At 62.5% G+C, this 121,896-nt stretch overlaps 1 protein-coding gene across 9 annotated transcripts; it reads left to right on the top strand.

The window, feature by feature from the left end:
• Nucleotides 1-3,828: 3,828 nt before the first annotated feature.
• On the top strand, nucleotides 3,829-105,473 carry SPEG (striated muscle enriched protein kinase). Of its 9 annotated transcripts, none has more exons than XM_065560427.1 (41): nucleotides 3,842-5,020; nucleotides 37,034-37,123; nucleotides 38,983-39,352; nucleotides 41,357-42,837; nucleotides 45,947-46,090; nucleotides 47,702-47,884; nucleotides 51,037-51,248; nucleotides 51,516-51,604; nucleotides 53,049-53,224; nucleotides 55,766-56,026; nucleotides 58,310-58,468; nucleotides 59,030-59,219; nucleotides 66,070-66,299; nucleotides 67,493-67,612; nucleotides 68,362-68,466; nucleotides 68,772-68,978; nucleotides 73,558-73,681; nucleotides 74,308-74,480; nucleotides 74,732-74,844; nucleotides 75,328-75,496; nucleotides 78,155-78,245; nucleotides 80,231-80,431; nucleotides 80,777-80,837; nucleotides 81,619-81,696; nucleotides 82,140-82,306; nucleotides 82,654-82,680; nucleotides 84,124-84,276; nucleotides 86,213-86,255; nucleotides 86,744-86,812; nucleotides 87,490-89,680; nucleotides 90,096-90,248; nucleotides 91,132-91,248; nucleotides 94,904-95,071; nucleotides 95,556-95,678; nucleotides 98,120-98,284; nucleotides 98,642-99,353; nucleotides 101,088-101,327; nucleotides 101,712-101,935; nucleotides 102,034-102,109; nucleotides 102,940-103,089; nucleotides 103,922-104,071. In XM_065560427.1, the coding sequence occupies exons 1-41, from the start codon at nucleotides 4,591-4,593 to the stop codon at nucleotides 103,932-103,934; spliced, it is 10,248 nt and encodes a 3,415-aa protein (XP_065416499.1). In that variant the 5' UTR covers nucleotides 3,842-4,590; the 3' UTR covers nucleotides 103,935-104,071. The 9 variants fall into 9 exon arrangements, 8 of the variants coding, with proteins under 8 accessions (XP_065416502.1, XP_065416501.1, XP_065416499.1 ...); XM_065560424.1 differs by having other exon boundaries at nucleotides 3,844-5,020; nucleotides 103,876-105,473; XM_065560426.1 differs by having other exon boundaries at nucleotides 3,846-5,020; nucleotides 38,983-39,166; nucleotides 103,876-105,473.
• The last annotated feature ends 16,423 nt before the right edge of the window (nucleotides 105,474-121,896 follow it).

Genomic DNA, 121,896 nt, shown 5'->3' with positions numbered 1-121,896 from the left:
AAAGATGCGGCATTTAGTAATAACTGATACTTACAAATACAAACCAACGCATAACGACCGGCAAACGTAGACACTCTGTTTGAAACACGTGAGCTGAGAGAGGCTTCGAGGTGATCAGGCTCGGTTACGGGTGTACACAGGATACACAGGATTCGTTTTTCTTTCTCCTCTCCCTGCCTGCACATGGCAGGCAGCCCATAAAGTACCAACTGTGACATCATAGAAGTGTCCTAGGGGACGGGGCCCAAAACCTGTTTGTGTTCGTTTCTGATTGGCACAAGCAAAGTTTACACCAAGTAGGGGAGCAGGTGCCTCAAAGTCTGGCTTCGCCCCCAAAAGGTGAGGAAATGCATATTGGTTTAGAATGCGTGCAACACTGAATGACAAAAGAAGAGGCCAGGGCAATACCGGTCTGGGCAAGTTTTACAGGATGCAGACAGGAACTCATCTCAACAGTTTGGACTGTTCCTGTGTGACGTTATTGATATAATCTGGGGCCATATAGATCATTGTTGCAACCATGGTCCTGTAGTGGCACCAAATCTTGTATAAAGGGGGTCAAATGAGGTGTCTAAGACGAGGTTATGGTTTACTGGTTAGGATTATGCTGTCTATATGTGTGTATCAGTTTTGTAGTTGAAGTTATGAATATTGGCTCTATACTGTCTGTATGGCAAACTTATGCTATGCTTCTGGGTGACATCCCAGACAAGCTGAGATTAGCTCTGCCTAGCCTGCTTGATGGCCCATTAAGGACCATCAGCTATACAACTGACCCATTGAGAGAAGGCAGATTCGCCTTGTAACTCAGCAAAGTATGCAGGGACTGGCCCATGTGACTCCAGACTCCATTTTGCTGTAATTTTCCACAGTAAGAACAAAGAGGTGTTCTTACACCTGGAAAAGACTATAAAAGGCTGATGCCTCATCTCCATCTTGTCTTCAATCCTGCTTCATACCTCTGGAGGGGCTTTGCTACAAACTGAAGCTCTGAACAAAGGACTGAGGACCCATCCCAGCGGGGGATGTTCCAGAGACTTGATTTGAACCTGCAGTTTATTCCATCACTGCTACAAGCCTGAACCAAGAACTTTGCCATCACTGTATGGAATTGATTCCATGTAACCAATTCTAGCTCTCATCTCTATCTTTTTCTTTATGAATAAACCTTTAGATTTTAGATGCTAAAGGATTGGCAACAGCGTGATTTGTGGGTAAGATCTGATTTGTATATCGACCTGGGTCTGGGGCTTGGTCCTTTGGGATGGTGTGACGGAGCAGGGAGCGGGCAGATTTGACCTGGGAATGTTGCAGGGGGGTTGCATTGGGGACGGGGGACTTCCCTTGAAGGAAGCTACCTGAGCTGTAACCTGAGCCAGGAGGGGGGTGGGAGAAGTGACACCTTTTCCCCGGGAGACGGGACAAAGGAGAGGAGGGGCACAGGGGAGAGAGCTGCTGGAGGAGTTTTTAGTTTCAGTTGGGGCTGGGTGGTGCAACGCAGGGAACCCCAAGCTGGGGTCTAAGCTCTCTGAACCCCCCAGAGGACTTGATTGGGGGGTTCTGGTTGCACCTACACGCTCTGCTTGGGACTGTGTTCCTGTCATCTAATAAACCTTCTGTTTTACTGGCTGGCTGAGAGTCACGGTGAATCTCAGGAAGAGGGGTGCAGGGCCTTGTCTCCCCCACACTCCATGACAGATGGAGAGAACCTTTTTTCTTTTACTGGGGTATTGGTTTTCATAACCATTTGTCCCCATAACGAGTGGCACTGGTGGTGATACTGCGAAACTGGAGTGTCTAAGGGAATTGCTTGTGTGACTTGTGGTTAGCCAGTGGGTTGAGACCAAAGTCCTCTCAATCTGGCTAGTTTGGTTTGCCTTAAAGGTGGAAAAACCCCAGCCTTGGGCTGTAACTGCCCTGTTTTAATAAATTGGTCCTGAATTTGCACTCTCAGTTGGGTCCTGCCAGAAACAGCATCATTACATCCTGTCATCTAATAAACCTTCTGTGTTACTGGCTGGCCGAGAGTCCCAGTGAATCACAGGAAGTGGGGGGGCAGGGCCCTGACTCCCCCACACTCCGTGACATTGAATAATATATAATTCTTGAATGTTCATTATGCTGATCACAGGAACACATTTCTTATCTCATAAAAATAAAGGAAAGAAAAGGCTTCTCACAGAGACTGCATCGGTCACCATGCATGAACTTCTGAAGGCAAATACAACGGCCACTTTTGTCAGTGTCCTAGCTATGGGGTTCTCTCTCGCGCACGCGCAAAAAAATGTGCACTTATTTCCAGTCTGAATTTGTCTAGCTTCAACTTCCAGCCTTGGGATCATGTTCGACCTTCCACGGCTGGACTGAAGAGCCCAATGTCCAGTATTCATCCCGTATATATGGGTCCTTACAGCCTGTGACCTTGTCACCCCTTAGCCGTCTCTGTTAAACTAAATGGATTGGGTTCTTGTCTCTATCTAGAGGCAGATTTTCTAATCCTTTAATCCATCTTCTCTGTCTGAACCCGCTTCAGTTTATCAACATCCTTCCTGAACTGTGGGCCCCAGAACCGGACGCAGGATTCCAGCAGCGTCGTGCCAGTGCCAAGGACGGAGGTAAAAGAACCTCCCTGCTCCTCCTCGAGATTCCCATTTATGCAGCCCAGGATCGCATGAGCCCTTTGAGTCGCACTGGGGGCTCATGTTCAGCTGATTCTCCACCATGACCTCAAAATCTTTTTCAGTCCCTGCTTCCCAGGCAAGAGTCCCCCGCCCTGTATGCACAGCCGGCATTCTGTGCTCCTAGACGCAGACCTCGACATGTGCCTTCCTTCCCAAGCGATCCAGGTTGCTCTGTCCCTATTCTTTACCTGCCCCCGAGTTCTGTGTCTACTGCAAACTTCCTCAGTGATGACTTTGGGTTTTCCTCCAGGGCACTGATAAAAATGTTAAATAGTGCAGGCCAAGAACCCATCCCGGTGGGACCCCACGAGAAGCAAACATGTTGAGTGATGATATTCCATTTATAATTACATTTTGAGACCTATGATTTGGCCAGCTCTTAATCCATTTACTGTGGGCCATGTTAATTTTATAGCGTTCTAGCTTTTTAATCAAAATGTCACGCCGTACCAAGCCGAATGCCTTACAAAAGTCAAAGTCCATTACGTCTGTGCAGTTCCCTTTTATCAGCCAGCCTTGTAAGCTCATTGAAGAGTGAAATCAGGTTTGTTTGACAAGACCTATTTCCATAAAACCTGCTTGGGGGAGGGGGTTTGCAGCAGGTAGTGAGGTGCTGGGGCTCTCCCCACAGTCTTTGCAGCTCACACGACTGTGAAAGCGAATTGGAAGAGCGGAGGCTCGCGAGGGGCTGTGGAGTGTGGGTGCTAATTTCCAGCTTTAATTCCCAGCCCTCGGAGTTTGTCGCTGACTGGGCCGGCATCTGGGAGTGTGGGAACAGTTGACTTTCCAACGCGAAATGCGCACGCACTGGCCGAGACATCGAGGGGAATGAAAAAGCCAAGCCTGACGAACCAGATCACTTGATGGGGTTTTTAAAAGCTCTGGACTTTGGGGCTAATCTCGGCTTGCTGGGCTCTGACTCAGGAGCTGGGCTTTCTGTGGGGTCGCACGATTTGGGGGGAAATGGGGAAAGCTCCCAGGAGCGCTGCGTTTCCCAGCCAGCCCTGCCTGTGCAGTAGGTGTTGGGGTGTGAGGGTCGGCACAGCAGGGCGTCTGGGGCCTGGCCTGGCACTCGTGTTCCCCAGCCAGGCTCTCGCACTGCAGGGAGTGTGCGCTGTCTGTTCCCCTCGCATGTTTCCCGCGGCTCTGTGACGGAGCTGCAGCTGCCTCTCGGAGCCGGCCAGGGGGCTGGGCCGCAGTGGCTCCCTCTCGGCCTGGCGGCTAATATGGAAAGGCCGGGGGCCCTGGCTATCTTTGCAAGTGGAGCTGAGCCGTGCGGGGCCACGCACTCGGCTCTGAGTGGGGGAGCCAGGCCAAGGAATGTGACACATCAGAAGGCAGCTGCTACTTCAGGAGAGGGGGCAGAGACAGCTCGGTTCTGCCGGGCTCCACGGAGCGGGAGGGGGGACGCCAAGGTCGGAGGCCAGAGGGAGCCTGCGGGAGCGGTCGGGGGCGCAGGGAGCCGTGCCCCAGGTAGGCAGAGGAGCAGGTGCTGGGTCACGGAGCGGAGCTGGGGGTTGAGCTCGGCACGGTGCAGCTCCCAGCTTGGCGTACAGCGTGGGCCCCCTCTGCATGTCTGGCTCCACTGTGCAGGCAGCAACCTGAGACCCAGCCTAAAAATAACCCTGCACTCACCCCCGGAGCTGCGACCTTCGGGGCTTCGTCCGGCTGGGCAGGCACCGAACCGAACGCCACCTGCACCGGGCAGCGGCCTTTCCTCCTCTTGCCCCCTGGCACGTGCCCAGCAGCCGGGGGCAGCCTGTGCGGCAAGAGGGAGAAACGGATCGTGGGGGCTGCCCGGGGGGTCCATCTGCAGCTGCCTTGAGTCCAGGGCCCTGGGTACAGGCTCGGCAGGGTGCAGGGCTGCAAGTGGAAACCCAGTGAGGATTGAATTCAGCGGCCACGAGCCATGCGTAGAGCCCAGGTGCAGAGCAAGCCGAGCACGGCTGGGGAGGAGGCCGGGGCGCTGGCGCACACGCTGGGGAGGCCCGGAGTGGCCCCTCCAAGTCCCGGCATCCCCCCGAAGCGCGCCAAGGTCACGGCGGTGCCTGAAGCGGGGGCAGCTCGCCCAGCAGCCCCAGTCTTTGTGCGGAAGCTGAAGAACGCGGCCATTGGCCCCGGCTGCGACATTCGGCTGCGAGTGGCTGTGGCTGGGAGCCCCCAGCCCCGCCTGCGCTGGTACAAGAACGGGGCGCAAATCCCCCTGCGGGGAGAGGAGTACGGCACCCTGTGGATCCGGGACAGCAAGCTGGAGGACGCCGGCGTCTACACCTGTGTGGCCCAGAACGAGCAGGGCGAGACCATGACCAGCGCCGTGTTGGCCATCATTGACATGGAAGGTAAGCTAGCGGGGAGCAGGGTCTGAGGCCAAGGCCCTGGGAAGAGGGTGAGCGTGTGTGTGTACACAGGGGACCCTGCCCGATGCAGCTGCCTCTGGGGTGGGACACAACACCTCTTACCAGCCGCATGGCCACACTGGGTACCCAAGTGGAACTGCCGGAGGCGAGCTTTGCCATGTGAATTTGCACCACAGCCACAGGTCCATAAGCTGCCGGCGATGCCCCGGGAGAGCTCAGAGCACCTGGCGTGGTGGGGATGGAGCAGGTGCCCCGGGGCAGGGCTGAGGCCTGTTGTCATACTGATGAATGTGGCCCTATGGGGCTGGAGATGGGGGCGCTGGTGTGGTGAAGCCGTGCGGGCGGACTGTGGTTAGAGACTGGGAGAGCCCAGGGGTGGGGGAAGGGGACCTGGGGGGCCAGTGCCGGGAGCTGGAGAGCCAAGCGCTGGGGCAGGAGAGAGAGAGCGAGCGCGGTGCAGCGGTTACTGGGGAAGCCAGCGATGCCAGCCAGACACCGCAGCCCCAATGCACCTTCCAGCTGGCACGACAAGGGGGGTGGGGCCAGCTGAGCCCCACACGGAGCTGCCCCAGTTAAAGCAGCAATGCCCGGGGGGGTCCTTCTGGAAAACGAGCCCCATCGCCTCCACCACTGCTGGCCAAGGCCTGCGCACCAAACCCTGATCTGTGAGTCCCAGCCAGGCCGTGCACCTCACGGTGCCCCCCCCCACTCTGAGCTACCGGCGCTGGGTGCCATGTGGGGGGGGCGTTTAACACCCACATGGGGGCTGAGACAAGTACCAGACAGCAGAGCCCATTGGCCCGAACCAGCATGGGCCATGCCCATTGGTCAGTTACAGTGTGTGTGTGGGGGGTCACAGGAGTGGGCGGTGCCCATTGGTCAGTTACAGTGCGGGAGGGGCACACTGCAGTGGGCGGTGCCCATTGGTTAGTTACAGTGGGGGAGGGGCACACTGCAGTGGGCGGTGCCCATTGGTTAGTTACAGTGCGGGAGGGGCACACTGCAGTGGGCGGTGCCCATTGGTCAGTTACAGTGCGGGAGGGGCACACTGCAGTGGGCGGTGCCCATTGGTTAGTTACAGTGGGGGAGGGGCACACTGCAGTGGGCGGTGCCCATTGGTTAGTTACAGTGGGGGAGGGGCACACTGCAATGGGCGGTACCCATTGGTCAGTTCCAGTGGGGGAGGGGCACACTGCAGTGGGCCGTGCCCATTGGTCAGTTCCAGTGGGGTAGGGGCACACTGCAGTGGGCCGTGCCCATTGGTCAGTTCCAGTGGGGGAGGGGCACACTGCAGTGGGCCGTGCCCATTGGTCAGTTCCAGTGGGGGAGGGGCACACTGCAGTGGGCCGTGCCCATTGGTCAGCTGCTCGCAGTGCCCAGTGTTCCCAGGGGGCACATGGCACCCGTCCCCCCCCCCGGGTGTCAGGGAAGCTGGCAGCTGGGGGGCTGCTGGCCCCTGTGTGCTGAGATCCCGAGGCACCCGGCCCCTGGCGGTCTGGGGCTGGCAGGGGGTGCGGCTGGCTGAGAAGGGCCCTGGCCTGCCTCCTGCCTGGCTCGGGGATCACGGCGGGACCCTGGTGTCCCTCAGAGTAAGGCCCAGACCGGCACAGGTAGGCCTGGCACTGCCTAGCGCACCCCCCTTCCCTGGCAGCTGGCTGCCCCCAGCCTGCCTGGGCCCAGTGCCTTGGCTTTGAGCCAGGTCTGCAGCCGGCGTGAAGAGCAGGACTGGGGCCGTGCCCGCCACGCTGAGCAGCTGGGAGCCTGGTGAGCAAATGGGGCATGGCAGGGTTAGGGGTCGTGCCCCGATGCCTGGTCTCTCCCCCACCCCCCGGTGATTCCTCCAGCGATGGGGGCTGCTGTGGAGACAGGTGGGGGCAGCTTCGGCCTCGCTGACCCCACTGCTGGCACCATGTCAACGTGAAGGGGCAGGATTGTGGAGGGTCCACGCCCCCCAGCCCCAGCGCTGCCTCACGCCCCCATGCCCCTGTCCCAGGCTCCCAGACCCTCCCCGCAGGGTCCCTGACTGCATGTGGGAAATACCCCTGAGCCCACTGCCTGGGGACCCTGGGGGATTCGGCTCCCAGGGTGGTACAGGCCCTGGCAGTGCTGCCCCTCCCTGGTGGCTACCTGTGGGGCTACGCTGGGCCCTGCCTTGGCCTGCCCTGCTGGGCAGGAGCTCAGAGCCCCAGCCCAAGGGGGGCCAGCCTGGGGTGTCCCTGCAGCCAGTGCCTGGCCTCAGGGCAATGGGGCAGGGTCGTGGCTCAGCCGCACAGAACTCCCTACGGGGAGGGTCGGCCTGCGGGAGGGACATAGCACCCTGGCAGACAGCCATCGGAGGCCTGCTGTGCCCCGAGATGGGCAAAGAGGTGAGGGGTGCCCACCTGGGGCAGGGCTGCAGGGGGCCGGGCTGTGGGGCAGGCGCTGTACTGGAGAGAGGGAACGAGGAAACCGCTTCACACTGTTACGCTGTGGGGCAGGTCGGAGCATGCCTGGCGCTGGGAGGATGGGGGGCACCACGTGCTGCAGGGTTATTCTTAGGGCCCTACCAAATTCACAGCCATGAAAAACGCGTCACAGACCATGAAATCTGGTCTCCCCCCATGAAATCTGGTCTTTTGTGTGCTTCTACCCTGTACTAGACCGATTTCAGGGGGAGACCAGCGTTTCTCAGATTGCGGGCCTGACCCAAAAGGGAGCTGCAGGGGGGGTCACAAGGTTATTGTAGGGGGCTCACAGTACTGCCACCCTTACTTCTGCGCTGACGTCAGAGCTGGGCAGCCGGAGAGCGGCGGCTGTTGGCCGGGCGCCCAGCTCTGAAGGTGGCGCCCTGCCCGCCGCAGCGCAGAAGTGAGGGTGGCAATACCCCATCCCGTGCCACCCTTACTCCTGCGCTGCTGCTGGCGACGGCCCTGCCTACGGAGCTGGGATCCCGGCCAGCAGCCGCCGCTCTCCGGCTGCCCAGCTCTGAAGGCAGCACCGCCGCCAGCCGCAGCGCAGAAGTGAGGGTAGAAGTTTCGCAACCCCCCTACAATAACCTTGCGACCTCCCCCCCCCACAACTCCTTTTTGGGTCAGGACCCCACAATTACACAGTGACAGTTCAGATTTAAATAGCTGAAATCGTGAAATTAACGATTTTTAAAATCCTATGGCCCTGTAATTGACCAACATGGACCATGAATTTGGTGGGTCCCCAGTTAGTCTGGATCTAGTGGGGGAGGGGATGACTGTATTGCCTTGGGGAGTCTGACGGGAGGGCGTGTTATACTGGGGGGACTGCAGAGGACCATGCCCTCCACTGTGTTGTGGGAGGTGAGGGGGCCGTGCGTGGCCCTGTGTCGTGGGGGGACCATGCCGGCAGTGTGGGGGAAGCGCGGGGGACGACGACCGTGCGTGGCCCTGTGTCATGGGGGAACCGTGCCTGCAGCGTGGGGGACCGCGTGTGGCCTTGTGTCGTGTGGGGGGGACCGTGCCTGCAGTGTGGGGGAAGCGGGGGGGGATCGTGCGTGGCCCTGTGTCATGGGGGGACCGCGCCACAGTGCAGAGAGACCGCGCGTGGCCCTGTGTCATGGGGGGACCGTGCCTGCAGTGTGGGGGACCGCGCGTGGCCCTGTGTCGTTGGGGGACCATGCCGGCAGTGTGGGGGAAGCACAGGGGGGGGACGACCATGCGTGGCCCTGTGTCATGGGGGGACCGTGCCTGCAGCGTGGGGGACCGTGCGTGGCCCTGTGTCATTGGGGGACCATTCTGCAGTGTGGGGGAAGCGGGGGGGCCCATGTGGGGCCCTGAGGGGCTTGTTACTGTGAGCTCTGACTGTGCACGGCGGGGAGGAGACGCCCGGTCTGTTGTGGGTGGGGGCACCTGTCATGGAGGCAGACGGCTCTCCCTGCGGTGCTGTGTGCGCCTGGTTCCCCTCGCCCGCACGGCTCCGGGCGACGCTGCGTGGTGTCCCCTGACTCTGGTTCCCACTGGCCTGGGGCAGTTGCCTTCGCTCAGGATTGTGAGCCGGTGACCCGCTGAGGTGGCCCTTCGGAGCCACGTCTCTGAGGAGCGGAGCAGCCGGGACGCGGGCTTTGAAAGTCATCCTGCCTGGCCGCTCTCCCTGAGAACTGGGCCTGCCGGGCGCCTGCCAGCACGGAGCGGCAAGCCATCACAGCAGCTAGGGGGGCCAATCCTGGCTGGACAGAGTCCTGGAGGTTTCATCCCGTGACGTAATCTTTAATTCAAGATTGGTCGTTAATGCCTGAGACTGCCGGGTTGGCAACGTTACAGCAGGTGGCTGCTTCAGAAGGGGGCCCCGGGGCTGCGTGGAGCATGGAGGGGTCTGCGAAGGGCCGGGGGTAGCGAGGGGCCGCAGGCAGGGCGGGGGCTGGCGGAATCCATGGAGCGCTCGGACGCCGAGCTCCTGAGAGGCGCAGGGGCCGGCGGGACGCGTTGCTGCTCGGTGCAATGGCTGGGAGAAGGCGGCAGCAGCTGTGCCCTGCCCGTGCTGGGGGGGCAGGAGGCTGCGGTGAAGGGAGCTGCGGTAGCCAGTGCGAGTGGTGGCCGTGGTGCCCGTGGGGACAGTGGTGGGGGAGGGGAGGAAGAACTGGGGGGCCTGGTGCTGGGTTGGGGGTTCCTCTCGCCCTCCCCCATTTTCGTCTGCAGGCCCCCCAGCTGACGGAGGCGGGGATGAAGCCGCTGGGTGGCAGCCAGGGGGAGATGTAGGGAATGCCCTGCCTTGGCAAACGCCCGGAGACGTGCCCCTCTCCAGTGTGTGGCAGAGCTCAGCTGGTGTCTGACTGGGCTGGGTCTGGCCTGGTGAAGGGGGGACCTGATTCTGCCGGCCCTACGCCGTGGGCACCACTCACACCTGGGCACAGCGAGCATCCCGTGCTCCCAGCTGGGAGTTCCACCCTCGCTCACCCCGGTGTCTTCGACCCGCTCCCCGTCTGGGCTGAATGAGACCAAAGTGGCGGGCAGGAGGCTGGGACCCCCGGTCTCCCCCTGGACTGACTTGGGGGGCTGCCTGGAAAGGGTGGGTGTAGATGTGCCTAGCTCATGGCTCTCGGTGTGGGATGCGTGGGCCAGGCTGGCAGGTCCCGCTCAGGGGACCCGGGACAGGGCGGGTTACCGGGTCTGCCTTTCCCCGTCCCCTTCCCGGGCTGCAGCGTTAATCCTTGGGGGCAGGGGCCCGGTGGAATACACGTCTCCCCCCAGCCTCCAGAGCCTGGCCCCAGAGCCTGGCCCCAGAGCCTGGCCCTGGCCCTTTCCTCGCTGGGCCTGCTCTGCCCCCAGTGACGCACGCCCCAGGGGGCTGTCGGGCCCTTTGCCAGCACCCAGCCCCTGCTCTAGAGCGGGCGAGCTGCAGGGCCAGACATTGCCTGAGTGCCAGGGCTCAGTGCCACCTTCTGCACATGGGCCCTGTTGTGTCCCCCCCCATTACTGCCCCATGGCCCTGTCCTTCCATCCCCCCCCCGGTTACTGCCCAGGGCCCCCCTCCGCCCTCCCTCCCCGTTACTGCCCCGGGGCCCTGCCCTCCAATTACTGCCCAGGGCCCTGTCCTCCCATCCCCCCGGTTACTGCCCAGGGCCCTGTCCCCCCATCCGCCCGGTTACTGCCCAGGGCCCCCCCTCCGCCCTCCCTCCCCGTTACTGCCCCGGGGCCCTGCAGTTTGTGGCCCTGCGGTGTCCGTCCCTGGCCGCCCGTTGGCAGCGCCGGGCGCTGAGCGGTGACGCTGGCCCAGGCACTGTGAACACCCACAGCAGGCGCCTGCTCCAATCCCCGCCAGTCCCCGGAGCGCGTCTACCTGCCGGCTCTGCCTGCCGTGGGCGACTGGGACTGGGCCAGCAGCTGGGGGTCGGTAACCCCCATGGCTGGCCCCATGGCAGACCCTGCTCCCCCACAGCCCGTGCCTCCCTCAGGCCGTACTGCGGGTGCCTAACGCCTGGTGGAGAGGCCCTTTGCCCGCTCAGCCCTCAGGCCCTGCCCCATCACCCCCCGTTCAGTGCATTGTGCTGGGCGATCCGGAGACAGCTGGGGCTGGGGGTCGGATCAGCCCATTCCCCCCCTGGCTGGTGCAGGACCCTGCCCGGGCTGCGTCCTGTGGGCTCTGAGCAGGCGAGTTGCCGGCATCCCAACCCAACAGGGCTTCCCCCTTCCTGGGCCAGGCCGCCCGGGTCAGGGCTGGGCGCGGCCGGCAGGGGATTGGGTGACAGTCACTGACCAGGGCCGGGTGCGTTCTCCAGCCCTCCAGCTTTAGAGCGAGCTGCTCTGGGAATTACTGCCGGGCCGGCCCCTGGCCTGGGCGAGCCGGGAGGCTGGGCTGGAGGGGACCTGGAGCCAGAGCCCTCCAGTGTGTGAGAGGGGAGTGGGCTCCTGGGAGCCCCCACTGCAGCCTCTCAGCCCCTGGTGGGGATGGAGCAGGGCTTCCCCTCCGGTGCTGGGCAGACTGCCCCCCGCTCCCGTGTCCCGCTGCTGGGAAGGGGGCAGAGGGGGGCACACGCCGGAGGCCTCCAGGAAGGGAGGAGCCAGGCTGAGGGGATGGGGCACAAGGATGGGGACGGGCCCCTGACGCTAGTCACGGAGTGTGGGGGCGACAAGGCCCTGCACCCCCGGCTTCCTGCGATTCCCCAGGACTCTCCGCCAGCCAGTAAAGCAGAAGGTTTATTTAGACGACAGGAACACAGTCCAAGACGGGTCTTGCAGGTACAGACAACAGGACCCCTCAGTTAGGTCCATCTTGGGGGGCAGGCAGGTCAGAGCCCCGTTGGGAGGCCAGAGCCCCATCTGGGCTCCCCTCCATTTCCAGAGCCAGCTCCAAACCGAAACTCTCCAGCCGTCTCACCTAGCCCCCCCTCCCACTGGCTCCTCCCCCAGCCTTTGTCCAGTTTCCCCGGGGCAGAGGTGTCACCTGGCTCCACCCCCTCCTGGGTTCTCATGTTATCTGCTCAGGTATCTTCCCTCAAGGCCAGTCTCCCATCCCCCAATGCAGCCAGTCCCAGCCAAACTCCCCTGTCACCTGCCCAGGTCCATACTCCCCCCTCCCTGCTGCGTCACAGGCCCCCACCCAGGAGTCAAAGAAAACATTCAGAACATCCCCCTTCGTCACAACGCTCCCTGAAGGACTTGACTCCCCAGGCTGCTCCGTGGGGCTCGCAGGTCACTCCCCATCTCCGAGTGGGTCCCTCTGTCCAGGACCCTGCTGCCCCTGCTCTCAGGGAGTGCCTGGTCCAGTCCAGCTGATCTACCCCCCAGCTCCCAGGGGTGAGCACCCCACCCTGCGCACCATGGGGCGCACCTGACTGATCTGCCCCCCTCCTTACCCAGCTCCCACATCGTCACCTGGGCTGCAGCCTGCTGTTCTCTGGGCACAGACAACCTCAGTGCCAGGGAAAGGGCCCTGCCATGCAGCCTGTCCCCTCCAGTGCTTCGTTCCCTCCTCCCTTTGGGGTCACCCCCTCAGCTCCTTGCACGCCCGCTCCGCGGTCCCCCCACTTGCTGCTGAGCCGGTGAGATCCAGGTAGCGCCTGTCTCCCAGCCCTAGTTGTGATTCCTCTCGCTTGTTTCTGAATCTGAATTTGTCAGCGTCTCCGGTGCGGTGGGGTCCGGAGCTGAGGGCGGGATCCCAGCTGGCTGGGGAGAGCCTCAGGGGGCCTCCAATTCCGGCTCAGCCGCAAATCTAACCACACCTGAACGCCAGGCACCCTTTTGTGCCAGCTCCTCTCCCGGACCCCCCCAGCCGGCCCCCCGGCTGGCCCTGCTGACTTCTCCTGCCAGTGGTTGTGGTTTGCAGGCGGGTTTGTTCCCCGATCCCCTGGCCTGGTGGGCCCTGTCGCTCTCCGGCGCGGGGTCTCGCTCGGGCGTGACGTGCGACGTTCGGACCAAGGGGTTTGTTTCAGGTGGCAGCGTGGCTGGGCATGCGCAGCGCCCCGAGGGTCCGCCGCTTGCTCCCCGCTTGGCTGGGGGTGGCCAGAGCTCGCTGCCAGCTGCCCTCTTGCCCGAGCCAGCGGTGCCGATTTCTCGCACTCCTCCTGCGCCTGGGCCCTGCCCTTTGGTGGGACTGACCTCCTGCCCGGCTCCTCCCCGGCCGCCCTGAGTGCCAGCACCAGCTTCGCCCAATCCCCCCGCTGACTCCTGGTTAGTCCTTCCTTGCTCCGGCCGGCCTGAGCGCCAGCACCAGCTTCGCCCAATCCCCCCGCTGACTCCTGGTTAGTCCTTCCTTGCTCCGGCTGGCCCTGCGCCCCCTTAGCAGCCCTCACTTGTGCCGCGTCGGCTTTGCTGCCTGGGGCTGGTCCCAGCTCGGGTGTTCTGGCTGGGGCGTGATGGCTGCGCCACGTGCTCGCCTGGGCCTGCTGCCCGGGGCCCTCGGTTCCCTGTAGGCTGCGCGGCTGGACAGCCGGCTACAAAGGGCCGTGCAGCCACAGGGGCCTGGAGAGGAGAGAGGTAGGGGGTGGGCGGGGAGCAAGTTGGGGCATGCAGGGGTGCCGCGGGCCGCTCCCCCTCCCCCAGAGCTCCTGCTGCCGGCAAAAGAGGGCTGGGGGGGAGTCCTCTGGCCCCAGCACCGGGACAGCCTGCTCCCCAAACCCCTCATCCCCGGCCCCATCCCAGAGCCTGCACTCCCAGCCAGAGCCCTCACCCCCTGCACCCCAACCCTCTGCACCAGCCCAGAGCCCCCTCCTGCACGCTGAACCCCTCATCCCCAGCCCCACCCCACAGCCCGCATCCCAACCCTCTGCCCCAGCCCTGAACCCCCTCCTGCACCCAAACCCCTCATCCCCGGCCCCACCCCCAGAGCCTTCACCCCCAGCCAGAGCCCTAACCCTCCCCCCCGCACCTCAACCCTCTGCACCAGCCCTGAAACCGCCCCCCACCCCAAACCTCCATATTGGTGCACAGATCAAAACTCATTGTGCACACGGCTATAACCAATGGGGACGTTGCTGCCGGTTTGCTCCGGGCTACGCTCCCGGAGAGCCTCCCTGTCTCGCAGGCGCCACCCCAGCTTCCGGCGGGAATCCAGCCAGGCTCCCGGCTGTGCCCCTCTGCCTGTCACGCCCCGGCCAGGTGTTCGAGTGCGGGCCTGGCTGGCTGTGACCCAGCGCCCTGGCTCGGGCGTGTACTTCTCCTGCCCCCCCGCGGGTCTATGCTCTTGCAGGCGGGGCAGCCGGGTCGGGTCCAGTCACTGCGCCCGGTCAGCGGAGACGCAGCCCCCCATGGCCACCTCTGGAACATGGGATTTCACTCGATTGCAGCCGCGTGGGCAGCGAGTCCCTCCTGCTGCGTGGGAGCAGAGCCCGGGCCTGCGTCTGATACTTCCCCTCCCTGCAGCCGCCAGCAGCTCTCCAGGCCCGTGTGTCACCCCTGCCACCCCAGGCCGACCAGGGGCTCCTGGTCTCTGCTCTCCTGTCTGACACCAGTGCTTCTGTACGCCCCCCCAATGCACCTCCCCGCCGGGGGCCGGCTCGGCCAGGCCCTGCAGCACGAGCGCTGACAGCCCTTGTCACTCCGCGCCTGGCTGGTGTCACCGTGCACGCTGTGGGGGTGTTTGGATCCTGGGGTAGGCAGCCGCCCCGTCTGGGCGGGTTATCCCATAACTGCCCCATGGGGCCTCTGGGCCCTTCCCATTGGGATGCAGGGCCGGAGGGGAGGGGGTCTCCAGCCCGGCCCGCTCTCCGGAGTTGTCTCAGGCCTCCGAGGCCAGGCAGCCTCCTCCCGCTCTGCCCTTCGGACTGCCCTGGGCCAGCCTGCCCTCAGCCCGGGGAAGCTGCCCCAGGAAGGCTAGCGGGCTCCAGCTGCTTCCTGGCCCTGCTGGGTAACCCTGGCCTTCCCAGGGCTTTCTGACCTGCCTCCAGCACTCAGTGGGGCGGGGCTCTGCCAGCCAGGACCTGGCCCACTCTGCCTGGGGTTTACCTCAGTGCTATCCTGCAGCAGTGAGTTCTACAAGTCATGCACTGCAGCCGGCTGCACTTCTTCTTACCACCCACCAAGGTGCTGCCTTTGGAGCAGAGTGACCCAGTGTTAGTCTCATCTCCCCCTCTCCCTGTGCCCAGCCATGGGCAGGCCGGCAGCAACTCCTGGTCGTGGGTTCCGGGGCGGTGCAGGGATAAGAACATAACATCAGAGCGGCCAGAGTGGGTCAGACCAAGGGTCCATCCAGCCCAGTGTCCTGTCTGCCGACAGTGGCCAATGCCAGGTGCCCCAGAGGGAATGAACAGCACAGGGAATCATCGAGTGATCCATCCCGTCGCCCATTCCCAGCTTCTGGCAAACAGAGGCTCGGGACACCATCCCTGCCCATCCTGGCTAATCGCCATTGATTGACCTATCCTCCATGAACTTATCTAGTTCTTTTTTGAACCCTGTTATAGTCTTGGCCTTCACAACATCCTCTGGCAAGGAGTTCCACAGGTTGACTGTGCGTTGTGTGAAGAAACACTTCCTTTTGTTTGTTTTAAATCTGCTGCCTATTCATTTCATTTGGTGACCCTTAATTCTTGTGTTATGAGAAGGAGTAAATAACACTTCCCTATTTACTTTCTCCACACCAGTCATGATTTTGTAGACCTCTCTCATATCCCCCCTTAGTCGTCTCTTTTCCAGGCTGAAAAGTCCCAGTCTTAATCTCTCTTCATACGGCAGCCGTTCCACACCCCTAATCATTTTTGTTGCCCTTTTCTGAACCTTTTCCAAGTCCAATATATCTTTTTTGAGATGGGGCGACCACATCTGCACGCAGCATTCAAGATGTGGGCGTACCATGGATTTATATAGAGGCACTGTGATATTTTCTGTTTTATTATCGCTCCCTTTCTTAATGATTCCCAGCGTTCTGTTCGCTTTTTGACGCCACTGCACAGTGAGTGGATGTGTTCAGAGCATTAGCCACAGTGACTCCAAGATCTCTCTTGAGTGGTAACAGCTCATTTAGCCCCATCGTTGTATATGTGTAGTTGGGATCATGTTTTCCAATGTGCATTACTTTGTATTTATCAACATTGAATTTCATCTGCCATTTGGTTGCCCAGTCACCCAGTTTTGTGAGATCGTTTTGTTGCTCTTCACAGTCTGCCTGGGAATTAACTATCTTGAGCAGTTTTGTATCATCTGCAAATTTTGCCACCTCACTGTTTACCCCTTTTTCCAGATCAGTTATGAATATGTTGAATAGGACCGGTCCCAGTACAGACCCCTGGGGGACACCACTATTTACCTCTCTCCAGTCTGAAAACTGACCGTTTATTCCTACCCTTGTGTCCTCTCTTTTCCCCAGTTACCAATCCCTGAGAGAACCTTCCCTCTTACCTGCTCAGGCAGCGAATTACCCACAGGAGACTCCCTCCCCGCCCCCACCCCCACCTCTCGGTGCCGCCAGCCTCGCACCCCTCGTACATCTGCCGGTGAGAGGAGCAGTCTCCCCAGGCACCCTGCAGAGAGGGGCTGTCCTGCCCTGCCCTGGGATGAGGACGTGGCCTTGACCCGTCTGGCCTCTGCCGCTCGGCCGCCTTGTGGGCTCCTCCTCGGGCAGAGACAGCGGTGGGCTTGTTGGGGGCCCGCGTGATGGGCCGGCTGAGCTTGGTGCTATGGCTGGGGGGCTGCGGAAGAGCTAGAGCGTGGCAGGGAGTGAGGCGGTGGGGCGCCCGGCCCCTGGCTGTGGGGCTCCACTCGGCCCTGCCCACAACGCTCCATCCTAGCGCAGCAGCTCCGCTGGCCCTGGCTCGGTGGATGGAGGCTCCCCGGCAGCCCAGGCTCAGGCAGGGGGCAGCGCTGGGCCTGCGGGACTAGTGCCGGCTGCACGGGGTGCTTCGCGTGCTGGGCCTGGGGCCGGGGGCCGGCCAGCCCGCCCTCCTTGTGACCTGCGCTCCCTGCAGCTGTCCAGTCCGTCACTCCCTGCTGCGCTGCTTGGGATTTATTTTTGCCGTGGAATGTGCCAGCCCCTCAGATTCTAACGGGGCAACAGGCTCTTGTGTTACATGCCGGGAGAGAGCGAGACCCCGGCCCGCGGGGGGGTAAATATAGCACTCGGGCTGCAGGCCGGGCACCTTCGCCTCTCCCCACGGGCCAGAGCGCTCAGGGCTGGGGCTGGCCGGAGAAGTGATGGGTTTCCCCCTCCCTTCCCGCTCCTGCACGTCCGGCCATGGGCTCCAGCCACGTCCGGCTCGCTGGCCTGGGCAGAGCCATGCAGACTGCTGGGCTCCCTGTGCCAGATCACACATGTCTGCAGTGCACCGGGCAGCAGCTACCGCTCCAGCCCAGACGTGGGCCATGGGGTTGGAGACATTAGTCTCTTCGGCTCCTGCAGCTCGTGTTCCCATGCTGCCCCTCAGGATGACCCCAAAGCCCAGTTGGTAACGGCTCGCGATTCCCCGTCTCTGCCACGTCCGGTCGAGCCGCCCGCGCCGAGCCCCGGCTGTGCCCAGAGCGTCAGGGGGCGGGAAGCCCTGGCAGGTCCAAGCGCCCCCCGCAGCATGGACCTCGCAGCGCGGTTCACAGGCTTCACTGCAGGGCCGAGCCTCCCGGGCAGGACAGAAACCTCGGTGCCAGTGGGCAGCCAGCCTCTCGCGCCGGAGCCTGAGAGCTGGCTCCGTAGGGCGGGCATGTTCCCGGGCTACTGACTCTGGTGGGGCCGCTCGCTGCCATGTTTGGGGCTGGGGGTTACGGACAGGTCCTGAGCCCGGAGCTTGCGGGGCTGGAGCCGGCATGTTGATATACGGAATGGGAGCCCTGGATGTTGCTTGAGCCTGGCCCTGGCTCCTGCCAACGACCCCCAGAGCCTCCTGGCTGAGGGTCAGTCCCTGCCCCATTGCACAGAGGGGCTGACCCTGGGTGCCCGGCGAGTCTGGCAGCGCAGGGAACAGAACCCAGGAGTCCTGCTCGCTCCGTCTCCCGTGGGGCAGCAATGGGCTCCGGGTCCTGATCCCTGCGGGCGCTGCCAAGTGCCCTGCCTGCTGGCTGCTGGCGTTGTGTGGCACATGACCTGTCCGGGGTTGGATGGCTGTGGGTGTGAGTCGGCGGTGCAGGGTGTGGGTTTACTGGCTCTGGGGTCCGGAGGGGGATGCTCCTGGTGGAGCTGGGCGGGTGGCGTGTGCCGGGCAGTCAGGGGGTTGTGGGTGGATGGAATTTGATCGCTATTGTCTGTCTGTTGTGGTGCCATCCGCGGTGTGGGCAGACACACAACGGCACCGGGGGGAGGATGTTGTGTCCGGCTGTGGCGGGATGGGCGGTTCTCAGACTCGGCGTGGAGTTGTGCTGATCCCATGGCTGAGGGGCAAGGATGGAGGTGTCTCCGTGTGTGAGTGGGGCGCAGGAGGATTGTCTCGGTGGGGCTGGGGGGAGCGTGACTGTTCTGGGGGTTGTGTGGGCTGTGAGGACAGCTGGCGTGGGCGTGGGGCCGGCAGGGGTGTGGCTATGCCCACACTGCACTGTCACTGGTGTTACTGTGATTCACGGTGGGTGTTACGGTCGCTTCTGGGAGCCCCAGTCGTGCGGCAGGCGGCATGGTGCCAGGGGCTGGACAGAGACAGAGACAGGCCCTGCCCCATAGAGCTCCCTGAGATGCAGCCCCCAGGGCCAGGCGGCCGGGGGAGCACTAGGGACCAGCGAGACAGGACTGGTCAGCGGGATGGGCAGAGATCCCCGGCCCAGCCCCCCGCTTCCAGGACAGGTGCAGTGAGCAGGGGTAAGGGAATGGGGCCCCCCAGCCCTGAGCTCGCTGGGCACCCAGTCCGGCCCCCTGCCTGCTCTGAGCTGGGAGCTCCTGCCATCGGCTTCAAGGGGTGGGGAGAGACCTGGCCCCCAACCTCCCCGCCTCCCTACTCCTGCCTCCCCTGTCCCCTCCCCCCACCTGTCCCATCGTACATCCCCTCCCCCCACCTGTCCCCTCCCTGCCTCCCCTCCCCCCGCCTGCCTGCTCCCCTCCCCCACCTGTCCCATTGTATATCCCCTCCCCCGCCTGCCTGCTCCCCTCCCCCACCTGTCCCCATTGTATATCCCCTCCCCCCACCTGTTCCATCCTACATCCCCTCCCCTGCCTGCCTGCTCCCCTCCCCCCACCTGTCCCATCGTACATCCCCTCCCCCGCCTGCCTGCTCCCCTCCCCCACCTGTCCCCTCCCTGCCTCCCCTCCCCCCCCCCGCCTGCTCCCCTCCCCCCACCTGTCCCATCGTACATCCCTTCCCCCGCCTGCCTGCTCCCCTCCCCCACCTGTCCCCTCCCTGCCTCCCCTCCCCCGCCTGCCTGCTCCCCTCCCCCGCCTGTCCCCTCCCCCTGCCCCCGGCTGTCGGGGGGGCGGAGGCAGACCCCCCCCGCTCGCGGCTCCCTGCGCAGGCTCGGCGGCGGCTCGGTGCGCGGTGGGAGCCGAGCCGAGCCGAGCCGGGCCGGGCCGGGCCGGGCCATGAAGCGGCGCTGGGGGAAGAAGCGGGCGCAGGTGAGGCCGCGGCTGGGCCGCTCTCCAGGGTGCTGGGGCCGGGCCGGGCTCCGCGCGGAGATCGGCTCCCGGGGCCGGGCCGCTGCCTCCCGCGGGCGCCTCGGCTCGCTCCGTCCCGCGGCCCGGTGGGGCCGGGTCCCCTGGGGGGCAGCGGGTCCCGGGATCCCGCCCCACGAGCCGGCACTTGCCCCCCTGCTGGGGTCTGGGATCCCGGGTGCAAACCCCGCCAGCCCTTCCCCCGCCCTGAGCGGGCCAGCCCCTCCCGCCCTGCAGGGGAAACTGAGGCACGGGTCTGGCCCAAGGTTACCCGAGTGACAGCGCTGGGAGCGGCGTCCCGAACACCTGGGTCCTTGCCCTGCCCTTGACTCCCGCCCCCCAGCCCCTGGCACAGGTAGCCGGCACCCCCAGCTGGCCTGCGTGTGGCCTGGCCCCGGGCCGGTGGTGGAGGGCAGGGTGGGCAGGGCTCAAGGCGCTTCGCCACCCTGGCTGGCGGGCAGTGGAGCTGCGGGAGGCAGGGCCACAGGCCCTGTTGGCAGAGCTGCCCAGGGGTCGGGGGAGGGCCCCGCCAGGCACCCACCCCGGAGTCTCATCCAGCCTTCACTTGCACTTGTGGGACCTTGGTCCCCGCCGGGCGGGCCTGTCGGGTGCCCCGCGCCCAGCTCCTGGGCCTGGCCCCCGCCCTGCCCTGCCCTGCCCTGCCCTGCCCTGCCCACCTCCGGAGCCCTTTCCTGCCCCCCCACCCCCAAGGCCGGACTAGCTTTCTGCGGGTTTCCTGTGGGGGCGGGTGGCCTTGCTCCAGCCCCGTGCCTGGCCTGAGCACCGGGCCCTGCGTGGGCTGCTGGCACACGGTGCTCTGGCCTGTGGCCTCCCCAGCTACTGCCAAAGCAGGGCCCTGGCGTCTCCCAGGGGCTTGTGACGGGGGGCGGCGGGGAGAGATGCTGTGGGGCTGGGCCAGGGCTGGGCTTGCTCCGTGTTTCCCCGTCCCCGAGCGGGAGGTGGGCCAGCCCCAGGGAAGCCAGGGAAGCGCCTGTTAATGGCACTCGATTGCATTTTCATTTTTAAATGGAGGAATGATCCATTGACGGCGCAGTTAATCTGCTCATACATCTTCTCCGGGCCTGGAGCGTGGGCTCCCCGCCAGAGCCAGCGCCGTCAGTGACCGGGGAGGGGAAGGCCAGCTCAGGCCGAATACAGACTCACAGATTCCTACGTGCGAAGGCCGGCAGGGACCAATGTGAGCATCTGGTCTGACCCTGCAGAGCACAGGCCAGAGACCTGCCCCCCCTCCCCATCATTCCTAGAGCGGAGCCGTTAGAGAAACATCCCGTCTGGATTTTAAAATGCTCAGTGACAGAGAATCCAGCACGACCCGGGGAAATGGTTCCAGTGATTAATTCCCTCGCTGTGAAAAATGTACATCATATTTCCAGTCTTCCACTCTCCCCTTGGGTCGGGTTAGACCCTCCTCTGCCAGACTGGATTGTTCGAGGCTGTGAGCAAGTCACCCCTGAACCTTCTATGGTTAAGGTGATAGACAGCTCTTCTCTGCCCCTCTCCAATTTATCAACCCTTGAACTGTGGGCCCCAGAACTGGGCACCGGATTCCAGCAGCGTCACGCCAGTGCCAAGGACAGAGGCCAAAGAACCTCTGCTCCTCCTCGGGATGCCCCTACTTAGGCAGGCCTGGATCGCATTAGCCCTTTTGGCCCCAGCGCCACACTGGGCGCTCACGTTCAGCTGATTATCCAGCATGACCCCACATCCTTGTCAGAGTCGCTGCTTCCCAGGGTAGTCCCGCAGGCTGTGCGTCTGCCCGACGTGCTTTGTTCCTAGATCTGCACTTGACATTTAGCTGTATTAAAATGCACATTGTTTGCTGCGCCCGGTTTACCAGTGATCCAGGTCGCTCGGTATCAGTGCCCTGTCCTCTTCGTTATTCACCCCGCCCCCAATTTCTGTGTCTGCTGCAAACTTTGTCAAACAAGGAGCTTTTGTTTTCTTCCAAGTCATTGGTAAAAATGTTAATTAGTGTAGGGCCAAAAACTGATCCCTGCGGGACCCTGTCCCGGAGTCACCGGGGCGATGCTCTGGAACTAGGGCTGTCAGTTAATCACAGTTAACTCACACGATTAACTCAAAAAAATTAACTGTGATTAAAAAAATTAATCACACTGTTAAACAATAGAATACCAATTGCAATGTATTAAATATTTTGGATGTTTTTCTACATTTTCAAATATATTGATGTCTTTTACAACACTGAATACACAGCGTGCAGGGCTCACTTTATATTATTATTTGTATTACAAATATTTGCACTGTAAAAATGATAAACAAAAGAAATAGTATTTTTCAATTCACCTCATACAAGTACTGTCATGCAATCTCTTTATCATGAAAGGTGAACTTACAAATGTAGAATTGTGTACAAAAAATAACTGCATTCAAAAATAAAAAACAATGTAAAACTTTAGCGCCTACAAGTCCACTCAGTCCTACTTCTTGATCAGCCAATCGCTCTGATAAACAAGTTTGCTTACATTGACGGGAGATAATGCCGCCCGCTTCTTATGTACAATGTCACCTGAAAGTGAGAACAGGTGTTCGCATGGCACTTTTGTAGCCGGCATTGCAAGGTATTTACGTGCCAGATATGCTAAACATTCATATGCCCCTTCATGCTTCGACCACCATTCCAGAGGACGTGCTTCCATGCTGATGATGCTCATTAAAAAATAATGCGTTAATTAAATTTGTGACTGAACTCCTTGGGGGAGAATTGTATGTCCCCTGTTCTGTTTTACCCACATTCTGCATATATTTCATGTTGTAGCAGGCTCGGATGATGACCCAGCACATCTTCATTTTAAGAACACTTTCACAGCAGATTTGACCAAATGCAAAGAAGGGACCAATATGAGATTTCTAAGGATAGATACAGCACTCGGCCCAAGGTTTAGGAATCTGAAGTGCCTTCCAAAATCTGAGAGGGACGAGGTGTGGAGCTGTCAGAAGTCTTAAAAGAGCAACATTCTGATGCTGAAACTACAGAACCCGAACCACCAAAAAAGAAAATCAGCCTTCTGCTGGTGGCATCTGACTCAGAGGATGAAAATGAACATGCGTCAGTCTGCTCTGCTTTGGATCATTATCGAGCAGAACCCGTCATCGTAGATTCATAGATCCTAGGACTGGAAGGGACCTCGAGAGGTCGAGTCCAGTCCCCTGCCCGCATGGCAGGACCAAATACTGTCTAGACCATCCCTGATAGACATTTATCTAACCTACTCTTAAATATCTCCAGAGATGGAGATTCCACAACCTCCCTAGGCAATTCATTCCAGTGTTTAACCACCCTGACGGTTAGGAACTTTTTCCTAATGTCCAACCTAGACCTCCCTTGCTGCAGTTTAAGCCCATTGCTTCTTGTTCTATCCTTAGAGGCTAAGGTGAACAAGTTCTCTCCCTCCTCCTTATGACTCCCTTTTAGATACCTGAAAACTGCTATCATGTCCTCTCTCAGTCTTCTCTTTTTCAAACTAACAAACCCAATTCTTTCAGCCTTCCTTCATAGGTCATGTTCTCAAGACCTTTAATCATTCTTGTTGCTCTTCTCTGGACCCTCTCCAATTTCTCCACATCTTTCTTGAAATGCGGTGCCCAGAACTGGACACAATACTCCAGTTGAGGCCTAACCAGCGCAGAGTAGAGCGGAAGAATGACTTCTCGTGTCTTGCTCACAACACACCTGTTAATACATCCCAGAATCATGTTTGCTTTTTTTGCAACAGCATCACACTGTTGACTCATATTTAGCTTGTAGTCCACTATAACCCCTAGATCCCTTTCTGCCGGAAGCATGCCCTCTGGAATGGTGGTTGAAGCATGAAGGGGCATATGACTGTTTAGTGCATCTGGCACATAAATATCTTGCAATGCTGGCTACAACAGTGCCATGTGAACGCCTGTTCTCACTTTCAGATGACATTGTAAACAAGAAGCGGGCGGCATTATCTCCTGTAAATGTAAACAAACGTGTTTCTCTTAGCGATTGGCTGACCAAGAAGTAGGACTGAGTGGACTTGTAGGCTCTAAAATTGTACATTGTTTTATTTTTGAATGCAGTTATTTTTTGTACACAATTCTACATTTGTAAGTTCACCTTTCACGATAAAGAGATTGTACTACAGTACTTGTATGAGGTGAATTGAAAAATACTATTTCTTTTATCATTTTTACAGTGTAAATATTTGTAATACAAATAATAATATAAAGTGAGCCCTGCACGCTGTGTATTCTGTGTTGTAATTGAAATCAATATATTTGAAAATGTAGAAAACATCCAAAAATATTTAAATAAATGGTATTCTATTATTGTTTAACAGTGCAATTAATTGTGCAATTAATCATGATTAATTTTTTTAATCGCTTGACAGCCTTATCTTGAACTACTCCGTATGAACCCAGCCAGGACTCTGGGGGAGCCTCCTCTCCCTCAGAGCAGACTGGCTTCAGGGCAAGAAGCTCACACGGCTTCACCCCCTGGGTCTGACCTCGGCACATTCGGCATCCCCTGCCCCACCATGCGCTTCCTGCAGTGAGTCCACCCGGCCAGGGCTCCTGGGGCAGCCAGAGGGTCCTGCCCCCCAACGCTGCAGTCAGACGTGACTCTCAGCCAGCGTAAAACGGAAGGTTTATTAGTCAACAGGAACGCAGTGTAGAACAGAACTTGTTAGCACAGAAATCAGTGACTTTCAGCCAAGTCCATCTTGGGGGAATCCTGGGTCAGACGCCCTGAACTTCCCCCCCTTCCAGTCCCCCACAGCAGACTGCCAGCTTCCTGCGCTCTGACCTCAGACACCCCCATTGCGTCTCCTCTTCGTCTTTGTCTCGCTTCCAGGCATAGAGTCACCTGGGCCTCACCTGGTCGCATCCCCCTCCTGGGTCTCAGGTTACGAAGGGCACCGGTCATAGATATGTGCAGGCAGCTGGAGCAGCCTGACCTGCCCCCGAGGGCCTCAGGAAAAGTCACACACCCCTATTCCCACCACCGAGATATTGTGCAGCACACAGGGAAACTGAGGCACACAGAGTTTTCATGCAGAACAGTAAGACTCACACAGGCTCACATACAACCTAACTTGGGAAAATCCCCACTTCATGACAGACCCCTGGAAACAGCCACCCGCTGGTGAGTGCCTGTTTACAGTTACATTTGGAGAACTATCAGTTAGCCAGTTTTTAATCCATTTAATGGGTGCTGGATTCATTTGATAGTGTTACCGTTTTTTAATCAAAATGTCATGTCTTAGAGACGTCTATTATGCCAACGCCATTGGCTTTATCGTTCATTATACAGTTGGAATCTCAGCCAAAAAAGCTATTAAGTTCGTTTGACAGAATTTATTTTCTATAAACCCCGGTTGCTTTGCATTCATTACCTGCCCCTCCTTTCATTCTCTATTTGTCAAGTCTTGTATCAGCTGCTCCATTCTCCTGCCTGCGATCGATGTCAGGCCGACAGCCCATGATTACCTGGGTCGTCCCGTTTACCCTGTTTAAAAATCAGCACAACATTAGCTTTCCTCCCCACTAGCTAGTGCATCACGGCATGCCGGTGAGCGTGGGTGAGCGTGTGCGTGCGTGGGTGGGCGTGTGCATGCGTTCATGGGCGTGTGTGTGCATGCGTGTATGGGCATGTGTGCGTGTATGTGTGGGTGTGCGTACGTGCATGCATGGGCGTGTGTGCGTGCATGGGTGTGCGTGGGTGTGTGGGCGTGCGCATGTGTGGGTGTGACTCACTCTCTCCCCAGGTACCTTCTCCCAGTTTGTAGCTTTCTGTAAAAACTCTAGTGCGCTGGGGGCAGCGGCTGGTGCTGGGAGACCTCGGGGCATCGGCTGAGTCAGGGGCCTGGATACTGACGCCTGGATGTTGAGACATGGCCTCCGTGTGGGTGACACTCTTCTTTGTGTCTGTCCCTGCTGCCTGTCTGTCTCTCCCTGTTTGGCACAGGGGCTGGAACGGCAGAAGGCAGGGGAGTGGGAACCTGCCTGCCCGGCTCTGGGCCGCATGGAGCCAGAGCTGCTGGGGAAACAGGAAAGGGGCCTTCGAACGTGCAGGGAGTCCCGGGGCCGGGGTTTTGGTCTGTAGGCCATTACAGAGGTGGCGGAAGCTGGGGGTCTGTGAGGCAGGTGCCAGGGGCTCCATTGTCCCGTTCCTTCCCTGGGTGCCCAGGACGCTCCTCCCAGTCCTGGAGTGGTGTGGGGCAGAGGACGAAAGTTACCGCGTTGCAGACTGTGAAATGCCGTGGCCTGGAGCGCAGGGCGTTGTCTCCTGTCCTCCGCCTCCTTGGCCGGAGCCTAGAGCTCCCCCTCGGCCTTGCCACGGGGATGCTGAGCTGCCTCTGGACCTCACAGGCATCACAGAGTGCGCCCCAGGGTCAGGCCCCAGGGCTCTGCTCCCGAGTGGCTTTGCTTCCTGCATAACATGCCCTGACGCACACACAGGCACCCCCTGTGCACCTGGGACCTGCAACACGCACACCCGTTACCGCGCCTATCTGGGTGCATGCACACCCCTTCGTCCCATGCACCGATAACACCCCCCCATGCACACACCTGGGCACCTGTAACACCCCCTACGCACACACCTGGGCACCTGCAACACGCACACCCGTTACCGCGCGTATCTGGGCACCATGTGCATTTACACCCCTTCACCGCATGCACTGTAACACCCTTCCCCATGCACACACCTGGGCACCTGCAACACACCCATCACTGCCCGCATGTGGTAGGGTGACCATATGTCCCGTTTAGGCCAGGACAGTCCCCTTTTTAAGCCCTGGCCCGAATGTCCTGATCTTTTTGGCAAAATTAAATATTGTATGAGTTGGGAAGAGCAAATGGAACAAATGCCCAGTTTTGCCAAGAAAGTGGGGTGTGCCCCTGTGACGTTATTATGAACTGGGACCGTATAGATCATTGTTGCAACCAAGGTCCTGTAGTGGCACCAAATCTTGTACAAAGGTTGTCAAGTGAGGTATCTATGACAAGGTTCTGGTTTGCTGGTTACGATGATGCTATCTGGGTGCATGGATCATTTTTGGATTTAAAGTTATAAGTTTGGCTCTAGACTGTCTGTATTTCAAACTTGTGCTGTGCTTCTGGGAGACACCCCAGACAAGTTAGCATCAACACTGCCTAGCCTGCTTGATGGCCCATTAAGGACCAACAGTGACACAACTGACCCATTGAGAGAAGGGAGATACACCCTGTGACTCTGCAAGGCAGGGACCTGCCTAGGGACAGAACTGTAAGGTTTCTCCAGGCCATGTGCTGGGCAGCTTGTCCTTGGGACAAAGGAAGCACAGGTCACTGGTGAAAAGGACTATAAAAGGCAGCTGCATCTCCTCCATTTTGTCTTCAATCCTGCTTCTGACCTCTTACAGTAGCGAAGTGGCCTCTGGCGGGACCCAACTGAGAGTATCAATTCAGGACAAATTGCTCAGAGCAGGGCAGTCACAGCCCCAGGCTGGGGTCCTTTGCACCAAACCAGACAAACAGAGAAGACTTCGGTCTCACCCCACTGGCTAACCACACGTCTTACAAGCAATTCCCTCAGACACTCCAGTTTCCCAGTATTACCACCAGTGCCACTCGTTATGGGGACAAATGGTTATGAAAACCAATATCCCAGTAAAAGAAAAAAGGTTCTCCTGATCTCAAAGGACCAAGCCCCAGACCCAGGTCAATGTACAAATCAGATCTTACCCGCAAATCACGCTGTTGCCAATCCTTTAGCATCTAAAATCTAAAGGTTTATTCCTAAAAGGAAAAAGATCGAGATGAGAGCTAGAATTGGTTAAATGGAATCAATTCCATACAGTAATGGCAAAGTTCTTGGTTCAGGCTTGTAGCAGTGATGGAATAAACTGCAGGTTCAAATCAAGTCTCTGGAACATCCCCAGCTGGGATGGGTCCTCAGTCCTTTGTTCCGAGCAGTTTGTAGCAAAGTCCCTCCAGAGGTAAGAAGCAGGATTGAAGAGAAGATGCAGCTGCCTTTTACAGTCCTTTTGCCATGTGGCCTCTGCTTCCTTTGTCCCAAACACAAGCTGCCCAGCACATGTCATGAAAAAACCTTACAGTTCTGTCCATAGGCCTGTCCCTGCCTTGCTGAGTCACAGGGTGTATCTCCCTTCTCTCAATGGGTCAGTTGTGTCGCTGATGGTTCTTAATGGGCCATCCAGCAGGCCAGGCAGAGCTGACACCAACTTGTCTGGGGTGTCTCCCAGAAGCACAGCACAAGTTTGAAATACAGACAGTCTAGAGCCAATACTTATAACTTTAAATCCAAAAATGATCCTTGCACCCAGATAGCATCATCATAACCAGCAAACCAGAACCTTGTCATAGACACCTCACTTGACAACCTTTGTACAAGATTTGGTGCCACTACAGGACCTTGGTTGCCACAATGATCCGTACGGTCCCAGTTCGTGTCAGTAACGTCACGTCTGCTCACAGGAATTCCTTTGCTGGCTAGGTGTGTTCACCAACTGCAGCCCCTCTATGCTATGAACATCTACACAGACGCTCTCCTGCCTGCTTGCTTGTGAATCTACCACCACCAGCAACCTAGAGCCTGGACTCTGTTTTAAAGAGATACCAAACCAATTCCAAGTACCTACGGGTGAGCGTTTGCCTGCTCTCCCCTGCATCCTTGTGAGTTCAGCCACAAGGCTGTTCTGCTCTGTACCTGAGTTACAGACGTCTCACTCCAACAATCAGCATGGACACAGTCCTGTCCCAGCACCACTGTCTTCCCCACAAGCTGGCCAAGCACAGCCATTTGGGTATAGGGCTGTTCAACTTTCTTAAGAGCTTTTACTCCATCTGAGACCTTCTCAAAGCTCCCCACACTGGATCTTTCGAAAGGACAGTCCGTGGATCCATTCACAACAGAACATTTCTGGCTGTTAGGAACTGAAACTTCCTTGATTAAATCACTCTCACACCCTTCCGTTGCAGCAGACTACCCTGAAAATTCTTCTCTTCAGGAATCTTTCTAAGCACCAATTCCCCTCTACCGTGCTCCACAGAAGTATCGCTCTGCTGAGCACTACCAACTCCTGAGTTTCACTTACACCCAGAATCACCTCTGGCCCATCAGGCGGATTCCTACACAATCCCCTTTCCGGTAAACTGCTCGATTCCATAGGCAAAGGGTCAGAAGCCTTCTCCTTCCCTTTGCCACACACAAGCTCAGGAATCTTTTCCTTCTTGCTACAAGTTTCCACACCGTCAGTGGGTAACACAATCAAATCACCTTCATGCTCTCCTTGTGCCCTGGCTAGGGTATCACCCTGATCAGACAGAGTTACTACACCCTTTTCCAGCCACACGCTAGCAACAGGCAAAGCAGCAGTACCCGAATCGTTTGGTCTGTGGGATTTCACTAGGACACTAACTGGATGCAACCTAGTTCCAGTGCCATTCTCCCCAGCAGACACAGACTTAGGACCATTCCCTTCCTGGGCTTTAGTTGAATTCAGAACCAACTCTGAGACAACTGCGCTATTCTCACCCATCGCCGGCCGAAAGGCACCTTCTGTCTGCTCCACAGACAAAGAAGAGCTGGAGACACCTTTTTTACCAGACACACAGCTCGGGATCTCACTTCCCTTGTGCCAGCACACAGGGCTGTTCACAGACAACTGCTTAAAGAACAGGAGTACTTGTGGCACCTTAGAGACTAACAAATTTATTAGAGCATAAGCTTTCGTGGACTACAGCCCACTTCTTCGGATGCATACCGGCTGCTACTCGGACAACTGCTTGGAGACCGAGGTAGCTTCCTCCATAGGCAAGTCAATACCCCTGACAGACACAGGCACATTTCCTTCACTATCACTATTCTCCACACAGGAAACAGGTAAGGGATGAGGGGTGTGACGAAGTGGGACTGTTCTTAATGTTTCCTCTGAATACTGCGTGGGTGCCTCAGTTTCCCCTATGCATTTCTTAAGTCTCTAGGTGGTGGGGAAAGGCCAGTGTGCATAAATCACTGACACGCTGTCTCCCTGGCAACAAATGGCCAGGGCCCCTTCCCCCCCTGCAAGGAAATAGCTAAAGGTGAACAAAGGGATCAGGTGACCTCCTGGCCCAGGAAAGAGACAAAGCCGGGAGAAGGAGGGGCTGGAGGGGTTTTCAGAGTTGGAGCTACCTGGGGACTAGGAGTGAGGGCAGAGGTGGGTGTCTGGCTCTCTGAACCCCATAGTGGACCCAGCCGAGGGGTCCCATTCGCCGCTGTACCTACAAGCTCTGTTTTAGACCGTGTTCCTGTCATCTAATAAACCTCTGTGTTACTGGCTGGCTGAGAGTCACGTCTGACTGCGAAGTGGGGGGTGCAGGACCCTCTGGCTTCCCCAGGACCCCGCCTGGGTGGACTCGCTGTGGGAAGCGCACGGAGGGGCAGATGCTGAATGCTCCCAGGAGAGACCCAGGAGGTGAAGCCGTGTGAGCTCCTTGCCCTGAAGACAGTCTGCTCCGAGGGAGAGGAGGCTCCCCAAAGTCCTGACTGGCTTTGTGGGGAGCAGTCCCAGAGCATCGCCCGGGGACTCTGTGACATAGGGACACATCTTCCACTATCCCTGCCTTCCCAAACTGCTGACTCGACCAAGCCATCAGCTCACAAGGCTGCCTAGGCTCCTCCAAACTTTCCCTGCCTTCCTCTCCCTTGTCCCCGCACCCAGGGCTGGTTACAGACAAATACCAGGAGAGTGGGGCAGCTTCCGTACCAGGTAAAGTGTGTTCTCCACACTACACTGAGCTACTTCCAGCAAATCACAGTCACCTTTTCCAGGTTCACTTTTACGAGCTGTACAGCCACCAATCCATCACCCATCCAAAATCTCCCCTTTCCCCCCTCCGTCAGGGCTTCCACCTGACCATCCACTTTACTCTGCTCCTGAGAAACATTCTCCTGACCAATGAGATCTTTCTGTGCTTGGTCTAGTTCCAGATTCACTTCTGAGACATCAGCCAGACACATTAACTCCATTCACAGCCACACTGCTTTCCTGCACAGACACACAGCTCCTGCCCACCCGGCTAGAGTCCCCCTCCCCCTGGCCATAGCACAATGGTTAAAGACAGACAACTGCCCAGAGTTACCCAGTATCCCAACATTGCTAGGAACCGCACTCCAAGGGGATACCGTCTCTGCTGTTCCCTTGCTTTTTTGACTTGGAGCTGAACTCTGGCAGTTTCTTGTTGCATCTGGCGAACGCTCCTCAGCCGCTCCGGACGCCCCTACGAGCCCTTTCCTCTCTCTCAGGCGGGGTCCTGGGGAAGCCAGAGGGTCCTGCACCCCCACTTCACAGGCAGACGTGACTCTCAGCCAGCCAGTAACACAGAGGTTTATTAGACGACAGGAACATGGTCTAAAACAGAGCTTGTAGGTCCAGCGAACGGGACCCCTCGGCCGGGTCCATTCTGGGGCCCAGCGAGCCCGACACCCCCGTCTGCCCTCACTCCTAGTCCCCAGCCAGCTCCAAACTGAAACCCCCTCCAGCCCCTCCTCCTCTGGGCTTTGTCCCTTTCCCGGGCCAGGAGGTCACCTGATCTCTGTGTTCACCTTTAGCTATTTCCTTTGGGAGGGGGGAGGACCAGGAGACATTAAGAACAGTCCCACTTCGTCACAGGGCCCCAGAGGGGATGAACAGACCAGGGAATCCTCCAGTGATCCATCCCCGTCGCCCATTCCCAGCTCCTGGCAAACAAGCGGCGACACCAGGTGGCTCGGGCCAGCCCCACACAGTGTCCTGTTCTCACTTTGGGAAATATGGTCACCCTAGCACGGGGCATCTGTAACACCCCCGCACCTGTAATACACCTGTCCCTGCCCGCACGGGGCATCTGTAACACCCCGCACCTGTAATACACCTGTCCCTGCCCGCACGGGGCATCTGTAACACCCCACACCTGTAATACACCTGTCTCTGCCCGCACGGGGCACCTGTAACACCCCCCACCTGTAACACACACCCATCACTACCTGCACAGGGCACCTGTAAGACCCCCCACACCACGCACACACCTGGGCACCTGTAACACACCCGTCCCTGCCTGCACGGGGCACCTGTAACACCCCCCCACCCCACGCACACACCTGGGCACCTGTAACACACCCGTCCCTGCCCGCACGGGGCACCTGTAACACCCCCCACCCCACGCACACACCTGGGCACCTGTAACACACCCATCCCTGCCCGCACGGGGCACCTGTAACACCCCCCACCTGTAACACACCGACTGCACGGGGCACCTGTAACACACACACACACACACACAGGCTGTTGTCACATTCAGGAATAGCACCACTAGTCCAAACAGCCCCCTGCAGCCCCGGGCCTGTTTCCCAGTGCCGGGCCCGTCCTTGCAGCTGGACTGGCATTACCCAGCTTCCCCCCCGGCCCACTCGCTCTGCCTGCTGGCGCGTCGCAGGGAGCCGTGCAGAGCAGCGTTGGTTAGGAAAGCAGGTGCTGCCGCCCCAGAAGCTGCTGGCCGTCCTGCCCCTGCTCTGTGGCTGTTTGCCCAGCTGGATGGCCAGGAATGCCCCGGTCTGCACTCAGCTCACGGCGCGTCTCCGTTCTGCGGCCCCCGGTCAATGCCGGCACGTCAGGGCCCGTCCTCGGCCGCAGCGGGTGAACCCTGGCGGGCAGCCTGGGGGACACGGAGCCCCTGGCACCTCTGTAATTGTCTGCGCATCAAAGACCTGGGTTATGGGCCCCCTGACGACTTCCAGCGTCTCACCCCCAGCTCAGCCCTGGGAGCAGGTGCACGGGGCAGGGCAGGGAGCGTCAGAGACCTGGGCTGAATCTCAGAACCAGCTGGGGATGTGAGCTGGGCCGGGGAGCTGGGTCTGGCTGGGAATCGGCCCTGGGAGAAGGCTGGGAACCCCCTCACCGGGACTGTCACTGCCCTGGCCCCACGTGCTTTTCCAGCTCGAACTTCTCCGCTGGCTTTCTGGGCCCACGTGCGGGGCCCTCCCTGCGTGCGGCACGAGTGCCCTGCACGGCTGTGCCCGTGTCCCACTGTGCTCTCGAGCCCTGGGGCCCGGCCGGCCTGGGCGCTGGGGCTGCTGTGATGGGCTCCGAGGGGTGTCCTGGGCCCCTCTCCACCGCCGGAGGCATGAGCTGCTCCCAGGAGCTTTGCAGAGGGAACTGCCCCGGACCCCCCCGTCTCATTGGGGGGCCCCCGTTTCCTCTGCCGTGGGGCTGGGCGCTGGCTGTCGCCAGGGCGGTAACGCTCTTCTCTTTTCCTTTGCAGAAACCCGGCCACTCGCGGCGCTTCGGGCGCTTCACGCATGGTGCGTTGTTCCTGGGACCCCTCCCCTGGGACCCCCGGCCCCCTCCCCTGCTCTGCTGCCACCCAGGGCGCTCGCACTGGGTCTGCTGCTCCTGTGTGGAGTGACTAAGGAGCCAGGGAAGATGCTGGTGCTGATGGCCCTGCCCCCCTCAGACCCCACGTCTCTTCCCTGGCCTGCAGGTCCCGAGTGAGGCTGCACCGGGGGGTGGGGGTGGGTCTGGCAAACGCCAGCGCTGCCCCCGAGTGCTCCGGGCTGCTGCTGAGCCATGGGGCACTCGCCTGGCCCCACCAGCCAAGGCAAGGGGGTGAGCCTGGAATTGCCCCGGCTGGAGCTTTGGGCTGGGGGGGGGGCAGGGCATGTGGGCGACAGCCAGGGGGAGCGGCTCCCTGGTGGTGGGGAGCGAAGCCGGTGTGGGGCAGGCTGGGGCTGTGACGGGGGTAGGGCGGCATGGGTGTGGGGCAGGGTGGGGATGTGACGGGGGCAGGCGTGCCATGTGTCGAGGGGTTCTGTGAGTGTGCACACACTCGTGTGAGGAGCCGGGGTGGGGATGAGCATGCCGTGTGTCGGAAGGGTCTGTGAGTGTGAACACACTCGTGTGAGGAGCCGGGGTGGGGATGGGCGTGCCGTGTGTCGGAAGGGTCTGTGAGTGTGCACACACTTGTGCGAGGAGCCGGGGTGGGGATGGGCGTGCCGTGTGTCGAGGGGGTCTGTGAGTGTGCACACACTCGTGTGAGGAGCCGGGGTGGGGCTGGGCGTGCCGTGTGTCGAGGGGGTCTGTGAGTGTGGGGGGGACTGTATGGGGAGCTGGGGGGCTGTATACTGTGCTGTGTGTGGGGGGGCAGTATGGGGAGCTGGGGGGCTGTACTCTGTGCTGTGTGTGTATATGGGGGGGGGCTGTCGTGGGGCAGAAAGGAGACCTGTGGTGGGAGGGGAGGCATGTATAGGGTGCCAGGGGAGGGGAGGCGTGTATAGGGTGCCGGGGGAGGGCTGGCGGGGGGGGCGGGAGAGAGCTGGGAGTGTGCACGTGCTTGTGAGAGGAGCCGGGGCGGGGCTGGGTGTCCGTGTGTCATAGAGTCCTAGAACTGGAAGGGACGTTGAGAGGTCGGGTAGTCCAGTCCCCTGCCCTCATGGCAGGACTATTATCTCAGCCATTCCTGACAGGTGTTTGGCTAACCTGCTCTTAACAATCTCCAATGATGGAGATTCTACAACCTCCCCAGGCAATTTATTCCAGTGTTTAACCATCCCGACAGGTAGGAAGTTTTTCCTAATGTCCAACCTAAACTTTCTTTGCTGCAAGTTAAGCCCATTGCTTCTTGTCCTGTCCTCAGAGGTTAAGAACAATTTTTCTCCCTCCTCCTTGTAACAACCTTTTATGTACTTGAAAACTGTTATCAGGTCCCCGCTCAGTCTTCTCGTCTCCAGACTAAACAAACCCAATTTTTTCAATCTTCCCTCATAGCTCATGTTTTCTAGGCCTTTCATCATTTGTGTTGCTCTTCTCTGGACTTTCTCCACTTTGACCACGTCTCTCCTGAAATGTGGCGCCCAGAACTGGACACAATACTCTGTTGAGGCCTAACCAGAGCGGAGTAGAGCGGAAGAATTACTTCTTATGTCTTGCTTACAACACTCTTGCTGATACAGCCCAGAATGATGTTTGCTTTTTTTTGTAGCTGTGTTACACTATTGACTCATATTTAGCTTGTGGTTGACTATGACCCCCAGATCCCTTTCTGCAGTACTCCTTCCTAGGCAGTCATTGCCCAGTTTGTATGTGTGCAACTGATTGTTCCTTCCTAAATACAGGACTTTCCATTTGTCCTTATTGAATTTCATCCTATTTACTTCAGACCATTTCTCCAGTTTGTCCAGATCATTTTGAATTTTAATCCTATCCTCCAAAGCACTTGCAACCCCTTCCAGCTTGGTATCGTCCGCAAACTTCATAAGTGTCCTCTCTGTGTCATTAGTTAAATCATTGATGAAGATATTGATCAGAACCGGACCCGAACTGATCCCTGCGGGACCCCACTGGTTATGCCCTTCCAGCCTGACTGTGAACCACTGATAACGACTCTCTGGGAACGGGTTTTCCAACCAGTTTTGCACCCACCGTATAGTAGCTCCATCTACGTTGCATTTCCCTAGTTTGTTTGTAGAGACAGTGTCAAAAGCCTTACTAAAGTCAAGGAATACCACATCTACTGCTTCCCCCCTCCCCATCCACAAGGCTGGTTACCCTGCCAAAGGAAGCTCTCAGGTTGGTTTGACATGATTTGTTCTTGACAAATCCAGGCTGACTGTTACTTATCACCTCATTAGCTTCTAGAGGTTTGCAAATTGATTGCTTAATGATTTGCTCCATTATCTTTCCGGGTACAAAAGTTAAGCTGACTGTTGGGGGCAGGGGGCGGGTGTCTGTGATTGTGCACACATTTGTGAGAGGAGCCGGGGCAGGGCTGTGTGTGCCATGTGTCAGGGGGTCTGTGAGTGTGTACACGCTCACTAGAGGAGCCAGGGTGGGGCTGAGCATGTTGGGGGATGAGTGAGTGTGCACATGCTTGTGAGAGGAGCCGGGGCGGGGCTGGGTGTGCTGTGTGTTGGGGGGGGTCTGTGAGTGTGTACATACTTGTGAGAGGAGCTGGGGCGGGGCTGGGCGTGCCGTGTGTCGGGGGAGGGTGTCTGTGAGTGTGTACACGCTCACTAGAGAAGCCAGGATTGGGCTGGGCGTGTGGGGGATCAGTGAGTGTGCACACGCTCGTGAGAGGAGCCGGGGCGGGACTGGGCATGTCAGGGGGTCTGTGAGTGTGCACACGCTCGTGAGAGGAGCCGGGGCGGGGCTGGGTGTCCGTGTGTTGGGGGGGGGGGGTCTGTGAGTGTCTACACACACGTGAGAGGAGCTGGGGCGGGGCTGGGTGTGCCGTGTTGGGGGGGGTCTGTGAGTGTGTACACGCTCACTAGAGGAGCCAGGGTGGGGCTGGGCGTGTCAGGGGGTCTGTGAGTGTGTACACGCTCGTGAGAGGAGCTGGGGCGGGGCTGGGCGTGTCGGGGGGGTCTGTGAGTGTGCACACGCTCGTGAGAGGAGCCGGGGCGGGGCTGGATGTGTCAGGGGGCCTGTGAGTGTGCACACGCTCGTGAGAGGAGCCGGGGCGGGGCTGGGAGTGTTGGGGGGGGGGGTCTGTGAGTGTGCAGACACTCACTAGAGGAGCCAGGGTGGGGCTGGGCATGTCAGGGGGTCTGTGAGTGTGTACACGCTCGTGAGAGGAGCCAGGGTGGGGCTGGGCGTGTCAGGGGGGTCTGTGAGTGTGCACACGCTCGTGAGAGGAGCCAGGGTGGGGCTGGGCGTGTCAGGGGGGTCTGTGAGTGTGCATACGCTCGTGAGAGGAGCCAGGGTGGGGCTGGGCGTGTCAGGGGGTCTGTGAGTGTGCATACGCTCGTGAGAGGAGCCGGGGCGGGGCTGTGCGTGTCAGGGGGGTCTGTGAGTGTGCATACGCTCGTGAGAGGAGCCGGGGCGGGGCTGGGCGTGTCGGGGGGGGGGGTCTGTGAGTGTGCACACGCTCGTGAGAGGAGCCGGGGCGGGGCTGGGCGTGTCGGGGGGGGTCTGTGAGTGTGCAGACACTCACTAGAGAAGCCAGGGTGGGGCTGGGCATGCTGTGTTTCAGGGGGTGCAGGGTCTGTGACCCGCCCCCCCAGCCCTCGCCTCCCGTGGGACCCGCCCCCTCGGCTGAGTGCCCCACTGCCCCGCCAGGCTGTCCGTGGCTCGGCAGGCTGGGCCGGTAACCGGCGCTGATGTCTCTCTCTCTCTTGCTGCCCCGATGGAAGCGAAGTTTTCCGCTCCTGCAGAAAGCAAAGCTACGGTAGGACACCGCTCGGCCTCACCCGCCCCCGGGCCCCCGCCCCCCCATGCTGCTCCCCCTCCTCCAGGCCACGCTGCTCCCTCCCCCGTTGCACGGCTGGCTCGCCTCTCTCTCTGCGCTTGGCTCCCCCCCGCTACTGCTCTCTGCTCCCCCCAGCTCAGGCCCCCCCACTGGGGACGCTGGGGCTGACGGGCTCCGTCTGCTTCTGCCCACCCGTCCCAGGTGGGGCCTTGGCACTCGCCTCTCCCGCCTCCCAGCACCGACCTGCATTAGGTGGGTTGGGGGTTCCCGGCCTGGGAGGCCTGAGTGGCGCTGCCCGCCCAGCCTGCGCCCTCACCGCCCGCTTCTGTCCGGCTCCAGACTCGGAGACAGGCGAGGACGAGGCCAGCGACCCCCAGGGGACGCAGCGCAGTGAGCTCCAGGACGAGACGCCTTTCAGCTCCCCCACAGGTGAGTGGGAGCCGGCCGGGGGGCTCCAGGTAGCTCTGCAGGGGCTGTGAGTGGGGTGGGGGCTGTGGCCAGTCCTGGCTCCAGTAGGGTGGGGGGGGGTAACGATGCTGGTTCTGATGGGACCCAACTGAGAGTGTCAATTCAGGACAAATTGCTCAGAGCAGGGTAGTTACAGCCCAAGGCTGGGGTTCTTTGCACACCCAGGCACCAAACCAGCCCAACAGAGAAGACTTTGGTCTCACCCCACTGGCTAACCACAAGTCACACAAGCAATTACCTCAGACACTCCAGTTTCCCAGTATCACCACCAGTGCCACTCATTATGGGGACAAATGGTTATGAAAACCAATACCCCAGTAAAAGAAAAAAGTTTCTCTCGATCCCAAAGGACCAAGCCCCAGACCAAGATGTGACGGAGCAGGGAGCAGGGCAGATTTGACCTGGGAATGTTGCAGGGGGGTTGCAGTGGGGATGTGGGACTTCCCTTGAAGGAAGCTACCTGAGCTGTAACCTGAGCCAGGAACGGGGGTGGGGAGAATTAACACCTTCTGCCCGGGAGACTGAACAAAGGAGAGGAGGAGCTGGGGGGAGGGGGAAGAGAGGAGCTGCAGGAGGAGTTTTGGTTTGGTTTCAGTTTGGGCTGGGTGGTGCAATGCAGGGAACCCCAAGCTGGGGTCTAAGCTCCCTGAACCTCCCAGAGGGACCTAATTGAGCGGGTCTGGTCGTACCTACACGCTCTGCTTGAGACTGTGTTCCTGTCCTTAAATAAACCTTCTGCTTTACTGGCTGGTTGAGAGTCACAGTGAGTCTCAGGAAGAGGGGTGCAGGGCCCTGACTCCCCCACACTCCGCGACACCAGGTCAATATACAAATCAGATCTTACCCACAAATCACGCTGTTGCCAATCCTTTAGCATCTAAAATCTAAAGGTTTATTCATAAAAGGAAAAAGATAGAGATGAGAGTTAGAATTGGTTAAATGGAATCAATTCCATACAGTGATGACAAAGGTCTTGGTTCAGGCTTGTAGCAGCAGGGCCGCCCAGAGGATTCAGGGGGCCTGGGGTCTTCGGCGGCGGGGGGCCCCCCGCCGCCGAATTGCAGCCGAAGACCCGGAGCGGAAGAAGCTCCAGGGGCCCGGGCCCCACGAGAGTTTTCCGGGGCCCCCAGAGCAAGTGAAGGACCCTGCTCCAGGGCCCCCGAAAAACTCTCATGGGGGCCCCTGTGGGGCCCAGGGCCTGGGGCAAATTGCCCCACTTGCCCCCCCCCTCCCCTCTGGGCGGCCCTGTGTAGCAGTGATGGAATAAACTGCAGGTTCAAATCAAGTCTCTGGAACATCCCCAGCTGGGACGGGTCATTCAGTCCTTTGTTCAGAGGTTCGGTTTGTAGCAAAGTCCCTCCAGAGGAAAGACGCAGGATTGAAGACAAAATGGAGGAGATGCAGCTGCCTTTTACAGTCCTTTTGCCATGTGGCCTCTGCGTCCTTTGTCCCAAACACAAGCTGCCCAGCACATGTCATGAAAACCCTTACAGTTCTGTCCATAGGCCTGTCCCTGCCTTGCTGAGTCACAGGGTGTATCTCCCTTCTCTCAATGGGTCAGTTGTGTCGCTGATGGTCCTTCATGGAGGTCCTTAGACACCTTATTTGACCCCCTTCGTATCGGATTTGGTGCCACTATGGGACCTTGGTTGCAACAATGATCTATACCGTCCCAGTTTATATTAATAACGTCACAGGGGGTGTCCTGGCCAGTCCTGGCTCCAGTCAGGGCCGGGGCCTAGCCAGTGGCAGCGGACAGGGGCTCTGGCCGGACCCCTCCAGGCGCTGCCTGCCAGTTCACCCCTCTCTCCTCTGCGCAGGGGAGTCGAACACGCTGGTGGACACCTCCATGACCACGTCGGCGCTGGGCCTGTCGCAGGCGGAGGAGCGCTCCAGCTGGTCGGGCAGCCAGCAGACCGTGGTGGAGAAGGAGACGGAGCCCGGCCTCCCAGTGAGGGGGCCCTACCTGCGCCCCGGTGGCTGGCAGCCGCAGGGGACCCCAAGGCAAGCACACGCGCAGGCCCCCCGCGGCGCCGAGGTCAGGCACCTGGGGGTGGAGCCGCTGCTACGGGCGTCGCGTGCTATTCTGGTGGGCACAAGCTGGGGGTCGGAGGATAGCCTCTCGGTGGCCAGCGACCCCTACGGCAGCGCCTTCAGTCTGTACAGAGGACGGGCGCTCTCAATCCACGTGTAAGTAGCTGGGGGAGGCTGCGGAGGGGGCATCGTGTTGGGGCCATCTCCTCCCGACCCCCGCAGCCATCTTAGCCCTCAGCCTGGGGTCTTTCTTTGCCTCCTTTATCCCTGTGGGAGGACCGGGGCCTCTGAGCACGGCAGGCCCTGCCCGGGGGCTGGGGGGAGGGTTGGGGGCCGGGCTGTGCACCGGGCAGCGGGAGCTAGGGTGGAGCTGCTCTGGGGTGGAGCCCGGCTAAAGAGCCCTCGTTCCTGGGCCGTGGGTCACGCTCCCTGCCCCCTCCCCACTCCCTGTGCCCAGCTCTGCTGACTCCAGCATAGGGACAAAGCCACTGCCCTCCTAGCACCGCAGCCCCCCTCTGCGAGCTGCTCTCCAGTCCCCCCAGCCCCACGGCCGCCCTGCTCCCCGGCCGGCTCCCGCTGTCCCAGACAGCCTCTTGGCCTGCTAAACCCAGGGTTGTGAGCTCACTCCTTCAGGGGGCCATTTAGGGATTTGGGGCAAAAATCTGCCTGGGGATGGTCCTGCTTTGAGCAGGGGGTTGGACTAGATACCTCCTGAGGTCCCTTCCAACCCTGATGTTCTATGTATGGACCCCGGCTGGGATCCACGGGCAGGGCCCTCCTGGGGACACTCCTTCCAGCCCCGCTGCGGCCCCTGCCGGGCTGCTGGGACCTGCCTGGCCCGGGGGCGGGGGAGTGGGGGGGGGGGGGCGTCTGCCCACCTGGCTGCTGTGCTCAGGGGCCCCATCCTGCCCGCTCCTGCCACCTCCATCTCGCTGTCTTGTGTTCGAGGCTCCCCCAGGTTATCATCTTCATCGCTCCGCTTCCCACCCCCGCGGACCCCAGCCCGCCTCGCCCCCTGCCCGCGGGCACAGTCGGGTCATCCCCACGCGTCCAAGGGGCTCGGGGGTCCGTGGGCATCCTGCTGAGACCGTGTGTGTCTGTGTGTGCCCACGTGTGTGTGTGCATGTGTGTGTCTGGGTGTGCCCACATGTGTGTGCATATGTGTGTGTGAGCATGTCCATGTATGTGTGTGCCCACATGTGTGCACATGTGTGTGTGATCGTGCCCACATGTGCGTGTATGTGTGCGTGTGAGCGTGCCCATGAGTGTGTGGGTGCGCGTGCCCGTGCGTGCGTGTGGCTGGGTGTGACCTAGGGCTGGGGAGATTTGCCTGAGTGCTGCGGCAGCGGGGGGGTGAATCCCCCTCCCCCCGTTGCTGGTCCTGCCCAGGGCCCAGCCGTTGAGCCGAGTGACCCGACTGCTGTAGTTCGCCCGAGTCTGCTCCCCAGTTGTGGGGCCGCAGCCCCCCAGCAGGGCTCCAGCTCTAGCTACCCCCAGCTGCCTTGGCCGTGCCAGGCCCCGGGGCTGCCATCCAGTGAGCCCCAGGAGGTCCTAGTCTCACTGCCACCCACATGCGTACCAGCCCGGCCGTGACGCTTCCAGCCAGTCGGGCTCCCCCAGAGCCCAGGCTGTGCTCGCTCCGGAGCCAGGGAGAGTGCAGGCCCAGGTGCCTCCGGACCACGCCAGGCATGGTAAGACCACAGCACCCCTGCCTTGCTGGGCACCGCCCGGATGGTATCGCAGTGGGACAGCTCGTCCCCCTGGTGCCAGCCTCCGTCTCGGGCGCCAGATCCCAGATGGGCTTTAGACGGGGAGGCCAGGACTGCGGCCCAGAGACGGAGACGCCCCATTGACTCCTCCAGCCCCTCTCCCAGGGCAGGGCAGGGCTGGCTGTCCCAGGCCGGTTCTGGTTCCCTCGGGGAGTGGGGGAATGGGGGACATTCCCAGACGGATCTCCCCCACCCCCCGTCTTTCTGACGTTTATCCAGCCTCGCTCCAGCTCCTGTGCCACGCCGATAGCCCACTCCCCAGGGTCGCCTGCGTTCACACCCCCTCCTTGCCCTGGGCAGACCAGCTCTGCTGCCCTCGGGGGGCAGGGCTGCATGCCAGGCTGTAAGCGAGGCTGGCTCTGACACCCCCCTCTTTCCCTTCTGCCTGCAGCAGCATCCCCCAGGGCGGGTACAGGAGAGACGACCCCTCGGAATTCTCTCCGAAGCCTGGTGCAGACTCCCCAAGGCCTCCAGCCCAGCCCCTGGCCTCCAAGCCACCTGTTCTCTGCCTGCCGTCTCCCAGGGTGGGCCAGTGCCCGGCCCAGCCGGCCAGCCGAGGTCCTGGCGTCCCCTCCCCCACGCCCCTGACGCCCCGCAAGACGGCCCTGATGCCGGCGGAGTACCAGGACACGGTCCCCGAGGAGTACGAGGCGAAGGTCCAGAAGCCCAAGTCTCTGGGGTACTCGCAGGCCAGCACGCTGGAGTCCCGGCCCCAGACCCCGCTGAGCGAGACCTCCAGCCGGGTGTCCGTGCTGCGGCCCTCGCCCAAGCTGGCGCGCTCCGGCTCCAAGATCTTCGAGAAGCTGAAGTACTTCGAGGAGCGCCGGAGGAGCCTAGAGCAGAGCGACAGCCCCCTCCCGGTCCACGCCTGGCTGCCCCTGCGCAAGACGCGCTCCTTCGACCAGCCCGACCTGGGCCAGCGCCCGCTCACGCCGGACAGCTCCCGGGAGGAGCTGCGGGCCGGGGTGCGGTCGGAGATGGGCGGCCCGACGTGCCGGCGCCAGGCCTTCCGCCACAAGGCCGCCTCATTCGACGAGCGGGGCCACTTCGCCAGCCGGGTCGGCGACATCGAGCACAGGTTCTCCGAGGAGCTGAGCCGCATCAAGAAGACCGTCTCCAAGCAGCAGCTGATGAGGTCGCAGGAGCTGGCAAAGGCCCCCTCACCCCGGGGCCCCAGCCAGCTCTCTGCCCCCCGGGCGCTGGAGACACAAGCCACCCCGGCCCCGAAAGACCAGGGGCTCAAGGCCCCGCCGCCTGTGGAGAACGCGTACGGCATCCAGCAGCTAGCCCTGGCCAGCGTGGGGCTGGGGGGGCCTGGAGACGGGGCGGAGCGGGCAGCCACGCGGAAGCCACTGCTTCGGAGCTGCGCCCTGACGAGCCAGCCCCGGGAGGAGGCCAGAGCCAGGAGGAGTGGGGAGCCGGAAGGTGCTGAGGGCAAGAGGAAGGTGGAGCAGTGCCCCTTATCGCAGGCCACTCCGCTGGGGCGAGGGGACCTGCCGGAGGCCAGGCCCCCCGAAGGAGTCGCATGCCTGGATGGGGGCCCGACGGTCGGGGCGAGAGCTAGCCGCGATGGCAGGGCCCCCGGGGCTGGGAGCGAAGCCCTGACCACCAGGCCAGCAGGCCAGCACGGGCCGCATAGGAGGCGGGACGCGGGCCAGGAGGTGCGGTTCTTACCCTGGGCCAAGCCCGCGCCGGAGCTCGGAGCCGGCCTGGAGGGGGCCAGGGCAGGGCCGCGTGGCACAGGCAGGGATGCCGAGCAAAGGCAGCTGAAGGTCACAGAGAAGAAGGAAGGTGCCCGGCTGGCTCAGGAAGGGAGAAGCACCCGGAGCAAGGGGAAAGGCCGCCGGCCCCGGCCCACCTCGCCAGAGCTAGGTAGGGGCAGCCGCTGTCCTCCCCGCGGGCGGGTGGGGGCCGCCAGTACCCACACACAGGGCCCAGCGTCCCGTACAGCCAGGAGCCCCCCAAAGAGCCGAGCGCTTTGGGGTCAGAGCTGGGGGCAGGAGACCTGTGTTCAGTTCCCACCGACTCCTTGGGCAAGTCCCTCAGGCAGAGGGGCTGACTGCTTGGGCTGCCCCATGGGCCCTGCCAGGGCCGGGGCGGGCGGTGGGTCAGGGGGTTCCCCGTCTGTGCCAGCCGGAGAGGCCAACAACAGTATCAGACACCCCAGCCTGAACCTTCCCCCCAGGCCTGTGCCCAGAGCGCCCTGCCGTGCCCCTCCCTAGCAGGGTGGGGCGGGCACCAATGCACCCTGCTGCCCCTGCCGGGGAGCGTTACCAATGGGGGGGGGCACGTACGTTCAGGCTGGGTCTGGGCAGCACCCGGGACGAGGGGCCCTGACCCCGGAGTGGGGGTTGGGGGCTCCCCTCCTGAGCTCGGCCAGTGCAGACAGTGCGTTTGGGGCTGGGCACACTGCACTCTGCCCTGCCCTGCCCCAATGGCGGGACCCCGGGGGCTTTGGGAACGTTATTTACCGTTGTGCTCTGAGCAGGCGGAGCAGAGGAGGGCTGGGGGCTCGGCTCACTGGGGTGGGTGCGGGCATCCGGAGGAGGGAGTGGACAGCCCCAGGGAACAGGGGAGGGGAACGTGAGCTGCAATGCCAGGAGCGTCAGCAGGGGCGTGCGTGGGGCGGGGGTTCCGAGCCAGGGCGGGAATCAGGCAGGGATCAGGGGTGCGGGGCCCGGCGGGATGGGATGGGTGCTGTGCCGGGGAGGGGCTGGCTCCCCGGGGCATGGACAGGAGGGGATCTCTGGGTCCGGAGTCTCTGGCTAAGGGCCCTCCCCAGAAGGGAGTCACGGGACGGGCATGGGGAGCCCTGTGGGTCACTGCGAAGACTGAGACTCACCAGGGCTAGGACCCCCCCGAAGCCCGGCCTGTCAGGGCCCATGCCCTGGCTTCCCCGAGCAGGTATCGGTCCCTTGCTCTGCCCTGCCTGGGCTCCATGGCACCCAGAACCCAGCTCTCTCCTGCCCCTTTGACAGCCCAACATGCTCCTCTGCTCCATGGCAACGCCCCGCTCCCTGCTGGGGGGGTGGGAGGACGCAGAAGTCCCTTGTCCCCCTTCCATCCCAGCACATCAGCCGTGCCCAGCTGCCAGCCACGGGCCCACCTGCAGGCTGAGCTCCCGTCTCGAGCCCTTGGCAGCGTGGCTAGTTCCTGGCTTGGCGGGTCTCCTTCGCTCTGCCCGGTGCCCGGCACTGAAAGGGCAGACAGCTCTGAATGGGGACTGAGTCCAGGCAGCAATGAAAACCACCTCCCCAAGGGCCAGTGGGCACCTGGTGTGCCCAGAGCTGCCTCCTGCGGCCTTCCCCGCGTTGGTTCGGGGCCCTGCATGCTGGGCACACGGCTCACCCCACCCCCCAGGGCTGGCACCGCGGCACAAGGCCCTCCCTGGCCAGCGCATGAGCTGAGCACGCCCACTGGGCTTTGCACGACCCTGAAGCCTTCCTGGCCGGGCACAGTATTTTGCAGCCCTGAGCCCAGGCCAGCCCCTGGACTCCTGGCTAGAGAGGGCAGTTTGCTCCAGCACCTCCCCAGTTGCACACTGAACCCCCAGGAGGCCCTGCTAGGGGAGTGTGGGGCAGATCCCTTGGGAACCCCCCTGCCCTGCACGGGGGCCGGGAGTGGAGAAGCCGATGCAGCTCCCAGCGGGTGCGGCAGGGGGCCAGTCCCTGAGGCCGCCTCGCCCATGAGTGCCCAGACGCCCGCTCTGTCACCTCCCCAGCTCCCTTTTCTCTTCTGAGCTCCCCCCTCTGCCAGTGCCGGGCGCTGCCAGGAGCTCGGGAACGCTGCCCTTCGCGCCCGCTCGTTGGGACGGGCGGAGAAAGGCCCAGGTGCCAGGCGGGGAACGTAACTGCGCCGAGGCCCTGGCTCTGGGCGGTGCCCTGCCCTAAGCCGCGGAATAGCCCCAGGCCCTGCCCGCAGGCTGGGGGGCTGGAGGTGCTGGGGCAGCGCAGGGCTGCATTGCTCTGCAGCAAAGGGAGCCGGCCAGCGAGCCGTGGGGGTTCCCGGGGGAGCTTGTCCGACGCACGTGGGCCCAGACCCGGGGGAATGACCCCCCCTACCCGCCCCCCCCCCCCCGGCACACCCAGCCACCCCAGCTGGGATTCACTGCGCTGCAGTGAGCAGCCCCCGTCACCAGGGGGCGCTCTCCCTGCTGCCTCTCTCTATGGCCCTTTCCTGCTGCAGGGACCCTGCTGCGGCTGCTCTTCGTGCCCTGCTCTATGGCTCCCTCAGGCCATTCTCCCTTGCATGGGGCGCCCTCTTGGGGCTGGCTCAGGAACTGCCTGCCCATAAACCTGCCTGCTGCTAGCGGGGGGTTAGTGGGGGCACCCAGAGGGGGGCGTCTCCCTGGCAGCGGGAAGCCTTGTGGGTCTGGCGGGGGCGCCTGGTGCCATCCCCTCCTCTCCTGCAGGCGGGACCTGCTAGCAAGCTAGTCCGTGTGCCCGACGCCCCCCCCATGTGCTCCCCCCTAGCCCCAGCCCGTGTGCCCAATACACCCCCATGTGACCCCCTGGAGCAGGGGTCCCCAAGCCCGAGCCAGGGCGCCCGGCTCCTTGACTGGAGCAGCTCATGCCCAGCTGTGCAGGTCCCTGGTTCAGTCCCTGGCCTTGGCCAACGTGTCACACGGGGACCGCTGCCACTTGCTGCTGAGGGATGCCCCCCATGGCAGGGAGGGGTGGGAGTCCAGGGGCATTTCAGGTCCCAGAGCCCAAAGGCGCAATGGGAGAGCTGGGCAAGGCAGGAGACGCCTCTCCCCGCATAGCTCGGAGCAGAGATGGCTGCACCCCAGGGCAGAGCCCGACTACAGCATCGCCAATGGAGTGGGCCCTACTCCCACCCTGGTGCATGAATCGCTGCTGGGGGGAGGTGGGCTGGGGGTCCCCAGGGCTGCTGCTGCCCCCTCTGCTCAGCCATTGTGGGGCTCCGCGCAGCTTCTGTCCTGTCCCTGCTCAGTGCCACGGGCTGATCTCTCCCCGCTCAGAGTCATCCGACGATTCGTACGTCTCCGCCGGCGAGGATCCCCTGGAGGCCCCGGTCTTCGAGATCCCCATCCAGGATGCTGTGGTGACGGTGGGCGCAGAGGTGCTGCTGAAGTGCATTGTCACTGCCAACCCCATGCCCGAAGGTGAGCGCCGCAAGCTGCCGGAGCCCTGGGCAGGGCTGGGAGGGGCTGGTGGCGTGCCGGCCACCTGGGCCTAGTGAATCAGGAGCTAGCCCCCTCCTGACACTGACTTGGTGGGTGGCCTGGGGAACGTCACGTCCACCCCGTGATTCTTCCTTCCCTTCCTCCCGGGGGGGCAGAGTGGGGGCACTAGCGCACGTTCACACTGTGTGTGGCAGACAGACCACAGGAATCCTGACCTGGACGGGGACCGGGCCGGTCTCTCCTGCGGGCTGCCTGTGCCACCCACCCCGGCCGAAGCCACCCAGCTGGCCAGGTGCTCGCTGCCGAGCCCAGGGCCAGGTGCTTCCGGGAGTGAAGCTCTGGCTGGTCCGTGCCGCCGGGGCTCAGGGCTGCCCTGCCTGCGCTCCCCTGGGCACCTCCTGGCAGCGTGGCCGTGGCTGACTGGGAGACAGGGCCACAGCGGCTCCCACAGCCCTGGCGAGGGGGTTTGCGTGATGGCCGACTGCACTATGGAGCCGCCCCTCATGCCCGGACACCGCGGCTGGGTCTGAGGAAAGGCCTCGCCGATGGCACGAGATGCCAGCTGGAGTATGGCAATGATTCCAGCTGTGCTGGGTGTGCAGGGGGGGGAGAGCAGGTGACGGAGGGGCTCCGCACGCAGCCCTCCATGGGCAGCCCCAACCCGAGATCTGGGGCAGGGGAACGAAGCCCCGGCTGGCAAAGGGACTTGCCCAGCGTCACACTGAGGCAATGTCAGGAGGCCAGAGTCTCTGTCCCAGCCACTGTCTGTATCTGGGCTGGGGGCTGCTGGGGGCTCGGCCCTGCCGCCCTCGCTGACCCTCTGGGGGCGCCGGGGAATCTGTGTGGGCAGCCGGGGCACAAGGGGGAAGGGGAGGGAGCAGAGCCCCCTGTTCTCAGGGCAGCGCTCCCTGGCCATGTCCAGAGAGACGGGGTGCCCGGCGCGGGGCCATGTGCAGCAGCGCGTCTCCAGACCAGCCACTAGGGGGCAGGAGAGTCACAGGAACCACAGCGGGTCAGATTCTGGCTACACCTGGGGGGCAACGTACCCCCAGCAATACCGGGGAGCGGTGCTGCCCCCGCAGGGCCCCAGTGTACTGATGGGGGGGCCCTGACGACGACAGGCACGCCGCGCCCTGCCCCCGGCAGCGATGGGGGGCCCTGACGACGACAGGCACGCTGCGCCCTGCCCCCCGGGCAGTGATGGAGGGGCCCTGACAACGACAGGCACGCCGCGCCCTGCCCCTGGCAGCGATGGGGGGGGCCCTGACGACAGGCACGCTGCGCCCTGCCCCCCGGGCAGTGATGGGGGGCCCTGACGACGACAGGCACACCGCGCCCTGCCCCCCGGCAGTGATGGAGGGGCCCTGACAACGACAGGCACGCCGCGCCCTGCCCCTGGCAGCGATGGGGGGGGCCCTGACGACAGGCACGCTGCACCCTGCCCCCCGGGCAGTGATGGGGGGGCCCTGATGACAACTGGAGTGCTGTGTCCTGCCCCCCGGCAGGGCCTTGCAGTGAGCTCTGGCTGGGCTCAGTCCCCCCGGGGACACCCAGGCGCTCTCCCCCGTGACCTGCCCTCTCCCACCCCAGTGTCCTGGAGGAAGGACGGCGTCCTGCTGAGGGGCAGCGCCTGGCGCCCCATCAAAGTGGAGGGTGAGCGCCACACCCTGCTGCTGCCGAGCGCCCGGGGGGCCGACGCCGGCCTGTACACGGTCACGGCGGCCAACGAGGTGGGGGAGTCGTGCTGCAGCGCCAGGCTGACTGTGCAGCCGGGTAAGTGCTGGGGGGCGCGGGGCCCGCGGGGGGCGGGCAGGCCTGGCCTTGGGGGGCGGCTCAGCCTGAGGGAGGAGGAGCAGCCGGCCGGAGCCGGGGTGAGTGGGTGGGAGGCTGAGCGCTGGGCAGGCTCCCAGCTCCGCTCCTGCTGTCGCTGGCAGGAACCAGGCTCCCTTACCCTACAAGGCTCTGTCTGAGCCGGGCGTGACGTGCGGCCAGCTGGGAGCACGGAGGGTCCTGCTGCCTGCCTGCCTGGGCTCCTCGCACCCATGGATCCCCAGCAGTGCCCGCCAGCCCCCAACCCTGCTCCACAGCACCCCGCTGCCTTGGCGGGCTGACTTTCCTTGGGGGGCTCTGCCCTGCCCCGGGCTCCCCCTGGCGAAACCCCAGAGCCTCTGCTCCCCCCTCAGAGCTGCCAAGTGCTCCCTTCCCATGGGCTAGCCTGGCTGGCCAGGGGCTACCTGGCATCCCAGAGCGCCGAGCCCGGCTGCCCCCTGCCTGCGCCCAGCCCAGGGCCCCAGAGCGCCGAGCCCGGCTGCCCCCTGCCTGCGCCCAGCCCAGGGCCCCAGGGCCCCAGGGCGCGGAGCCCGGCTACCCCCTGCCTGCGCCCAGCCCAGGGCCCCAGGGCGCCGAGCCCGGCTGCCCCCTGCCTGCGCCCAGCCCCGGTCCCCAGGGCGCCGAGCCCGGCTGCCACCTGCCTGCGCCCAGCCCAGGCCCGGCAGGTCCGCAGGGCGCCGAGCCACCAGCAGTAGGTTGACCCAGCCCGTGCCAGGGTGGGCTGGGGGGCGAAGGGCCGGGAAAACTGCCATGGGCTGGCCGTGCCAGCGTGGCCGGAGGGGGCGGGAAGGGCGCCCAGCCCTGGTACATCCTGCCGGTGCTGGGGGCGCAGGACTGGGGGGTAGCGTCTGACGGCACCGAAATGGCCCCTCCTCGGGGGGGGGGGGGTGCGGGCCCCAGGCCGGCGGGGGGGGGGGCACCGGCTCCCATCAGACCCAGGGCGGGGGCGGGGCGGACCGAGGCTGCTGGGGGCGGGGCCGGCCTAGCTGCGCCCATCCCCGCGGCGTCGGACCCGGCCCCGCCTGGAGCGGTCCCCCGCTCCCCGGCCGGGCTCGCTGCGGGGATGGAGCCGGCCGGGTCCTGCCGCCCGCCCCTGCGGGAGCCGCCCGCCGCCCTGGGTGAGTAGCGGCGCGGCCCGGCCCGCGGGCGCTGGGGCCCCGCAGAGACCGACCGGGCGTGTCCCCCCCGGGACCCCTCTGCCCGCGCCGGGGGTGCCCGGCTCCCTGCCCCCCCCCGGGACCCCTCTGCCCGCACCGGGGGTGCCCGGCTCCCTGCCCTCCCCCCCCGGGACCCCTCTGCCCGCACCGGGGGTGCCCGGCTCCCTGCCCTCCCCCCCGGGGCCCCTCTGCCCGCACCGGGGGTGCCCGGCTCCCTGCCCTCCCCCCCCGGGACCCCTCTGCCCGCACCGGGGGTGCCCGGCTCCCTGCCCTCCCCCCCCGGGACCCCTCTGCCCGCACCGGGGGTGCCCGGCTCCCTGCCCTCCCCCCCGGGGCCCCTCTGCCCGCACCGGGGGTGCCCGGCTCCCTGCCCTCCCCCCCCGGGGCCCCTCTGCCCGCACCGGGGGTGCCCGGCTCCCTGCCCTCCCCCCCGGGGGCCCCTCTGCCCGCACCGGGGGTGCCCGGCTCCCTGCCCTCCCCCCCCGGGACCCCTCTGCCCGCACCGGGGGTGCCCGGCTCCCTGCCCTCCCCCCCCGGGACCCCTCTGCCCGCACCGGGGGTGCCCGGCTCCCTGCCCTCCCCCCCCGGGACCCCTCTGCCTGCGCCGGGGGTGCCCGGCTCCCTGCCCTCCCCCCCCGGGACCCCTCTGCCCGCACCGGGGGTGCCCGGCTCCCTGCCCCCCACCCGGGACCCCTCTGCCCGCGCCGGGGGTGCCCGGCTCCCTGCCCCCCCCGCCCGCTCCAGTGTTGGCCCCCGAGGGCCCGTGATGTTTGGGGCTCTGGCCGTTCCCCGAGGGGTGTTTCTGCACTGAGCTCCTAGCCCCGCACCAGAGGGTGGTTCCAGGCCACAGAGCCCCTGGCCCCTGGGCTGGGCACCCCCTGCCTCTCTCTGGGGGTGGGGGCCTGACCTAGGCCACTGTTCCTGCAGCTGGCGCCCCCTCCAGCCTGGGCTGCCCCCCCCTTGCCCTGTGCTACAAAAGGGAAGGCAGCGATTAGCCCCTTGTGTACTAGCCGCTGGGGGTTGAGCACGTGGGGGGCAGGGCAGCCTGGCGCCCTTGATCTGTCATCCCCACCCGGCTCCCCAGAGCAACGGGCACGTGGCCTGCCCTGTGGGGTAGATGCCTGAGCCTGTCACCCTGGTATCCTGTCCAGGGCTCCCTGGCACACGAGTGGCTGGGATGGGTCTGTGCTCCCAGCCCAGTGGGGCTGGCTGCTGCCCTCCCTGCTGCCCTGTCTCTGGGCCGCCCTGGCAGCCAGGCCTGAGCCCTGAGCCCCTGGACAGGCGATGCTGTCAGCCCCTGCCCCTCAGCATCCCGCGGCACCTGCCTCTGGGCAACTGCTCTGGGCAAGCCCGGGGGCCTTGCCTGACGGGAGTGCCCGGGGGCTCGCTTCCCAGGCCCAGCCTCCTCGTCAGCAGCGTCTGCCGCCCCCGGCGACGAGCCCCAGGTCCCTGCCCCGGGGTCACCGGCCTGCGCGGGGCCTGGTCCCCTCTGCGGCACGGGCCAGGGGACAGGACCCCACCGCTGGCGTGAGCACCGCTGCCAATGTCACCTTCAGCCCTGGAGAGCCAGGCGGGCGGACAGAGGGCGGCTGCCTCGTGAGCCAGCCTGGCCCCTTATCGTCTGGCGGGCCTTCTCCCCATGCTAGGCTGGGCAGCCGCACCCCACACCCGCTGCTGCAGGGTCCCATCCGTCCCCTCCTCTCGGGCCGGGGTGTCAGGGTGAGGCTTGCCCCAGCCTGGGCTCTGAGAGACGGCAGGGCTGGGGGGCTGAGCGGTGTCCGGGCTGCGCTGCCCTGTGCATGCTGCCCCCCTGGGTGCCCCGCTGCCCTTCCTGTCCCTGGCACCTCGCCCAGTGCTGCCATCCCAGCCGGGGGCTTGCCATGCCCAGGGGACCTGGCACCCTTAACCGGCTTCGCTGCCTGCTCTCTCCTGAGCCAGCGCCCCCTGCGGAGAGCCAGGGGTCCCTGCCGCCCCCCCTGGCCCTGGCCAGCCCCATCACATCGGACGAGGAGTACCTGAGCCCCCTGGAGGAATTCCCAGCGTCCGGGACCCCCCAGCACCGGCTGGCCGGGAAGCTGCAGCACAAAGTCGACCTCGGCACCACCCGCAGCCCCGTGGAGACCAACTTCAAGGCTGCCCCCACATTTGAGGTGAGTGGGCGGGTCCCGGGGCCGGGGTGGGAGCCCCTCCTGTCTGCCCGCAGGTCCTGGTGCCCCGGGGTCACCCTCCCCCTGAGCCCTGCTGTAGCCTGGACACCGCCTGGGCCGCCCTGCCCCATGGGCTCTGGGACAGCGGCCCCTGTTGGCTGGTCTTGCCCTGCTGGGGTGCCCCTCACGCCCTGCTCTGGTGCCCGTGGGCAGTTGGACACTCGCTGTGCGCCCCGTCTGATCCCCGCCCCCATGTGCTTCCCGTCCCAGCTGGCTCTGTGTGACCAGTCGGTGCTGGAGGGGCAGGACGTCCGCATGAGCATCCGGGTCCGGGGCGAACCCAAACCCATCATCTACTGGTGAGTCCTCCGGCACGGGGGGCGGGCAGGGGGAGTCCTGGGCCCCCGGCCACTAGTGTTACTGCAGCAACTCTCCTGCAACAGGACAGCAACAGTCGGAATGGGAATGGGACACAGGGCAGGGACTGGCTGGCTCAGGGGGGTGGGAAATGGGGCACGAGGCAGGGACTGGCTGGCTGGGGGGGGGGCGGGAATGGGGCATGGACTGGCTGGCTCAGAGGGGCAGGGAATGAAGCACGAGGCAGGGACTGGCTGGCCCCGGGGGGGCGGGGAATGGGACATGGGGCAGGGACTGGCTGCCTCAAGGGGGGCAGGGAATGGGGTACGGGCCCTGTCCCCTCTAGGGGGCACCGGCTCCCATCCGTCCCAGGACAGGGACTGGCTGGCTCGGCAGGGGGGGCGGGAATGGGGCATGGACTGGCTGGCCCGGGGGAGGGGCGGGAATGGGGCGGGGACTGGCTGGCTCAGGGGAGGGGTGAGAATGCGGCAGGGACTGGCTGGCTCAGGGGAGGGGCGGGAATGGGGCATGGACTGGCTGGCCCAGGGGAGGGGCGGGAATGGGGCGGGGACTGGCTGGCTCAGGGGAGGGGTGAGAATGGGGCAGGGACTGGCTGGCTCAGGGGAGGGGCGGGAATGGGGCAGGGACTGGCTGGCTCGGGGAGGGGAGGCGGGAATGGGGCATGGACTGGCTGGCTCAGGGGCAGGGAATGGGACATGGGGCGGGGACTGGCTGGCTCAGGGGGGGCAGGGAATGGGACACAGGGCAGGGACTGGCTGGCTCAGGGGAGGGGCGGGAATGGGGCAGGGACTGGCTGGCCCAGGGGGGGCAGGGAATGGGACACGGGGCGGGGACTGGCTGGCTCAGGGGAGGGGTGAGAATGGGGCAGGGACTGGCTGGCTCAGGGGAGGGGCGGGAATGGGGCAGGGACTGGCTGGCCCGGGAGGGGGGGGGGGGGCAGGGAATGGGACATGGGGCGGGGACTGGCTGGCTCAGGGGAGGGGCGGGAATGGGGCAGGGACTGGCTGGCCCAGGGGAGGGGCGGGAATGGGACACGGGGCGGGGACTGGCTGGCTCAGGGGAGGGGTGAGAATGGGGCAGGGACTGGCTGGCTCAGGGGAGGGGCGGGAATGGGGCAGGGACTGGCTGGCCCGGGAGGGGGGGGGGGCAGGGAATGGGACATGGGGCGGGGACTGGCTGGCTCAGGGGAGGGGCGGGAATGGGGCAGGGATTGGCTGGCCCGGGGGGGGGGGGCAGGGAATGGGACATGGGGCCTGTCCCCTCTAGGGAGTGCTGGCTCCCATCCGGCCCAGGGCAGGAGCAGAGGTTGGGCTTGGGGCTGGGTGAGGCAGGAGGCGGGTGAGAGTCCTGGGTTCGGTCAGTGCCAGGTGGGACGCGCCCGCCGGGTCGGTGCTGGCTCTGACCGTCCCCCCCCGTCCCCCGCAGGCTGAGGAACCGGCAGCCGGTGAAGGTGGGCCGGCGGCTCTCCGTGGCGGAGGGAGAGGGCGGCGCCTGCACCCTGCACCTCCTGGCGGCAGAGCGCGCGGACGCCGGCTTCTACGCTTGCAAAGCCATCAACGAGTACGGCACCAAGCAGTGCGAGGCCAAGCTGCAGGTCCGAGGTAACGCCCAGGCCTGGCCGCGCCCCTCCACGCTGGGCTGGGGGGCCGGGGGGGCCCCAGAGAGGAGCTGCTCCCAGGACAGGGTGAGGCACGTCTGCCTGGCTCTGCTGCTGCCCGGCCTTGCGTCTCCACGGCCCTTGGCGGGGACCGGTGCCTGGGCGGCACCAGCGCGGGTGGGGTGGGGGAGGGGTGTTGGATCCACTGGAGATGGACAAACTGCTCTGTGGAACCGAGAGAAAAGTCAGATCTGTCCTGACCCCTGTTCCCGCTATTCCCCCCCAGCTCTGCCGGTGCCCCTCACTCCCGACCCGCAGCCCCCTGCAACCCCAGCCCTGGGCTCCCCCCCCCCGACACACAGCTCTGCCGGTGCCCCTCACTCCCGACCCGCAGCCCCCTGCAACCCCAGCCCTGGGCTCACCCCCCTCCCCCCGACACACAGCTCTGCCGGTGCCCCTCACTCCCGACCCGCAGCGCCCTGCAACCCCAGCCCTGGGCTCACCCCCCTCCCCCCGACACACAGCTCTGCCGGTGCCCCTCACTCCCGACCCGCAGCCCCAGCCCTGGGCTCCCCTCTACACACAGCTCTGCCGGTGCCCCTCAGTCCCTGCCTGCACTGTAGTGCCGGGACGCGTGGTGTCCTTGGGTTTGGTCCCTGCTGCTGGAGTTTCGTGGCGTCCCTCCTGGGCGGAGAGCTGTGCCCATGAGCACACGGGTTGCTCCAACTCAGCCAGGTTCTGACCCCGTCCCCGTGTGCGTTGCCGTGCGCAAGACGCCCGTGGCTCACTGGGCCGTGCTGGCCTGAGCATGGCGGGGGCTCCTGGCCCTGCTGCTCTGGTGCGTTTCCTTTGCTGCCCCCGCAGTGCCCTGCGGGATGCTGTGGCGCTGATCCCTGGGAGACCTGGCACCTCCCGGCCACGCCAGCTGCTGCCCCCTTACAGACGGCAAACGGGCAGCGGGAGCCCAGCAGCAGGGCTTGGGCCCAGGCCTCCCTGTTGGGGCCTTCTCAGGCGGCCGGCTGGGGGGGGACAGTTCTGCTGCCTGGGTGCTGGCCTGGCCCATCCCGTTCCCACCCAGCACGGGTCACACGGCAGCTCCAGGCGAGACGGAACCTGTTTGACGCCTGCTGGGATGGAGTTTAGTTAGTAACCAACGGCCGAGCTGGGTTGCCAGACCCCCGGGGGAGCTCCTGGGCCCCTGTCCTGCTGGGCCCCTGGGGCGGCTCCTGGGCCCCTGTCCTGCTGGGGCGACTCCTGGGCCCCTAGGGCAGACTAGAAGCCTGCTGCCCCAGGCCAGGCCCCAGCAGACGCCCAGCCCCTTTGCAGGCAGGGATGTTGTTTGTGCCCGTGTCGTGTGCCCGTGTTGTGTGCCCGTGTCCTGTGCCCGTCTCGGCTGCACTAACCCTGCCGCTTGCTGACTGCGGTTTTTGTCTGTACACAGGGGGAATGCGATAAGGGGGCGCGTCCCTCAGAGCCGCGGCCTCGGGGCTCTTTAGCACCACACCTCTTAGGCACCGGACCTCGCCTTGCGTTCTTGCCTTCTGCTCCAAAGGGACGGAGTGACCAAGGGGCAGGGCCTGGCGCCCCGGGCCTGGCCCCCGACCCGCCGCCACCTCCTGGACTCTGGGCTCCAAGGCTAACGCGTGGACTGTGGGGCGTGGGGCTCGCTGGTCGGCGGGGAAGGCGGAACCAAGGCGGAGCCGCGGGGCGTGGGCGGGGCCAGTCTGGCATAGCACAGTGACGGCACCAGGGGGCGCTGCAGGCCCAGCCGGGCCGCGCCCGGCGTCTGCGTGATGCTGTCTGTCTCTCGGTCTGTCCGTGTGTCCGCGTCTCTGTGTCCCGCTGCTCCTCTTCAGCACTGCCAAGGAGCGGGGAGCCTCTCTGCAGAGACCGAGCCAGCCCTGGACGAACACGCCTGGGGGCGGGGGCAGGAGACCCACTGCCCCCCACCCCTCCCCGGAGAGCATCGGGCGCAGGCTGTGAAGTAGCACAAATGGCTCCCCCCAATGCACTGTGCTGGCAGGGCCCGCTGCGGCGCCCCAGGGGTCCCCAGGCCTGGGGGCTCCTGGCGGGGGGAGCCGCCCCAGGGAGCTGGGCTGGGGGCCGGGACCTTTTTGTAGCTCTAATAAAGTGTGTTTGGTAAAGCGCTGTGTGGTTTGTTCGTGGCACTGACCCCCAAGCCCTGTCAGACCCTCCTGTCCTTGTCACCCTCTGCTGTGGGGCCGGCGGCCCCTGCCCTCCGCTGCCTCCTCGCTGTCCTGCACCCCTTCCACGGGGCCCTTAGGGGCCTGCCCCCCCACTCCCGGCGTGTCCCCGGCGGGCCCTGCCCCCCCTTCCCCAGGCACCCTGCCCCTCTCCCATTCATTCCCTCCATGTCCCAGGGAGCCCTGCCCATCCCCCCATTCCCGGTGCACTCTGCCCCTCTCCCAATCCTGTGTGTCCTGGGGGCCCTGCACCTCCCCCTGCTCCCTGCATGTCTTGGGGCCCTGGCCCCCACCCCCTCTCGTCCCCGATCAGTGGCTCAGGTGCGTTTCTGTCTCCCCAGCACACCCCGCAAGCCAGGCGCTGGCCGTGGTGGCACCGCTGCAGGACGTGACGGTCGGGGCCGGGGAGCTGGCGCTCTTCGAGTGCCTGGTGACGGGCCCGCCGGACCTGGATGTGGACTGGCTCTCGCGGGGGCGGCTGCTGCAGCCCGCCCTGCTCAAGTGCAAGATGCACTTTGACGGGCACAAGTGCAAGCTGCTGCTCACCTCCGTGCACGAGGACGACAGCGGCGTCTACACCTGCAAGCTGAGCACGGCCAAGGGTAAGGGGCTCCGCACCCGGCGTGGCGGGGTCACCACTCACCCGCGGGGGGCATGACACCCACCTCCCGGTATCCCCGAGGCACCAGACCGTCCGTGGAGACCCTCTGGGCTCCCCTCGCCAGCCACTGCACCTCTGCCAGGCCCGGGCCCCAGCTCTGGGATCTCCCCTAGGGCCCGGCCAGGGATTGCTGGGAACCCCTTATTCGACGCTGGAGCCTGCCCTGGGTTTGGTGCCCCGGCCCCCCCCAGTTACAGACTGATGCTGTGGGGAGGGACCCGCCTGGGCTGGGTCTGCCCTTCTGTCCCTTGCTCCTGGGGGCCGGGAGCTGAGTGTGGCCCAGGCCTGGGGCCGGATGGGCCAGTGCTGAGGGAGGCTCCGGTGTTGGCCTGGGTCCCGTTGGTCTACTGCCCCCTTTAGTGATGGGGGTCGGGACACGGGGCCTGTCCTCTCTAGGGGGCGCTGTCTCCCATCCTGGAAAAGGGCAAATCTAGTGCCCATCTATAAAACGGGAAATAAAGACAAACCAGGGAATTACAGACCAGTCAGCTTAACTTCTGAACCCGGAAAGATAATGGGGCAAATCATTAAGCAAACAATTTGTAAACCTCTAGAAGCTAATGAGGTGATGAGTAACAGTCAGCCTGGATTTGTCAAGAACAAATCGTGTCAAACCAACCTGAGAGCTTCCTTTGGCAGGGTACCCAGCCTTGTGGATGGGGAGGAAGCGGTAGGCGTGGTATATCTTGACTTCAGAAAGGCTTTTGACACTGTCTCACACGACCTTCTCATAAACAAACTAGGGAAATACAACCTAGATGGAGCTACTCTATGGTGGGTGCAAAACTGGTTGGAAAACTGTTCCCAGAGACTAGTTATCAATGGTTCACAGTCAGGCTGGAAGGGCATAACCAGTGGGGTCCCGCAGGGTCTGGTTCTGATCAATATCTTCATCGATGATTTAGCTAATGGCATGCAGAGTGCACTGATAAAGTTTGCGGATGATACCAAGCTGGGAGGGGTTGCGAGTGCTTTGGAGGACAGGATTAAAATTCCAAATGATCTGAGCAAACTGGAGAAATGGTCTGAAGTCAATAGGATGAAATTCAAGAAGGACAAATGCAAAGTCCTCCACATAGGAAGGAACAATCAGTTGCACACATACAAATGGGCAATGACTCCTAGGAAGGAGCACTGTGGAAAGGGATCTGGGGGACATAGTGGATCACAAGCTAGATATAAGTCAACGGTGTCACACTGCTACACAAAACCCAACCATCGTTCTGGGCTGTATCAGCAGGAGTGTTGTAATCAAGACACGAGCAGTCATTCTCCCGCTCTGCTCAGCGCTGATCAGGCCTCACCTGGAGTATTGTGTCCAGTTCTGGGCGCCACATTTCAGGAGATGTGGACAAAGAAGAGCCGCACACAGGGACTGGCCACATGGCTAGCGAGGGCCTGTCATGCAGCCCCTCCCCCCTCCTCCCCCCCCACACGTATCCATGGGCCTGGCACTGTCACGGCGTCCCCGGGCGATGCTGTGGGACTGCTCCCCACAAAGCCAGTCAGGACTCTGGGGAGCCTCCTCTCCCTCGGAGCAGACTGTCTTCAGGGCAAGACGCTCACACGGCTTCACCTCCTGGGTCTCTCCTGGGAGCATTCAGCATCTACCCCTCCGTGCGCTTCCCACAGCGAGTCTGCCCCGGCGGGGTCCTGGGGAAGCCAGAGGGTCCTGCACCCCGCACTTCGCAGTCAGACGTGACTCTCAGCCAGCCAGTAACACAGAGGTTTATTAGACGACAGGAACATGGTCTAAAACAGAGCTCGTAGGTCCAGAGAACGGGACCCCTCAGCCAGATCCATCCTGGGGTCCCGCGAGCCAGACACCCCCGTCTGCCCTCACTCCTAGTCCCCAGCCAGCTCCAACCTGAAACCCCCTCCAGCCCCTCCTCCTCTGGGCTTTGTCCCTTTCCCGGGCCAGGAGGTCACCTGATCTCTTTGTCTCCAACACCTTCAGTTGGCACCTTTGCAGAGGAGGGGCCCAGGCCATCAGTTGCCAGGAGACAGAGTGTCGGTGATTTATGTGCACTGGCCCTTTGCTCTGCAACAATCTCACCCCCTTATCCCACCACCTAGATACTTAAGAAATGCATAGGGGAAACTGAGGCACCCCTACAGTATTCAGAGGAAACATTAAGAACAGTCCCACTTCGTCACAGGCACACAGCCCCTCGCCCGCTGCGTCTGTGCTGATGCTCACAGCCTGCCCTGTCCTGCCTTGCAGAGGAGCTGACCTGCAGTGCCCGGCTGACCGTGCGCCCGTCGATCCAGCCGCTCTTCACCCGCAAGCTGGAGGACCTGGCCGTGGTGAAGGGACGGACGGCGCGCTTCGACTGCAAGATCAGCGGCACCCCCACGCCCACCGTCACCTGGACCCACTTTGGTAGCAACCTCTCTGCCCTGGCTGTGCCCTGGGCCCTGCCAGGAGACCCTCCCTCCCCCCCGGCTGTGCCCTGTGCCCTGCCAGGAGACACCCGCCCCCCGGCTGTGCCCTGTGCCCTGCCAGGAGACCCTCCCTCCCCCCGGCTGTGCCCCGGGCCCTGCCAGGAGACCCTCCCTCCCCCCGGCTGTGCCCTGTGCCCTGCCAGGAGACCCTCCCTCCCCCCGGCTGTGCCCCGGGCCCTGCCAGGAGACACCCTCTCCCCTCCCTCCCCCGCTGTGCCCCGGGCCTGCCAGGAGACCCTCCCTCTCCCTGGCTGTGCCCCGGGCCCTGCCAGGAGACCTCCCCTCCCCCAGCTGTGCCCCAGGCCCTGCCAGGAGACACCCCCCCCCCCTCCCGGCTCTGCTCTGGCTGGGAGTCACCGTTTCCGGACGTGGCCAGGGCTCTGATCTGCCTGTGGCGTCCCCGCCGCACTGGTTGCCAGGCCTCTGCTCCAGGCTGCGGGTTCCTGCTTTCCCCGGGCGTGGGGGGCGCTGACGCGGATTTCTCTGCCCCCCGCTCCAGGCCAGCCCGTGGAGGAAGGCGAGAACGTGCGGCTGCAGCAGGAGCGGGGGCTGCACTCGCTGGTCATCGCGCATGCGGACAGCGAGGACGAGGGGCAGTACGGGGTCTGTGCTGCCAACGAGCAAGGCCAGGTGGAGTGCTCCGCCGAGCTGTATGTGGAGGAGCCGCGCCCGGCCACCACCTCCCACAGGTAAGAGCCGGCTGGGGCGTGGCCTGACCCCCTCCCCTGGCTGCCCGAGGGGACCCTCAGGGTGACAGATCCAAGGGGAACGGGCAGGGGGCATGGGGATCTCCCTAGGGGCCATGTGTCAGTACCAGCTGATGGTCTGCTCCGCCGCTCGGCATCTGGCCTAGGGGCCCACCCAGCTGTCATAGGAGTGGTGGGCTCGGGGGAGTGGGGGCACTTCCCTAGCCCCCCAGGGGACAGGGACGGGCTATTCCAGGCCCGGGATGCTGGCAGCCCTGAGCCCCAGGTCCTGCTAGTGCTGGGCCTGCCCGTCGTGTTCCTGTCCCGGCTCTGGCCTGGCTCCGGAGCTCGCTGCTACCCCCAGCCATGGCCAGCGCTCGGCCAGGCCTGGCCCAGGTCAGCACCAGCTAGTGGCTGAGCAGTGTAACCCAGTTCAGCGTCCCGTCCCATCGCCCCCTTCCCGGCCTGTGTCCCTGCCGTTCCCAGCGCATACACCGCTGCGCTGCCTGAGTCTCTGGTCCGCGTCTCGTCCCATCGCCCCCTTCCCGGCCTGTGTCCCTGCCGTTCCCAGCGCATACACCGCTGCGCTGCCTGAGTCTCTGGTCCGCGTCTCGTCCCATCGCCCCCTTCCCGGCTTGTGTCCCTGCCGTTCCCAGCACATACACCGCTGCGCTGCCTGAGTCTCTGGTCCGCGTCTCGTCCCATCGCCCCCTTCCCGGCCTGTGTCCCTGCCGTTCCCAGCGCATACACCGCTGCGCTGCCTGAGTCTCTGGTCCGCGTCTCGGAACCGCGCCGGTTTCTAATCACATGACCCAGACACATGACATCTGGGCCATCGGGCAGGGACCGGCTGTGGTCGGTTAGGAAGCCGTGAGCCGTTGGCTTCATCCTTTGCACAGGGCGTCTGCAGAGTTTGCTCTGGGGATGGTTCTTTCTGAGGCACAAACTGTCGGTCGATGGTTTCTGTTGGACCCTCCACGGTTGGTCTCAATCGCGTGATCTGGGAGCTGAGTTCCAGCAACTGGAGTTCTCCATCCCTTTTCCCCATCCAGTCTGACACCAGCCCGGTCCCCAGGGTCTCGGCCCAGCAGTTCTCTAGCTGAGGGGCATATGTTGTAAAAGCCTCCGTAGAGTCTTTTTGCCTTTTCATCCGATTTGGCTGCTGTCTTCGGGTCTGGCCGCTTTGCAGATCGGCTCTTTTCCAGCGTTGGCCAGTAGCTCTGAGTGGCTGCCCACCGGGAGCTGCTCTGGGGGTTGGTCTGTAACTCAGAGGAGCCAGGGAGGAATCTTCCTGCTGTCGGATTTCCTTAGCTGCCTGTGCAGATCTCAGCCTCTCCACGGGCTGGTGGGGAACGCGTGCTGTTAGAAATGGCATCAGAATGACTTCAGTTCGGCTGCAGTGGATTGTGGGCCGTTGTCCGTCACTTGTTGTTCTGGAATACCAAAGTGAGCAAAAGTGCGCGTCAATTTCCCGATAACGCTGTGACGTGTTATGGCTTTCCAGTGCATTATTGTCGCGGAGTGTGGGGGAGTCAGGGCCCTGCACCCCTCTTCCCGAGATTCACTGCGACTCTCAACCAGCCAGTAAAGCAGAAGGTTTATTTAAGGACAGGAACACAGTCTCAAGCAGAGCGTGTAGGTACGACCAGACCCCCTCAATTAGGTCCCTCTGGGAGGTTCAGGGAGCTTAGACCCCAGCTTGGGGTTTCCTGCGTTGCACCACCCAGCCCAAACTGAAACCAAACCAAAACTCCTCCTGCAGCTCCTCTCTTCCCCCTCCCCCCAGCTCCTCCTCTCCTTTGTTCAGTCTCCCGGGCAGAAGGTGTTAATTCTCCCCACCCCCGTTCCTGGCTCAGGTTACAGCTCAGGTAGCTTCCTTCAAGGGAAGTCCCCCCTCCTCACTGCAATCCCCCTGCAACATTCCCAGGTCAAATCTGCCCTGCTCCCTGCTCCGTCACAATTATTTCTATGTACCTGGAAGAATAATCCACAATGGCCAAATAGTGCTGTCTTCTGAATCTGCATGAACCTGCAGCTCGTCTCTTCCCAGCTCAGGCCGGTCGGGTGTTCGCACGCTGTATGGCTCAGCGTTGTCTCTTCCCAGGTCTGACCGGTCGGGTGTTCGCACGCTGTATGTTTTGTACTGGATCTCCTTCCAAAAGTCCACTATCATCAAGTCCTCCGTTGAGTTCTCCCACCGTTCTCACCGGGCCCGTCACAGCTGCCGTGCTGTGGCTGAGAAGGCTGCTGGTCTACGGTCCCCTGATCACGCACAACTCTGAATGCAAAGTTTTGTCTTTGAAACCTCTGTGCTGACCTGGCCCGGGCAGTTCGGATCCCGCCAGGGCCAGTCAGAGCGAGGTCCGGTGACTTCAGCTCGGGGAGGGGCTGCAGGTGATTGCAAGACCCTTCGGTGGTGACTGACATCAGCTCCTGGGTCCCTTCCAAAGGCACTAGCCCTGCCATGAGTGGGGAGACAGTGGGGGCAGCGATACCTTTTATTGGACCCACTTCTGCTGGGGAGAGAGAGCAGCTTTCGAGCTCCCCTGAGCTCCTGTTCAGCGCTGGGCAGGGTTCGGAGGGCTGCCCCACATTACAGGGTTAGGTCACAAGGCAGCTGCCGCTAACTGCCCCACTACGCCGCCTCCCCAGGTGGGGTAGAGTCCCGGTCGACGCAGCGGCAGTGGAGATGCTGCGCTGCTCACATTGTCTGTTACTGGCTTGCAGGCGCCCCACGCTGACAGTACAGTCGGTGCAAGTGCTCCTGGGGAGGACGCAAGGAGCGAGTGTGGCCACGCGGGAGCGCTGGAGTGACTGCCGCGCTGCACACCGGTGGAAATTAGCTCAACTTCGGGCATGTCTACACTTGCCATTGAAAGCGGAAAGTCTCATTTTTGTGCAAAAACCACGGGAGCGTCTACACTTGCCAATGACTTTTTGCAGTGAAACTCAGCAGTTTCACCGCAAACGGAAAACCAGCTCCACGAGAGGCGGACGGCTCTTATCGCGGCTGCTTTTGCGGTGATGTGCAAGTGAAGACACGTTCTTCCTGTTTACAGGGCGTTTAGCCTCTGCAGGGTCTCCCACAGTGCCTGGGTGACCACTCTGGCCAGCAGCTCTGAGGCCAGGTAAACAGACGTCCACCCTCCCCTGTAAAGCCCCGGGAACTTTGAAACTCGGAGCAAAGGATCCCCTGCTTGGAGCAATGCTGAGCTCCTGGGCTGATCAGTGTCTGGGGAGAGGGGGCCCTGCAGGGACCTGGGTGCCCTGATCACCCTCCCCCCTTCCCACAAAACCTGTCGTCAAACTGGAGCGAGCTGCACTGTGGGACAGCTGCCCTAGAGCGCTGCTCTCATCCCCGATGGAAACACTCTCTGACTCCTGAGGAAGTAGGTGAGTACACAAACCAGCGCTTCACTTTCACCGGTTCACTATCACTGGTGAACTGACAGTGCAAAACCTCTGCAAGTGTAGCCATACTCTTAGTTCTGTAGTGTAGACACCCCTCCAGTCATAGGGAGGAAAGGATGCGGGGTGGGGGGCTGGAGAGAAGCAGTTAGTGGGTGACAGATTGTTGTAAGAAGCCATAAATCCAGTGTCTCTGGTCAGTCCCTGAGTTTCAGTGTCTAGCTAGTTATGAACTGAAGCTCCCAGGCTCGTCTTTGGGAAGTGTCGGGCAGGTTCCCTTGGAGGCTGAGGACTGAGCAGTCAGACACGGATGACGCTTCGGCTCGCTCTTCATGGAAAGACTATTGACTTTAAATGGGCTCAGGAGCAGACTTCACGGTCATCTCACAGGGACTTGCAGTCGCTTTCTCCAATGCCCTGGGGCCCTCCTGGCTACGGCAGCCTGGCCGCGAATGTTCACAGACTCAGAGACTCTAAGGTCAGAAGGGACCAGTATGATCATCTAGTCTGACCTCCCGCATGCTGCGGGCCACAAAGCCGTCCCTACCCCTTCCCTTGACTCTGCTGTTGAAGTCCCCAAATCCTGTGATTTAAGGACTTCAAGGTGCAGAGAATCCTCCAGCAAGCGACCCCTGCCCCATGCTGCGGAGGAAGGCGAAAAACCTCCAGAGGCTCAGCCAATCTGCCCTGGAGGAAAATTCCTTCCCGACCCCAAATATGGCGATCAGTAGAACCCCGAGCATGTAGGCAAGAGTCTCCAGCCAGACCCTCCTTGACCATTGATACTATTTACCAGCGATGGCACGTTATTGACTAATTGACTAAAATCCCGTTATCCCATCAAACTATTCCCTCCATAAACTTATCAAGCTTAATCTTAAAGCCAGACAGGTCCTTCGCCCCCACTGTTTCCCTCGGATGGCTGTTCCAGAACTTCACCCCTCTGACGGTTAGAAACCTTCGTCTAATTTCAAGCCTAAACTTCCCCACGGCCAGTTTATATTCATTATATCACTTTCACTCTCCAGGCAGGTTCGCTGTCTTTCCAAGTGGTGGATCCCAGAAACAACGGCTCTTCATTGTCCATAATACGAGTCAACTCCCTGACTGCTTTGGTGCAGCAAACGGCTGCAAAACGTCCATATTTTGTGCATGTATCACACACTGCGTCTCTGGCTGGACATGCATCATCTCTTGGGATAGGACTTTCTCCACACCGTGGGCACGTAGGCTGGAATTTGTCCCTCTTAGCCTGGGATTCTCTGTCCTTGCCTCAGGGGTCTTAGGACAATGACTTTTAACACCCAAGTGTCTGTTTACAGTTTCAGGTTTTTCAGGTTGCTCCTGCTTCGCTGTCGGGCTGGCCGTGGCTAAGGTTAAATCTCTTCCATTGTCGCTGCTTTGAAAGGTTTGGATCTGTTAACCCAGCCACCAGCCTGTCCACGTTTTACATTCCCCAAATCCCAGTCTTCAGCCAGCGTATGTGGAGCTCTTATAAAACCCTGAACCCTTCCCCCTGGTTCTTGAGTTCTCTGGTGAAAACATGCACTTTTCTGGAGCCATTTCTCTGAGGTCGGGAGCGTGCCTGAGACATAGCCAGACCCTTCCCGAGTCATCTCGGTGACTGTCCTCAGTAAAGTCAAAGGATTTAAAGACCTGCTCCGCCTGCTCCCCCCCTCCCTGAATGAAGGCACCTGCATAGCTCCAGTTCCTTTGTGGAGCTTGGGAGCCATGCACAGTGCGGCTTCCCGGCTGCCCATCGGGAAGGTGTCAAAGCAGAAGTTCTCGGGGGCACTGAAGAGCGGCTGGGGATGAGATCCTGCAGCGCTCGCTGCTTGGATCCGTCTGTGGGTGTTCTCAGGTCCACTCTGCACCATGCCGTGCTCCTGGACCGGACCTGGCCTGGCTTCAGAGCCCCGTGCGGGACTGTTCTGAAACCCACGCCCACCCGCTCCCGCTATTGTGGGATCCCGGTCCCCCGCAGGGCTCTACTACAGAGCTTGCTTAGATCCACCTGGCCGCTCTGCCCGTTTGGCTGAGGGTCGTCTAAACACGGTATTGGGGGCACAGCGCCGCCTAGTGGCGGAGCAGCATAGTACAGTTAGAACCCCATTGCGTTCCCCATGGGGTGGGGCAGTGGCCAGGCAGCTAGGGCCGGCAGCATCGCCCGGGGCCAGGCGCTGCCCCGTGTGCGGGGCTCCCGGGAGCTGTCTCCAGTGCTGGGCATCCCAGCGGCGTTTCCCGGCAATCCTGGGATGCTGGCCCAGCCGCCGGTCGCTGTCGCCCTGCAGAGGACTCTGGCTTCAAGAACGCGCAGATCTTCCCACGGAGCCAGGGCTCAGAGCACCCCGCCCAGGAGCGCTGGCTACGTGGTGGCTCGGATCTGCTCCTGGCCACAGCCCACAAGCCTCCCACACGCTGGCAGAGCTCCCACCGGCCTCCCTCTGGGGCTGGGCCCAGTCCCCGCCCCTACCCCGGGGGCGACTCTGTCCCTCGCCGGGTGCCTGGCTCAGGCTCTGTAGCCCATTAATCGATCTATCTAGGAGCAGTCTGGCCCCATGTCCCCGTGCGTTGGACAGAGCTGTGGGGAGGGGGCAGTGGCTTCCCTGCCATTCGGGTGCTCAGTAGGCCCCTCGTCCGCAGCGCCCTGGGGGAGGCAGGGTCCCAGTGGGGGCAGCTGTTGGCTGGTGGCTGAGGGGTCCCTGGAGCGGGAGGAGTTGCTGGACCCGCAGTGGGCATCCCAGGAGCAGTGTGGACTGGCAGTCAGCACTCCCGGGTGCTTACCCAGCTCTGCTGCTGGGGGTCTGGGGCGGGTCCTGTCCCCTCCCCAGCCGTACTGTGGGGGTGGGGATCCTGGCCCAGCCCCGGGGTGGGTCTGTCCGTGCTCTGGCCCTGCCTCGTCCCTTGCCCCAGGGCCGAGAGGACACCAGGCCTGGTGCCAGAGGCGCGTGGGGCAGAGCAGCCCCCGGCCACAGAATGAGTCACAGGTGGGGCAGCTGGGCTGGCCGGAGCCCAGCGTGGGGGCAGCATCAGGCCTGTCCTGCAGGGCGGCGGGAGAAACCAGACCTCACGCAGCTGCCAGTGGGGGGCCCCCTGGGAACGGAGCGGAGCTGCCCCCATCACGGCCCGGAGCAGCTCCCATGTCCCGACGGCTCCCATCAGCGACCTGGGGGACCCTCCTGGGCGGGGTGCTCTGAGCCCTGGCTCCGTGGGAAGATCTGTGGGTTTCTGTGGGCGTGTGGGCATCAGCCCCCACACTGGACCCCTTAGAGCTGCCCACGCTGCCCCCAAGCTCTGAAGGCAGCTCCGGTGAGGGGCAAAGGGCAGCTCTGGGGGGAGGGTGAGCCCAGCAGAGTGGGAGGGGCTGTACTTGCCCCACTGGCTTCTAGATGCCCCTGCAGGGCCTGGGCCAGCTGGTGCAGCGGGCGTGTCTTGGCTGTTGCAGCTCCAAGCTGGAGAAGATGCCGTCCATCCCGGAGGAGCCGGAGCTGCCGGAGAACGAGGTGGAGCGTTTCACCATGCCTGACTTCCTCCACCCCCTGCACGACCTGGACGTGGTGGAGTCCAAGGAGGCCGTGCTGGAGTGCCAGGTGGCCGGCCTGCCCTACCCCACCATCACCTGGTTCCACAACGGCACCAAGATCCGCAGCTCTGAGGACCGCAAGATGACCCAGTGTAGGGCTCCGGCCGCGCCGCGCTGGGCCTGCTCTTCCCACGGGTGGGGGCTGGGGGGGTGTCACACCGTGCCCGGCCTGAGTCGCGGCCTCAGAGGCTGAGCACCCACCCTAACCCGCAGCAACCGCTTCTCCAGTCATAGCCCTCGCTGCTTCCCCAGCCTGCTCCCCTCGGGGGGGCCCCTCGGCCAGCTGCTCCCAGGGGACCCGCCAGCAGAACTGGGGTCAAAGTAAATGGAATCACAGCTGGGCTGGAGTGACCGGGAGCTCCCCCACACCCAGCGCTCTGCCCCATTTCCCACAGCACCCCCTGCTGGGAGAGGCTGGGCCGGAGTCACTGGGAGCTCCCCCACACCCAGCGCTGTGCCCCGCTCCCCACAGCGCCCCCTGCTGGGAGAGGCTGGGACTGGCATAGCCGGGAGCCCCCCACACCCAGCGCTCTGCCCCGCTCCCCACAGCGCCCCCTGCTGGGAGAGGCCAGAGTCACCGGGAGCTCCCCCACACCCAGCGCTCTGCCCCATTTCCCACAGCACCCCCTGCTGGGAGAGGCCGGGCTGGAGTCACCGGGAGCTCCCCCACACCCAGCGCTCTGCCCCGCTCCCCACAGCGCCCCCTGCTGGGAGAGGCTGGGACTGGCATAGCCGGGAGCCCCCCACACCCAGCGCTCTGCCCCGCTCCCCACAGCGCCCCCTGCTGGGAGAGGCTGGGACTGGCATAGCCGGGAGCCCCCCACACCCAGCGCTCTGCCCTGCTCCCCACAGCGCCCCCTGCTGGGAGAGGCCGGGCTGGAGTCACCGGGAGCTCCCCCACACCCAGCGCTCTGCCCCGCTCCCCACAGCGCCCCCTGCTGGGAGAGGCCGGGCTGGAGTCACCGGGAGCTCCCCCACACCCAGCGCTCTGCCCCGCTCCCCACAGCGCCCCCTGCTGGGAGGCCGGGCCGGTGTCACCGGGAGCTCCCCCACACCCAGCGCTCTGCCCCGCTCCCCACAGCGCCCCCTGCTGGGAGAGGCTGGGACTGGCGTAGCCGGGAGCCCCCCACACCCAGTGACCCATGTGCTCCCATCAGCTCCTGCGCACTGTGCCTGGTTCCCAGCATGCCCCGCTGGAGCTCTGCTCTGATTGGCTGCTGGGGAGCATAACACATCAGCGTCATCTGTCCTACTGTGGTTTTCATCCGCCCCCGTCTCCCCGCAGACAAGGACACCCACCGCCTGCTGTTCCCAGCCGTCAGCCACGCCCACGCCGGCGTCTATAAAAGCGTCATTGCCAACCGAGTGGGGAAGGCCACGTGCTACGCTCACCTCTACGTGACAGGTGAGGGCCCCGCGCCCCAGGCTGGGCTCACAGGGCCTCCCTGCTGCGGCCTGGGGGAGAAGGCGGGACCTCAGCCGCACAGGGCTGGGCCCTTCCCCGGGGCACGGGCGGCCGCACTCATCTGGCCGCGGAGCGACGTGCCGAAGGCCGGCTGTCCCCAGGAGCTTGCTGCATGACCACAGCCCAGAGCCTGGCCACGTGGCTCTGTCCCGTCGTCGCACGCTCCCGTGCTCCTCTGATGGACCACGGGGACGAGCGGCTGGCGTGTGCCGACCACGGGGATGAGCGGCTGGCGTGTGCCGACCACGGGGACGAGCGGCTGGCGTGTGCCGACCACGGGGACGAGCGGCTGGCGTGTGCCGACCACGGGGACGAGCGGCTGGCGTGTGCCGGTGTGTGCCGACGTGTCCGTGGTTTATGGGTGACTCCGCTGGAGGCAGCCGGTTCTGTGTCTTCGGGGCACTGCCGGGTGTCTTGCCCCTACACGGAGCCCCGGAAGCCCTGGGGGAGTCACTGGAGCTGCTGTGTCCCGGTGGCTGCCAGGGCAGGACGGGCACGGGGAGCAGAGCACTGCGAGTGGGTGGGGAGGGGTGGCTGTCCCGTCCCATGTGTCTCTCCACGTGGCCTGTGGCCCCCTCTCTCAGCTACTCCCCACACATGCCCGCCATGCGTGGGGTCCGGGACCTGCCTGCCTAGAGGTTGTGGGGCCTGCTGAGTCCACCCGTGCCATGCCTGCCTGTTTCTTTCAGACGTGGTGCCGACTCCCCCCGACGGGCCGCCCGCTGTGCTGGCCGTGACCGGCAGAGCCGTCACGCTGACCTGGAACAAGCCCAAGTGGCTCGACTCAGCCATAGGTGATCTGGGCACTGGGAAGGGGGCAGTGGCGGGGGCTGGGCCAGGCCAGGGGGGCAGTGGGAGGGGGAGCAGGGCTGGGCAGGGCTGTGGGGCACTGGGAAGGGGGGCAGTGGGAGGGGGAGAAGGGCTGCCCCCCAGCGCCTGGGAGGGCCAGTGGCCAGGTGGAGCTTAGAGCTGAGCCGCATGGGGATCCCCCCAGCCGTGGGGCCTGGCTGGGCTGGGCCGTAGCCGTGGGGCGGGGCGGAGATGGTGCTGGCTGGGAGCCCTGAGAACGTAGCATGGCATTAGCCTCTCCTCTGCGCAGACCCCGCCTCGGTGACCTACACCATCCAGCAGCAGGCGCTGGGCACCAGCCAATGGACCATCGTGGCCACCGGCCTGCGAGACACGCGCGGCACATTGCACAGCCTGGCCAAGGGGCTGCGATACCTCTTCCGAGTGCTCACGGCCACCCCCAGGAGCAGCAGCAAGCCCTCGCCTCCCAGCGAGCCAGTGCAGCTCCTGGATCGGGGTAAGAGGGGCGGGGGGAACTCCGGGCCACACCTGGGAGCTGCTGGGCCCCCTTAACTCTCCAGCCTGGGCTGTCTCCCACAAGGCTTTGCTAGTGACCAGCAGCAAACCCCTCCAGGTGCTGTGATCACTCAGCCACCAGCATGTGGAGCCCCACACCCCGCTGGATTGCATGAATGCTCCCAGAGCCGGTCACATAGAGAACGGCACCAGCCCATCCCCCCAGCTCCCCAGCCTTGCACCCCGGAGCTGCACCATCCTGCCCCGGGCAGACACCCGACCAGTGTAAGTTCATTGCCCAGTCGCCCTCCCTCAGTGTGCAGAGGACACGCACCAGCCTTGGTAACCAGAGCTGAGATTTCCCAAGCACGGGTTTAGGTAAAGCATAAAGCCGGTTTATTCACTACAGGAAGGTCGGTTAGACGTGATAGGCACAAAAAGTCAGCGATAGTTACCAAAGAAAATAAAAGATAAACACCCAGTCAAAATCTTAACCCTTATTATACCAGGCAGTATTTGGATCAAGCAGTTTTCTCACCCCACTGGATGTTACAGTTCTTAATACTCAGACTTCTCTCTCCAGCCTGGGACCAGTCTCCTCAGTTGAAGTCTTTGTCTTTCCAGCATTCTTGTTGTTTCTAGCATAGGTGGGGGAGGAGAAAGGCAAAATCATAGAATATCAAGGTTGGAAGGGACCTCAGGAGGTATCTAGTCCAACCCCCTGCTCAAAGCAGGACCAATTCCCAACTAAATCATCCCAGCCAGGACTTTGTCAAGCCGGGCCTTAAAAACCTCTAGGGAAGGAGGTTCCACCACCTCCCTAGGGAACCCATTCCAGTGCTTCACCACCCTCCTAGTGAAATAGTGTTTCCTAATATCCAACCTAGACCTCCCCCACTGCAACTTGAGACCATTGCTCCTTGTTCTGTCATCTGCCACCACTGAGAACAGTCTAGATCCATCCTCTTTGGAACCCCCTTTCAGGTAGTTGAAAGCAGCTATCAAATCCCCCCTCATTCTTCTCTTCTGCAGACTAAACAATCCCAGTTCCCTCAGCCTCTCCTCACAAGTCATGTGCTCCAGCCCCCTAATCATTTTTGTTGCCCTCCGCTGGACTCTTTCCAATTTTTCCACATCCTCCTTCTAGTGTGGGCCCAAAACTGGACACAGTACTCCAGATGAGGCCTCACCAATGTAGAATAAAGGGGAACGATCACGTTCCTCGATCTGCTGGCAATGCCCCTACTTATACAGCCCGAAATTCCATTAGCCTTCTTGGCAACAAGAGCACACTGTTGACCCCTATCCAGCTTCTCGTCCACTGTGACCCCTAGGTCCTTTTCTGCAGAACTGCTGCCTAGCCACTCGGTCCCTAATCTGTAGCAGTGCATGGGATTCTTCCGTCCTAAGTGCAGGACTCTGCACTTGTCCTTGTTGAACCTCATCAGATTTCTTTTGGCCCAATCCTCTAATTTGTCTAGGTCCATCTGTATCCGATCCCTACCCTCCAACGTATCTACCACTCCTCCCAGTTTAGTGTCATCTGCAAACTTGCTGAGAGTGCAGTCCACGCCATCCTCCAGATCATTAATGAAGATGTTGAATAAAACCGGCCCCAGGACCGACCCTTGGGGCACTCCGCTTGAAACCGGCAGCCAACTAGACATCGACCCATTGATCACTACCTGTTGAGCCCGACGATCTAGCCAGCTTTCTATCCACCTTATAGTCCATTCATCCAGCCCATACTTCTTTAACTTGCTGGCAAGAATACTGTGGAAGACCGTATCAAAAGCTTTCTAAAGTCAAGGAATAACACATCCACTGCTTTCCCCTCATCCACAGAGCCAGTTATCTCCTCATAGAAGGCAATCAGGTTGGTCAGGCATGACTTGCCCTTGGTGAATCCATGCTGACTGTTCCTGATCACCTTCTTCTCCTCCAAGTGCTTCAAAATGGATTCCTTGAGGACTTGCTCCGTGATTTTTCCAGGGACTGAGGTGAGGCTGACTGGCCTGTAGTTCCCCGGATCCTCCTTCTTCCCTTTTTTAAAGATGGGCACTACATTAGCCTTTTTCCAGTCATCCGGGACCTCCCCCCGATCGCCATGAGTTTTCAAAGATACTGGCCAATGGCTCTGCAATCTCATCCGCCAACTCCTTTAGCACCCTCGGATGCAGCGCATCCGGACCCATGGACTTGTGCTCGTCCAGCTTCCCTAAATAGTCCTGAACCACTTCTTTCTCCACAGAGGGCTGGTCACCTCCTCCCCATATTGTGCTGCCCAGTGCAGCAGTCTGGGAGCTGACCTTGTCTGTGAAGACCACGGCAAAAAAATCATTGAGTACATTAGCTTTTTCCACATCCTCGGTCACTAGGTTGCTTCCCTCATTCAGTAAGGGGCCCACACTTTCCCTGACCACCTTCTTGTTGCTAACATACCTGTAGAAACCCTTCTTGTTACCCTTCACATCCCTTGCTAGCTGCAACTCCAGTTGTGCCTTGGCCTTCCTGATTACACCCCTGCATGCTCCAGCAATATTTTTAGACTCCCCCCTAGTCATCTGTCCAAGTTTCCACTTCTCGTAAGCTGCCTTTTTGAGTTTAAGCTCACCGAAGATTTCACTGTTAAGCCAAGCTGGTCGCCTGCCATATTTGCTATTCTTTCTGCACACCGGGATGGTTTGTTCCTGCGCCTTCAATAAGGATTCTTTAAAATACAGCCAGCTCTCCTGGACTCCTTTCCCCCTCATGTTATTCTCCCAGGGGATCCTGCCCATCAGTTCCCCGAGGGAGTCCAAGTCTGCTTTTCTGAAGTCCAGGCTCCGTATTCTGCTGCTCTCCTTTCTTCCTTGTGTCAGGATCCTGAACTCGACCATCTCATGGTCACTGCTGTCCTGGTTGCCACCCACTTCTACTTCCCCTGCCAATTCTTCCCTGTTTGTGAGCAGCAGGTCAAGAGGAGCACGGCCCCTGGTTGGTTCCTCCAGCACTTGCACCAGGAAGTTGTCCCCAACACTTTCCAAAAACTTCCTGGATTGCCACTGTCCCTTATTTTATCCCCTCAGTGCCTGGAGCCTAGGAGCCCAGACATGTCCTGATGGGCTTTGCTGAGTCACAGGGTTGAGCAGTCCCCCAGTGTGGTGCTTGGGCAGCCCCCATTGAATTGTAAATCCCTGATTCCAACTCCCCTGCGGAGACTCTCAAACTTACCACATATTTCAGTAACAACCATGCAGCAAAATCCCAGAACTTTCTACACCCGAACGCTAGACACAGGGGTGCCAGGTGTCCCGTTTTCGACTGGAACGCCCGGTCCTGGCAGCTCCGGTCAGCGGGGCTGACTGGGCCATTAAAAGCCCGATCGGTGGTGCAGGCAGACTCCCAACCTGGCTCCGTGTGACTCCCTCTGGCTCCTAGGCGGAGGGATGGCTACTGGGGCTGTGTGTGCTGCCCCCAATGCTAGCGCCAGCTCAGCGGCTCCCATTGGCCAGGAACCGCAGCCAATGGGAGCTGAGGGGGCGGTGCCTGCACATGCAGGCAGCACAGAGAGCCACCCCGAACCCCCTCCCAACCCCCTGCCCCAGCCCGGAGCCCCATCCTGCACCCCAAACCCCGGCCCCATTCTGCATCCCAAACCTCTCATCTCCAGCCCCACCCCAAAGCCTGCAACCAGAGCCCTCACCACGCCACCCCCCAGAGTCTGTACCCCCTCCCACGCCCCAGCCTCAGCCCGAAGCCTTCTCCTGCCAGAGTCCTCACCCCCTTCCCAACCCCCTGCCTCAGCCCGAAGCCCCATCCTGCACCCCAAACCCCGGCCCCATCACCCACAGCCAGAGTCCTCACCCCCGTCCCAACCCCTGCCTCAGCCCAAAGCCCTCTTCTGCACCCCAAACTCTAATCTCTGGCCTCACCCCAAAGCCCACAGCCAGAGCCCTCACAACCCCACCCTCCAACCCCCTCCCCCATCCCGGATCCCCCTCCCACACCCTGAACCCCTCATTTCTGGCCCCACCCCAGAGTCCATACCTGCAGCCGGAGCCCTCACCGCCCCCTGCACCCCAACCCCCTGGCCCAGAGTGAGTGAGGGTGGGGGAGAGCGAGCGACGGAGGGAGGGGGATGGAGTGAGCAGGGTGGGTGGCCTCGGAAAAGGGGCAGGGAGCGGGGCAAGGGAGTTCGGTTTTCTGCAAATAGAAAGTTGGCAGCCCCAGGCATACGTATTCGGAGAGAACAATGGGTTACAGGAGCTCATGACCTTTCCTATGATAGCTTACATGGCCGGCTGTGTAAAACCGATCACCATTACACGACCATGGTGAATATGGCGGTTCCGGGGTGCTGCTTTGAGATGCAGGGGGGGCACGTGGCACAATGGCCGGTCCCTTCTCCAGCAGGCAGGGCTGCCGGGGAACCAGGTCGGGGGGCACGTCCCCAGTGATCAGGAACCCCATAGGTGGGGAGCAGGCCCTGCTGGGGCGGTTTCTTTCTGGGCCTTGGCAGAGGGGCGGAGAAGGGGGCTCAGGCCAGGCCCCACGGGCCGGGCTGCGGTTGCCGTAGTGACTAGGGGCTGTGTTGGCAGGTCCATACCTGGAGGAGGCCCCTGTCATCCTGGACAAGCCAGACGTGGTATACGCAGTGGAGGACCAGCCGGCCTCCGTCACCGTGACACTGAACCACGTGGAGGCCACGGTCACCTGGAAGAGGTGGGATGCAGCTTCGCCAGCCCCAGCTCTGGCAGCACCCGGGCGCGTGAGCCAGGCTGTCCATGGCGTGACTGGGGCCTCTGTCATCCAGCACCGTGCGGGGCTCCCGGGGGGCTCCCTGTGGCCCTGCGCTCCGGGGGTGCCTCTTGGAGCATCTCCAATCCCCCGCCCTGCACCCCCGAACCATTGCTGAATTGTATATACAGCTGGGGGGGGTGTCCCAGCGACTCCAACCCGGCCTCTCCCAGCAGGGGGCGCTGTGGGGGGCGGGGTGGGGACCTGGCTGCGGGGGGTGGGGCTCCCAGTGACTCCAGCTCGGTCTCTCCCAGCAGGGGGCGCTGTGGGGGGCGGGGTGGGGACCTGGCTGCGGGGGGTGGGGCTCCCAGTGACTCCAGCTCGGTCTCTCCCAGCAGGGGGCGCTGTGGGGGTGGGGAGGGGCCCTGGCTGGGGGGGGCTCCTGGTGATTCCAGCTTGGCCTCTCCCAGCAGGGGGCGCTGTGGGGGGTGGGGGGCCCCCGTGGGCCCCTGGCTGGGGGTGGGGCTCCCAGCGACTCCAGCTCGGCCTCTCCCAGCAGGGGGCGCTGTGGGGGCGGGGCGCTGGGTGACGGGGTGTCCTTCCCCCGGCAGGGGCAGGTCGGTGCTCGAGGAGCGGGCTGGCGCGTGTGAGCTGAGCATGGCCGACGACGACCAGCACTGCCTGCGGCTCTGCCAGGTGCACCGCGGGGACGCTGGGGAGCTCACCTGCGAGGTGAGCAACAGGCACGGCGCGGACAGCTGCTCCATCAGCCTGCAGCTGGCAGGTACGTGAGCGGTCCTTATCCTGCGTCCCAGCCGGGGGCGGAGCCTGGGCATGAGCCAGCGACACACCCCAGCCGGGGGCGGAGCCTGGGCTGAGCCAGTCACACACAGCAGCTGGGGGGCGGAGCCTGGGCACCTGCAGGCCACACCCCTCCTAGCCTGGGGGCGGAGCCTGGGCCCCTGCAGGCCAGGGTGAGGAGGCAGCCACCTGCTCCTGCCTGCGCTCAGGAGTGGAACGTCTCTCGGTCCCCAGAGGCGCCGCGCTTCGAGTCCATCATGGAGGACCTGGAGGTCGGGGAGGGTGAGACGCCGCGCTTCGCCGTGGTGGTGGAGGGCAAGCCGCTGCCCGACATCATGTGGTACAAGGTGAGCCCTGGGCCTCCCTGGGGCGTGAGGGAGCCAGGGACACCAGTCAATGGATGGGACCCCTGATCCCAACCCGCAGCCCCCTGCCAGTCCAGCCCTGTCCCCCTGCTCTGCTGGTGCCCCCGATCCCAAACCACAGCCCCTGTTCACCCAGCCCAGGGCTCCCCAGCCCCTCAATCCCGATTTGCAGCTCCCTGCTACCCCACCCCCACCTCTGCTGGTGCCCCTCACTCCTGACCCACAGCCCCCTGCTGTGCGAGCCCTTCCCCTCCCAAGGGAACGGGTCCTGGTCACCCAGGGTTCTCCAGGAGGAAGGTGGGTCCTGGGTGCTCTGGGAGGGGGCTGGATCCCAGCTGTGGGGGGCCAGGACCCCTGGCTGCCACGCCAGGTGGTGGCGGTGCCCCTGGCATTGGGCCAATGGTTATGCGGGCCCCAGGAGTCGGTGGCTGTGCTGGGGGTGCCTGACGCCCACACTCCCCCCAGGACGAGGCGCTGCTGGCCGAGAGCAGCCGCCTGACCTTTGTCTACGACGACAGTGAGTGCTCCCTGGTGCTGCTGGGCGCCACGGCCCACGACAGCGGCGTCTACACCTGCACCGCCCGGAACCTGGCCGGGGAGGTTTCCTGCAAGGCCGAGCTGCTGGTGCGCGCAGGTAGGGCCCTGCCAGGTCCCCCAGCCCCTCGACTTGGGGCACGGTGCCAGGCCTGGGGAGGGGGAGCAGCCCGGAGGCCTTGGGGGGGCTCTTTGCCGGGGGCTGCATCCCTCTGTCCAGATGCCCATCACCTTGGCGTCTAGGTGCCACTGTGGACCAGTTGGTTGTCTCCAGTGGGGGAGAGGGTAGCGACGAGGGCTTTGCCATGGCCCTTCCACTCCCCCACCCCCAGTCCTCTTCTGCCCCGGCACCCTCCCCCCGGCCATTCCCACCCCCGCCGGCACCCCACCCCACTCGGTGCCATGGCTGGTCCCACACTCACGGGCTCACCAGGACTCGTGCTCTTTCTCAGCTCTGTGCGGTCCGTGTGTGGGGGGGTGCCCCCTTCAGCGTGACAGCCCTTCTCGGGGGTCCACTCTCTCCCGGGGTCAGGCCCCTCCACCTCCTGGAGCCGCACCTGTCTCTGCCGTGGGCCCCCTCAGGGAGTCCCCTCGCTCTGGACCCCCGGGGCCTCCACCTTGATGCCCCCCCTGTTCTCTAGCCCGGAGCGACTCTCAGCCAGCGTAACACAGGAGGTTTATTGAGAGTTGAACCCAGCACAGGAAACTCCTCAGACTGGTCGCTCTCTGCCAGCTGGGCAATCAGCTGCTCCTGGGTGAGCCTCTGTCAGGGCTGATTCCCCCTCTGGCCACTCCAGGCTGGTATTAAACTCCCAAGGTTACAGCTTCTCTCTGACCTTGGATGGGTAGATGCTGCCACCACCCAAGTGCAGAACCCCCTTGAGAGCCCAGGAAGGCGCACTTGGGAATTCCTCCCTTGGGTCCCCTCAAGCCCTTCCACACACCCCCCCCCCCCCCGGGGAAGAGCTGAGAAAGAAAACAAAGGAAATCAGCTGTTGCCACCAGCTAATTAAACAACATTTGCACAAACCTCTTAGGACACCAAAATCCAATCCTGTTCTTTAAAAACAGTAAAGTTTATTAAAAACAAAAAGAAGGAAAATACATCGGGAACTTAGGCTTTTGCTAGATTTTAAAAGAGCAATTACAAAAATTAAGCCTCCAAACTAGCTTTCTTTGGGGTTCAGCTTAAAGGTTACAAGCAACCAAAAGCACCTGGGGTTAGCACAGAGGAGTCCACACGCCATAAGAAATAAACCTAATCGCATCTCTCTAAACATTCCTGATCTACTTACACATCTGGGGGTTCCAAATCGTAGTTCTAGGTCTGATCTGATGATCTACGATCACACCTGGCTTAACGCTTCTCACAGCGTAACCGCTCCCTGTTCCCCTCTTTCCCGGAGAACCACAACACACAGACAAAGGGAAGTTTTTTTCCCAATTGTAAAAAGTTCTAGCCCTCGCATTGGCTCTTTCGGCCAGGTGCCCACTCACTTCCCTTTACCTATGCATGCAGTCAGACTTTTTAACCCTTTACAGGTAAAGCAAGTAGAGAACAGCTACTAAGAGGGATTTTACAGCTAACTGGCTGGCTGGGTGTCCATCAAAGGGAGCTATCCCCCTCCACCCCCCCGTCCCTTTATTTATCACAGCCTCCCAATGCTCAGCCCTCTCTCCCTGCACAGACGGGCCAGGTCCCTCTTTCGGAGCTGGTTCTAGGCCATTTCCAGGCTGGTTCCTTCAATTCCCTCGTTTTATCGCTGGCAGCCACTCACTGCAAAACGCCTGTAGCCAACCGTCTACAGGGTGCATCCGCCAACCATCCTCTGCTACAACGTTGTCACAGACTCACAGATCGTGCCCACTCGCGGCCCCGTGCGGTCCGTGGGGGGGGTGCCCCTTTTAGTGAGACAGCCCTTCTCGGGGGTCCACTCTCTCTCGGGGTCAGGTCCCTCCACTTCCTGGAGCCGCACCTCTCTGAGCCCTAGCACATCTGTCTCTGCCGTGGGCCCCCTCAGGGAGTCCACTCGCTCTGGGCCCCTGGGGCCTCCACCCCCGAAGGGGACAATGACCCCCCCGTTCTCTAGCCCGGAGCGACTCTCAGCCAGCGTAACACAGGAGGTTTATTGAGCGTTGAACCCAGCACCTGAAACTCTCAGGGCCTCAGGCCTGGCCTCCCTTATCCCAGCACATCCCAGTCTCCCTGCATCCAGGTGGGCTCTGCCTGCTCCCCCTCTCCAGCCCAGAGCCCCCTTGCTTCCAGCTGGGCATCTGAGATCCCCGGCCCCAGGCCCCGCCTCTGTCCATTGTCTTCTCTCCAGGGAAACAGGGTCGTAAACCGGGTCTCCTGGGCCTCCTCTCCCCTCTTCTGTCCTCTGGCCCCTCTGGCTGGAACCGGCTGGTCCGGTCACCGGGGTCCCCTCCCCGCAGCCCATTGTCCTCCCACTGGCCAGAACCGTCTGCGACTCCTGAGCTGGGCCTCCCGATCCCCAGGTCACCGGTCGCTGGGGTGTTCCCCCTCCAGGCCATCGGCTGGGGTCCCAAGGTCCCTCTCCGGTTCTGTGTAACCACAAACTCCCTCTCCCCTCCCCTCGTTAAACCAGCAACACCCAGGGGCACTGAGTCCCACCCCCTCCGCATGCAACCATTGGAAAAACAAGAAACCTCCTGCTTTGTCACCCCGACCGGCACCCTGCCCCCTCGGTCCATGGCCGTTCCCCTCCCTCCTCATGCCGTGGCTCTCCTTGCCTTCCAGCCCAGCCGGAGGCAGCAGCCGTGGTGGCGGAGGAGGGGCATGCGGCCCGGCGGCTGACGGACGACTACGAGGTGCACGAGGAGATCGGGAGGTGAGGCGGGAGGGAGGCGGGTGCCTCTGGCAAGGGGCCGTCCCCAAGCGTTGGCCTGGCACCCGGGCTCGGTCCTGAGTCCCTGCTCCCAGGCACTAGGGCTGGGTCTCCCGCCGGGCTGGGCCAGGGCAGGGACAGGGTGTCTCAGCCCCCAGAGCAGGGCACCGCTGGGAGCCCAGGGCAGCTCCATGTCCCTGGCCTGACGCCAGCTTCTCTCCTGAGCCTGGCAGTGCTCGGTGCCGGGGCTAGGGGGCCCAAACAGCCCCCATGGGGATGGCTCTTGGCAAGCCCAGGGGGGTGTCACGGAGTATTGGGGAACTCAGGGCCCTGCACCCCCGGCTTCCTGCGATTCACCATGACTCTCAGCCAGCCAGTAAAGCAGAAGGTTTATTTGGATGACAGGAATACAGTCCAAGACAGGTCTTGCAGGCACAGACAACAGGGCCCCCCTCAGTTAGGTCCAGCTTGGGGTCCCAGGGCATCCCAGCCCACCCCCCTTTGGGGGGTCAGAGCCATCTCTGCCTCCCAGCCATCTCTCCAGTCCGCTTCTAGCACTCTGCCTTCAGCGACCCCTCCCACAGCCTTTGTTCAGTTTCCCGGGCCAAGGTGTCACCTGGCCTCCAACCCCTTCCTGGGTTCTCATGTTACACACTCAGGTATTCGCCCTCGGGCAGACTCAGACTCCCATCTCCCAATGCAGACTATCCTAGCCACACTCCCCTGTCAGCATTCACACACCACAGTAAGAACAGGCCCAGTTCGTCACAGGGGGTCAGCAGCTCGTCCCACCCACAGCGGGTGGGCTCCCCTCCCTGCGTCACGGAATCGTGGCCCGGGGCTCCTCAGGCCCATTTTGGGGGAGGGAGGAGTCAGAGGCTGCCCGACTCAGCACCTCCCAGGCTGGCGTGGGAGATTGGAGTCACGGGGGGCGGGAGGGGGTCCCTGCAGCTGGGGAGCTCCCCCCTGCCCTGCAGCCCTGGCTGTCTGGTGACCCACGGAGCGTCGACACTGCAAAGGCAGACACGGGAAATGTGGGGCCAGCCAGCCAGTCAGAGCCATGGGGCTGGGCTCGCTGGTACCATGGGAGATCTCCGTTCTCCGAGAACATCCGCTCCGTGGGCAGCAGCGTTAGGGAAGGGAGAGAGAAGACAGAAAATACCATAACGCTGCTATTAAATCCACAGTCCGCCCGCCCCTAAAGTACTGCGGGCAGAGCTGGTCACCCCGTCTCCAAAAGAGACATTAGCATTGGAAACGGTGCAGAGAAGGGCAACAAAACGATGACGGGACCGGAGCAGCTTCCATGGGAGGAGAGATGAGAAAGCCTGGGACTGTTCAGCTTGGGAAGGAGACGACGAAGGGGGGATTGACAGAGGGCTATAAAATCATGGCGGGTGTGGAGAGTGAATAGGGAAGTGTTTCTTCACCCAACGCCCAGTCAGCCTGTGGAACTCCTTGCCAGAGGATGTTGTGAGGGCCAAGACTATAACAGGGATCAAAAAAGTATTCGCTAAGTTCACGAAGGCTAAGTCCATCCATGGGCAGGGGTACAGCCCCCTGCTCTCAGTGCCAGAACCCAGGCATGGGCGACAGGCTGGATCACACGATAATCGCCCTGTTCTGTTCAGTCCCCCTGAAGCGCCTGGCCCCGGCCGCTGTCAGAGGCAGGCCGCCGGGCCGGACGGACCATGGGGCTGACCCAGGGTAGCCGTTCTTAGCTTCTTTACCCGCTGCTAAGAGCGAAAACCTGAGCCTCCCTGCCAGTGCTCAGCCCCCCCCCCCCTTGCCCCCACCACGTGCTGCCCCTGGGTCCTAGATTCTCCCCAATCCCTCCCTAGACAGGTTCCCCCAGGGTGTCCCAGCCTCCTGCCCCTGCCCTCCTGCCAGCCCCTCCATTGGTGCCCACACCACGTCCTAGGCTCCTGCCAGCCCCCCGCCAAGCCTGGCCCATCCTTCTGCCGGCTGCAGCTCCCCGTGTGTTGCAGGGGGGCCTTCTCCTACGTGCGGAGGGTGAGGGAGAAGAGCAGCGGGCTGGACTATGCTGCCAAGTTCATCCCCTGCCGGGCCAAGGCCAAGCAGTCGGCGCGCCGGGAGCTGCAGATCCTGTCCCAGCTGGACCACGAGCGCCTCGTCTACTTCCATGACTCCTTCGAGAAGAAAAACGCCGTGATCATCGTCATGGAGCTGTATCCGCCGGGGCGTGGGATGGGAACAGCCCCATGGGGTGCCTGGGTCCCCACCAGCACCTGCAGGGCACTGCTCTGTGGAAGCTCACAGCACTGCAGACCCACGTGGTGCAGTCTGAGATGGCAGTGACGGGACGCAGCCGTATGGGGGCAGGGAGATCACAGCCCCGGGGTCCCAGCAGGGAGCAGCCGTGGGGGGGCTCGCGGGGGCGGGTCCCGGCAGGGTATGGCCGTGGGAGGGGAGCTCGCGGGGCCGGGCCCCGGCAGGGCGCGGCCGTGGGAGGGGAGCTCGTGGGGCCGGGCGCAGGCGGGCGGTTGTGGTTGTTCTCCTTGACGGGCCCCCAGCTGCACGGGGGAGGAGCTGCTGGACAGGATGGCGAGGAAGCCCTCAGTGTGCGAGTGGGAGGTGAGTGCGGGGCCGGGAGCCCATCACCCTCCGGCTGGTTCCACCTGCTGGTCACCTCGGGAACTGCAGGGACAGGGACCTCGGACCCAGCCCTGGGCTCGAGCCCGGGTGTCTCGGCGTGTGGGGGAGTCAGGGCCCCACACCCCCACTTCCTGCGAGTCCCAGGGACTCTCAGCCAGCCAGTAACACAGAAGGTTTATTAGACGACAGGAACACGGTCCCAAGCAGGGGTTGTAGGTACAACCAGGACCCCACAGCCGAGTCCTTCTGGGGGATAGGGTGACCAGATGTCCCGATTTTATAGGGACAGTCCTGTTTTTTGGGTCTTTTTCTTATATAGACTCCTATTAACCCCCACGCCCTGTCCTGATTTTTCACACTTGCCGTCTGGTCACCCTTCTGGGGGGCAGGGACCTTAGACCCCTGGCTTGGGGTTCCCTGCCTCTTCCCAGCCAGCCCAGAACTGAACCCCCCCCCCCCCCCGCCGTCTCACTCCCCTTCTCCCGGCTCCTCCTCTCCCTTTGTCCAGTTTCCCGGGCCAAGGTGTCACCTGGCCCCACCCCCCTCCTGGCTCAGGTACCGTCCCTCACCTAAAGTCACCCCCTGCTCTCCCAGCCCCCATGCAGACAGTCCAGTAAAACCAGACGACATCCCCAGGTCAGTCCGACCGGCTCCCTACGGCGTCACTGGGGCAGTAACCTGGGTCCTGTCCCCTGCTCGTGGGGCCTGCTCTGCACACTGCCCCCCGGCGGGGCTGGCTCACCGGCCTTGTCTCCCGCAGGTTCGCTCCTACATGCGGCAGCTGCTGGAGGGGCTTAGCTACCTGCATCGCTGCAGCATCCTGCACCTGGACGTCAAGGTGAGCGCGGGGCAGAGCGAGTTCCCCCCCCGCCCCAGCGAGTGCGGTGCAGAGCGAGTCCCCCCCCCCAGCGAGTGCGGTGCAGAGCCCCCCCCCCCCCGCAGCCCCCCCAGCTAGCGCAGTGCAGAACCCCCCCCACGGCTCCCCCCCACAAGCGAGCGCGGTGCCCAAGTGGGGCTGGCTCCAGGCTCCCCTGCAGTGCCGTGCTGGGCCACGGCTTCTCTTTGCTTGGGCTCTCCCAGGGCATCTGGGCTGGGGGCTCCATCCCCTGCCCCCACCCAGCTCTGGCAGGTCATGGCTTGGCTGCCGTGCAGTCCCAGGGCCCCGTGCCCCCCATGATACCACCCCCCAGCTGGGCCTCGCCCTGCCCTGTGCCCCCCGGTATCGACTGGGCCTTCGCCTGGGCTGTCTCCCTCTGACCCTTGTCCCCGGCTCTCCTGCAGCCGGAGAACCTGCTGATGGGCAGCAGCGACCAGGTGCGGCTCTGCGACTTCGGCAACGCGCAGCGGCTGGCGCCGGAGGGGGCCCAGTACTGCAAGTACGGCACCCCCGAGTTCGTGGGTCCGGAGATCGTCAGCCAGAGCCCCGTGTCCATCGTCACCGACGTCTGGTAACGGCCCCCGGCCAGCAGCCAATTGGGGCGGGGGCTGAACCCCCCCCCGGGAACCCTGGCTGTCCTGATGGGACCCTGGTCGGGAGGCGGGTGGGTGCAGGACGCCCACAGGAGGGGCTGGGATGAGGTCGGGGACCCTGCACCCCCAGGAAACACAGAGGGGTTTCTCTTCAGGAACCCTGGGGGGCTGGAGCATGGCGGGGGGCAGGCCCTGGAGTGAGTCCAGGACCCCGCCCCTGCTGCACTTGGGCCAGGTGCACCCCCCGTCATGGGCCGGGGGGCTGGGGGCCTCGGGCTCCTGGGCTGGCGCCCACTGGCCTGTAACCATCACCTTCTCTCGGCAGGCCCGTGGGAGTCATCGCCTACCTATGGTAAGGGCCCCTGCCCCCCAGCTGCCCCTGCAGCGCCCGTGCCAATCACCCCACACCGCTCCCATGGAAACAGGCCACGGCGACGGAGGCAGCCCCTGGCTGGACCAGGTGCCTATGGGGAGCCCCCTCTCTGGGGCCCCCACATATCAGCCATCCCTGCGGTGCAGGGCACTCCTGCTGGGCTGCAGGGTCAGCCGGCCCCCTGCCCCCATTCCCCCATGGCATGGCCAGCTCGCCCCAGCCAGCCCCCAGCCTCCCTCCGTTCCCCCTCCCACTCCCCAGGGCTCAGCCGGCCCCCAGCCTCCCTCCGTTCCCCCCTCCCACTCCCCAGGGCTCAGCCAGCCCCCAGCCTCCCTCCGTTCCCCCTCCCACTCCCCAGGGCTCAGCCAGCCCCCAGCCCCTCCCCTGGGCACAAGCTGGCTCTGGGCAAAGGGCCAGACCTGGTGCAGGCAGCCAGCCTGGTGGTGGCGTCCTGCCTTCCCGTGTGTGCCGCTGCCTGCCCTGCCCCCCGCGGGGCGCCCCGGGGCCCAACTCCCCCCCCCCACGTGGGGCCCGACTCCCCCTCCTCCCGCGGGGCACCACGGGGCTCGACTCCCCCTCCCCCCGTGGGGCGCCCCGGGGCCCGACTCCCCCTCCTCCTGCGGGGCCTGAGTCCCCCTCCTCCCGCGGGGCGCCTTGGGGCCCGACTCCCCCCCCACATGGGGCCTGAGTCCCCCTCCCCCCGCGGGGCCCAACTCCCCCTCCCCTCCCTTGGGGCGCCCCGGGGCCTAACTCCCCCTCCTCCCGCGGGGCGCCTTGGGGCCCAACTCCTCCCCTACGTGGGGCCCAACTCCCCCCCCCCCGTGGGGCCTGAGTCCCCCTCCCCCCGCGGGGCCCAACTCCCCCTCCCCCCTCAAGGCCCGACTCCCCTTCCACCCTCCAGGCCCAACTCCCCCCCCCACATGGGGCCCAACTCCGCTCTCTCCTCCCCCGTGGGGCGCCCTGGGGCCTGACTCCCATTCTCCCCTCGGGGCCCGACTCTCCCTCCCCCTGCGGGGCGCCTTGGGGCCCAACTCCCCCTACCGCACCGCAGGGCGCCCCAGGGCCCGACTCCCCTTCCCCTCCTCCTCCTCCCCCCCGTGGGGCGCCGTGGGGCCCGACTCCCCCCCCCACACACACATGGGGCCCAACTCCGCCCTCTCCTCCCCCGTGGGGCGCCCTGGGGCCTGACTCCCATTCCCCCCTCGGGGCCCGACTCTCCCTCCCCCTGTGGGGCGCCTTGGGGCCCAACTCCTCCTACCCCACCACAGGGCGCCCCAGGGCCCGACTCCCCTTCCCCTCCTCCTCCTCCCCCCCATGGGGCGCCGTGGGGCCCGACTCCCCCTCCCCCCATGGGGCCCAACTCCCTGTCCCCCCCGCGGGCGCCCCGGCTGGCTGGCATCACCGGGCTCTCCTTGCCGGCAGCCTGACGGGGATCTCCCCATTTGTGGGCGAGAACGACAAGACCACGCTGCTGAACATCCGCAACTACAACGTGGCCTTCGAGGAGAGCATGTTCCTGGGGCTGACGCGGGAGGCCAAGGGCTTCCTCATCAAAGTGCTGGTGAATGACCGGCTGTGAGTACCCCGGGCCGCGGGCCCCCCCTCCCTAGGCCGTCCCCCCCACCGCCCGGGCCGCGGGCCCCCCTCCCTGGGCCGGCCCCCCCACCGCCCGGGCCGCGGGCCCCCCATTCCTGGGCCGTCCCCCTCCGCTCCCCCTGCCCTGGGACATCCCCCCAAGCCACATCCCCTCACGCCAAGGCCGCTGCAGTACCCAGCCCAATTTTGCCCCCACCCTCTGGGTTATTTGTCCCGGAGTCGCGGGCTGGAGCTCGGGCGCCGCGCTGAGTGACGCCAGCCAGGACTCGGGGGCAGCGTCTCCCCTCAGGGCCCCTCACCAGGGCAAGGAGCCTGCCCGGCTTCAGACCCTCCTGGGTCTGACCTCGGAGCGTTCGGCCCCCTGCTCACTCCGGGAGCTCCCCGCAGCGAGTCCCCCTGGACGGGACCCCTGGGGAGCCTCCCACCCCCCAAAGGGCCCTGCCCCCTGTCACGGAGTGTGGGGGGACACAAGGCCCTGCACCCCCGGCTTCCTGCGATTCACCATGACTCTCAGCCAGCCAGTAAAGCAGAAGGTTTATTTAGGTGACAGGAACACAGTCCAAGACAGGTCTTGCAGGCACAGACAACAGGACCCCCTCAGTTAGGTCCATCTTGGGGTCCCAGGGCACCACAGCCCCCTTGGGAGCTCAGAGCCCCGTCTGCCTCCCAGCCATTCCACCAGCCAGCTCCTGAAACTCTCCTTCAGCGACCCCTCCCACAGCCTTTGTTCAGTCTCCCGGGCAAAGGTGTCACCTGGCCTCTAACCCCTCCCTGGGTTCTCATGTTACATGCTCAGGTATTCTCCGGTCAGTCTCCCATCCCCCAATGCAGACTATCCTAGTCACACTCCCCTGTCAGCATTCACAGACCACAGTAAGAACAGTCCCAGTTCGTCACACCCCCCACTCCGCAGCCAGCCGTGACTCCCAGCCAGCGTGGGACACAGACGGGTTCTTAGTCGGGAGCCCAGCGTAGGACAGAGCTTGTGAGCACAGAAATCAGGGACCTGCAGCAAAGTCCAGCTTGGGGGGATACAGGGCACAGCGTGCCCCCCTCCCCCCCGGGTCCCAAACCAGGCGACTGACTCGCTTCCAGCAGCCCAGCCCCAGTCACCCCCGGCTGCCCCCCTGCACGTTCCCCCGCACCCCCTTGTTTGACAAAAGGGGGCATTTCTCCCATTGGCGTTGGCAAGGGCAAATGGGACAGATGCCTACTTTTGTCAAAAAAGTCAGGTCAGCCGGGACAGAGCTTAAAACCGGGACCATCCCGGCCAAAACAGGCCGTATGGTCATCCTACCCCATCTAGATACTTGAGTATCACATATGGGAAACTGAGGCACACACAGTGTTCAGACAAAACATTCTGAACATTCCCACTTCGTCACACCATCCCAGTCCCAGTCCCACCCCCCTCGTGGTAGCTGGGGCCCGAGATCCCTCAGCCCACGTCCCTCCCCAGGCCTTGGTGCCCCAGTGGGGGGCCCCATGGGTGCCCGCTGGGCCCTGCCACACCCCCCAGGACTGGTCCCACCCGTCCCCCAGGCTGGTCAGGTCTCCCTCCTGCCACCGCCGGGCTGGGAGTGATGGCCAGGGACTAGGAGCCCACAGTGTCCAGGGAGGGAGCACCCCACCACGCCAGGGTCCCACGTGCACGGTGGTGGAGCTGGGCAGGGAGCACCATAGGCCAAGTCCCCCCATGCTCAGGGACCAGAACCGCCCCAGGCTGGCCTCCCCGGCCAGAGGGAGATGTCCCACCCTGACCTGCAGCGTGCCAGGCAGTGCCATGGTGCTGCTGCCTGGGGCCTGATGCCAACCCCATTGCCAGGCCTGGCCCTGCTCCCACGGGCAGCCGTGTCGGCGTGAGCCGAGTGGGGGACTCGCCCCGGGTCTGACCAAGGCCCTGCCCTGTTTGTAGGAGACCCAACGCGGAGCAGACGCTGGAGCACCCCTGGTTTAAGGTGAGTGGTCGGCTGTGTCCAGCCCAGGCAGGGATCTCGCATCTGGGAGTTGGCGGCAGGCAGGGAGGGGGGGCAGACCAGTGTGGGGGCATCGGTGGGCAGGGAGGGGGGGCAGACCAGTGTGGGGGCATCGGCGGGCAGGGAGGGGGGGCGGACCAGTGTGGGGGCATCGGCGGGCAGGGAGGGGGGCCGACCAGTGGGGGGGGGGGCATTGGCGGGCGGGGGGGGCGCGGAACAGTGCGGGGGGGGCATCGGCGGGCAGGGAGGGGGACGGCGTGGCAGGGGGTTGTTGGCGGGACGGGCCCATCAGGGGGAGCGGGGTGGGCCGGGGGTCGGAGGGCACGGAGGGAGGCAGCCTGGCGAGGGGGGGTGTTGGCAGGCAGGGAGGGGGCTGGCCCGTTGTGTGTGTGTGGGGGGGGGCGTTGGTGGGCAGGGAGGGGGGCAGAGGCATCAGGCAGCCCCCAGACGCTCCTCTCCGCTCTCCGCAGACCTTGGCCAAGGGGAAATCCATCAGCACCGACCACCTGAAGCTCTTCATCTGCCGCAGGAAGTGGCAGGTAGAGGCGGGGGCGGCTGGGGCCCAGGGGGGGCTGGGGGCAGGCGATGCTGCCATGGGGCGGAGATGGAGCGAGTGGGGATGACGCCCCCGTGCAGAGGCCTGTGCTCCTGTGGCGGGTGCACGGAGCCTGGCTGGGCCCCTGCGAGGGGAGCTGAGAGGGGCGTGGGGCTCCCGCGCCAGGCCCAGCGAGATCAGTGGGGAGCAGAGAGGGGCGTGGGGCTCCCGCGCCAGGCCCAGCGAGATCAGTGGGGAGCAGTTCGTCCCGGTGCTGAGCCAGGCTGGGGATGCCCACGGCCCCCCAGAGTCTGGGGCAGGGCCGGGACACGTCTCTCTGTCCGCCCCCTGTGCTCCCATCCCAGGGACTGTGGGGTGGGGCTGCTTGAGGCAAAGCCCCTGCCACCCCCTCTGGCAGCTCAGGGGCCTCCGGTCCCCCTGCACAGCCCAATCCCCTGCCCAATTCTTCCCTTCCCCTCCATGGTTCCCCCCAGGGGGCTCCCCCTTCCCCCCGCGGTTCCCCCCGACCCCTGTCCGATTCTCCCCTTCCCCCCACGACTCCCCCCGACCCCTGTCCGATTCTCCCATTCCCCCCGCGGTTCCCCCCAACCCAACCGCCCACCCTGCCCCCCCGGCCCTGCAGGCCCCAGCGCAGCTTCTGACCCGTCTGTCTGCCCGCAGCGGTCTCAGATCAGCTACAAAGGCAGTCTGGTGCTGAGAGCCATCCCGGAGCTGCTGGAGGACACGTCCAGCCACCTCTCCATCGCCCTGCCCCGGCACCTCAAGGACTCGCCCGCCCTCTCCTCCTCCTCGGACTCGGAGGAGCTGGACGAGCTGCCCCTCCTCCCCATGCCCCACCAGGTGGAGTTCTCCGGCTCCCGCGTCTCCCTCAACGAGATCCCCACGGACGACGAAGCCCTGGGCCAGGCCGAGGGGGCGCTGGAGGAGGCGGCCCCCATGGACTGGCAGGCGGAGGTGGCAGGCCCAGGGAAGAGGCAGAAGGGCGCTGGCCCGCGGAAGAGGCCCACGGTGGCGGAGGGGCCCGGCTCCTCGGACGAGGACTCCGCCGAGGCTCAGCCGCGGCCCGAGTGCCCCCGGAAGGCCCTGAAGAAGGGCTCCAGCCTGGAGTCCCCGGAGGGGGGGCGCCCGGCCGGCCGGAGGGGCGAGCTGCGGCGGGGCAGCTCTGCGGACAGCGCCCTCCTGCTGGGCTTGCCGGCGGAGGCCGGGGCGGGCGAGGAGCCCCCCAAGGCGCTGAAGAAGGCGGCGTCCATGGAGCTGCCGCGCCGGAGCCCCAGCCCGGGGGGTGCGCCCCGCAGGCAGGCCGAGGAGGAGCGCACCCAGCGCCTGGAGCTCGTGCGCCAGCGCCTGCTGCGGGACGGTCCCGTGGAGCCCAGGGTCAGCGGCCTGCGGGGGCCGCTCCTGGAGACCCTGGAGAAGAAGGTGCTGCGGCCCCCCCGGCCCAAAAAGCAGCCGCCCCCGGGGGCCAGGCTGGTGCGGGCAGCCTCCAGCGAGGCCGCCCCCCAGCACCCGCCCCCAGAGCCGCGCCTGCTGCAGAAGAGCAGCTCCTTCAGCCAGGGGGACCTGGAGCCGGTGACGGTGCACCGCCGCTCGGGCGCCCCGCTGGAGATCCCCGTGACGCACCTGGAAGCCCAGCGGCTCAAGGAGTCCCCCTCGCTCTCCGCCCTGACGGAGTCCCGGCCCCAGACCCCGCGGGAAAGCTCCCCCAAGCCACCCGGCCCTGAGCTGCCCGAGGCCTCGCCCGAGCAGGGCCCTGGGCCGGGGGACACTGCCAGGCCCAGAGCCAGCTTGGCAGCTGTGGGCAAGAAGCCTCCAGCCGAGAGGCCTCAAGAAAAGCCTCTGCTACGGCCCGCAGCTGCCAGAGCTGCCCAGGCCCCCCTGCAGGCAGCTCCCAAGCCCAGAGCAGCCCTGCCAGAGCCCCCTGCCCCGGACGCCAGAGCCCCCAAGCCCTCCTCCTATGCACAGGTGATACAATCCATCCAGCTCCCCGCCGCGCCCGGGGAGCCTGCCCGGGCTGAGCCCCCCGCTGCCCGCCCAGAGCCGCGCCCCGCACGCCCCCCAGCCCCCGCTGCGGGCGGTGCCAAGGCGGAGGTGCCCGCGGAGGAGGCGGCCCCGCTGCGTTCCAGCAGCACCCTGGCCATCCAGGACATCGACTCGGAGGAAGTCTTCGAGGCCAAGTTCAAGCGGGGCCGGGAGTCTTCGCTCAGCCGCGGCCTGAAGCTGCTCACCAGGCCCCACTCGGCGGACCGGCACCTGGCCAGCCCGCTGGTGCGGGAGGAGGGGATGTACCGGCCCGGCCCGGCCGGGGCACCGCTGGAGCTCGCCAAGGGCCCGGCCCAGCGGGCCCAGTCAGTGCAGGACCTGCGTGAGCCGGAGGAGGCCAGCTTCATCCGCAGGATGTCCCAGCGCCTCTGGCGCACGCCCCCCACGGAGAGGAAGCAGCCCAAGGAGGAGGAGTCGGGCCGCGAGCCCCCGAGCCGGGGCCGCCGTCTCTCCTGGAGCCTGGGTCTGGGCAGCTCTAAGGACAAGCGGGACTCGGCCAGCCTGGAATCGGAGCCAGGCAGGAGTGAGGGCGGGTCGGAGTCGCCCGTGGTGGCCATGAGGCGGAAGATCAGCTCCACCATGGAGCGCCTCTCCCAGCGGCTGCGCAGCCCCTCGGACGACAGGGGGGAGGCAGAGGGGCCCGGGAAGCGGAGCCCGCTGCTCGCCCTGCTGCGGAGATCCAACTCGGAGGGGGAGAACCTGCGCAGGACGGGGATTCCGCAGAACCAACTGGCGGCACAGTCAGCCCTGGCGCCCTCCGCCGAGTCCTTCCAGTCAGAGAGCAGCACCCACTCGGAGGCGGGTGCCCAAGGTGAGCGGGGACAGGGGCTGCGCAGGGGGCCCGACACACCCCCTGGGGATGTGCCTGCTGGCAGCCATCTCTACCCCATCGCCAGGGCGGGGGCCTGTGCTGGCCCTGGGGCAAACCAGAAACTGCCCTTCCTGGCCCCCCCGGCCGCTGTGCACCGTCCCACCCCTGCATGGCAGAGCTGGGCCCCTGGGGAGCAGGCTGGGGGGTCCCTGTGTGAGCAGCCCCCACTCTCAGCCCTCCAGCCTGCAGCCAGAGCCCCTCTCTGGGCCGGCCGGGAGCACGGGCGGTGGTCGTGCACACTGCTACCTGCGGGCACCTGGCAGGGCTTGTCCCGACACGTGGCCCCCCCCGGTGGCACCGCGGGCAGCGCCTGGGCGAGGCGTAGTCAGCATGGCCTCGGCCCCTCTCTCCGCAGCTCCCAGCGAGGGCCAGAGACGCTCCCGGTGGGACCGCTGGGGCCTGTCCCGCGCCAAGAGGGACAAGGTGGCCTCGCAGCCCAACATCCCGGCCAGCCTGCTGCAGGAGGATGGCACCATCGTGGGCAGGCAGTACGTGCGCAACGCATCGGGTAGGTCCGGCTGCGCCCGTGTCCGGGGCTGGGCAGGTCTGCGGGACTGGCTCAGGGATCTAGGGGTATCCCGGGGGATATGGGGTGGCGGAGGGTCTGGGGAGAGGCCATTTGGGGGGGCTGGCAGCTGGTTGGGACAGGTGGCTGGGGAGCAGGTGTGGGGAGGGGAAGGGGGCAGAGCCCCACAGCCCCCCCTGGCCGGGAGGAGCACTGCGCGGGGGGCCCTGCAGCCCAGCAGAGCCGGGAAACCAAGGCTGCAAAGACGCCATGTTGGCTCCCTTGCACCTGACGCCATCTGCGCTCCGGAGCCAGGCCCGGCGCTGCTGCGGGGCCTGAAGGACAGTCTGCCCGAGGCAGCGCTGGGCACCAGGCAGTGCCCCACGTGTTCGGTCGCCGGGCACGGGGTGCTGGGCTCATGGTGCCCTGCTCTGAGCAGCCTCCCCACCTCGTCCCGGGCAGGGTCTGGCCCCCCAGTGTCCGGCCTGGCCCTGGGGCAGCCCCCCACAGCGGAGCCCGGCCCCGGCGCTCTGTCTCCCGCGCTGGGTGGTCTGTGTCCCACTGCGATCACACGAGAGGGCAGGGGCAGGGGAGGGGGACCAGGCCGGGGACTTGGGGGACACTTAGCAGAGGAGCAGCCGATCTGCATTCTGGGGGTCCCACACTTATCCCCTCCCCCCACCAAGGCCCCTGGCCAGTAGTGGGAGCAGGGCTCTGTCCCTCCAGCGCCCCTCAGGGCCACTCCTGGGCCAGCAATGGGGGTGGGAGAGACGCTGAGCCAGGGGTCCAGCTGGCAGCCCCATGCACTCCTTCTGGGGGGCCGTGCTCATCGGGAACCCCCATTCCACCCTCCCTCACGCCTGCCGTGTCCCCTCTGCTCCCCCAGACTTCCCCCCCGTTTTCCACATCAAGCTGAAGGACCTGGTGCTGCTGGAGGGCGACCCGGCAACCCTGTTCTGCCTGCCAGCTGCCAGCCCGTCCCCCAAAATCCTCTGGATGAAGGGTAGGTCTGGGATCTGCCACCTGGGGGCCAGGGCATGGATCTGTGCCCGCAGGGCCGGTGCCCGGGGGCCAGGACTCTGAGGGTGCTCTGTGCACATGGGATTGGGGGGGGCTTTGGGACTTGGGGGGGCGGCTCTGTGCCCGCAGGACTGGGTGCGGCGCATGCTGTGGAGCTGAGGGCTGTGACCCCCAGGGCTGGGTGCCCCCGGTATCACTCGCAGCGGGGACGCAAGAGCATGAGCCCCAACCTCAGGGCGGCTGCTCCAGACCAGGATGTGCCCCAGGGTGCCTGGGCAGCCCGCACTGGAAATGCCAAGCTCAGGGCGGGCTGCGAAAGGGAGAGCAGCTCCTCCCAGACCGGGTGGGTAACGCTGAAGTGAAGCTCCCCAGCCAGTCACACGCCGACCCGTGCATCTGATCCCCCACACTGGGTATCCCGCCGCTGCCCGGGAAATCACACCGCCGCTGCCCGGGAAATCACACCGCCGCTGCCGTCCAGGCTCCCGGGCAGCACCTAGTGTCACGGAGTATTGGGGGACTCAGGGCCCTGCACCCCCGGCTCCCTGCGATTCACCATGACTCTCAGCCAGCCAGTAAAGCAGAAGGTTTATTTGGATGACAGGAATACAGTCCAAGACAGGTCTTGCAGGCACAGACAGCAGGACCCCCTCAGTTAAATCCAGCTTGGGGTCCCAGGGCATCCCAGCCCACCCCCCTTTGGGGGGGTCAGAGCCAACTCTGCCTCCCAGCCATCTCTCCAGCCTGCTTCCAGCCCTCTGCCTTCAGCGACCCCTCCCACAGCCTTTGTTCAGTTTCCTGGGCTAAGGAGTCACCTGGCCTTCAACCCCTTCCTGGGTTCTCATGTTACACACTCAGGTATGCGCCCTCGGGCAGACTCCCACCCCCCAATGCAGACTATCCCAGCCACACTCCCCTGTCAGCATTCCCAGACCACAGTGAGAACAGGCCCAGTTCGTCACACCTAGGTCATGTGAAAACTCGGCTCACCTCGACCAAATGTTCCTCTGACCCCAAAGGGTCACCACGTCGCCAGGGCAGCCCGGCCGTCAGCCTCTCGAACGAAAGGTTTATTATAAAGAAAAACGAACGAACGAGCAGAGTTGTTAACGGGTGAAGCAATCACAGAGACTTCAGTCTACACATCAGCTTCCTAGCAGTGAGGGGAGGCTGCTGGCTTGAGAGTCCCCCTGGAATCCCCCACAACGCGGATGGGTCACTCAGTCCTTTGCTCAGAGCTTTGTGGAAGTTACCCCGGGGTAAGAAGCAGATTGAAGACAAAATGGAGACGATGCAGCTGCCCTTTCGCCGTGTGGCTGGTACTTCCTGTGCCCCCAACAAGCTGCCCAGCACATGGCCTGGAAACGCCTTGGAGTTCTCTGTGCACCGGCCTGCCCTGCCTTGCTGACTCCTCAGGCGCGTCCCCGGCTCCTTTCAACGGGTCATTGTACGGCCGATGGGCCGCCAGGCAGGCCAGGCAGTGCTGGTGCCAGTCTGGGGGGGCCACAGATCTACCCTAGTAGCTCTAACTCGCCGTACAAAGTGACACACATAGAGACCATCTCCTCAGCCTTGGCAATTGGGAAGATTGTCGCAGGCCCCTCACGGCCACTCTGCTCACGTTCCGTGCAATTGTACAATTTGGGGGGTGGGATAGCTCAGCGGTTTGAGCAGTGGCCTGCTAAACCCAGGGTTGTGAGTTCAATCCTTGAGGGGGCCACTTAAGGATCTGGGGCAAAATCAGTACTTGGTCCTGCTAGTGAAGGGAGGGGGCTGGACTCAATGGCCTTCCAGGGTCCCTTCCAGTTCTAGGAGATAGATGTCAACACTATAGTAAAGTGTCCCACGTGTTCCCCACACGGGCGGCGATGTCTCAGGGTACGTTGCACCCCATGAAAACTCCTCACGGCCCGTCCCTCTCGCCAGGGGAGCGGAGCCCCTGGCCCCAAGAATCCAGCAGTGCTCCGGTTCCTCCAGCCCCACGGCCCGTCACGTACCCCAGCTCAGGTGCGCTTTAGGCCTCGTGGCCCATTCGGGTCGAGGTCACGAGCGAGCTGAGCCCAGCCACACACCCGAGTTAGACGCCAACAGGGGCTGTGATCAGCTAGCTCTGAAACACCTCCCCACGCACACTGAGTGCAAGCAGCATAGTGTCACGGCCCCACAGGGTCGGGGCCCCAGCGTGGGGACAGGCTCTGGGAGGCCCCGTCCGGGGCAAGGCCCCCGAGGGGTCTCGCTCTCCCTCCAGGGGAAGCCACGCGGCTTCATCGCCTCCTGGGGCTGGACCCTGGGCCTGCAGCCCCCCTGCTCCCCCCCACTGTGAGCTCCGGGACGAGTCCCCCTGAGATAGACCCCGACGGAGACTTGTACCATCTTGAGGGGCAGCGCCCCCTCCGCCAGCGTCTGCAGGGACACGCAGCCAGCACGGGCCGACAGGCGGGTTATTAGTCACCTGGACCAGCCCAGGGAGCCCAAAGCCCCGTCCGTCCCTCTGACCTTGTCCCAGGCCAGGAGCACTGATTGCTGCCTGCAGCCCACACTTAACTCTCCCCTCCCCCAGCCGAGCGGGGGATGCGGCTCAGCCCCCTGCCCAGTGGGGTGGGGAGTCCAGATCTCTCTGGGTCGCTGGTTGCTGGGGTCCATGTCTGGGCAGTCGGATTTGCCATTGTCTTCTCAGAGCTCCACTGATATGGGACCTAAGGGCCCAGACAACTGGGAGCCCGTCACACCTGTGTTAGCCGGCCCGGAGAGCGACAGGCCTTTCTATCCCCAAGGTCACTGCAGCACATAGGGGAAACTGAGGCACGCATAGGCTTCATGAAAATATTACAAAAGAATTCCCAGGCTGTCACACCTAGTCCCTTTGGTTTGGGGTTCACTGCCGGGTGCTCTCAGGGATGTGGGGAGTCGCTCTTGGGGAGGAGAACGGAACAAGACGAGTCTTTAGGCCTTTTGTTGATGGTTTCTCCATGCGGATGTGGGGAGTTCCCAGCTCTGAGATCCAAGCCTAGCCCGGCTGCTGTCGCTGGATCTCCTCTTTCAGGGAGGGCATAAACATTTCTGTGGGAGAGCTGCTCTTCCATCAGGGTCCATGCCCTGCCGGGCGCCCGCTCTGATAGCCCAGCCCCACGGGAACAGACGGGGGAAGAGGGACTGAGGCAGGCGTTCGACAGAGTCCAGACGCTACCCCTGGTTCTGGTCCCTGTCCGATCGCTGGTAACCCGCAGGCAAGCCGGGCAGATCCCAGCCCTGTCTGTCGGCATCTGGCTGAGACCTGGGGACCTTGCCCTGCACTGGTGCCCGTTTCTCTGAACCTCTCTGCCCGGTGATCCTGTGCTGCCGGTCCCTGGAGTCATCCACTGGAAAGACAATCGCTCTGTTCAGGGACCAAAATCTCCCTTAGGCCCAAGCCTGCAGGACCAGTGCCAGAGGCAGACGGAAGGGCCCTCGGGCCGGCGCCTGCCGGGCGCTCTGATGCCCAGGTGGAGGTTGCTTGGGTACCAGGCCTGCCATGGGGTGGGGTGCCGCTGCCCAGCTCTGAACGCCGAGCGGCCTGGGACCGAGCCGGGGGCTGGGGTCTCGCTACGGGCGAGCGGTGGGGGTGGCCGGCCGGCCCTGCTCATCCTCCCTCCCCACAGACAAGCGGTCGCTGGTGTCTGACGCCGCGGTGAACATCGTCTCGTGTAAGGACGGCCGCCAGCTGCTCTCCATCCCCAGGACATGCAAGAAGGATGCAGGCCTGTACGAGTGCACCGCTGCCAACGCCCTGGGCACCGCCACCAGCTCGTGCACTCTGGCCGTGGCACGTAAGGGCCCTGGGCACGGGAGGGCACTGGCTGCAGCAGCTCCTGTGGGGCGGCCAGGATCGGAGCTGCCCCGTTCCTGTCCAGGGAGCGCTCCAGGGGTGTGTGGGGGACAGCCAGGCCCTGTCTGCCAGGCCCCCCTGCGGCCACTGCCCCAGGGTGCTCGGGCAGGAGCCGAGGGATGGAGAGTCTGTCTGGGGCCCCCGCACTGCCGACGAGGCAAATGCCAGCAGTGCAGAGCCCGGGGGCCTTTGGCCAGTGCTAGTTACTTGAGAGGGCCCCAGCTCTCCGGTGCCACCAGCGCCACTAACCGGATCAGTGCTGCCGGCGACCCTGGGCTGGCTGGGCTGGCCCAGCCCCCTCCTTGACCCCCCTCTGTCCCACCCCATCTGAACCCCTGTCCCCTCTCCATTCCCTGCCTCCCCCCCTTGGCCCAGTTTCTCACCCGTGCCAGCCCCATTACAGGTCGCGCTGTCTCCCCTGCCAGGCCTGCCGGGGAAGCCGGGCACCCCGGAGATACCTCAGAAGTACAAGAACACGGTGCTGGTGCTGTGGAAGCCTGCAGACAGCCGGGCCCCTTGCACCTACATCCTGGAGTGCAAAATGAACGGTACGAGGCCTCCCGCACCCAGCCAGCACTGCTTGGGCCCATGGGCAGGGCCTTGGTCAGTCCCCTCTTCAGCACCCCTCAGCCCTGTGCTGCCCCCTCCGCTGCTCTCCCGTGACTGGTGCTGGATCCCAGCCTGTGACCGGATCCCCAGGGGACAACCGGGACTGTGGGACCACTGGGCCCCCTTAACTCCCCAGCCTGGGCTGTCTCCCACATTGCCTTGCCAGTGACCAGCAGCAAACCCCTCCAGGTGCTGTGATCACTCAGCACAACCGCGTGTGGAGCCCCACACCCCGCTGGATTGCACGAATGCTCACAAATCGCACAGAGAAAGGCACCAGCGCATCCCCCAGCACCCCAGAGCTGCACCGTGCCTGAGCAGTGCAAGTTCATTGCCCAGTCGCCCTCCCTCAGTGTGCAGAGGACACGCACCAGCCTTGGTAACCAGAGCTGAGATTTCCCAAGCACGGGTTTAGGTAAAGCATAAAGCCGGTTTATTCACTACAGGAAGGTCGATTGTACGTGATTCGAAGTGGGAGGCATAAAAAGTGAGCGACAGGTACCAGAGAAAAGAACCGCTACGCGCCCAGTCTAAATCTTAACCCTTATTACTAGGCCCTGCCAATGTCATGGGCCCGGAGATTAGCCCTCCCCTGTGAAATCTCCTCTCCCCCAGGCTGCGGGGCTCCGAGCTGCGAGTCCGCCAGGCTGGGGAGGGACAGGACTTGTCCTTCCCCTGCATAGCTGCTCAGGGCAGGGGGGATCAGACCCACCTCTGGGGACCTTTCGGGTTGGGAGCCCCACGGTTACAACACCCTGAAACCTCAGATGTAATTATCTGAAAACGTGAAATTAACCAATTTTTCAACTCTCTGGCCATGAAATTGATCAAAATGGACTGTGAATTTGGTAGGGCCCAGTTTACTACACCAGGCAGCGTTTAGATCAAGCAGTTCTCTCACCCCACTGGATGTTACATTCTCAATACGCAGACTTCTCTCTCCAGCCTGGGACCAGTCTCCTCAGTTGAAGGCTTTGTCTTCTCCATGTTCTTGTGGCTTCCAGTGTAGGTGGGGGAGGAGAAAGGCCAAGGCATGATGCCCCCCCCCTTTTATATCCTCAGTCCGTGTGCCCAGACAGGCCTGGTGGGCTTTGCTGAGTTGCAGGGCTGAGCAGTCCCATTGTGTGGTGCTTTACACAATTGTCATTGAATTGTAACCGCTTGAGTCTGTCACGGAGTCCCCGGGCGATGCTCTGGGACTGCTCCCCACAAAGCCAGTCAGGACTCTGGGGAGCCTCCTCTCCCTCGGAGCAGACTGGCTTCAGGGCAAGGAGCTCACACGGCTTCACCTCCTGGGTCTGACCTGGGAGCATTCAGCATATGCCCCTCCGTGCGCTTCCCACAGCGAGTCCGCCCCGGCGGGGTCCTGGGGAAGCCAGAGGGTCCTGCACCCCCACTTCGCAGTCAGACGTGACTCTCAGCCAGCTAGTAACACAGAGGTTTATTCAATGACAGGAACGTGGTCTAAAACAGAGCTTGTAGGTACAGAGAACAGGACCCCTCAGCCAGGTCCATTCTGGGGTCCCGTGAGCCAGACACCCCCGTCTGCCCTCACTCCTCGTCCCCAGCCAGCCCCAAACTGAACCCCCTCCAGCCCGTCCTCCTCTGGACTTTGTCCCTTTCCCGGGCCAGGAGGTCACCTGACCTCTTTGTTCTCCCACACCTTTAGCATCCCCTTGCGGGGGGGGGGGGGGGGGAAGGGCCTGGCCATTAATTGCTAGACGACAGAGGGTCGGCCAGAAACTGAGGCACCCACACAGTGTTCAGAGGAAACATTAAGAACAGTCCCACTTCGTCACAGAGTCCCACTCCCCTGCTGATCAGGGATCCTTGAACGCTCCTGGGAGCCGAGGACTCTCACGTTTACAGCGTATTTCAGGAACAACCATTCAGCAAAAGCTCCTCACTTCATACTCACTAACGATACGTGTATTCGGACTGAACAATGGGGTGCAGCAGATCACGACCGTTCATATCATGGCTTACAAGGCCTGCTTTGTGTGAGATAGCGCACCCGCGTATGAATGATGCGTATGGGGGTTACAGGGTGTTATTTGGAGGTTCAGTGTGTCACAGGATCTCTGCAGCCTCGGGGCCTGCGCCGCTCTGGGATCTGTAGGCAGCACCGGATGCTGACCCCAGACTGGAGAGCACCCGGCAGCCCCCAGCAGCACCTCTGGGTGCCTGCCCAGGCAGTGTTCGTGCCCCTGCTGCCCATTGGGGGGGGCTGCAGGGATGGGATTGGGGACCCTGCTAGGGCCCCGTGCTGCCCAGATCTAGGGCACCATCTCCCTGCAGATCCCAGCGCTGCGTCGATCTCCCAACGCAGCCAGTGCCCGAGTGCCCAGCTGGGCACTGACGGCTGCATGTCCCTCCCCAGGGGAACGCGAGTGGAAAACCATCAGCTCGGGCATCGCCGACTGCTACTTCAACGTGACGGAGCTGCCCGCCAGGAGCACGGCCAGGTTCCGTGTGGCCTGCATCAATAAGGCCGGCCAGGGGCCCTACAGCAACCCCTCAGAGACGGTGGCCATCGAGACAGATGGTGAGCGAGCTCCTGGGGGCCCCTGTCCCAGCCCCACCCCCGGCGCAGGCTTGGCCCTCGCCGACATGGGGATCGTGGGGCACTGGGTGGTGTTGGGGCCCGTTCGTGTGTCGTGGACCAAACTAAAGCAGGGGGTCCCCCTAGCAGGCGGGGGGCCCTGCACCGAAGGGGGGCATGTGCTGGCCTCGGTGGGGAGGGGTGGGGGGCTCCCAGCTGCCTTGCTCCATGGCTGCTGGGGGGTGGGATCCTGGTTACTGCCCTGGTCGCTCCCCTGGCTCTGGCTGCCCCCCATTTCCCCAGGGGTGGGGCAGGGTGGGGCGCTCACTGGCCGACTGCTCTGTCTTGCTTCCTGTCTAGATCCCGGCGCTGCCCACTCGGCTCCTGCTGCCCGGAAGGACGTGGCTGCCCCCGAGACAGCAGCTTCCAGCCGCTCCACCCAGACCCCTCCTGCCCAGCCTGCGCCCCAAACCGCGGGGGCCCCTCCCCCCACCCCGCCCCGCAAGCACAAAGGGGTCGTGCACATGCCCGGCCGGGCACCACAGGCCCCTGTTCCCGGGGGTGCCTCTGCCGCCATCCAGCCACCTCCCCGCGCCGAGGCAGAACCTGCCCCTCAAGAGCAGCTCTGCCCCCCTGCCGTCCCTCCAGCAATTGCTGGGTCTGGCTCCCCAGAGCTGGTGTTAACGCCGTCCAGGGCTGCCCCTCCGCGCCCCCCCGCTGCCCACACAACCAGCCAGGCGGTGCAGGGCTCGCCCGCCCCTCCAACCCAGCCCCCTGCCCGACTCTCCCCCATTTCTCCAGCATCGGCCACGCCTGTGTCCCCCTCCCCCAAAGCGGCGCCCATGTACATGGTCACCTCCTTTGTCTCCATGCCGGCTGCGACGCCCCCCACGGACGCCCCGTCCCCGCTCCCCAAAGAGGTGGAGCCATCGGCCACGCGGTTCCTGGGCCGGAGCGCCGCCCCGAGCAGGCTTAGCCCCACAGGGCCGGGGGCTCCAGAGGCAAAGGAGGGCACAGCGCTGCGCCAGGGGGTCCCCCAGAAGCCTTACACCTTCCTGGAGGAGAAAGCGAGGTTAGTGCCGGGCACCGGGGTTCGGCCGGACCAGCTCCCGGGGTCCCCTGCAGTGTGCCAGGCTCTGCATTGCCTCTGGGGGGGGTCTGAGAGAGCAATCAAGAGGGGCCCATCTGACCCTATGTCCCGGCATCACGGACCCCCGGGAGTGGGACCACGGGCCCAGCGTGGGGACAGGCTCTGGGAGGCCCCGTCAGTGGCCCAGACCCCCGAGGGATCTCACACCTCCTGCAGGGGAAGCCACACGGCTTCATTGCCTCCTGGGGCTGGACCCCTGGGCCTGCAGTCCCCCTGTGAGTGCTGGGCAGCGAGTCCCCCTGAGACAGACCCCGGCGGAGACTTGCACCACTTGGGGGCAGCGCCCCCTCCGCCAGCGTCTGCAGGGACACACAGCCAGCGCGGGCCGACAGGCGGGTTATTAGTCACCTGGGCCAGCCCAGGGAGCCCTGAGATTGGAGGTTAAAGCATCGTGCAGAGGCCAGTCACAGGCAGCGAGCCCCATGGCCCACGCTCTGCCTCTGGCTGTCCCCACGCGGGGATACCAGGCCGGCGGCTGGCCCAGGTCTCTGTGCAGACCGTGGGGCTCGGCGGGAGGCCAGGCTCTGGGGCCCCGACCCTGACAGGTCACAGCAATGTTTAGTCCTGCAGCCCGAGCCCAAGCGAGCTGACCCGGGCCAGCCGCAGCCAAGCCGTGGGGCTTTTATCCCTGTCTCTGACCTCCTTGGGTGGGCTCCAGCCGAGAGCCCCCACTCCTGCCAGCAGCCAGCTCTGATCCCCCACCTCCGACCTCCCCCGGCCTCTGTTCGGTGGCTGGGGGTTTGTGCCCAGCCCCCCTGGGGACAGGTGGAGAAATCCCCCCTACCCCCTGTGTGTCCTGTGACTGGCTTTGCTGGGATTCCCCATTGAGACGGGGCTGGGCTGGGCCAGTCCTTGTTAATGACCCCTCCCGGGTGACATTCACACCCAAGTCTGTGAGCCTCCCCAGGAGCAAACCGCGCCCCCCCCCCCCCGTAACCATGCAGCTTATTGGGGAAACTGAGGCACAGGGTCATAAAAATATTACCAGTGATTCCCCCTTGGCCACTCCCAGCTCGCTCCTGGGCACTGCCCCTGGAGCCCCTGCCCCACAGCCTGGGCTCGCTGGCACGGGGAGCAGCTGCCAGGCACGGGGCTTGGCTCCGGGCTGGTCTTGCTGTGGAGTGGGGCAGGTCCTGGTTCCAGTCACTGCCGGCACGGCTGGCTGCCCACCTGCTGCTGGGCGTCACCGAGGCAGCTCCCTGCTGGGTTTGGGGTTCGATCCCCCCAGGCCCAGCCTGGTTCTTCCCGTAGCTTTTGGGTGAGGTCTGGCTCGTCCCCGGAACCAGCCGGCATTGCCCCATTCCTGCATCTCCCCAGCTCAGTTATGGCCCCTCCTGGTCAATCACACCTGGGTCTCTGCAGAGATTAAACAACTTCCCCTCCCCCAGTCAAACGTGCAGCACATGGAGAAACTGAGGCACACACAGTATTCACACACAACATTAAGAAAATCCCCACGGGGGGGGAAGGGGGCCAGACTTGCAGGGAGCTGGGGAGTCTGGCGAATCTGCCTTCCCTCAGCGTCCACACAGCAGTCCCAGAGGGGCGCCCGGGGGCTGTCCCTGGCTAGGACCCCGTACAGGGCTGCGCTCCCCCCGGCAGAGGGTCTGGCCCAGCCCCGTTGCGCAGCCAGTGCCGACGGCTCCTGTCCCGTAGGGGCCGGTTCGGGGTGCTCCGGGAGTGCAAGGAGAACGCCACGGGGAAGCACTTCATGGCCAAGATCATTCCCTACGAGGCGGAGAAGAAGCAGAGCGTCCTGCAGGAATACGAGATCCTCAAGGGCCTGCACCACGAACGCGTCATGGGCCTGCACGAGGCCTACATCACCCCCCGCTACCTGGTGCTGATCGCCGAGCACTGCGCCGGCAAGGAGATCCTCTACAGCCTCGTCGACAGGTGGGGGGAGACCAGGGCTGGGCCCTGTGCATCGGCGGGGGGGGGGGATGGGCGCAGCACGGGGGCTGGGGGGGAGCAGGGCTGAGCCCTACACAGCAGTGGAGATGGGCCCAGTGCGGGTCGGGGCTTGGGGGGGCAGGGCTGAGCCCTGCGCTGGGGGGGGGGGGGGCAGAAGGGGGAGGGGAGCAGGGCTGGGCCCTGTGCATCGTGGGGGGATGGGCGCAGCGGGGGAGGGCTGGGGGGAGCAGGGCTGGGCCCTGCACAGCAGTGGGGATGGGCCCAGTGGGGGTCGGGGGTGGGCCCAGCACAGCGGGGGGGGAAATGGGCCCTGCAGGGGGGGCCCAGCGGGGGAGGGGGGCGGGCGCTGACCCCCCCTCCCCGCAGGTTCCGCTACTCGGAGGACGAGGTGGCCGGCTACGTGCTGCAGCTGCTGCAGGGGCTGGAGTACCTGCATGGGCGCCGCATCGTGCACCTGGACATCAAACCCGACAACGTGGTCGTCGCCCACGGCAACGCGGTGAAGATCATCGACTTCGGCAGCGCCCAGACCTACAACCCGCTGGTGCTGCGCAGGCTGGGGCGCCGCGTGGGCACGCTGGAGTACATGTGTGAGTGCTAGTGCAGGGGGTGAGTGACCCCCGCCTGCCGCTGCGCCCCCCCATCGCCCGGCCGGAGCCTGACCCCCTCCCCTTTCTCTGCCCCGCAGCTCCGGAGATGGTGAAGGGAGACCCGGTGGGCTCTGCGGCCGACATCTGGGGGGTCGGCGTGCTCACCTACATCATGTGAGTCCCCGCGGGCGCGGGGGGAGCCGGGGCCGGGGGGCTGAGTGTGGATGTACAAGCTGAGGGGGCTCATGGAGCTGGGGTGCGGGGTTAATGCCCTGGAACGAGGCGCAGGGCAGGGCACAGCCTGGTCCCCGTCTAACGCAGGGCACAATCCTTAGCCGCTCCTGCTCAGGAGAGTGGGGCTGTGGGTCGGGAGTGAGGGGCATTGGCAGAGCTGGGGGGGACAGGGCTGGGCTGGCAGGGGCTGTGGGTCGGGAGTGAGGGGCACTGGCAGAGCTGCGGGGGGAGCCCAGGGCTGGGCTAGCAGGGGCTGCGGGTCGGGAGTGAGGGGCACTGGCAGAGCTGGGGGGGACAGGGCTGGGCTGGCAGGGGCTGCGGGTCGGGAGTGAGGGGCACTGGCAGAGCTGGGGGGACAGGGCTGGGCTGGCAGGGGCTGCGGGTCGGGAGTGAGGGGCACCGGCAGAGCTGGGGGGGCAGGGCTGGGCTGGCAGGGGCTGCGGGTCGGGAGTGAGGGGCACTGGCAGAGCTGGGGGGGACAGGGCTGGGCTGGCAGGGGCTGCGGGTCGGGAGTGAGGGGCACCGGCAGAGCCTGGAGGTGGTGTCCCTGGGGGATCCAGCACCTTCACACCCTGCATTTAAAGTCTGAGGCATGTCCGGGACTGGGGCTGTTTCTGACCTGGCCCTGGGTTCGAGGGACACCAGCATTAATCCCCCAGTGGGTCGAAGCAAAGCCCTGGGCTGGCAGCAGCGCCGGTGCTGGGCTGGGGCGGCGCTGGCCCTGGGCAGTGCCCGGGGGGCTCCTCACCCACTCTGCTGCCGGTCCCCAGGCTCAGCGGCCGGTCTCCGTTCTTCGAGCTGGATCCCATCGAGACTGAGAACAGGATCCTGGCCGGGCGCTTCGACGCCTTCAAGCTGTACCCCAACGCCTCGCAGAGCGCCGCCCTCTTCATCCGCAAGCTGCTCTGCATCTACCCCTGGTGAGTGCCTGGCCGGGGGACCGCAGCCCGCCCGGCACAGCCCCGCCCGCCAGGCACCAACACAGCCCCACCCGCCGGGCCCCAGCCCGCCCCGGCACAGCCCGCCCGGCACAGCCCCACCCGCCAGGCCCCGGCCTGCCCCGGCACAGCCGCGCCCGCCAGGCCCCGGCACTGCCCCGGCCCGCCCCGGCACAGCCCCACCCGCCAGGCCCTGGTACAGCCGCACATGCCAGGCCCCGCTCTGCCTCTGCACACGCACCGTGCCCGGGCGGTGGCACAAGGCAACGTGCAGGCAGGGGGTCCTGAGGTTACTGAGAGGGGCTAGGAGCCAGGACGCCTGGGTTCTGTCCTAGCTCAGGGAGGGGAGTGGGGTCTAGAGCAGGGGTTCGTTCTCAAACTGGGGTCAGGACCCCTCAGGGGACCGTGAGGTTATTACCTGGGGGGTTGCGAGCTGTCAGCCTCCACCTCAAACCCCGCTTCCCCGCCAGCATTTGTAATGGTGTTAAATACACAAAGACGTGTTTTGAATGGATAAAGGGGGTCACACTCAGAGGCCTGCTGTGTGAAAGGGTCACCGGGACAAATGGTTGAGAACCACGGGGCTAGTGGGTTTGCAGGGGAAGTGGGAGTCAGGACTCCTGGGTTCTAATCCTGGCTGGGACTTGGGGCCTGTCCTTTCCCTCGCCTGGGCCAGGGGGATGAGCAGCCAGTCCCTGTTCCTGCCTGGGCTCCCCAGCGGCAGACGTGGCCAGTCCCTCACCCCCGGGCTCTCCCTGGCTGTTGCAGGAGCCGGCCCACCATCAAGGACTGTTTTGCCAATCCCTGGCTGCAGGACGCCTACCTGATGAAGCTACGGCGCCAGACCCTGACCTTCACCACCAACCGGCTCAAGGAGTTCCTGGTGGAGCACCAGCGCCGGCGCGGCGAGGCCGTCACCAAGCACAAGGTCTTACTCCGCTCCTACCACGGCTCCGGCAGCCAGCCGCCCCCCGCGCCGGTCACGCAGTAGCCCCGCCACCTCCTGCGGCGACGGAGGAGTCGAAGGAACATTCCAGGGGCTGGGCCCGCGGCGGCAGGTTCCCGGAGGCGGGAACGGGGGTCGAGCAAACCGCCAGGACGTGCGTTGGCGTCCGCCCCGCGAGCCTGGCCGCTCGGGACCGCAGAGGAGCGTTCACCCGGGCACTGCGGGCCCCTCCGCCCAGCAGAGTCGGCACCGCTGGGGGCTCACTGCTCCCGCTCCTCCTGCGGGGGGCCTGCTGCAAGGGGCGGGACTTCCTGTTTTGCTGTGCCTGAGGACAGGAAATGCTACGCGAACAGCTGGACTTCCAAGACTAGGGGCTGGCGGGCTGCGGGGGGAGGGGAGACGGGAGCCCAGCAGCAACCTCTGCGGTGTGTGAAACTGTGAAGGGGGGAGATGGAGGGACGGGGGGCAGGAAACAGGAGCCGTGATGATGGGAAGCCGCCAGCATCGCCTGCCCCGGGTTTGGGGGATCCCGGCCCGGCCCGCAGGGTTCCACCGCCGGCAGCCGGCTCGGCACGCCTTCTCCCTCCAGCGCCACGCTGCCCACGTGCCCTGTGACCGGAGCTGGGAGGAGCAGAGCCGCGTCCTCGGGGGCCCTGGCAGCCCCCGGCCATGCCGGACCTGGGTAAAACCCCGGCGTTAGTGTCACCGTGGTGCTCACGGCCTCCTGCACCTCTCGGGGGCGCTGTCGCCCCGGTTTGGCTGCCAGCCCCGGCCCCGCTCGCCGTCCTCGCCCCCCGCTGGGCTCCCTCCCTGCCCCACACGCCCCCGGGCTGCCAGGCCATTTGCTGAATATAGCTGAGCTGGTTGTGCGACCCCCAGCCTCCAGCGCCCCCTGCCCCCCCCCCCAGCTCGGCCCCAGAGAGTGGCCACAACCCACCTGCATGGGGCAGGGGGGCCGTAGGGTGTCCTCCAGCCCGGGGAGGCCTCACTGCAGGGGGGGGGGGGGTGGCCATTTTGACTGAGGGCAGCCCATGGCTTCAGTTCCATGGGAAGTCAGGGAAGCTGGTGGCCATTATGGATGAGGGCAAACTGAGCAGCCCCCCCCCCCCCCCTTCCTGCCCAGCTGGGGAGCTGCTAGGAGTCACCTTCTGTCTGTGGCCACAGTCTGACACGCAGAGCCCATGTGCCCCTATGCACACACAGCGACACGCCTGTACACACGCACAGCAACACACCTGTACATACACACACGCCTATACACACGCACAGTGACACACCTGTACACATGTACAGTGACTCCCCTATGCACACACAGCGACCCGCCAGTACATACACACACGCCTATACACACGCACAGCGACACGCCTGTACACATGTACAGTGACTCCCCTATGCACACACAGCAACACACCTGTATGCCCCACAAACACACAGTGACATGCCTCTACATACACACGCATGCCTGTACACACGTAGAATGACTCCCCTATGCATACACAATGACACCTGTACACACACAGCAACACGCCTCTACATACACACATATGCCTGTACACACGTACATACACACGCCTGTACACATGCACAGCAACATGCCTGTTCATATGTACAGTGACTCCCCTATGAATGCACAGCGATGCCTGTACACATGTACACACACAGTGACACACCTCTACATCACACACATGCCTGTACACACGCACAGTGACACACCTGTACATCCCACGCACACACAGCGATGCCTGTACTCACGTACACACGCACAGTGACACACCTGTACACACACACAGCAATGCTCTATGCACGCACAGTTACACACCTATATACACACGACACTCCCATACACTCCCATGCACGCGCACACCCACACGGAGCGTGGCGGCACAGACCGACACTCCCCCATACACCTCCCAGCGACGCCCAGCACCAGGCAGTTCCCAGGTCTCTGCGCCAGCCATCCCCTCGCTCTGCGCGGGGCCCATGTCCCCCTCCTCCGCCCTGGGGGTTCGGCTGGACCCTGGCACTGCGGCCCCCAGAGATACCACATGGGGTGGCACCATCGGTCACAATCCCCCCCGCCCCTCCCTCCCACAGACATCCGACCCGCCCCGTCCAGCGACGTGTGCCCCCAGCCCCACTCAGAGCCATGTACGCACATCTCCCCTCACAGGCCGGGGTCCATCCACCAGCACAGAGCCGGGCTGGGGGCGCTCGCTCTGTGTGCCCCACTGTCCAGTCCCTGGGGGGGGGGCTTGCTTTGGGGGCTGGGTTCACTCCTGGGGGGGTCCTGCCAGGCTGGAGGATGGGGATGAATGGCCCCGATTCCCTGGGCACTATGGGACCGGATGGGCCCCATGGCAGAGCTCACTTGGGAGCCGTGCCCTGGGGATCTCAACCCAGCACCCTGCTCGGAGCCACCCAGCGCTCCCACCCCCTCCCCGCTGCCCTGCTCCTCCGCCCCTCCCAGGCTCGGGGCCTTGCCCCAGGGGTATGGGGGGGCAGCTGCTGCAGATGAACTGGCCAAGGCCTCAGCTGCCCTGGGCTTTCGCTGGCCCCGAGGTGCCCTGCAGGGGTTGAGCCGTGTGAACTGGGGGGAGGCTCTTGGCTTCTCCCCTGCCCCCTCCATGGGCCTGTCCTCTCCCCCCTGCCGGGCAGGCGCCACTGCCTCCAGCCCGGCCCAGGTGTCCCAGGTGCGTCTCCCCCCGGGGGCACTGCTGGCTGGGGGGCAGGAACAGCCTGACTGACCTTTCGCCTTGGCTGGACAGTGAGACTGGCCTTGAGCCGGCCAGGGCTATGCCCAGTGTCCTGTGCCCGGGGCTGGGGGCCGGGGAAGGGAGCCCACCCCAGCTGCTGCACAGATGCTGCGGTAGCGACAGGGCGTATTTATTGTCTTGCTGACAAGGTTTCTTCCTCCCTTGTGTCTCTGCTCCCCCCCCCCCCGTTTGTCCCTCCCCCATCCGTCGTCCCCCTGCCCCTCCTGCTGCGCTCTGAGTTTGGGGCTGGACTTGCTCGGGTGTGGACGAGCCATGTGCCTGAGAAGCAATAAAGGCCCTGAGCAGCCCGGCCTGGCTCCGTGTGGTCATTGGGGGGGCCCGGCAGACCCCCCCACCCGTTCACAGTGTGGGCAGAGACCCAGCCGGGCGCTCCAGGCGGGCTTCAAAGGTGACGCGCCCAGCGCCGAGGCTACAAACTGTGACTGAGAAGGAGCCTGTGGATTGCCACGGGCACGCAGGGGCGAAAGAAAATGCCGGCCTGTTATCTACCAGGCTGCACGTGGCAATAGACTATATTGGTAAGGGATGCAAGGAGAGTATGGGTCACGCTGCAAACTGCAGAGACACACACACACACACACACACACACACAACTAAAATTAATCAATTTAAAGTTTTATTGGGGATAATTACAAGGGGTAAGGGAGCAGCGTTTGATTAGCTAATAGAGTTAACGAAACTTAAAACACACAATGACTAAAATATCTACTAACAATATTTTTAAACAAAGATGCAGCATTTAGTAATAACTGATACTTACAAATACAAACCAACGCATAACGACCGGCAAACGTAGACACTCTGTTTGAAACACGTGAGCGGAGAGAGAGGCTTCGAGGTGATCAGGCTCGGTTACGGGTGTACACAGGATACACAGGATTCGTTTTTCTTTCTCCTCTCCCTGCCTGCACACGGCAGGCAGCCCATAAAGTACCAACTATGACATCATAGAAGTGTCCTAGGGGACGGGGCCCAAAACCTGTTTGTGTTCGTTTCTGATTGGCACAAGCAAAGTTTACACCAAGTAGGGGAGCAGGTGCCTCAAAGTCTGGCTTCGCCCCCAAAAGGTGAGGAAATGCATATTGGTTTAGTATGCGTGCAACGCTGAATGACAAAAGAAGAGGCCAGGGCAATACCGGTCTGGGCAAGTTTTACAGGATGCAGACAGGAACTCATCTCAACAGAGCCGTCCTTCCCGAAGCGTTCGTAGCCGGCCAAGGAGCCGGGATCCCGCAGCAGAGACGGCGCGTGACCCTGCCGAGCCGCCGGCCGGGAGACGGGAAGGCAGCAGTTGGAAACAAAAGAGCAACTTGGGACAAAGGGGGACGAGACCCCAAACGAGCCGTTCTGAGGTGCGGAGCAGCAGGGAGGGAACCAAATGAGTCCTGGAAAAGCGATAGGCCCATTAGTCGATGGTGAGACCAGGCCCGGTGGTGCAGAGAACGCGGAAATGTTGGTGAAGCATTTTCAGCCAAGAGCTCTAAAGGAGCTGGCCGAGGGATCTCTGCCGCCTGCAGACGTTCGTGTTAATCACTGGGACCAGCGAGGCAGGTGCCGACGGCTGGCAGGGTGCGACGAGCCTGCCAGTGCTCCAGGTGGGATGAGCCGGCTAACGACAGGCCAATTAGCCTGATCTCACTGCCGGGCACCACAGCAGAGAAGCCGATGCAGGATTCAGGCTGTGGAGGGAATTAATGGCAGCTGACAAGGCTTTGTGGAAAACAGGGCCTGCCAGACCAAGGCGGTGGCACTCGGTGGCTGGTAAAGGGGAGGGCATCAATGTGAGGGAAACAGTCGCCCTCCCCAGTGCTCAGGGGGCTCAGACCTGGCCGATCTCGGATCTCAGCACGTAGTTCTCATTGGGGGATCGACGTGGTGACCAGGCTGGGGGAGGTCAGTGCTTTTATTGCACCGACTTCGGCTGGTGGCAGAGACGAGTTTGGAGGCCCCCCCCCTCGCGCTCTCCTGCGGGGCTGTGTAGCAGACGTAGTTAGCGGGTTTCCTATGGCCCGTCCGAGGGGAAGGGCCTTTCGCACTCCAGACAGCGCGAGGAAAGGGGGGGAGCGGCTGGAGGGGGGCGCTGGGGGTTACAGAGTGTTGCACAGGCACCTGCTTCCAAGTTTTCCCAGGGGGTGGGTGGGCTCAGCGCCAGGCCCCACCCCCACTCCACCCCTGCCCTCCCCTGCCCCTCCTCTTCCTCCCCTGCCCCTCCTCTGCCCCCTCCCCCTCCCACACCCCTCCCACACGCCAGGGAACAGCTGAGCCGCGGTGGGTGGGAGGGGGCCGGGGGGGTGGGGGAGCTTGGCTGCTGGTGGGTGCTAACCTTGTGGATTGTTGCAATGAGCCATAAATCCAGGGTCCCTGCTATGAATTGACGCTCCCGGGATGGTCTTTTGCAGGTGTGGGGCAGGTTTCCGCTAAGGCTGAGGAGGGCGAGGTCAGACATGGGGCGATTGCCTTGTGAGAAGTGCTCACCCCCAGGGCCAGGGGTCATTTGCTGCTGCGTTCCTTGGCGAGCCCAGTGATTGGCTGGTTTCACCCACCTGGCTGTTACTGGGGCATTGAGAGCGCTGGGTGGGGGGCACCTCAGGTTGTGATAGGCACGTGTAGGACCCGGGATCTTGGAAGGTGGGTCGGGGGGGGGGGGCTGCCCGTCGTAGCAGCGGAGGTTTTGCATCCGTTGCTCTGGCAGGGTCTGGCACGGCTCCGAGTGGTGTGCCCTGGTCTGCGGGTGCCTGATGCTGAGCATGGAGAGGCTGGGGGTCGTCCGAAGGCCAGAGAGGGGCTCAGGAAAGATTTCTTCCATCGAGTGTGGGTTTGTAGTTATTCGATGATGCCCCGTGCAGGTTCCAGTGTGGGGTGGGAGGCGACTGTGCGACTGGGGGTTTGTTTGGGGGTTTTCCCATATACTGAAGCAGGTTCTCTGGGTATGTGCTGGGCCTGTTCCATAAGGTGATCTATTTCCACGGGGAAGTGTCCTTGTTTGGTGACGGTGGTTCTAAGGTGTATCCCGGACTTTCTCCTTGGAGCTTGTTCTGTGGTGTCTGAGGGCCTGGCTGTAGCTACCAGGTCTCGGCGTGGCTGGGCTGGTGACTGGAGCAAGGAAGGGAGGTGGGGTGATCCGGGGGGTTCTTGTAGACAGTTGTCTGTAGGGTTCCATCGCTGAAGCTGATCTTGGTGCCCAGGAAGTTGACGCCGGCGTGGGAGTGTGTGATGGCCGGGTGGTGGCTGTTGAAGGCGTGGTGGAAATCTACGAGGGGGTTCAGGCTCTTTGTCCAGAGGATGAAAACACCATTGATGTTCCTCAGGTATATCAGTGGGTCCAGGGTGCGTTTGTTCAGAAATTCTTTCTCCAGGTGCCCATGAAGAGGTTGGCGTGTTGAGGAGCCATCCTAGGATCCAGGGTTGGACAAAGCCTTTGTTGTGGAAGGTAAAGTTGTTCTGCGCGAGGATGAAGTGGCTGAGTTTGGCGACGTGGTTGGGGTGGAGATCTGAGCGTTGTCCGTTATCTCGTAGCTTTGTGAGGCAGGCAGCCGTGCCGCCATTGTGCGGGACGTGGGTGTCGAGGGAGGTGACAGCCATGGTGACCAGGACGGTGTTCTGGGGGAGGTTCTTAATGCTGCAGAGTTTCGGGAGGAAGTCGGTTGTGTCCTGGCCCTTTGTGTGGTGAGTGGTTTGAGGCTGGTTTCTAGGTGCCCTGATGCCCCTTCAGTAACAGTCTGGAGCCAGATACGCTGGGTCTGCCTGGGTCCCAGGTTTGAGAGTCCTGGGGCCAATGGAGAAGGTGCTGGGGGCTGAGCTTGTAGCATTTCTCTTGGATTGTTTGGGGAAGGATTTGCTGATCTCAAATCCCTGGGTGAATTGTAGGCGGCGCTGTCGGAGAGGCATGGGATCCGGGGCTGTGGGACCGAGAGGAGCAGGGAGGGGATTTGACCTCTGCACACAGCACTGGGGAATCCTGCATCCAGTCCTCGTGTCCACATTTTATAAAAGATTTTCAAAACGAGAGGGTGCTGAATAGAGCCACAAAAATGGCTTGTGGGCTGGAGAAAATGCCTGACAGTGAGAGACTTAAAGAGCTCAATCCCTTTAGTGCTCAGAAGAGGTGACTGAATTGCCATGTGAAACCTGATGAGGTTCAACAAGGACAAGTGCAGAGTCCTGCACTTAGGACGGAAGAATCCCATGCACTGCTACAGACTAGGGACCGAATGGCTAGGTAGCAGTTCTGCAGAAAAGGACCTAGGGGTCACAGTGGACGAGAAGCTGGATATGAGTCAACAGTGTGCTCTTGTGTACTAGATGACAGAACCAGGAGCAATGGTCTCAAGTTGCGGGGTGGGGGTGGGGGTCTAGGTTGGATATTAGGAAACACTTTTTCACTAGGGGGGTGGTGAAGCACTGGAATGCTTAAAGTACTGCACAGGATCTTTTCAGGGGGAATAAGGCAAAGCCCCACATTCATTGGTAATACATAGAATCATAGAATATCAGAGTTGGAAGGGACCTCAGGAGGTATCTAGTCCAACCCCCTGCTCAAAGCAGGACCAATCCTCAACTAAATCATCCCAGCCAGGGCTTTATCAAGCCTGACCTTAAAAACCTCTAAGGATGGAATGTCCACCACCACCCTAAGGAACCCATTCCAGTGCTTCACCACCCTCCTAGTGAAAAAGTTTTGCCTAATATCCAACCTAGACCTCCCCCACTGCAACTTGAGACCATCACTCCTTGTTCTGTCATCTGCCACCACTGAGAACAGCCGAGCTCCATCCTCTTTGGAACCCCCCTTCAGGTAGTTGAAAGCAGCTATCAAATCCCCCCTCATTCTTCTCTTCTGCAGACTAAACAATCCCAGTTCCCTCAGCCTCTCCTCATAAGTCATGTGCTCCAGACCCCTAATCATTTTTGTTGCCCTCCGCTGGACTCTTTCCTATTTTTCCACATCCTTCTTGTAGTGTGGGGCCCAAAACTGGACACAGTATTCCAGATGAGGCCTCACCAATGTCGAATAAAGGGGAACGATCACGTTCCTCGATCTGCTGGCAATGCCCCTACTTATACAGCCCAAAATGCCGTTAGCCTTCTTGGCAACAAGAGCACACTGTTGACTCATATCCAGCTTCTTGTCCACTGTGACCCCTAGGTCCTTTTCTGCAGAACTGCTACCTAGCCATTCGGTCCCTAGTCTGTAGCAGTGCATGGGATTCTTCCATCCTAAGTGCAGGACTCTGCACTTGTCCTTGTTGAACCTCATCAGGTTTTTTTTGGCCCAATCCTCTAATTTGTCTAGGTCCCTCTGTATCCGATCCCTACCCTCTAGTGTATCTACCACGCCTCCTAGTTTAGTGTCATCTGCAAACTTGCTGAGAGTGCAGTCCACACCATCCTCCAGATCATTAATAAAGATATTAAACAAAACCGGCCCCAGGACCCACCCTTGGGGCACTCCGCTTGATACCAGCTGCCAACTAGACATGGAGCCATTGATCACTACCCGTTGAGCCCGACCATCTAGCCAGCTTTCTATCCACCTTACAGTCCATTCATCCAGCCCATACTTCTTTAACTTGCTGGCAAGAATACTGTGGGAGACCATATCAAAAGCTTTGCTAAAGTCAAGGAATAACACATCCACTGCTTTCCCCTCATCCACAGAACCAGTTATCTCCTCATAGAAGGCAATCAGGTTAGTCAGGCATGACTTGCCCTTGGTGAATCCATGCTGACTGTTCCTGATCACTTTCCTCTCCTCTAAGTGCTTCAGAATTGATTCCTTGGGGACCTGCTCCATGATTTTTCCAGGGACTGAGGTGAGGCTGACTGGCCTGTAGTTCCCCGGATCCTCCTTCTTCCCATTTTTAAAGATGGGCACTACATTAGCCTTTTTCTAGTCATCCGGGACCTCCCCCCGATCGCCATGAGTTTTCAAAAATAATGGCCAATGGCTCTGCAATCACATCGCCAACTCCTTTAGCCCCCTTGGATGCAGCGCATCCGGCCCCATGGACTTGTGCTCGTCCAGCTTCCCTAAATAGTCCTGAACCATTTCTTTCTCCACAGAGGGCTGGTCACCTCCTCCCCATACTGTGTTGCCCAGTCCAGCAGTCTGGGAGTTGACCTTGTCTTTGAAGACAGAGGCAAAACAAGCATTGAGTACATTAGCTTTTTCCACATCCTCGGTCACTAGGTTGCCTCTCTCATTCAGTAAGGGGCCCACACTTTCCTTGACTTTCTTCTTGTTGCTAACATACCTGAAGAAACCCTTCTTGTTACTCTTAACATCTCTTGCTAGCTGCAACTCCAAGTATGATTTGGCCTTCCTGATTTCACTCCTGCACGCCTGAGCAATATTTTTATACTCCTCCCTGGTCATTTGTCCAATCTTCCACTTCTTGTAAGCTTCTTTTTTTGCGTTTAAGATCAGCAAGGATTTTATTGTTTAGCCAAGCTGGTCGCCTGCCATATTTACTATTCTTTCTACACATCGGGATGGTTTGTTCCTGCAATCGCAATAAGGATTCTTTAAAATACAGCCAGCTCTCCTGGACCCCTTTTCTCCCTCATGTTATTCTCCCAGGGGATCCTGCCCATCTGTTCCCTGAGGGAGTCAAAGTCTGCTTTTCTGAAGTTCAGGGTCCGTATTCTGCTGCTCTCCTTTCTTCCTTGTGTCAGGATCCTGAACTCGACCATCTCATGGTCACGGTCTCCCAGGTTCCCATCTACTTTTGCTCCCCCTACTAATTCTTCCCTGTTTGTGAGCAGCAGGTCAAGAAAAGCTCTGCCCCTAGCTGGTTCCTCTAGCACTTGCACCAGGAAATTGTCCCCTACACTTTCCAAAAACTTCCTGGATTGTCTCTGCACCGCTGTATTGCTCTCCCAGCAGATATCGGGGTGATTAAAGTCTCCCATGAGAACCAGGGCCTGCGATCTAGTAACTTCTGTTAGTTGCTGGAAGAAAGCTTCATCCACCTCATCCCCCTGGTCTGGTGGTCTATAGCAGACTCCAACCACGACATCGCCCTTGTTGCTCACACTTCTCAACTTTATCCAGAGACTCTCAGGTTTTTCTGCAGTTTCATACAGGAGCTCTGAGCAGTCATACTCCTCTCTTACATACAACGCAACTCCCCCACCTTTTCTGCCCTGCCTGTCCTTCCTGAACAGTTTATATCCATCCATGACAGTACTCCAGTCATGTGAGTTATCCCACCAAGTCTCTGTTATTCCAATCGCATCATAGTTCCCTGACTGTGCCAGGACGTCCAGTTCTCCCTGCTTGTTTCCCAGGCTTCTTGCCTTTGTGTATAGGCACTTAAGATAACTCATCGATCGTCCCTCTTTCTCAGCATGAGACAGGAGTCCTCCCCCCTTGCGCTCTCCTGCTCGTGCTTCCTCCCAGGATCCCATTTCCCCACTTACCTCAGGGCTTTGGTCTCCTTCCCCCGGTGAACCTAGTTTAAAGCCCTCCTCACTAGGTTAGCCAGCCTGCTGGCGAAGATGCTCTTCCCTCTCTTTGTTAGGTGGAGCCCGTCTCTGCCTAGCACTCCTCCTTCTTGGAACACCATCCCATGGTCGAAGAATCCAAAGCCTTCTCATGTATCATGTATCAATCAACACTGTATCATATGCATATGAGATAGATTACACTCATGCACTCACACACACAAGCACACTCCGTCTTGTTGTTGTTACCAACTAGTTGCTCCCCTTAACTGCACTGGCCAGGTGAGTTAGATGGGGGAGAGGTGAAGCCGGGCTTCTGCGGATCCGGGTCGATGCTCCCATGTTGACAAGATGAGACCCGGGGTCCTCTGCAAGACACCTCACATTTATAGCAGCTTCCCGCTCATGCCGATCTGTACCAGATCCAATATCTGTGTCTGTGTCCATTGGTCCTTTGTGCTGCTCCCTCTGGGGGTTGTCCCAATGCTGTTCAAAGAGGGTGTTTTCAAAAGAAGGTGCTGGCGTCTAACCCCCAAGGCCGTCAGTATGTCTGATCTTCTTCAGTGAGCCCACTTGACACGTTTTATTGTTCTTGGGTCTGGCTTCCATCCCCTCTCCAACTGTTGCAGCTGTCTGGAGGTGCTGCCTTCCACGCCTTTACTCATTCACACCTCGTTCATTCAACAGGGCAATTGATGGGCGCGGGGAGAGGGGGGGAATCTTAGTCTATTCTTAGCAAAGAGACATTTTCCTTCTATCTTATTCTATCCTTAGGGGCTATAACATTATACCAAGGGCAATGCAAAGTTTCTACATGAGGCTTTAATACCAAGTTTCCATATACCAAGGCTCATCAATACAAGGTTTCTATATGAGGCTTTGATACCAAGTCTTATGAAAACAGAGGTCACACGTGGGTAGACCCACCACAAGGTTATCTGAAGAGGCACAATGTAAAGTATCAGAGATTTATCTACACTAAGGAGGGTGGTGAAGCACTGGAATGGGTTACCTAAGGAGGTGGTGGAATCTCCATCCTCAGGAGCGGCGCCAGGGTTTTTGCCACCCTAGGTGGCAGCGCTCCTCCTCTGAGCATTCGGTGGCGGGGGGTCCTTCCGCTCCGGGTCTTCGGCGGAAATTCGGCGGCAGGTCCTTCACTTGCTCCGGGACCTGCCACCGAATTTCCGCCAAGGACGGCAAAATGCCGGCCACCCCCCAAATCCTGCCCCCCTAGGTGACCGCCTAGGGTCGCCTAGTGGAAGCGCCGGCCCTGTCCATCCTTAGAGGTGTTTAAGGCCCAGCTTGACAAAGCCCTGGCTGGGATGATTTAGTTGGGGTTGGTCCTGCTTTGAGCAGGGGGTGGGACTAGATACCTCCTGAGGTCCCTTGCAACCCTGCTAGTCTGTGATTCTAAGTACACTCAGGAAGGAAGTGCACGTAGGAAGGAAAACTCAGATGCACAAGTACAAACTGGGACTAACTGGCTTGGTGGCAGCGCCGCTGGACAGGATCTGGGGGTTACAGTGGATCACAAATTGAAGATGAATCAGCAATGTGATGCAGCTGTGAAAAAGGCGACTCTCATTCTGAGATGTATGAACAGGAGCGTCGTATGTAAGACATGGGAGGTCACTGTCCCGCTCTGCTCAGCACTGGGGAAGCCTCAGCTGGAGCCCTGTGTCCAGTTCTGGGCCCTGCACTTCAGGAAAGATGTGGACAAAGTGGAGAGAGTCCAGAGGAGAGCAACAAACCTGATCAAAGGTTTGGAGCCGTGGTTCTCATCCAGGGGTACGCGTACCCTGGGGGCATGCAGGGGTCTTCCGGGGGAGACATCAGCTCATTCTAGGGATTTGCCTAGTTTTACAACAGGCTACAGAAAAGCACTAGCGAAGTCAGTGCAAACTAACATTTCATACAGACACTGACTTGTTTCCACTGCTCTACATACCGCACACTGCAATGTAAGTACAATAGTTACATTCCAATCGATTTATTTGATAATTATACGGGGAAGTCAGCAATTGTCAGTAACCGTGTGCCGTGACACTTCTGTATGTTATGTCTGATTTTGTAAGCGAGTCAATGTTGAGGTTTTTGAGAAGAGTTTTGAGTAGTTCAATGAGGTGAAACTTGGGGGTATGCAGGACAAATCAGCCTCCTGCAAGAGGTACAGTCGTCTGGAAAGGTTGGTTTAGAAAACCTGCCCTGTGAGGGAAGGTGAAAAACCTGGGCATGTTTAGTCTGGAGAAGAGACGACTGAGGGGGAACCCGAGAACAGGCTCCCACCTGCAAAGGGGTGTTACAGAAGGACAGGGATTGATTGTTCTCCATGTGCAAAAACTATAACTGGGTTCAAAAAAGAACTAGGCACGTTCCTGGAGGATAGGTCCAGCAATGGCTATTTGCCAGGATGGTGAGGGACGTGCTCTGGAAGTCCCTAATTCCCAAACCGCCAACTGCCAGAAACTGGGACTGGGCTGGATGGATCACTTGATGATTCCCTGGTCTGTTCACTCCCTCTGGGGCACCTGGCATTGGCCACTGTCGGCAGACAGGATACTGGGCTAGATGGACCTTTGGTCTGACCCAGTGTGACGGTGCTGCCCGTGGGAGCCAGCTGAGGTCACTCAATCAGGGTGAACTGCAAACAGGACGGGGCAGACAAACCCCAAACGCTGGTGGATCTTCCAATACTTAGATTTACCAACCAGCACAGAACAGCTCCTGTATCACCTCACTGGTTACTCAGAGTCCAAACAACGCAGTTCCCTTAACGTGCCCAGCCTCAGGCCTCCGTCCAGACACACACGTCAGATATGATGATGATTACTGAGAATCTGATCTCGTCATATAAAAGAAAAGTTCTTCCAAAGGATCAGCCACATACCCAGGTCCAGTTATAACTTAGATCTTACCCAAAATACACGCTATAGCCAATTCTTATTAACTAAGCTAAAATTTATTACAAAAGAAAAGAGAGAGAGTGCTGGTTAAAAGATCAATATACAGACAGACTTGAATTCAATTCTTGAGGTTCAGGTACATGGCAGAGATGAGCTTGTAGTTGCCAAAAGTCCTTTTAGAAATAGTCCAGAGGTTTTAGTCCAATGTCCATGTTCAGGGTGGCTCCAGTCAGTGACTGGGGATCTCAATCCTTGTGGCTTAAGGTTTCCCCCTCTTGAACCCCAAAGCAGATCTGAGATGAAGCAGGATTGTGTCCCAGGGTTTTTATACATTTCCAGCAGCCTTTTGGCCTGAGAAAGCAATAGGCTTAAGTCTCCTTCTCCCAACCATCCTGGCAATTAGCACAGGGTAATTTATCCAGTAAACAGTTCAGATACAGGTTACCACAACCTTCAAAGAGACATAGAGACAATAATACTATTTCCCTCAAGTGTCTTCCTAAATATTCCTTTTTTGATCTTTGAATCAAAGCTGTAGCACTCTATGCATCCGAAGAAGTGAGGTTTTTACTCACGAAAGCTTATGCCCAAATAAATCAGTTAGTCTTTAAGGTGCCACCAGACTCCTTGTTGTTTTTGTAGATACAGACTAACACGGCTACCCACTGACAATAGACAGACTTGTTTGCTTACATCACAAGACCTGAGCAAACACCAACTCTTCTACCTCTAACAATGCCGGCTGCATTTCAAAGCTCTGTTTATTTACACATCTTCCTAGTCTCTAAAGTTGGGCCATGGCTCAGGTCAGTCTGGGAGTTGATTAACTCTTTCTGGCCCTGTCACCTTTCAATGAGATATTATATCACACTCATAACGTCACACCCACTCTGGCCAGTCTTGTGTTTTTGTGTTCCACTGGAGGCAGGACAAGCAGTATTGGGCTCAGTCTGCAGCCAGGGAGATTGAGGTTCGCTATCGGGAAAAGCTTTCGAACTCCCAGGATAGCGAATCTCTGGAACAGGCGTCCAAGGGAGGCTGTGGGATCCCCAGCACTGGAGGGTTTGAAGAACAAGCTGGACAAACCCCTGTCCGGCTGGGTTATGGTTACTTGGCCCTGCCTCAGCGCCGGGGGCTGGACGTGATGATCTCTCCAGGGCCCCCCCAGCCCCTCATTGCCAGGAAGCTGTGATTCTGGACCTTCGTGGTCAGAAAACACCCGGCGCTAAGGGGCCCTTTAACCCAGTGGAGCCGGGCAGGAAAAGCCAGTGGTTGGACGCTGCAGCCCGACAGGCCCCGATGTCTGATGCCGCGAAGTGAGATCCTGTGCTCGACGCGGGGCCTGCTCGCGTCGAGAGCTCCCAACGCGGCCGCTGCTTGGGGCCAGCACAGGGACGGGCTGCGGGGACAGAGGGTGGAACAAGGGACACGAAGCGGCTGGTGAGCAGGGGCCCAGCTGAGCCACCTCGGCCATTGTCTGGAGACCAAAGAACCGGCTGATGGAAACCACTGACCCCTTCCATCTGAACAGCACCCAGCACCGCTCTGCCCAGCCGCCCCGGGGGGTGTAACGTGCTGGTGCCCTGAGCAGCTTGTCTCCCAGGCAGAAACTCACACAGATAAGAATGGGGGTGGAGTGGGGGTGGGGAGGAGGGAATAGGGGGATTGGAGAATTTGGGAAATTTCTGCAATATTGTTATGAAAAAGGTGACTCAGTTTCCCCACTCACTCTGCACTGTGGGTGTGAAGGGGTTAATTTCTCCTCCGGGACAGGGCACTGGGTAGGAGTCCCGTAGGCAGCCGGCAATGAACTATCGAGAACAGTCCCCATGTGGCTGGAGCTGCGTGGGAGAGACCGTGGGGGCCCAGGTCCAGGCATTCGCTGTTCACACCCGCGGGACTCAGGGCTAAGAACCCGGCTGGATCCTGGGGGCTTTGGGCCAGATCTGCTGGCCGGAGGCTCACAGGAGCTCAGCTTTTCCCCGCTATCCTGGCTTGCAGGTGACCAATCGCGGCTGGTTTGCTGGGACAGGCTGTGCTGCGTCGCTTCGACACCGGGCGTGACGCTTGCCAGGTTTTACAGCGATGCAGCGAGAGCAAGAAAACATTGCCCAGCGGCCCGGGGTCTGGGCGGATTCTCCAGCACCGGCTGCAGCTCTGAGCCCAGCCTGGCTGTTCTGATTCAGACAGGAATTGACCCAGGGCAGGTCTCGCCTGGACTACCCAGACTGGGTGACCACTGCTGGCCTTGGCTCTGGTGGGCTAAGCTGCCCCCACCCTGAGCACCGGCTCCGCACTCCCGCTGGCCGGGAAGGACCGTGGGTGTGACTCACGCTGGCCGACCTGAGAGAGGGCGTGGGGAGACTTTCCTCCTAGCTGCAGCTGCATGCGCCAGGACAGTGGTGGGGTCCTGCAATGGACGTGGCGTGTTCTCTTCCCCGCCTGAAGCCAGAAGGGCTTTCCTGAGAGCCCACGGGGAGGGCGAAGAGAGGGAAGATCCGAGCACTCGGCCAGCACAAGCTCCAGACGCTGCGAAGAAAATCGAGGAGCCAAAGGACCTGGAGAGAAGAAATTCGTGACTTGCCTGGACACCAGTGCTGGGAGCCGGGGAGCAAACGGCGAATTGGAATAGCTCATCGAGGAGCATAAATTCCATCTAGTTGGTGTCACTGAAACCTGGTGGGTGAGTCGCACGGTCGGAGCGTTCAAATCGCTGCTCAGGACCTAGGATGGTGTGGGTAGAAGGGGAGGGGCACTGTCAGAAATGGCCTGCTGTGACGAAGTGGGACTGTTCTTAATGGTTCCTCTGAATACTGTGTGGGTGCCTCAGTTTCCCCTATGCATTTCTTAAGTCTCTAGGTGGTGGGGAAAGGACAGTGTGCATAAATCACTGATACTCTGTCTCCCTGGCAACAAATGGCCACGGCCCCTTCCCCCCCTGCAAGGAAATAGCTAAAGGTGAACAAAGAGATCAGGTGACCTGGCCCAGGAAAGAGACAAAGCCGGGAGAAGGAGGGGCTGGAGGGGGTTTCAGAGTTGGAGCTACCTGGGGACTAGGAGTGAGGGCAGACGTGGGTGTCTGGCTCTCTGAACCCCATAATGGACCCGGCCGAGGGGTCCCGTTCGCCGCTGTACCTACAAGCTCTGTTTTAGACCGTGTTCCTGTCATCTAATAAACCTCTGTGTTACTGGCTGGCTGAGAGTCACGTCTGACTGCAAAGTGGGGGTGCAGAACCCTCTGGCTTCCCCAGGACCCCGCCGGGGCGGACTCGCTGTGGGAAGCGCATGGAGGGGCATATGCTGAATGCTCCCAGGAGAGACCCAGGAGGTGAAGCCGTGTGAGCTTCTTGCCCTGAAGACAGTCTGCTCTGAGGGAGAGGAGGCTCCCCAGAGTCCTGACTGGCTTTGTGGGGAGCAGTTCCAGAGCATCGCCCGGGGACTCCGTGACACCTGCGTCCCAGGTGCTGCTCACCCAGAAGAAAATGGCCTGGAATGCGCCTGGCTCAGTGTCTGGGCAGATAACGCTTACGAGGGGCTGTTAGCTGGTGTCTGCCCTGGAGCCCAAATCCCCTGGGGACGAGGCTGAACCGATCGTTCCGCACCATCCACACCATGCAGGGGGAAAGTGGCGCGATCGGGGGAGACTTCGGTCTGAGGAGCACACGCTGGGGGGTGCATGCTGCCAGCCCTGAAACACCCTGCAGATTTCTCCATACAACAGATGGCGATTGCTAACTCCAGACGCGGTGCAGCCAACGGGGGATTCTCTGAGCCCTTGTCAGAGAGAGAGAGAGGAGCCGATCACAGCACTTACAAGTAATGGGAGCTTAGGGACGAGTGATCCTGACTTGATCCCCTTTGTAATGTGTGAGCAGAATAAAGTCCAGAGCAGTGAGAGAGATACTGGGAGCTTTACTAGGGACAATTCCACAAAGCTGCAAACAGTTATGAGCCAGATCACCTGGGAGGAAAATTTAATTAGAAAATGGGAATGATAATTGGGATTAATTTAAGAGCACTTACTAGATTCCCAAAGCCATCATCCCACAGCGGAGGAAGAAGGCCGTGCTGGTTAAAAGACGGCCTGGTTTAGAGGGAAAGTGAAGATAGCTATAAAAAATTATATATGTATAAAACAAATGGAAGAAAGGGGAAGTTGATACTAATGAATACAAATCAGAAGTTAGGAATTGTAGAAAACTGAAAAGGGAAGCCAAGGGACACAAGGAGAAATCTCTGGCCAAGGGAGTTAAGGACAATAAGGAGTTTTTAAAATATGTTAGGAATAATAAGAATTCTGACAATGGTATTGGTCCATTACTAGATGGAAAAGGTAGAATTATCAATAATAATGCAGAAAAAGCAGAAGTGTCCAGTGAATGTTTCTGTTCTGTATTTGGGGGAAAAACAGATCACATAGTCTCATCATATGGTGATAACACTCTTCCCATCCCACTCGTGTCTCTGGAGGACGTTAAACAGCAGCTACTAAAGTCAGACACTGTTTAAATCAGGGGTTCAAGCGCACTTGCATTTAAGAGTTTTGAAAGAGCTGGCTGAGGAGCTCACAGGCCCGTCAATAAGCTTTGGCGCACTGGGGACTTCCCAGAGACTGGAAGAAAGCGAATGTTGGGCCAGTTTTTAAAAAGGTAAATGGGTGACCTGCGAAATTACAGGCCTGTCTCCCTGACATGGATCTCGGGCAAGATAATGGAGCAGC

This window comes from Chrysemys picta, chromosome 11, assembly GCF_011386835.1.
Source record: "Chrysemys picta bellii isolate R12L10 chromosome 11, ASM1138683v2, whole genome shotgun sequence".
NCBI lineage: Eukaryota > Metazoa > Chordata > Testudines > Emydidae > Chrysemys > Chrysemys picta.
Note: the sequence above shows the minus strand (reverse complement) of the source record. Positions and strands in the feature narration are given on the sequence as shown.

Bases quoted from the DNA above. Each gene is read 5' to 3' on its own strand.
- SPEG (XM_065560424.1), top strand. From the start codon at position 4,591: ATGCGTAGAGCCCAGGTGCAGAGCAAGCCGAGCACGGCTGGGGAGGAG. The intron at 86,813-87,489 runs GTAGAGGCGGGG...GTCTGCCCGCAG, and splicing joins TCTGCCGCAGGAAGTGGCAG to CGGTCTCAGATCAGCTACAA. The intron at 95,072-95,555 runs GTAAGGGCCCTG...CTCCCCTGCCAG, and splicing joins GTGCACTCTGGCCGTGGCAC to GCCTGCCGGGGAAGCCGGGC.